General features: G+C 48.6%; 2 protein-coding genes and 1 long non-coding RNA gene across 4 annotated transcripts; 2 read left to right on the forward strand and 1 right to left on the reverse strand.

The window, feature by feature from the left end:
* Positions 1 to 936: 936 nt before the first annotated feature.
* On the forward strand, positions 937 to 26,432 carry KLHDC4 (kelch domain containing 4). Of its 2 annotated transcripts, none has more exons than XM_069868280.1 (12): positions 937 to 1,077; positions 2,761 to 2,852; positions 3,854 to 3,932; positions 4,900 to 4,998; positions 7,288 to 7,424; positions 13,276 to 13,368; positions 14,287 to 14,446; positions 20,802 to 20,883; positions 23,200 to 23,411; positions 24,747 to 25,143; positions 25,429 to 25,548; positions 25,848 to 26,432. In XM_069868280.1, the coding sequence occupies exons 1-12, from the start codon at positions 979 to 981 to the stop codon at positions 26,021 to 26,023; spliced, it is 1,746 nt and encodes a 581-aa protein (XP_069724381.1). In that variant the 5' UTR covers positions 937 to 978; the 3' UTR covers positions 26,024 to 26,432. The 2 variants fall into 2 exon arrangements, with proteins under 2 accessions (XP_069724381.1, XP_069724382.1); XM_069868281.1 differs by having other exon boundaries at positions 23,203 to 23,411.
* A 3,232-nt stretch (positions 26,433 to 29,664) lies between these two features.
* Positions 29,665 to 33,794, forward strand: LOC138726707 (uncharacterized). Its single transcript, XR_011338471.1, has 3 exons — positions 29,665 to 30,838; positions 31,503 to 31,737; positions 32,508 to 33,794. It is a non-coding gene; the product is annotated as an uncharacterized lncRNA (long non-coding RNA).
* Positions 33,654 to 90,355, reverse strand: JPH3 (junctophilin 3). The gene is made up of 5 exons (XM_069868671.1): positions 89,717 to 90,355; positions 72,606 to 73,383; positions 51,481 to 51,605; positions 45,272 to 46,191; positions 33,654 to 33,848 (listed from the first exon to the last, which is right to left on the reverse strand). The coding sequence occupies exons 1-5, from the start codon at positions 90,096 to 90,098 to the stop codon at positions 33,768 to 33,770; spliced, it is 2,286 nt and encodes a 761-aa protein (XP_069724772.1). The 5' UTR covers positions 90,099 to 90,355; the 3' UTR covers positions 33,654 to 33,767.
* Positions 90,356 to 115,526: the final 25,171 nt, after the last annotated feature.

The raw sequence follows: 115,526 nt of genomic DNA on the forward strand, positions 1-115,526 counted from the left end.
GCACTGCCCTGGGAGAGACCATTTTGGGGGTTCAGTGGTCTCCTGGGGTCAGAATAAATGGGAGCGTGAGTCAAAAGAGCGTCTGGACACTGAGGTGGCGTGTGATGCTGTGCTGGAGGGAGGCAGGGAGGCAAATAAGGATGGAGGGAGGGAGGTGGGGGTGGAGGGAGAGATGGAGAGAGGCAAACAGGAATGGAGGGTGATGGGAATGGAGAGAAGTGGGGACGGAGGGAGGCAAACAGGGATGGATGAAGGGAGGAGGTGGGGGTGGAGGGGGGTGGGCATGGAGGGAGGGAGGGATGGAGAGAGGGAGAGATGGAGAGAGGCAAACAGGGATGGAGAGAGGAAGGCAGGGATGGAGGGAAGCAGAGATGGAGCGAGGGAGGTGGGGATAGAGGGAAGCAGGGATGGAGTGAGGCGGGTTTGGAGGGAGATAAACAGGATGGAGCAAGGGAGGTGGGAATGGAAGGAAGCAGGGATGGAGGGAGGTGGAGAGGGAGGGAGGGAGAGAGGCAAACAGGGATGGAGGGAGGGAGTTGAGGATGGAGGGAGGCAAGGATGAGGCAGGGAGGTGAGGATGGAGGGAAGCAGGGATGGAAGGAGGCGGGATGGAGGGAGGCGGGGATGGGAGGCAGCGGGGCGATAGTGGCCGCCGCACCGATTCCTCCGCACCGGCAGGGGGCGCTGTGACCGCTCTTGGATCCCTCCGCATCGGCAGGGGGCGCTGTGTCCTCTCGCCGATCCCTCCGCGCCGGCAGGGGGCGCCGTGTCCTCTCGCCGATCCCTCCGCGCCGGCAGGGGGCGCCGTGTCCTCTCGCCGACCCCTCCGCGCCGGCAGGGGGCGCCGTGTCCTCTCGCCGATCCCTCCACGCCGGCAGGGGGCGCCGTGGTCGCTCGCGGCCTGCAGGCTCGGGGCCGATCGCGCGGCCCGCCCCGAGAAGCCCGGGGTGGGGGGCGAGGCCGGGGCTCTCGGCGGCCATGGGGAAGAAGGGGAAGAAGGAGAAGAAGGGGAAGGGGGCCGAGAAGACGGCGGCGAAGATGGAGAGGAAGGTGTCCCGCAGGGCCAAGAGGGAGGAGGTGAGCGGCGGGGGCTCCGGTGGCCCCGGCCTGGCCTGGGGCCCGCGAGGGCCTGGGGCGTTCTGTGCGGGGGAAGGCGGAGGGGGAAGGGTTGGTTCGCGTCGGGGCAGCGCTGGTTCGGGCGACGGCGAACTGGGCACGGCGTGGGTGGCAGGAGGCGTGTTAGGAGGAAATTTTTCCCTATGAGGGTGGTAAAGCACTGGAACCAGGGAAGTCGGGCTGGGAGAGTTGGGGTTGTTCAGCATGGAGAAGAGAAGGCTCTGAGGAGACTTTATAGCGGCCTTCCAGTACTTGAAGGAGGCTGCAAGAAAGCTGAGGAGGGGCTGTTCACAAAGGCTTGTGGTGAGAGGGTGAGGGGCAATGGGTATAAACTGGAGAGGGGCAGATTTAGACTGGACATAAGGAGGAATTTCTTTGCTATGAGAATGGTGAGGCACTGGAACAGGTTATCCAGGGAAGCTGTGGCTGCCCCGTCCCTGGAGGTGTTCAAGGCCAGGTTGGATGCGGCTTTGAGCAACTTGATCCAGCGAGAGGTGTCCCTGCCCATGGCAGGTGGTGGAACTGGATGGGCTTTGAGGTCCCTTCCATCCCAAACCACTCTATGATTCTAGAAGGAGGACAAGAAAATGCACCCCAAAGCTAATTCTTGCCTTCCATCTCCCCCCCTCCTTTTCTTCTGGTCTTAAAAGCAAATGAAAATGTTTGTTTCTCTTGCTCCTAGAGTGGGGTGCTTGTACTTCGACTTGCCTTTCCCTGGTCAAAACATGGTGTTACTGTTCTCTCAGAATAGGATCCTTCACCTGGCGCGCATAAATCCAATTAACACACAGAGTAGGGCTATTTTTGAATCTTCATCCTTTTCTGGTCAGCACTGAATAAACACAGATATCTCAACTTAATTTCATTTATGCACACCAGGTGAAGATCCGAACTTTTGGGACACTGTTTTCAGCATAATTCAAGACTTAAGACAGGGAAGGTGCCAGTGTGCATGTCTGCTGCCTACAGGGAGAGCTGATGCTGTGCTGCAGAGGCAAAATCGCCAGATTTTTAAAACCTTTGCTTGGACCAGACCTTCAGAAAGGTTAACTGAAGGGAGATGGTGAGTTGTGGGAGACTGTAGGAGAGACCGTGGATCAGAAACTTCTCTTTGCTGTAGGCAGAAGCACCTTTGCAACTTGGTGTATCTGCAGTTTGGAGGCAGATTTTATTTTTAATTGACAGAAGTTGAAAGGGGATTAAAAATATGTGCAGGTTTTTCCTCCATCTAAAGTATGGGAATAGAAAAGAGTTTCCAGTTCCATTTAGACATTGCTATATTGCAAAGAAAAGGACTAGCTGGGTTGTTGTGTGTAGTTGCTCATAATTTTGTCAGGGTTCAAATGATTTGCATTTACTTGCTGATTTGTGCAGTGTTTCTGCTGTGTAGGAGTAGCAGGTGTGCCTTAATTGCACCTTGTGTACCATCCTTTTAGGACTTTTCTGAGCAACTTGTTAGTTAGTGTTTTAGGGGAGACCAGTTTTTAAAGCAAATGTGGAAATACTCAGCATCCATTTCTTGTAGTTGAATGACAGGAACCTAAGCAGACACTTTTTTTTTTCAGAAAGGGAAATCCTGAGGGTGAGTGCTGCCTCCATGTGGTGTTCAGGTCAAGGAACTCATGCCTGGCATTTTATTTTCAGGAGGATCTTGAAGCCCTGATAGCAGAATTCCAGAGTTTAGATGCTAAAAAGACCCAAGTGATTGAGACATCCTGCCCACCCCCCTCACCTAGGTAAGAAATTGTATGACGCTTTGACTGTCACTTATACAGCAGTTGATGGTGCTTTTAATGAAAGATATTTCTGTAAAGTTATTTCCGAAGTGTAGAGAGCATAGTATCTGCCGTAGCTGATATCCAGGGTTGTAAAGTATCTGGTATATCGAATCCTTGGTTGAAAAAGGGATCAAAAGCTTTCTTTTGGCCATATAATCTGCTTTGTAATCATCCCATCAGCACACAAGACACAAAGCAGGGTTAGATTACAGGGCTTTGAGGAAAAATAAAAGCTGAGAGGAAGCTTGGGATTTGGACAAGAAAGCTGGAAGGACCTAAGAGGCAAAAGGATGTGTTGGGAGATAAAGATGCTATCACGTGTAGCTTGGGGTCCATGTCCTTCTAGGTTCTGTATTCCTGTTTCCTGTAGGTGTAAACACCTTTCTCTGTGTTACCTGTTTTGCTCTCTGTGTAGCAGGACAGGTCAGTACACTGCTGTTAATCTCACAGGGGTGTTACATGGCCAGTCAGTTCCTCTTTCGGAGTGGCAGGGATCTGTCTCCACTTGGTGCAAAACAGTTTGGTGGTTTGTAGATGAGCAATGGCCAGTGGTGACTGCGGAATAATGACGCAGATAAGTCGATATGAGACAGCCCAGTTCTACTCATCGTTATGTGCCCTCATAAAACTAATTTTTGTTCTTGACACACCAGCATTAAAATTCAAGAGCTCACGTCAAAAGGCGTGTTGAATGACAGTGTAATGTGTGCTCCTAAAATAGGAGAAGGTTTCAGACAGTCTCAAATTAGTCTTGCTGGGAGTTTTCAAGAAGTTAATTTCTTTGAGAAGTTTTATCCCTGGGGTGAATATCGCAGCCTGATAATTAGGCAGATGATGGAGAGACCTTTGTGGCTGGAGGGCAGAGGTGCTATTGCTAGCTGAGTTAAAGGCTGCAGGCTTCTAAGTTTTCCAAGGCTCTTGCACATCTACTGCTTTGACCATCCCTCTTTGTTTTGCAGGCTGAACAGCTCCCTTTCCGCTCACCCCGAGAAAGACGAATTGATCCTTTTTGGAGGTGAATATTTCAATGGCCAAAAAGTAATGTATAGTTCCATTTTTTCTTCTTTATTCTACCATTTCCCTGCTTTTTACTGTAATTTGCATGAGTCTCATTTGAAGTGAAACTCAAGACAGCAGTCATAAAATATGTATTTGTCCCTGAATGAGAGCAAAATAGCCTTTTAATTCTGCCGTGATACTGTCTCATGCCTGAGCAGTTGGCAGGAAGGAGACATGCTAGAACCCATTAAAGAATCAGAGTGATTGTCTCAGCATCAATATTTCAGGGCTTCATAATTTCTCCAGACTTAATTGTAGCCATATCTGCCCCTCATTTTTATAACTATTGAAGAGTCTCTGTCTTCTGCTTTTCAAAGCAAGATACTTCTGCAGTATTATTACTGGCAAGGCATCACCTCACCTGCCTTGGAGATGTGAACAGCAGCAAATATTTGCAAGTGGGTGCTCTTGTTACTGAATTCCTGCAAGCTGCAAGTGTTTGTTGTATTCCTGGAGACAAAATGATGTTTATGACCCTGAGAAGTTGTACATATCATAGCTTGAAAACTCAAGCCTGCCAATGATATTTGGCCACCTTAGGATCACCCAATATGATGTACTACCCTAATTCTGCTTGTTTCACTGCTATAAGCTGTTCCTGTCTCTGGAGTTGGGCAGCACTTTGGGCAACCTTAATCTGCGCAGCTGTGTTAAGCTCCAGCTTCTTAAGTCTTTGTATCACGAGCCATCACAAGCTTAACCAAGGGTCTGGGAAGGAACAGTCCAATCTGGAGAGTGACTGTAGAAGTTGCTGACTCCCTGTCTCGTGAAGGAGGTTGTTTTCCTCCTTCCCTGCCTAATGAGGCAGGCGAGCTGTTGGTTTGCACAGCTAATGCTGTGCTCCTTCTCCCCTAGTCTCCAGATAACCCTCAGGGGTGCCTGTCCTTGGACAGACTGACCCTGTTCCATGTAGAGCTGTGGTAATGTGTGTTTTCCTCTCTTACAGACATACCTATATAACGAGCTGTATGTTTACAACATACGGAAGAACAGCTGGTCTAAACTAGAGATCCCCAACCCACCACCAAGGCGATGTGCTCACCAGGTAAAGCACTGGGTGCCAGAGCAGGAGCTGGATTTGTTCTAACATTGTGCTAAAGATGGATGGGAGATAATTTGTTTCCCCAGAGAGTTTCTGGCTTCTCTTCATTCTCGTGATGGTCTGCCACTGGTATCACTTCACCTTCTCTGCCGAAGGGGCCTGCCAAAGCCTGTCCGAGGTGTTTGTGATCACTGCATGGCTTTTGGAGATACTAAGTGTGGAATGAGGATCTGGGGCTATATTGGCTGGATTGGCCGGACTCCTGGGGAAGCCTCTTCTTTTGAAGATGAACTCTATGCTGCATTGTATAGGGACCCTCTCAACCATCCGTAATCCCAGGATGGCACTGAGTTGTCAGAAGGCTGGTCAGTGTATAACTTTGAATTTGACCAAAGTGCTATGAGTGGCAGAGTTGCTGCACATGATTATTTCCGTAATGCCCCCTGGGCTATATCTGTGGGTGTTACAGATACTGCCACTCCAGCAATTACTGTAGAGTATCCCTGCTAGCATATAGCAGTTGGGCTTTGCCAAGTGTCCCAGCTCTACAACATGATGGACTGCTTGCACTGACTCTCTCTCCTGCCTTTGGGGGGTGATGTTTTTCTTTCTTGGCCAGTGGACTGGGTGGTTTTTGGCTGCAATGGCAGTAGACCAAGTTGTCTAAATTTTCTCTGGGATATCATGACGTTCTAGAATTAACCTCTGGTGCCTGTGTCATTAAGATCATTGGCTAATTGTGATGATGAAGGATATGAGTTAGTTTACTTCTTGTGCTCACCTGCACATTAGAAACTGGACCAAAGACTTGTGGTTTTTGCAGGTCTTTGGCCCTTGCCATCTCTCTGATAGATTATGGCACCTGTCACAACAAGTGGCTGGGTGACCGGTCCATTTCAAAAGCTGCTTCAGGATGTGAATGTTATTTTGCTACCCATTGCCAAAGCTCTTTAGAAATCCAGTTCCCTTGGTTAGGTTTGTATGGCCTTGTTACTCCATGCCTAAATGCCAGTCTTGCTCTGAGCTGTGTTCTTTCTTGAGTTGAAAGGTTCTGACTTGGTTTTCAGGCTACCTTGTGGTGCTTAAATAGAACTTGACTTCAGAAGCTGCGTTCCGCAAGGAGACCATAAATTCAAATGTTGGTTTCTGTAGGTGAAAAGGAAGCTGCTTTGTGCGTGTAGAGTTAGGAGGTGGTTGTTTGGGTGCTGGTAGCCAGCAGGTGGCTGTCTAGCAGCTGAATCTGAACTGAGCAGCCAGGCTGTGCATCAGGGCAACTGACTTGTAACAGAAATATAATGAGAAACCTGTCTGAGGACTCCTGCTTCAAAAGTACATTTTCTATCTAATAATTAATTTGAGTCACACAGGAGACAGTTCAGCCTCCTTAGATGACTGGTTTGTTGTCTTCCTTGTGACTTTAACTTATGTTCTGCATTAGCTCAAAGGTAAACAGAAGTGTGTCTGTGGGTTTGCTTGTGCATGTTTTCAGCCTTATTTGTCATTTTTGGTCTCTTGACACGCGATCTCTCCTCTGAGTTACACTGGCTTCATGACATCATTTCAACAGAGCTGAGGTGAGATTAGCTATGGGTGGGTGTTGTCGGTTGTTTAAGGAAAAAGCTTGGCTATTTAATGACTTTTGAGCCACCTCTTCAAAATGTCACACACAAATATGAACAGGATGTTGTGTATACCTTTCTCTTAAGCTTTTAAGCACTAGATACTCATGAAAATCAAGCATGCCCTTTGTTCAGGTAACTTAATGTTCTCACAAATCCCGCTTGCAAACACACCCCGTATCCTCTCATGTGTTTAATCATTGCATGTATAGGCTGGTTTATGTCAGGGCATGATCATATGTCTGATGCTAAAAATCTTTGTCATTTGCTGGAAGAGATATGCAGGTACTGAAGACATTCTGAAGAATGGAGAGGTTTCCTTCTGGGGAACAGAGAGATTTGAACAACTGTTGTTAAACTAAATCCCAAGATGCTTCCTGGGGAACTTTGAATTTGAGGAACTGGAACTCAAGCCACTAGGAGTTGGGAAGACCCCAATTCCTTGGCTAATATGCCTTTGCTATAGCGAAGTCATGCTAAACAAAGAGTAACTTGCATTTAAAATTCTCCTTCCTTCAGCCTCAGAATGCTGCTGTTGCCAAGCAAGGTAGTAGCAGCAGCAGCTGCCACTTGTCTGCTCTCTGGTGTTTGGAGGCAGCTGCACATATAACTGGTAAAGTTCTCCTGTCCCTGAACCGTTGTCTGATCCAGCTCTTCCTTCCTCTCCTGGCAGGCGGTGGTGGTGCCCACAGCTGGCGGGCAGCTGTGGGTATTTGGTGGAGAGTTTGCATCTCCCAGTGGGGAACAGTTCTATCATTACAAGGATCTCTGGGTGCTGCATTTGGCTACCAAGACCTGGGAGCAGATCAAGTAAGTAATATATTCTGAATTCAGTGATGTTGACCTCATGAGGAACTGTGCCAGCATGATCTTGAGCTTGATTCCCGGTATAGTGCTGTGATTTCCCAGCTGTCTACTCATCTCTCCCTTGAGTACAGAAATGCCCATCCTAGAAACCATGGAGAGGACGGCTTCCAAAAAGATGTGGAAATGAGAGATGCGTTCTAGGTCTATTGAGACCAAAGCTGTTTTATTTAATATGTGGGTTTTGGAGCATGGGTGTCCTTGGGTGTTACTCAGCTGAAGGAGAGAGTCTGATGAACAGGAGCACCCTGTCCACCCAAGCATGGTGGATGTAGATGTCCAACTTAAAATGGTGCTTGTTGCTCAGTTTGCCTGGACTCCACCTGTCTGGGGTGCACAAGACCAGTACGGAGATCTCATCCAATTTTACCATTGCTTGAGAAGACAGCTTGTATCTATCCACAGAGCCAACTTCACTCCTGATAAATGGTATTTGCTGCCTCAGGATTCCTTGGGATGAGCAAGCCAATAATTCAGACCTGTCAAAGTAAAAAGGTGCCAAAAGTCCTGGTCATTTTCAACAGGAATTGAGGTGCCTTCTGTGGGTCTGACCTATAGACCTTGGCTAATGCTTCCTTAACCTGTGGCTTCTTGGTTTTGCTGCCCATGTCTGTATGTGCATGAAGGAAGAGGTTTGGTGGCTCATCTAGTGGAGTGAGAAGCAGGAGATGTGGCTTTGATTCTGACTTTGACTTTCTCTTGAACTTTGGGATTGTGTTGGCTGTGGGATTAGTCAGAGCACAGCTTTGGGTGGGCTTGAAGTCCTGTGCAGCTGACCCTTGAGGTGGCACTAGGGAAAGCAGCAGCTTTCAAATGCTTGAACTTATTGAGCAGTCAAACTGCTGTTTGACTTATCGAGCTCCTGGCTATAAACGCCAAGTCCTTCTTTCAGGTAGGAAGCTCTAAATCTGCCTAGGCCGATCACTTTTCACCCCTCTTACAGAGTGTGGGTGCCTGTTATTTGTCTCTGTCTCTTCTTGCATGGTAATTGAGAGGGTGGTTTAGAACTGAGCTGTGCAGAGACAGATACCCTGGCTCTTGGCACACGCCTGAGGCCACACAGTGAGTCATCATGCCTGTCTGGCTTTTTTTCCCCTCCCTGCAAAATGGGAGCATTGATATTGCTTGACAAGGGGGAAATGTGGGGGTTTAATTTTACTAACGTAACACTGAAAGGACTCAGCTGAGGAAAGTATAGGGGGACATACAGAGCTGAAATGCAAAAATCCTAAGGAGTCCAAAACAGTCTGGATTAAGAGGATGCTTCACAGCACAGGATATTGGCAGCTGAGAATCTAGGGACTGTCTTTTTGAGTTGCTCTGGAAAGCTGAGAGAAAACTTTGATTCGTAAGTGACTCTTTCCTGTCTGTCAGTGTGGTTCTTGGCTCCAGACCTGGAAGTGTCAATCAAAGCCAGGTTTACACTCAAAACCCTGCATGTCTTTGCAAAGCGGGGGTGAGAGAAATCCTCCAAAATGATGGAGGACTCTTTAAGAGGTGCAAGAATTCAAAAGACCTGTCATTGTGCAGGCTGATCTGCCTATTGTTGTTAGACAGAAGCTGACGTAAACTGTGACTGTACCCCTACCAGCTCCCCCAAAATAACTTCTGAATCCTCTGCTCAATCTCAGCTGAATAAAGGGGATGAACTCAAGTACGTTATGTCCCTAATGGTTTCATGTAAGCAGGTAAAGGGATGAAGTGATGCTTGCCATAGAGACTCTGCTGCAAGAAAGGGTTGACATTTCAGCCAAATTCTTGTTTGAAAAAATCCTTACCGGGGAGCAGTATTAATCCCTGGCTGCAGGAAGAACGAGGGCGGGAGATCGGGTTTTTTTGTGAGCTATCAGAAAATCCAGATTAGGCTTCTTTAACTGCACCACTGATGGCACGAGTTGTTTCATTGCAGATACGTTGCTGTAGAGCTGCTGAGGGTTTTCTACTCCTAAAACAAATGCTGCAGTACCTGACCTGCCTGGGAAGAGGAAATTAGGTGGTTATGAGACTACTTGAGTATTTACTACTACTTGCCCTGCATCTATTCCCATATGGGAGAGCAGCCTCAGGGATGCTGGGTGTAACTTATACAGCAAAAGCACTTATTCCCTCCCTGGAGCTGAGTGTCAAGTTTGCAGTGCTGTGAGTTGCAGGATGCACCCTGCAGTCCCAGGGCCCAAGTGGACTAAAAAAAAATCCCATGGCAAGGGATTTTGTTGTTACAGTTAATGAGGAGGGAGCCATTTAGGAAGGTGAGTTCCTTGTCCCACCCTTGTGAGGAAGTTCTAGGTACCACTCTCTTCAGGCCTCCCAGAGCTCCTTCATCCCTTGGGGCTGGTTGTCGCATATCCTTGTCTGCCGTGCCACAGTGGAAAGATCTGTTTGGAGACACTGATACTTCGTTGTTTCTTAGTAGATGAAAGGATAGGCATTTTCCAAGTAAGCATTATAAATTATAATATGCATGAAAACGCCCTGGAGAGATAATCTTTTCTCTCTCCCTGTCCCATGCAGGATCTGTTCCATTTGAGCTTCCGGATGTGTTTGGGTGGACATCTATCTTTCAGCCTTGCTGGAATTTTGGAAACGCCTGTGCCCTGGTGCCTGTGTGCAAATAAAACAAAGTGCATCTCCTCCCCATCCTTCGGCAGAGCTCCAAGAGCTGCATTAATGAGGCATCTGGCGGAGGAGGCTGGGAGGGGTTGTCTTTGTTTTAATGCTAACCTGCCTGAGTGTGAAAATCAAGTTTCTGCTGCCTCTTTGCTTTTCCGTATGGCATCTTGATTACAGTCTGCATGGAAAGGGGAAGAGGAAAGGGCAGAGATGATTGAGTTGTTTGAGGGGTTTTTTTCCCTACTTCTTTTAAAGCTATGATCATAACACGTGATGCATTTTGCTTTTCTTACCAGGGAACCCCATTGCTGCTGTGATTTTTCCACATAGCTTTCTCACATCTGTCTGAAGTCAAGCAGTTATTTATTTTGGATTGGCATTAACCAGCTAGGATGCCTGATGACAGCGATGGTCAGCTTAGCGGCTACTGGTGTTGGATTTTGTGAGTTGTGGCAATTGCGTATTCACTCGTGTACTTCTTAACCGAGTATGCAAACACATGTGAGTGTGCTCTCTGTGTTCACCATTGAACAGAATGCTTGTTGGGTTCACACATAGGATGTAAAACTGAACACTGAAGTCCTGGGCTTCGTCTGCCTCGAGTACTAGAAGATAAAATTGCTTTGTCCTGAAATGTCCCTTTGATGGGATGTTCTTTGCATCATCACTTTTATTGTTATGGAAAGGCACTGAGATTTGTCTACACATCTGGATGAAGGAATGAATGAAAAGGTAACTTGCTTATGCAGCCTGTAGCTACTGTGATATGCAAGTCTTGAATTCTTGAATCTGGGGGCTGAGTTCAAGTCTGTTATGTTACTATTAAGTCCCAGAGTAACTCTGCAAGCAAAAGCAAATTCCTTTTGGAGCAGTTCTGATCAGACTCATGCTGTACATGTGTATCCAGACTTACTTTTAAATCTATTTTGAAAAAAAGTGTGGAGAATTTACAGCTCCCTCCCACGTGTCTGCTTTCTGGTGTCAGCCCCATGCAGTAGAGTATTAATCATGAAGTCTGAAACCAGTTCCAAAACGCTTGGTTTGGACCATGAGCAATGATACAGGTGAAAGGAGACAGTTTGTATTTGGAGAAGAAGCCTTTGAGCTTGCAGCAAGTGCCTTCTGAAGTGGCAGTGTGGTTTTGGGTTACTGCCGGTCCTACTTGGTTTTTCCAGTGTTGTGTTTGGAGACTGGGCACGAAGGACCTTGGCTGTGTGGATAGCTCTGTGTAAAAACACTTTCTAAGAGCAGTTATTGCAAGGCTAGGAGGGCCTGACCTTACTTAAAAGGCTGTTAACTTTCCTTTAGAGGCGATTCCTGCAGTATGTAAGTCTAAGGCCAAGGAAGCTGAGATGATACAACAATGTGGAGGGGCGAAGCCTCCTGGAACCATGGTTCAACATCTGTTCCTGTAGCTTTTATTGCTGGAATAAAGGAAGGAGAGAACAGCCTTGTGATTGAGAGCAAGTGGTGTTGAGACTTCACTGCTGTGCGACTTCACTGAATTTGGATCAGGCCCCAGACTGGATGTTTTTGTTTGTGACTTTGAATTAACACATACTTGTGGGAGCTTGTTTATTAAAATACACATGTCCATGAATAAGCTTTTTATTGTTCAGAATTGAGTTTTGGCTTGGAGGAAACCTCTTTGAAAAGCAAGGCAGAAGACGTCCTCTGAGAACAGGATTTTATTGTTAATGTGGGGTTTTAATTCCTTTTTTCCTCTAGAAAAAAAGAAAGGACTTTAAAAAGGTGCCATCCATTGGAATAATAACGTGGGAGCTTTATCTTTATTGCAGAAGAGAAATTAATGATTTTAGATCTTGATGAAATTAATAGTACAGGTGCTGTTCTGCAGGGTGATACTTAAAAATCCATTAAATGCGTAGAAAACCCTACTCTCTGTTAGAATAAAAAGTCCAAGCAGTCAGTATTAATTCGGTCTTAACCCAAATGCTGCTGTTCTGCTTGGAGTTTTTTCATTACGACTGGTGTGAGATTGTAATTTTTGATGGTGAATAAGGGCTCTCATTTTTTCTCTCCACAGAAATCTTTCACTGCACTTCACAGCTACCTGCTGCTGGTTGAAGTGTGGAAGTAGGGTTGTGGGTTTAAGTTTTGCTGTTTTCAGTGGTGAGCAGGTTTCTTACTTATTTAGGCCCTGATTCTGCAACCACTTAACACTGGTTAACCCTGCTTATTTGAGAAGACTTGCTGAGTTCAGTGGTACTAACTGTGTGCGCTTTGGGAGAGTTCTCAGCTGGAGAGACACTGTGATAGATTAACCCGTGAGGCAGAGAATACACAAAACAAATCCCTGTTTTCTCTGTGGTTTGGCTGGTCTGAAGCTGCCTTTGTTTTGAGAGTTCTTGAGTTTGTTTTTATTCTCTCTCATATGATGCTCAGTCTGTGGGTGAACATGAAGGAATGTGCATCTTCATTGCCTCTCAGGAATGTCGTTTCCAGCTGCCTGGCTTCATGTGAAGCTTTTGGATGTGACAGATGGGTGTTGTTTCTTGTTCCTGGAGATGGAAATGGCACATTTAACTGAAAGGTCAGAAAGGCTTGAAAGAGCAGAACAATGATGCCTAGCTGCTTTTTAATGTGTAAGATAATAGTGATGACTTATTTTGCTGCAAAGCCTTTGTTCGGGAGGAAATCTAAGTAATTTATAAAGTCTTCTTGCTAGTGTGATGTTACATCCTAACCGCAGGTAGATGCGTGAAGTCAGTATGCGTACATGATTTCCTAAGGCATTGGAGAAGGGTGGATGTCAGAACCAGTGTCTGGTTCTTACTCGGTACTTGGAGAAAGCATCTCAGTCTGGAGTGCCTTTCTTGCAATTGTGGGACTCAACTGCTGTTCATTAAGCTCTCCTGAGTCATAGCAGAAAAGGCTTCAAGACTTTGGGTGCTGTTAGAGGCCAGAGGGCTTATCACTAGGAATAAAATTGGTCTTGCAAAATGCCCGTGTTGCAAATACCAGGAGTTACGGGAACAGCACACATACTGTTCTGGAGAAGAGCATACGTGTGTATTAAGGCAACAAAGTTCCTTATGGTTTCCCATTCCAGGAGAACAGGAGCTGAACTCAACCAGCCCAGCTGCCAATGACCTCAATAAAAATGGACTGACTCACTAACAGTAAAGGGAATTCTACTCATAAGCGGAATTTCTTTGCGTTTCAGGGCATCGGGAGGTCCCTCTGGACGAAGTGGACATCGGATGGTTGCTTGCAAAAGACAGCTGATCATCTTTGGAGGTTTTCATGAGAGCGCAAGGTGAGTTACTGCACCATGGCTGGGGGTATTGGATCCTCTGTAAGAAAAGGTAATGGAATTTCACCAGTAACAGAAAGCTGGACTTTAGTGCAAGAATTATCCTCAGCTGCTGAGCTAGACTTCTATGCTAGAAAGCCGAGTGATCTTGATTTAAAGTCCTCAAGTGTTTGAGAAACCATTTTACCACTTAGCTAATCACTGATTTAGCTACTCATACTTGTAGCTAAAGCTCAATACATCACTTTTGGCCTCTGACTCTTGTCAAAGAGCCTTGTCTTCCTAGAAGCATCTTCTTCAGTAGGCTCTTGCATACTATCTGAGGTCACAGCTGATGAGTACTGTGAAGAGAGCTGAGCTTCATATTGCCTCAGAGACAGTGAGCAGTGTAGTGGCAGGCCCTGGGAGCACAGTGCAGGTTGCAAAGCCCACCCTAAGTTTAACTGTGTCTTTGGGAGTTTAACCTGTGCAGAACATTTTCCACTAGCTGTATGTGAGTTGGCTAGTAAGCAGAGAACACGGATATGTATGTGTATCTTTTCCAGCCCCTCTAGACAGACGTAACTGTTTAGATCTTTAGTGTTCTGGTTCAAGGTACCTTGGATTGTGTTAACTGCATAGAGTTGATGAAACCTCTATTATAGTAAGGAATGGCAGAGGTAAAAAAGAACCCAGAGAGGTCTTGCTTCAAGAAGCTTTGTCAAATGCAAATTGTTGCTCTGAAATGGTAACTTTCGCCCAAAGAAATCTTCTGTAAGTTGCCACGGTGGCAGAGGGGGAAAAGCCATAAATGCAAGAAGTTGAATAAGTAAGGTCTTGCACCTCTTCAGAGTTCCTGGTGCTGTTCTTGAAGTGGTATTTTGTCCTGTTCTAATGGTTACTGTTACCAAAACGTGTGATGTGCCAATTTGCTCTCCCTAGAGACTACATCTATTACAATGATGTGTATGCCTTCAGCCTGGACTCCTTCACCTGGAGCAAGCTGGCTCCTTCGGGGATTGGGCCTGCTCCAAGATCCGGGTGTCAAATGGCTGTTAGTCCCGAGGGCAGCATAATCATCTACGGAGGCTACTCCAAACAGGTAGGAGAGGCCTTTGTGGTCAGCCAGTGCAGTATCTCCTGGATGCTGAACAGAATAGTTGATGGAAAAACTAAGGGGCTAAAGTGAAAACTAAAATATGACAAATTGAGGTTGCCTAAGTGGGGCCGATGTAATGGTCTTGGCCCATTTAGGCTGTGGAGTCCTGTGTTTTGGCTACTGGGAGAAGGCAATGGGCTTCGAGCTTGAGAGAGCAAAATTGAGATCTCTGTTTTGCTACTTCCCTCTGCGCAGTTTTGAGAGCCTTGTCTCTAGTGCGAGATTTGATGATCTCATCACATAGCTGCCTGCTGTTCTGGCTGACGATGTTTCCGCATGTCAGGCAGCTGCCAGATGTCCAAAAAACTGCTGGTAACGAGGGTGCATGCAAGCCTGCTTGGAGTGGATGTGCAGTTGTGCCCTTGGATTGTTTGTACACAGGATGGTTCAGGCTACTGTGAACCAGTACTGCTGCGTAAAGATGCATATTTTCTTCTAAGCAGTTGCAGGCTGATTGAGGAGCTTTCTTGCTTAAAATTAATTTTTTATTTTCTCTGCTAATCTAAGCCAATACGAGGAGGTGATACCACTGAGGTAGAAATAAGCAGCTGGGAGAAGTGACATTTTTTGGCAACACTGGTGGTTGCTGCCAGCTTAAAGCATTCTCATCCATGTTTCAATCTCGCAGGTTAAAAGCAGCAGCTACCACAAGACTCATGTTTTCCTGCATCAGTGAAAGGGTTAAGGGAGCACCACTAGTTATCAAACTCAATAAGCCAAAGAAGATTTCTGATGAGCACCAGGCTTCCTCTGCTTTGCTTCTTGCAGCTCTCATGATAATTTATACTGGATAGCCCTTTAGACCATATGTCCTCATTGACCAAATATCTGTCTCCATGCTGGATGGGAGGAAGTAAATATTTCATTGAGCAAAAGGCTCCTGCAAAAGCTTTTAATGTTGTGAATGCAGACAGAAAACCTAGATCCTGCTGCTACTGTCTCAGTGGAAAGGCATCGTTTCCAGCAGTGCGTCGCTGGGGGAGGAGGACACGTTGTTCTTCTGATGTGAATAAATGAACAAAGAAGAAAAGTGGGGAAAGGGGAGAGAAGATAGTTTGTCTATATATTTAGAAGCATTTGTGCCTCCTCACGGCCTGCAGTTAGGGCTCTATCTCATCAGATGTGCATTTGATTAAATAGCAGTAACAATACAGAGGCATTTTCTACCTGAAAGGACTTTGTCCTCTTCCTCTCTCTCTCCTGTTTCCTCACTCTGGAGGGTGGGAAGGAAGTGTGAGCCTGCATGCTGTGCCTTATGTGCATCTCGTGGCTACTGAAAGCAGCTGGATTTCAAGTACACACTGAGCACCGTGGAAATATAAAAGTTGATGTGTGTTTGCAGTTGATTCTATTCTGCTTTCTGAGGGTGGGCCCTGTTGCACTACTCTGGCTTGTTTTGTGCTAATGAAAATGAAGTAGAAGGGATAAGGGAATGCAAAGCTTGTGTCTTTTGCAGCACAGGTGAACTTTCAGGCAGAAACAGTGCAGTCAAGCTACAAACTGACCAAAGCACTGGACAGAATTTTCTTTGCAGCTTTCTTGAGGTGTAAAGGCAACAAACCTTTAGAATGTTCCTGAAAGTTTAATTCATCAAGATTGAGAAACACTGCCACCTCACTGTGTGGCTATTTAATCCTCATTATATCTTTGCTTATAGCTAATTGTGGAGCTGAAACTTTCTGGGTTACTTTGACATGAAGAAAGCGGTTTTGGCTTGTGTGCTCCTCCCAGAGTTATTGGCTGGGATACTCTTGGGAGAAATAAGAGGAAGAAGGTGGAGGGAAAAATAATTGGAGCTGGACATGCAGGAGAAGGCATATTCCTTGTTTCCCATTAGAGAGGCAGATGCTATGTTCAGGAGTGCTATCAAGACATTTTTGGGCACATGAAGACATCTCTGTGTGTGACACCAGGCATGTGCCATTCACCAAGTCATGTAGAGACTTCTCTTCTAATAACAGGCAGGACTAAGTTGCACATGTGCTGTAAAGAAGGTATGTGGATGCCCCCTGAGCCAGAGCCAAGCGTGTATATGGTATGAATTGGTTCGGAGGGAAGAGGAGTGGAAATCATGATAGTTCCTCTGTTTTATTATAGGCATGGTATGGCTGTCAGATTGCTAGAGGAGAGTTGTGATGTGGCAAGGCTTCTTTCCTGCACTGGGCAGTTCTGATGCGTTACATCCTGTGGTCCCCTTGGCCCCTGTAAATCTGCTTTGAAGTACTGTACCAGAATAACTGTCTGTGGTGTAATGCACCTTGCCTAGGGCAAAAAGAGATGTCAGACCAGGAGATTCATCGGGATGGGTGGAATTGTAAGCGGCTTTGTACTCAGCTGGATGTTGAGGCTCTACAAAGACTGAGCAACGCTGTCAGCTTGCAGCCAGGGATGCTCTCTGATTGACCAGTCTGCTTGTCCTCAGTCTGGTCAGCAGATGTTGTGAGCTGAGAAGGCAGAAGCAGAGAGTTTTGGTCCCGGCTTTCATTTACTTGATTTGCACAAAGAACAGAACGTGGAGGGTCAGTTTTCAGTGATGTCTGCAATCCAGGCCGTGTTGTTGAATTCCTTTGACGCGACCTGAATAAGAAAATCTTTTTCATGTCCGGAGATACAGAGGCAGAAAAGATAAGTGACTTCTCTAAGGCACTCTAGTAGTTGTAGGCAGAGCCAGGGTGAGGGCTTTGGTACCAGACAGGCTTTGCCTGTGCCAGCCACTGGATTTTGCTCCTTTGGTGGTGAACAACCAGGACACAGATGATGAAAAGGAGTTCTACAACCCTGAATGCAGCTTGACTTGAGATGTTGGTGCACAAATTGACAAGAGCATGCCCAATACTTTAAAATGTGGTATTCTTAGCACAATGATATCCCTATGTTCATCTGTTTCATCTTCGGCCTAGAAATTATAAAGACAACTACTACAATCACTTGCAGGAGGGGATGATACGGATATCATCGGCTTTGCCTAAAATGTACTTCAAAATCTCACAAGGAGCTCAGGCTTGCTGTCCTGCTCATCTTAAAGATGTCCTCACTCATTTCTCATGCTGGGGATAGGGCTTGCTGCATCAAGCTGCATTTTTGGCTATCTAAAGCAATGAGACCTCTCTATTGCTAGGCAACGTGAGCGCACTGTGCCTGACTGGCACAGCGAATGTAGCTGGGAGGTGTCAGAGGCTGACGCTGCTCTACCTTGCAGGTGCAAGCAGCCTGCAAGCCATGGGAGGGCTGGCATTACATGTGTGCGAGGCTTTTGGATGCCAAAGATGACTAGCATGTGGGTTTTTTGGAGTTTCTTTGGGTGATTTTTTTAGCAGCAAGCTTTGCGAAGCTGAATTGCATTCTCCTGGGAGATTGCTTGTGGCAGGGCTGAAGTGTTTGACTGAACTGCAAGGTCTGGTGGGGCTGGTTCCCTCTGTAGCTCTGCCTCCTAAGGGCTTCTGCTAATTGCATGTATGTTGCCACTGTTTTATCAGACATATTTAACATGTTATACACAGGTAATCCTGATTCCCTTTCTCAAGAACAGCTCTCCATGCCTCAGCTTCCTTGCTCTTTGAAGGGAGATAAACAGCCTTGCTGTCTGTCAGTGGAGCTGGGATTTGTAGCTGACACCTGTAAACATCTTGTAATTTGCTAATGTGCAAACAATAGGCTGTGGATATCCAAGCCAGTTTTGTGCTTGGAAGCAAACAGCTGGAAATTCAAGGTAAGAAGGACTGTACAGGGGGAACAGGAGCCTCTTGTGACTGACACAACTATTTGCTCAGGGCGGGTGGCTGTCCTGGGTGTGAGGGGATTGATCTCTCCAGTAGCGGTGTACTGCTCTGCGGTTAGTGAAGTGTCTGCTTTTGAGCCAGTGTGAGTTAGGGAAAACAGGAATCTCTTTGACAACAAATAACTAACTCCCACTCCAACTCACTGGGATTTTCTCAGCCCAAGAAGCTTTGTCATGTTGCATACGCAGCATGTTTACTACACGCAGCGGTGTGGTTTTCAGGAGGAAAATAATGCAGTTATTCTGTGCAGCTTGTATGATAGTGAAGCCAGCTGCTTTCTTGGTATTTGCTATTTCCCCTCCTTCCATGCAGACAGTACACATCTTAGTGTGCTTCTGCACCCTTCAGCCTGTGTGTCCACTGCACGTATGAATGTGTGGTCTGTGAGCATTTAAGGACAAACTGCAGCCTAGTGGCACTGGGTCTGGGGAGGAAATAGCCACTGTTACTGTTAGCAAACAGGCACTTTGTGCCACCTCCTACCTGTCTCTCCCTTCCACCCTCTCTTCTGACCATCATCCCTGGCAGCTGTTTGTTCAGGTGAGGCTTGGAAGGGCATTTGTTTAAGGTGAGGGACAGACTAAAAAGGCTGGTGTATCTCAGCTGTCCACAGCCTGCAGCTCATTGGTGACTTCTGCCGCTCCAGACCTGTGTGACAGAGACAGCAAAGTGTGACATTGCCAGAGGATGGCACTTGCTCGGCATGGTGACTCACAGCCCTTTGAACTTGAGAGCTACTGCTGTAGCCACAATACACGCAGTGCCAGGCTACGAACTGGTGTACTCGATGCTTACAGCATCTTTCCTAGAAGGCATTTCTTTCCCTTCCTGCCCTGGCAGCTCCCATGTCTCCAGCACCCTCCAATCATGTCTCTAGCACCAGAGCTCCTCTACCTATGCCTCAGAACCACTCACCAATTCAAAAATTCATCTTGCTTGTTTTTCATGTGCTGGTGAACTGGCAGCGTCTTAAGGAGTCATCAATGTATAACCTCTGCTTCAGAAGAAAATAGGACTGTCAGTGGTGCTTGTTCCTTCTCTGGGGATTTTCAGCATCATCCAAGTTGCAGCAAAGTTGTACAATGTCTCAAACACATTTTGTTTCCCTTTACTCTTTTCTGTCTTTCTATGAGTTGATTACTGTTGCGATGAGTTGGATGTTGGTCTACGTAATAACAACACAGCATACCCTGCAATAACAAAACTCATTAAGTACAAGGCAGAGGATTGGGAAACGATGTGCAGGAGGAACAGGACAGCCCCATGTTGCTGTGTTCTCCGATGTACCCAAGCCCAGCTCATCTTCCTGAGGACTGGATCCAACCCTCCCAGCTTCTGCTGGGATCCACTGCCTGCATCCTGGCAGCAGCTACACAGCATAGCAATGCCATCGTCCCCAGGAGGAAGGGAATTATGAGGAAGTAGAGCTCTGCATGAAGGGGATGGGTGGATAATGACATTATTAAAAGACTTCCTGCAGTGGTGTTGCATAGTGCTGCCTTCAAATGCTGCATGTTGCTATGAACACTGGCGTACAGGGGCTTACAGTGAAAGGAGCAAGGAAAATCACATTTAAAATGATGCACGTAATTGCCTTAACTGAGGCTTGATCCTGCTCTTGCTGGTGTCTTGCTGTTGCCTTTAGTAAGTGTGGAAGTGGGGTTTCTTTTCTTTTTCTATTTATGAGCAATAACTATTGCTGAAGGTTCTGTGGGACCCCAAATATTATAAATGACAGCTGCCATCAGACTGTGGTGCAGGGAGAGAGCTGTCACCTCTGCTTCTCTTGTAGAGGGTTGGCAGGAACTGGAACTGCATGCTGATCTCAGGTCTGTACTTAAACTTGGGTCTTGCAAGTGATACACACTGAGCTTCTGCTCAACACTCAAGGGTAGAACCCCGGGGGGCGTTGCGAGCCCTGTGGAAAGTTGTCGTGTGTCACTTTGTTGGAGTAGGTGTCTGCTCTCTTTTTACAGCTTGAGGAGCAGAGGCACAGATGTTAAATTAGTCCCTTGAGAGCACCTGATACTCTCTGTGGCAGAGTGAAAGGCAGGACCTTGCGTCTTCAGTTTTCTTGGTGCTGCCATCCTGGCATCTTTCTGCTAAGCAATTGGTTTTGATCCCTTGTGACAATTTATTTTCCTTTTCTGGGTGCCAAAAGTCATGCCTTTAAACTGTATCCTGTAGTCTTCACACCACCACGAGTTCCAGGATTGGTTGTTACAGGCAGAAGTTGGTTGTGGCTCATCACAGGCAGTAGTCCTGATTTGAACACTACAGTTGTGAGCTGCCTGATGCTCCATGGCCACAGCGTGACTGCTGACAGTGTTTGTATTTTCAGCACAGGAATATACGGATTCAGGCTGTGGTTGTGCTTATTTGTGGGATGCTGAGTTCAGAATGGCACATACTGCCATTCTGTCATGGGTTACTTTCTAGGCCTTGAAGAGCTGGACCTCGTATGTTTTGGGCTACTGAAACTATTTCCCTGAGCATCCCTGTCTTTCCCGTCTCCACAGAGAATTAAGAAAGATGTTGACAAAGGCACCCTGCATACAGATATGTTCCTGCTGAAGACTGAAGGTGCAGGCAAGGAGGAAGGTAAGCTACTGTTGCAGTTAGGAGGGCTGTGCTGGAAGTGATGCTGCAGGACTGTGAATATAAATCCTCTCTCTTCCTTTGAATAACAGACCAAAACCCCACAATTATAGAACAAAGTTTCCTTTTTTGATGACAAGCACTAGACCCCAGTGTTTGCTTTGAGTTGATTTAAATACTGCTTCATCCCAGGAGGAGCTAAGTGCATTTGTGTACCGTGACTTGAGCCTAAAAAGGGGCTAGGGTGAAGGAAACAGCAGTTCCAGGGTGGTATTGGAGGGATTATGTTTTCCTTTTTTGTTTACATGTGCTGGAGAAGGAAAATGGGCCATCACGCATACAGGCAGAATTCCTCACTGCTGCGCTCTGCAAAGGGAAATGGGAAGTAGGTGCTTGTTGCTGCAGCAGATGGTGTGCTGCACAGCAGCTCCGTTCCTTTCTCACTCTCTGTTTTACAGCCTGGAAAGATGAGGCCGTCTGCTTTGTTGAGCAAGGCTTGCTGGTTAGCCAAAGGCTGTAAGGAGTTGTGGTTCTCAGTTCTAAGTGACTTGATTTCAGAGCTAATGTATCATAGAATCATTAAGGTTGGAAACAACCTCTAAGATCATCAAGTCCAACCATCAGCCCAACACCACCATGCCTACTAAACTATGTCCAGAAGTACCATGTCTACGTGTTTTTTTGAACACTTCCAGGGATGATGACTCCACTACTACCCTGGGCAGCCTCTTCCAGTGCTTCACCGCTCTTTCAGTAAAGAATTTTTTTCCTAAAATCCAATCTAAACCTCCCCTGGCACAACTTGAGGCCATTTCTTCTCGTTCTGTCACTTGGTACTTGAGAGAAGAGACCAGCATCCACCTTGCTACAACCTCCTTTCAGGTAGTTGTAGACAGTGATAAAGTCTCCAGCAAGCCTCATCTTCTCCAGACTAAGCAATCCCAGTTCCCTCAGCCACTCCCCATAACCCCTGTGCTCCAGACCCTTTTGTCAGCGAATAATTTCTAGCGTATGGCTCTGTCTCTGCTGACACTTCCCAGTTGGTCCTGGAGTAGTCTGAGATGGAGTGTAAGGTCTCCAAGCTCCTTGCATAACTGGGAGAAGCTCTGGCCTGCACAGGCAGCCTCAGGAAAAAGATATCTTGGGTTTTTTTTAATTTGTGTGTGGGAGGGAATTAAAACAACATTTTGAAATTCTTGTTCTCTGGGACATTTTGATCACTGCTTTTCTGTTTCACAACACAAAAATCTTTGAGATTTCAAAGTTTTCTACACTGGAAATTCCTGTTTTGACAAGCTCTGGTAGTGGTGGCTCACTTACAGACTCTCAAGAGGAAAGACTGGGGTCTGATCTCATGAGATTACGTAGTGCAGGGGCATTATCAAAAGTGGGTTTTGATTGGTTGGTGGTTGTTTTATTTGTGAATGTTCCCAGAAATAGGAATCCCATCACTTTCATTAGGAGAGAGTGTATTTTGTTCTTGGCTCAGGGAATGGAGCAATCTTATTTAAGCTGGATTTCTAAAATGTTAAAATTGTGACTGATTTCCTTAAACCTGGCCATCTTAAAGTGTAAATTTGGGGAGGAGGGTTGGTCACATACATTGTCTGGATTACAGACCCTGCTTGCATTACGTCCTATTTATATTTTATCTTGTTGAAACTGTGGTTCTGTTGGAAACACAGTGCCCAGCCAGTGCATATGCTTCTAGCCTATATTTTAGCAATTTGCTTGAAATCCAGAGTAGAAAGGATTGGAGCAAAAGTGGAAGATTTATAGCACAAGCCTTTTCCTGCTGCTGAGCCCCTTTTTAAAGTGTGGCTGGGTCTTCTGGCAGCAAGCTGCACTTATTCTTGGGGTTAAGGCAGTGGTGCAAGTTGGCAGATAAGGTACTGTAGCAGAAGTGACCTCTGCAAAGAAATGGTGTAGGGTGGGCTCCACGGAATAACTGAGGTACCTTTCATTGGTACTGGAAGGCTGCAATCAATCCTGGATTGAACTCCACCCTCCTGTAACAGTGTATATACCTTTCAAGATGCTCCCTGCCCCGGAAAGCACACTCTAAAGATAGTGCTCTGCATTTGCTTTTATTAGAGGCACAACAGCTTTCAAAGAGTAGAAGGGATTTGCATATTAACTGTGTGATTCAAGTGGAAACACAAGTAGTTTTGATTAATTTGTTGAATGTGCACTGTGCGATTCTGAGACTGTCCAAAATAAGTCACCAGGTTACTTGCTAGAGAACTTAAGAGCCTTGGAAGATAGGAAAATGACCAGGATTCTCCTTTGCTGATGCTCATATTTGCTTTTATCTGTTAGCAGACAAGTGGGCATGGAGTCGGCTCAACCCATCTGGAGTGAAACCCACTCCCAGGTCTGGTTTCTCTGTGGCGATTGGTCCCAACAACCGCTCTCTTCTGTTTGGAGGCGTGCATGATGAAGAAGAAGAAGAGAGCATTGAAGGGGACTTCTTCAACGATATTTATTTCTACGACATGGGGAAAAACCGCTGGTTTCCTGGACAGCTAAAGGTTTTGTTTTAAAAATAGCACAGATATATTCAGTTCATTCTCCTTGATCATCTGACACGTGTCCTTTGGGGCTTTGTTGTCCTCATACAGCTTTCTCGCAGTGTTGAGCAAGCCTCTGTTTCTAATAGCTATGAGTGTTCCAGAAGCTGAGCCGCCACGTGTGGCTGCTGCTTTGCTGTGTGACCCATTGATTGTGCAGAGGGGGAGGAGCTGTAGAAATTAAGCTAGTGATGCGTAAATCTAGCAGGTCTTTGCTGCCAGACCAACTGAATTCTCTAACTTTATGCTACCGCTCTCCTTCCCTGCCATATATCTCCTTGTGCTCTCTGTGCCCTGCTTCCACAGGGTGATGCAGACTATCACCCTTCTGGGGAGAGATAAAGCCTATGAGCCCTGGTGGCTGGGCGTAAAGCGCGAGTAGTTCAGGAGCCAGTCCCTCTCCTCCAGGGTCAGGCTGCATGTGGCCCGTTGTTGTGTAATGCAATATGAAACAAAGCAGCTTGAAAACATGATTTGGATGTTTTACTAGAGGCCGACTCCAGTTCAGGTGTGTAAGTCTAGCATGAGATAGTTCAGTAAGAGCTACTGTGAAGAGGTCTTGTGTTACATTGAGATCAAAAAACCTCCCTCTTTCCCTGGAGCTGATGAGCTACTAGAATAGATGAAATATTAACCTTGGCTCGTAAGAACTTCAGAGACGTGGCCCTCAGCTCAGATCTTTGATTTTGTTTGAGCCACTTTCAAGGGGAAACTGAGGTGCAAGTGCCCTAGTTGAACTTTCTTTCCATCGTCCCTGTTTTTGGCTTTACTCTCAAAAAGGAGTCAATCACATAATAACAGGCAAACATGTGCTCAGATGTTTGCTTCTGCCTTCCTCGCTGATGATTTTCCAGCCTTTTTGTGCAGTACTTCGAAGACCTGAGTGCTTCCTGGTAATGCACTGTAATTTAGCACCCAGGAGTTGGTTTTGATTTGACAAAATCGTGAGTTATTTTCTCTTGCTCCTGTCACAGAGTCATGGACTCTGTGTGTGTTTGTGCGCACCTGCAAGATAGAGAGCAAAAGAGCTGTTTTCTGTCTCTTCAGACAGGAAGCAACTCTGTGCCATGAGTTCTTCAGGAGTTTCATTGCTCCTTGTTTTATGGCTGGTAGAAGTTCATGCTAAGTGGGAGGTTGCACCTATCGCTTGAGAGTTACAATTCTAGTGACAAATAATTGAATTCTTCCCCCCTCCGTCACAGCACCATCCACAGTACTTGTATTAACTGCTGTGCTTGTTATTAGGTGCACACAGTTGACGCTTGGTCTCCTTCTGTTCCTTGTTCCTGTTAACAGGGACCAAAATCGGAGAAGAGGAAGCGAAGGCGCGGCAGACAAGCTGAGGCAGAGGGTGCTGGAGAGGAGGCGGAAAAGCAACATCCACAAGGCCCAATGGAGATAGTTAAAGAGGTAGTGGCAGAAGATGGGACTATCATGACAATCAAGCAGATGATCTCTGCACCTGCAGAAGAGAAGGAGAAGTCTGAATCAGAGGAGGAGGAAGATGCAGCCTTGGGCCAGCAAGTTGAGCCATGCCCACGTTCGAATGCCATGTTGGCGGTGAAGCATGGGATTCTCTATGTGTATGGGGGAATGTTCGAGGTGGGCGACCGCCAGTTCACCCTCAGTGATCTCTACAGCATCGACCTACACAAGATGGAAGAATGGAAAGTGCTAGTGGAGATGGATCCAAGTAAGCTGTGATGGTGGGATCTCTCTATCTCTCTGCCTTTAGTGCAGCAACCCCCAGGATATGGTTTGCTTCTTCCTGACTCTTTCATCTCCTCCCAGTGTTCCTCTTCAGAGCCAGGCTCTGTACAGTGGGTGGATCTGTGAGGGCAATGGATACAGAGGGCTCTTGAGGAGCACATCTCTCTGACCTTGCCCTGGTGTACTCCGTGACAGTCTGGGTGTAGGACTGGGACACAGCTTGTTATTTATTTCCTCTGTTTTGTTTTTATTTTTTTTCTCATCAAAGAAGCACAAGAATGGCTGGAGGAGTCTGAGTCAGATGAAGAGGACGATGGTAATATGGAAGGTGCAGAGGGAGGAGAAGAGGAAGAGGAGAGCTCTGAAGAGGAGAGTGAAGATGAGGAAGGTAATGATTAAGATGAATGTTGTCTTTATACTAATATAAAGTGGGTTTTAGTATAATACCTGCTGTTTCTGCTGCCAGTCTGGAATGGCCTCAGAGGCATCCAGGTGAGTTTTCCAGGAAAAGCAATGTTTTCCTATTACACTGCTCTCAGAGCAGAGAAGGAATTTCATTGACTACTGGTAGGATTTTAGGTTAATACGTGTAAACGCATTAGCTGAAGAACAGTCTTGGCTGGGTTGGCACGTGAAAGAGCAGAGCTGTTTGTGACCTCTCTTTCTGTCTTCCTCATTGTCTGCTAGGAGAGGAGCAGCACCCATCTGTTCGGCCTGATGAGAAGCCTGCAGACTATCTGTCCAGGACTGAGCAGTACTGGATTAAGCTGTCCCGCAGCAACATGGGCCCGGATGCCAAGGAGAAGAAGGTGGTGAAAGTGGCACATGCCATGGCAAAGACCTTCTATGAAGGTTCAGTCTAGATGTTGTTGAGGCTGTTCCATGAATGAAAAAGCATGCTGGGAGCAGTGGTTAGCTCCACTGAACTCGGCCTGAAGTGCCAGGCAGTCAGCGTGTCCAGAAGGCATCCTGGCACACCAGCTTTGCCTACTCTGTGGGTGTCTCTGGGCTGAGCAGTCTCGATGTGCCTACTTGATTAATGCTCTGGTTGTTCCCCTGGAGGTTGTGAGAGGATCTTGAGCAACAGAGTTGCTGCTCAAGTATGTGTTTTGCTGAGGCTGGCGTGTATGATACTGACATATTTTTGTTTGAAAGTCATTCTGTCAAGACAAACTGCACACCACAGTGGTTCACTGTTCCCAGATTCCCTGCCTGACTGGGGCCAGAACATGTCTTAAAGGGTTTCTATAATAAACTTCTTTGGTTACATCATCTTGGTTCTCTTAATTACTCCCATTCTAGTCTTTGTTCTTCTTCTTTCCCTCCTGCTGTAGAAGAGGGGTCGCTGTTCTCGCTGCTATGAAATATGCAGGTAACCCTGAGATATGGCTGCAGTGCCTGGAGAAACCTGGGCATCCTTTCATACCTTACCTGTACAAGAGCCACTGTAATCCTGATGTATACAACAGTAGAAGTCTCTTCCTTTTTAATGTTAGCTGTAGCAGGTTTTGCTTTTGCTTGTGGAATCTCTGGTTTCTCACATCTAGGACAACTGCTTTCTCAGCCAATGAGTGAACTCTCCTATGACCAATGAAATGTCCTGCCCTGAGACCTAATGGTGTATTAAGGACAGGAGGGGTGTGAGCTGACACTCTGAAAGGACTTTTTTTGTATCCGTGCTTCCTGATTCAGTCCCTCTCCTCAAGGTATTGTCTTCTTTCCAGCAGAACAGTGACTGTGGTCCATAGGGACAACAGATGGATACAAGTATGTCTGTCACAGCAAACAAATGATGGCTTGTGTTGACACCAGAAAGCACTGTCTATCCTGGTGCAAAGAAGTCCAGGGTGCAATGGGTATTGTTTTGGCAGGGGCATCACCAGGGATGAGCTCTCAGGAGAGCAGTGTGAGGTTCTGCAAGGCTAATTAGAATGTAATAAAGATTAAACTGAGCAGGCTGCCAATGTGATTTAATTGTCAAGGTAAAACCATGTCTGATAGGATGGTACCTTCCATGCCAAATAATGGGGGAGAGGTGGGAAAAACCCTGTTTTATGTATAAATGTAGGAAAGAATGTGCAGTGGTGTCATGGCTGACAGCATCAGTTGCCCTGTTGTCCTGTCACTTGGGTTAGTTTGCAGTAACTTCATCTCATTGACTTGACCCTTTGTGTGTGCATGAAATCTATGGCTTTCTGGGCAAAGTTGTGGAGAATCTGCCGCTCTGTTGCATTTCCTGAGATTTTTAAAAATTATTTAGTTTACTTATTAATTTATTAAAAATAGTGTATTTAAAATCCCAGCATTTGTGTATGGGTCTCCATTCCAAAGGCCCAACCAGAGAGGGGAACACACACTTTTTTTTGCCAGATGTACTTCATAATTTCTTACCTTTTGACCATTTCAAATACTGATATACAACCTGAAAGAATTTTTCTCTGAGCTGGAGCCAGGTTGCAGCAGTGCCAAGGATGAAGGATAGTTTTGTACAGTGCTGCTGCAGCTGCAGGAAAAGATTATCCTTCCCCCTTCTCTGGTAGAGAAACTGTTGGATCAGGGAACTAGATGCATCAGATGGGCTTGAGCGTATGCAACAATAATCTGAGGTTTTTTCTTTCACCTTTTCCTCAAGGGCTCTGGAACATAGTCCTAGCTGTGCTCTGTGCCAAGCTAAGTATGACTGGAGAAGGCATAGGCTGGAAGAGACGCTTCCAAGGAACCTGTGAGTCAGGTTGAGCCAACTGTCCTGCTCCTGTGAGTGGCACAGCAGAGTGTTCGTGCGGCCTCCCACGCGGAGCATACCGCCTGCCTCACTGAGCTGAGGGAGAGGAGGCTCTCGGGGTGAGTTGCAGGGGAGTTCTTGGCTTCCCAGGGTTGTCATTGTTCTGCTGTAAGGTTGGGCTGAGCTGCGCACTCAGCTTGTTTCAGTTCCTCCCAGAGCCAGGGTTTTGGATGAGCCAGTGTAGGCTGTGGCTGATCATGTGGCTTGGTTCAGTAGGCTCTGGTGGCCTTCCTTAGGTTGTATGATTAGAGGCTGCTGCCATGGCCAACTGTCCTGGCCTGAAAATTGAGGCTTAGTTGTCAGCCCTGACAAAGTGAGGCTGTAGCACTGAACCTGGAACTTTGCAGGCATTGGACTTGGAACAAATTAATTCTGGTGCAGCTGCAGCCACTGCTCAGCAGAACAAACAAGACAAACACTGCATTCCCTTTGAGCCCTGCAGCCGGCAGCAGGCAAAGGTCTGTCTGGACACCCTGGCCCATCTCTTCCTGGTGTAACTGTGGAAGCTATCACGTGGTGGTTGAGCAAATGAAACCTGTGGGGAAAGGTAAATGGCTGGTAATTACAACTTTGGTAAGTGCCTGCAGAGGAGATCTGAATGTAATGATGGGCTCTGCCATGGTCTTAAGAAATGCAAACTGTGATACTTTGATACCAAACTCTAATGGCACCTTGGAACGCTGGCTGCAAGTCCACTGAAGCCTCTTCAGGATTGTTGGATCAGAGATCTGGTTGGTTTTCTTATGTTGGGTCCACAAGTACCTTAAAGAGGAAGGTGAGTATTTGGCAGGTAGACACATACTGGTGAAGTGGCTTGCCTATAATGACACTCATGAGAAAAGCCAGGGCTAGAACTTGGTGGAAAATTAGGAGCTGAGAAACTCCAATAGTGTTTGTAGAGGAGTAGCTTGTTTGATGTGTACCAAGGACAGCTTGTGCTTTTTTTAATGTATGAATGCCTAGATAAAATTCAGCTATTCTTTTGCCATCCATCAGACAGTGGCTTTTGCTCATCTCATTGTAAGGGAATGGACGTGTAAACATTTACATAGGCAAAAGATATCTCATTATCTCTTCATTATTATATCTGGAAACAATCAAGCTGTTGGTTTGTTGGTTTTTTTTCAGGTAAAAACCAAGGCTGAAGGTAACTTTTTTTGGTTTACTCCCTCCTTGAGGGAAATGTATTCAGTGATCCCTTTGCATTGCTCTGCTGCTTGGAGGAGTAATTCTCACAGCTCTCTCTTCCACCAAGACCAAACGCTTGATACCAAAATGTGGCTGCAGCTGGGGCAGCTGCTCTTAGGGAGGAGGTAAGGGGCTGGATGTTGGTGTTCTTAGCATGGTAAAACGAGTGAGTCTGTAAAAGCCAGAGCCTTGCTAGGCTATTAAAGCTGTTAATAGCGTATCTGGATAGGGGGAAAAGGATGATGAGCGTTGTGAGTCTGCTAGACAGCAATGTAGCGGAGCAAGTAACAGCTCTGCATGAATGTGTGTCTGAAGTTTATCTTCTACTGAGACCTCCAGATGGGGTTTGTGCAACTCCACAACATTTCTAAGTCATCCGTCCAACGAACTTTTGGGCAACCCTCAGCAGCTCTCAACATCTAGAGAGTGACATTTCCTTTAACGTTATGGAGCTTGACCTCTGGGATGCTTCAGGTGAAACAACATAGCTCACGATGTATTTGAGTTATGTATTCAGACCTTTGGGCACTGGTTTGTAGCAACGGGGGCTCATTGCCTGTTGAAAATCCCTGGCTTGGCACGGTAATTAGGTGATTACGCATACCCTGGAAAAACAGGTTGGTGGTAGTGCTGAAATTAAGTGCTTGTGGGTCAGTATTAGTCAAAGCAGACCAATAAAAGGAATTCACGAGCTTAAAATGCCTTTGGAGGAAGCACAGTCCCAGTGGGTCTGTTATTCAAAGGTGTGCATCTGGTGCTTGCTGTACTCAGTTATCTTCAGCAATGGTTCAAGCCTTGGGCTCAGAGCAGAGCTGGTCAAGGAGCCTTAACATGAAGGTCAGTGATAGGCAACAACATAACTGATGCAATTCATCTAGGGGCTGGCTGTGCGAGGAACTGACCTGTTTCTCTACACCAGGAAAACTTCCCACCGTGTCCAGAGTCTGTAATGTCCATCTTTTGTGTGAACAATTTACCCATGTGCAGTTGAGACGCAGGAGATCCAGTCCAGCCTCTGCTCTGTTCTGCTTTAGCACAAATCTCTGCAGCCAACCTCACCTGATGACAGTTTTAAAAAATCTCTGCTTTTCCATCCTCCCTTAACTTGCCAATGTCTGTCAGGACATCTAATTAGTCCTTGGGTTTCAATTAAGCCCTTCATCATCGAAATGACATTATTTCTCCTCTTGCCCCTCCCCTTCTGTTGCAGTCTGGATTTTTTTTTTCCAACAGTACTGAGGCTTCATAGCTCTGCACAAGGTAAATCGATGCTGCAACAGCTCAGCATCTCTAAAAGATCAAGCCCTGGTGAGTCCCAATGCGCTCGGAGAATCTAGGTCTCAGGTACAAGCAAACCAGACGCCAGATGGGCTGGTGAGAAGCTGACATGGCATGAGCAGGCGGAGGACTTTTATGTTCCTTCCTTCTTGCCTTCCCCAGATATGTGGTGTTGAGCCAGCGTGTCGCTCACACAGGTGGGATCTGGCCAGAGGACCTGGGTGTTCCCAGGGAGGGGCACGTGGCTTTTTCCCTATGGCTTTACTGTGATGGCAGGAGGCAGGCTGCTTCCTTGAGCCACAGCCCCTCTTTGAATTTCAGGTGCTGTACGTTCCACTGTAGGAACGTAAAAATACCATCGTGGCCAAAAAAAATGATATAAACCTTCAGCTGTTCATATGCATCTGTCAGTGTGGACAAAATCCAGCAGGTATGGACAATTTACATGGATTTATGTGCCACAGTGAGAGACATTTTAATGTGCCTTAGGTAGATATGCATGAATCCAAAGCTCATAAGGCAGGGAAATATACTGAATTACCTCTCTCTCTGGGCTACTTCTAAGAATACTTCTGGCCTTGGGCAAATGTGAAAAGCGCAGAATTAGATAAATTGCTCATCTCGCCATGATTAATAAAGGAATCATTATTTTTAAACACGTGGTTTGGGATCCAATTAATATTAATCTTCGGCTATCTTTCATGCTGAACAAACCTCAGCTCGATGGAGGTTTTATCCTATGGTACAAAAGGATGAAAAATCTGAATTGTGTTTGTATTTATACATAACTGCAGCTATGTGGGCAAAAGCAGGAATAACTAGTCTGTCACCAGTGTGAAAAAGCTAGTCCTGAAATCACTGGTACCTTTATTTGGTTGATAACGAGAGGCTTTTTTGTGCTGCTTTATAAGTGTTGTACTGTGTTTCCATGTAACTGTTTAACGTGCTCCTGGTGGGACCTTTGTGTCATGCACTTGAACGTACAATAAAAGTCCTCGAGAGTCTTTACAAAGAGTTGCAACCAGAATTACAAAACACATGGATGAGTTCCCAGGGCTGCAATCACAATATGCTATTATTTGGTTCATTTCAAGTATGCAGCAACCGTTCAAGAGTGAAAAAGATGACTAAGGACCCAAAAGGAAAAACCAAAAGGAAAAAAAGAGGATGAGAGAGAGAGACGACAGACGGTTACTATGGAAAACAAACCAGAAAAGTTACTGGGATCTCTCTGTCTTCAGTTATCATTTACCCTGTCCACCCATAGCCCTCTGCCTGAAAAGGGAAAGGAAGAGGAAGGAAAACTACGTCAGCAGGGAATAAGACCATGTAAGGAAAAGAACTGAATTTTACTGGCACATGCTCTAATCCTTAGTTTATTTCTGGTTAAAAATATAGCAATCCAGTGCAGTGTAATAAGAAATCTGCTGAAAATGTAGCAGAGAAACAGCTAAAACAGAAGCAAAGCAAAGCTGAGTCCACAAGTCAGGGCTGTACCCAACAACTCTGTATGTGAAATGTCGAGGAGGATTTTTTTCCCTCCTTCCCCTCCCCCCCAGATATATCTGTGTATGGGTTTCACCCCCCCCTCGGGTTGCTGCCACACTCACACCCTTTCTCCTGTTGAGCAGAGCTGCCGCGGGTAGAACTGAGGGTGGAACTTGGTCCCTGGATGTACCAAATCCCAAACAAACCATTTGAACCGTACCTGGTAGCGGTGGGTCACCGGCAAAGCCGATCTCTGAGGCGAGGAAGGACGATGTGGGGAGGGGAGGAAACAGTACAGTCGGTTTTGAAGAGCAAGGGGACATCAGCTATTTCCAAGCAATTGAGCTAAGACCAGACTCTTGTGATTGGGACCATAACAGCTCAGAACAGGGATACGGCATCTTTAATGAGTATGCATATTATCAGTGGGGACAGGGGAGGGGAGAAAATCAAGGCAGGCATATTACAAAGATGGTATAAATGAACAAATTAAGTGACATAGAAAAAAAAAAGAAAAGAATACATCCTTAGAGGCTGCCATTGCCAATGATGTTTGGTTTTTTGTTTTTCTTTTTTTTTCTTTTTTTTCTTTTTTTTTTTTTTTTTTACAGGGACATGTTGGAAGCTGGAATATACATCCTGCATTACAAAGTGCAAAATACGACATGCTCAGAGCCCAAGCATGATGTCTGAAACAGTCCACAGCAAGATGTAAGAGACAAACCCACCACCCTCTCCCTCCTCTCTGGGACATGCTCCAGTGCTCCTCCCCAGATGCCTTTGAAAAACAGTTTTATCTTAATTTGCTTTATTTTGTTTTATTGTATCCTAAGTGGATCAGGATTGAGCCCTCTCTCCCCAGTCTCTCCCCACCAGTCTGCTCCCCAGCATCTCTGCACACGTATGTGTTTAGGACGGGATGCTCAAGTAAGGCTGCTCTTCGCATGTTACTGAGCACGATGTGATGGCAAACAGCTTCTCTTTTTGAGTTGCTGAATGTGTCTGCAGATTTTTTGAGGGAATCTGGGTACACAATTTTACCCAGGAGAGACTGACTGTGATTTAAAAGCAGCACTGGATTGTTTTCCAGCCTCGTAATAGGGGGAGCAGCCTGGGGGGGAGGAGTGAAGGCAGGAGGGTGGTGCTCACACCTTGTGTTCCCTAGTCCCCCTCCCCGCCCCAAGAAATTTGAGGAAACACCAATTGCTGCTTTGTTTTGAAGCCAAATAACAAAATGGGATGCATTGTCCTTCTCCCATCTATTCCCATCTAGACAGGGTTCACGCCTTCCCCCTGCTCCTTCTTTCCTTATTGTAGCAGCATTTCTTCATAAGCAAAGGGAGAAGGAAGAAAAACCTGGTTTTGCTTTTCCCTCCCATTTACTTTATCATTGAAGCTGTTGTGGATTTCCCTGGGAAACTCAGCCCGGAGCATCCCAGGGACAATCCATTCTTCAAACAAAATCTCCCCGTGGTCCCCTCATCTAGTCTCCATTTTGGGGTTCGTTACTGTTGTCACCAATATATTTTTTGGGGTGAGGGGAAGGGAAATGAGGTTTTATTTTGTTGGGATTCCTTCTCGTCCTCTCCAATGTTGGGGGGGCAGAGTGTTGATAGCATTTTGCCATGCCACACAGCATAGTGTTATACAAGCAAAGAATTTTGGCTAAAATCCAAAAAACATTACCCAGGAAAAAAAGGCAAACTGTGAGTGAGACTCGATCGTTTGTTGTTCTTCTGTGAAAAGACTTGGAAATTGTCGTAGGACAGTTCGAGTTATGATTTTTCCCTTTTTGTTGTTGTTGTTTGGGTTTTTTTTTTTCCCCCATTCATACATGTAACTGTTATTTTTGCAAACAAGACAGTCTTGTATTAGATGAAAAAGTTAATAAACAAAATGGCGACTCCAATATTTAGTAAGATCACCATGACTACCAGGATGGGAGCTGAGCCCTGGAAGAGAAAGAGAAGGAGAGCAGTTAGAAGGTGCATTGGCAGTCTGTCTAAGGTTGCCTGGTGGCAGGGGTTGGGAGGGGTTGTGCTGGGTCTGAGATGCAGACGACCAGACCCCAGAGAGCAGATTTACACTCTCCAGCAAACGATGCCGAAGCACCTGACAACCCTCATGGAATTTTTGCAGGCTGCTGGCTTTGTGCGGAAGGTGTGAATAAAGATCTCCCAAAGGGCGATGAGGTGAGCAAACAGCAGAAGCAGGGACTAAACACGGACCTATTGCCCCTCTCACAGAATCACAGAATCACAGAATAACCAGGTTGGAAGAGACCCACCGGATCATCGAGTCCAACCGTTCCCATCAAACACTAAACCATGTCCCTCAGCACCTCATCCACCCGTGCCTTAAACACCTCCAGGGAAGGTGACTCAACCACCTCCCTGGGCAGCCTGTTCCAGTGCCCAATGACCCTTTCTCTCCTCGTGATGCTAAACAGGTCACCCCAAGCTCTTTCATCCAATGTCCTCCTAAGGCAGCCCCCTGATTCTGCAAAGGCAGGAAAAATGCCCCTCCTATTTCACCAACAGAAATGAACTGGGTTCTGTGAGCAGCCCCTTTGCTCCCTGCCCACACTGACACATTTTCCTCAGGGTCCACAGCCTCCCTGGTGGCACTGTCCCTCTCATGGCTGAGCACCAGCAAAACCCCTGGATGCCTGCTTTCCTGAGGCCCTTCAACTCTTCCTTTCCATCCATGTGCCTCAACAGACAGGTACACCTGCAAGCCTTTGGGCCAACTCTTGTGCATTAGCACACATGGCACGTCAGTCCCATGAGCTCCAGAGACAGCATCTGCCAAGCAAACACCTGGATTCACACTCATCAGACCCACCGATTAAGGCAGCAGTTGCTTATGGACTCCAGCATGTTGCGCGTGTAGGAAATCTGCCCTTAGAAGAGTAATTATCAATTGCTTACCCAGAGTAGTCAATGAAAAGGAAAAAAACAAAAGGAAAAATATTCTATTGGTTCTTATAGTTGTTTGGGGATAGTTTGAAGGAGTCTTCAAAGGATGTTCCCTGATAAACATGATTGCTTGTGCAGGTACGCTCATGATGGCAAGATGGCCAGCATAGAGTGGTCTGTGTTAAGGGAACATTTTGAGAAAGCACTGATAACCTTTCCTGAGGTTCATGTGGATCAAATTAAGCTCCTGGGGACTGTGTGGAAACCATCACAGCAACCCACAGCACAGCCCCCGTGTCAGCCACCCACTGTAGGCTGGGCTGAACCCCAGAAGCATCCAACACCTTCACAAGGCAGCCCAGATAACTTGTGTTGGACCTCATGAGGATGTGGCTGCTGGACCCTGTTAGCATCTCAGGAATGGTGGGAAGAGACCACTCAGCGTCAGGACTGCAGACAACCCTCCAACGCCTATTTCTGCAGAACACTGGTCAGAAAAACATCCACCCTGCCACCTCGTCCCTGCCACGAAATATTTGCTGTCCTAAAGTGTTAACGTGGCTGGCATCAGGGTGAGCAAGCGTGCGTGCAGGTAGGTGGTAGCTATTTCTTGGAGTAGCTGGTATCCTCATCTATTCTTGCTGCACCAGAGCTGTGCCAGCTTTAATCGCCTGGAACGGTATAAATGCTTTTCTTTATGCTCCTGTCCTCCTAACAAGGCTCCTGTGGGTCTTCGATTGGCATGGGGGGCAGGCGCCCTCTCCAAGCAAGTCCTTGTATCACTATGCAGAGCTGCTCGAAAAAAAGAGAGGAAAAAAGGCTCCTTGCTGGCCAGAGATCGTTTCTCTTCTGAGCAGGCTGATTCAGTTCGCATTTGGGAGTGGGTGGGAGCGAGGATGCTGGAGCTTGCTGGAAAGGCATATTTGTAGCTTAGCAACAGGGTCAAAGGAAGCCAACCAAATGGAGGGATTGCAGAGAGCCTCTCCTGGCAGCCAGGTATCCACGCCTGACTGCTTCCAGCAAATCTCTCCCCCTGCACCACGCAAAGCCTTTCAAAGGCAGAAACCATCCCTCTGTTGCCACTCCTTCCCTCGCCCGGCCCGCGGCTGCCAAGCACTGCGATGCGGTGTGTTGTTTACATTTGGGGGGGTTTAGCTTAATTTCAAAAGATTATTGGGTTTTATGATTTTTGAGCTCGTGTTAATATAATAACAGATTGCGAGTGATTATCGCTGTCGTTGTTTCTGTTGGCAGGGCAGCACAGAGACACAAAATGCATTTGGTTCCCTCCACCTCGCAGCCAGGGGAGGACCGAACTGCGCTCTCGCGCTTGCATCAGCCTTGGTCCATTCGCTGCTTCATCTCCCCTGCCAAAGAAGCTGCGACCATTTCTGCCTCTGCTCTGCTCAGACTTCTAGATGGTATCAATACCACAAAGGAGACCAAGTTCTATAGCAGCAGACACGAGCCTGGGATAACTTGGAGGCTGCTTTCTCCTCCCTGATAAGAAAGCATAGAGCAGGTTGCCTGGTGTTTGGGCTTTACCTTCACAAACACTGTGGGATGGACCTGTTGGACTGACTGAGGTCACAACCCTTTGATACTTGTGTTCAGAGGATGCTGATGGGATGGTGTCCAGGGAGGGAGCACGTTCTTCATTTATATGCCAGTATATCAAAGTTGTGCCTTCATCTAGAAAAACGGGGGAAGCCAATGAACTAAACAACTGTGCATACCTGCTTGTCCCAGCAGCACGGATTCCTGTGCACGAACGTTTTGCTCAGCTCCAGGATTCGGTCTGCACCTATTTGCATCATGCATTCCCTGTTCAGTGCAGAGGCAGAAGAAAATGCTTTGCAGCTGCATATATGGGGGTCATTTACCACATTTGCCAGCAAAAGCATCCCAGAAATAGGATGACCTGGGAGGGGTTTCAGCAAACTGAATGGCTCCAATCCCACTGTCTAACAATCCACAAATCTGCTTTTTTTTTTTACAGCTCCCTCTTTTTAACACCACCTTCCCTGTGCTAACCTCGACAAGGGCTCTCCACACAGCAATTGCAGGTATGGATGCTCCCCCCTGGTGAGACGCCAGCAAATCTTGGCAGAGACTGGAGTCCTGCCTGTGGCAGCTGGTGGATAAGAAGCTTTGCGTCTCTGAAGCTTCTGTTTTAGCTCCAATTACGAATCCTGCTGCACTTATAAATGCTTATGTCTGGCTTATTTCTAACTTGTAAGGTGTTTGTGTCTTAACCTCTGCTCAGAGGAAACGCTCGCCCTTCCCCCTTTGATGGCAAGGATGTCCTGGGATATGTGTCATCTGCTTCTGAGAAGTGACTCCTGCTTGGTGCCCAGGCAGAAGATGAGTCACGTCTGGGTTTGTGCTTTGGAAGAGATGTTTTGCTGAGCCGAGCCTGGCAATAGGTCAGTGAACTCGCTTTTACTGCAGCTGCAGCCAGTGCTTCAGAACTAGCAGCTTTTACAACTCTTTATGCCATACGCTAGCCCTCTATCCTGAGCCACTCATATTTAGGAAGAACAATAGCTCTTGATTTGCAACTTTGCATGTTAATTTAGTAGTTCAGTGGTGATTTTTATCTCATCTTTGGTCTTCTTGAGACTACGAAAAGCCCAAAGAAAACCCTGAGGCCAGCGGTATCACTGGTTCTGGGGTGCTAGAAAGCCAGAGGTCGAGCTGCTTTTCCAAGCTCGAGGTTTGTATGTCACAGACAGCAAACAGGCTGCAAAGCTTTTCTGTTTTATCCTTTTTTTTTCTAAAAAGCTACAACACTCCCTTTAGCCCTGAAATAGTAGTGCTACAGCAGGCCAGCAGGAACTGCAGAGATTTGTTTAAACTACCCTGCCTGTCATTCATGAGATGGGGCTCTGCTGCGAACCGCCTTGCTGCCTCCCAGCACAGTGCCTGCAAGTCCAGAACCTGCTTTACTGGGAAGCAGACGCCAGTTGGCAGCGTCCTCTCACCCAATTTTAGCTGTCTAAATGTTAGACATCTAGTCTGCGCTAACCATCTAGGCTGTCTGTAGACCAAGTGATGTGAGATGAATTCCACCCAGAATGGTTACTAGCCTGGCTCCAGGAAAGGAAAAAAATTAAATCAAGCTCTGGGGTGCCAAATCATCATCCAGCACTGGGTGATGGCAAATTTCATCAGCAAAACGAGGCAGCTCTGGGTCTGGGCTATTTTATTTTTTGTAATAAGATCCCTGGGCTCCTTTGAAGTAGGAGGAAAACATCTGCCAAGGATGAGCAACTTCCACCAGTATCAGGCAGGCGAAAGGGTCCTGCTGTGTAAGCAGGGAGAACCTCCAAGGACTTGCAAGATTTCATCCAAATCTCAGAGAGCTGGTACATACACCCCAACCCCCTGGAAACACTAAGATGTGAATAAACCCTTGTTATGGCACAGGGGTAATATCAGTAATTGCGGCTGTAGAAGTAATGAGTGAAGTTTTCTTCTGGCCTGTGTGGTTTGACACAGGGCACCTTTGATGGTGGCTGCAGCTCAGTACCACCACTTCTGCCCCTCTGTCTTGTTTGTTTTCACCCTTCAACTATTGTGTAGCAACTCAACAGTCTTACTGGGTATACAAGGGACAGCTGGTTTACAAAGAGAATTGTAGCATAATGAATTTAAGCATTAACAATCCATTATTATCAGTTATTGTGGGGTACGAGCTCTGTCTCTCTGCCATGGAAACCATAGTGCAGGTTACCTAGGAATCCCTCTGGGATCTATTAAGTGTAATTACTAAGGACCTGGATCAGCAAAAAATATATATGCATTGTTTTCCAGCCTCAGCAATGCAGAAAGTGCTGAAAACTTAGCAGCTCAGTGACATTTGTGCTGAATTGTCACATAATTGCCAGGAACAGGCTGCTGTGAAACACTTATGGAGCATTTAGCAAAAGAAACATAAGGGATTCACTTTGCCTTCTCCAGCGTATTGCAGCATCTCCCGTGACTCGAGGAAGGGAGCCCAGGAGATGCTGAATGTGTCTGTGTAAGAGGAACAGGCACTTGACAGCAGCGTGCAGCTGAGTTGGGGTGGTACGGAAAAACCTGCTTCTGCAGGAAAAAGTGGCTGAAGTGAACGCAGGGATTTATCCCGAGATGATGTCTCGTAATTAACTGTTTTGTCACATCTGGTTCAGTCCTCACGTTTAGGTGCCTGCATAGCTGGAAGCGAGCTCTATGCTTGGAGCTGTATGTATGTCTTTAACATTTTTTGTTCTTATGAAGTCAAAAGCTGGCATTTGACCTCAACTTTTTCAAAGCTAGAAGAAGAAGAAGAAGAAGTGGGGTTGGGATCTGAACCTTAAAATGAATCCGGGACGATAGGAGCAAAGTCAGCGAGGTGAGCTCTTCAGGTACATCAAAGGGCCCCTGAGATTAAAAAGGTTTTAAAAGGACCCTGTCAAGTTAAACATCACGTCTCTCTCTGAACATTATTTACCTCATGTTGTTACAAGTAATGCCTGCAATGTCTATACATGAAAGAGATTAGAGGAAGAAGAGTTTCTGATTATTACTTGTTTTAAAAAGAAACAATGCCCAAACCGTTTGCTTTCTGCATGTGATGTCTCTCCCATGCACGCTGCAGCCCTGTGCAAAGCTCAGACCTGGCTCCCCTGATGGCAAGCGGGTGGCTGCAGCGTTATCTTCCTCCTTATCCCCGTGAAATTCTAGCTTATACTTGTATGGATGCGTGGACCTGCCACGGCCACTTGGGACTGGTGTTTGGACCTGTTTAGTTGGGATGATGCAAATAAGGAAAACCCAAGTGTATCTGTGTAAGGAGACCTGGGGAAGGCTCCCAACAGGGAAAAATATGAAATGAAAAAATCTGAAGCAGGAAGAGTGAGAAGAACACAGGGATAAGCCACAGGGTTTAGTCCCAAGGAGGCTAAGCACAAAAATTCCCCAAGTTCCTTTCCCAGAGGACTGGTCCAAAGGCAGATAGGTGGGAGCATCGTCGTGCACAGCCTCGAGCCTGGTCTGAGATATAGGTGAAGCTTCATAATTCTAACAGTGGGAGCCCGTTCAGGCCGGAGGAAGCAGCCAGCTGTTATTTTTATCTCATTTGAACACCCTTTAGGGATCAAGGTGCCCAATTGTTCTGAAGAAAACGCTCCACCCCAAGGTCAATCCCTTCAAGAATAACCCCACAGCTGCTGGAAAAAGGAGCATCCATCGCTCACATCAGCAGCAATTTCTGGGGCAAGTTGCCATGCTTTGCGCCCCTGACCTTGCTTCATCCAAGCCTGGGCTGAGCCCCCGTCCTGAGCCCCCTCCCTCAGCCCCAGCTCCGGCTGCACAGTGCACTCCGGCACAGCCCTGTGCTGGCTGCAGATTGGCTGCCTCCTCCTCACTTTCCCCAGCGACAGCAAAACCTGCTCAGAATATCTTGATGGAAAGTACGCTTCTCGCGGAGAAAGCGAGCGAGGAAGATGCTGCAGCTACTGGAATCCCGGTAGGTACCTGGAGGCGACAAAGGGGTCTCTCAGAGATTCCCAACCCAGCAGATGCATTGCAAACTCCATTTGCTTCAACTGTTTCCCCTGGTTTGTTTGCAATAAGCAGCAGTACCATTAGCAAACAGCTGAGACCACTGAGACTTTATCTGACAGCATGTGACAACAGAAGAAAATGTCAGGGGTGGCTGGGGTGGGTTGTTTTTGGCTGCTGCTCTACCACCGGGCTTTCTCGGTGAGATGAGACAGGAGGATTTTAAAGGGCCAAGTCTCAAACCTACACACATATCCAGGGTGCCTTTAGTAAGACCACAGTGTGTCCCTAGAAGTCTTCATCTAAATACCCGCGATTGCTCCTGCTAAATGAGGACAGGCAGATGAATCAGGCTCTGTTCGTGCCTGAACGCTGGCCCTTCTCGCAGGCGTGCTGAGGACCTCTGTGCCTGAAACCCTTCTTTTCCCTTTTAGAAGCTGCAGATGTTCAGCACCTGCAGAAAAGGAGATATATTCTTTTTTTTCCCTAGCCCTAAAAATGTGATGTGTTCTGTGTAGATAGATAAAAGGGTTGCTGGCATTTTAGAAAACCTTTTTCCTTTTCCAGTGTCTCAACAATTCCTTTCTTCCTTTCCCATTTTAGATCTTCTCAAAGGCTCTAGGAAGCTGTGAAGCATTCAGGCACTGGGACTCGTGGGCCTTTAAGGCCAGAAAGGATGGTAGCGTTCATATAAGTCCCTTAGTCTGACAACACTGACATCGATGCTGGCACGTTGGTCTCCGTTTTAATCTACCTGAATGATGACAATTGTTGTGAGTTTCTTCGGTGTGTGCAGGGGTCGGTGCACACAGAGACACAGAAGGATCGGGTGCCTTTAAACGTAATTCTAAAGCATTTGTATGACCGTAGCACCAGCTTGATGACCCAGAAACCCCAAAGTCCCCTGATAGCAAACACAAAGCAGCACTGTATATCATCGGTGTTATTGAGGAGCAGCCTCAAGAAAAGACCTTTGTCAGAACAATTTTCAGTTACTAACATGCAGCCCCAATGAAGGAGGGTTCTGGGAGCCTCTTTTTAAGGGCCTTGTGAAAAATGACCAAAAAGAACAAAGGTCCTATGGCTCATATAGCAACCTATACATCTGACTCCGCTACAGAAGCCTGCACCCCGACTTGGGCACACATTGCAAGATGCTGGACACCAAGGGATGCCCTCCGAGCTGTTCCAGCCTCATTTCTAAGACAGAAATCAAGAGGTCTGGGGAGAGAAGTGATAATTTTCAGACTCCATTTTTGCAAGACCTGTATCCCTACCCAGTTCCCACATGCACTGCCAGAGGTGTTCTTGCTTTCAAAGCTGGAGTTGGCACTCCAATGCAGAGCCAGCCCCCAGCTCATTGATGGCGTGCGTAGAGCTGGTTTATGGCAGATTATTTTTAAAACAAGCTAACCTGTGACTGTGACCTCAGTTCTATTCAGGGATACTCCAGGTAGGGCAAAAATAGCCCTCCTCAGCAAAGAGCATCCTTCCCGTTCATTGGCAGGCACCTTTCTGAAACAGCCCAGCTGTCTGGGAGATGAGAAATGCCCTTTTCAGTGAGCAGCTTCACAGATGGCAGTGCTGTGGATCACAGGGAAGCAGGCTGTCATGCAAGCTGAAGTGGCGTGGGCACGCACGCACGCACACGCGTGCACAAGCCGGCCCTTCCCAGGAGCTGCGGTTTGCCTGCACGCTGGAGGCGAGCTGCTGAGGGTCAGAAGAGGAGGGGTATTTCAGGCTGGCATGAGAATGGGGCTTTTGGGGAAGTTGGGGAGCCTTAATTTTGCATTAAAAGATCTGGAGCATGAGTAGGACGCAGAGTTTTTTTGCAGGACTAAGCATATGTGCGCCCCGTGTCATTGAGTGGGCACAGAGGGAGGTGGATGTGGGGACTATGGGATAAGTCCTTCCTCCTTAGCCTTCCCCTCCTCTTCCTCAGTGACTTACTACACTCACTGAAGTTTGAAATGCTCAGAGATCCTTGATGGCAGGTGCAGGACAGGTCACAACATTGGGTAGGAGGGTGGAACACAAATCACTGCACCTCCCATTCCTCTCCCACCCCTGCTCCTGTCTGATGACCCCCTGCTCTGCCAGGCCACACGGAACAAAACCCTGCTCACACGATGCAGTTCTTGCTAGAACAAATTGTTGCTGGCATTGTAGGTTATTTAAATCCACATATTATCTCTTCCTCTGTATTACATTAGCTTCCTCCCAAACCTTCGCCATCTGTTCCACCCTCGGTTATGAATGTGAGAAAACTGAACATGCTGCTTCACAGCTACAGCACTTTAAGTATGATGTGCATCCTAATGGCTTTTTTGTGTGCCTTTCCATGCAGGCTGTGCCCCTTCATTTGTGCCTAGGATTCACTTGAAACAGCTATTAATGTTATGGTGCATTTGTGGTTATTTACCTCCAGCGCTGCCGCTCAAACCCGCCTCCCCAGGCAGGAGGTTTATGTACAACGGCTCCAGGGTGCAGGCTGGGGTCTGCCTGCGAGGTACCTCAGCAGCGTGTCTAACTTGGGCTGGGTGAGGAGAGACATCAGGACCAGCAAAGTCCTCGAAGAACGCCTGGCTCTCAGCAAGGAGAAACGATAGTTTCACTCCTCCTCTGGACCTCTCTCTCTTCCAGCTCCCTGCCACCACATGAGGTGACGTTATCAAAGGTGCTGGACCATCTGCAAGTCCCACAGACTTCAACAGGGTTGATGTCCCTGCAATTACCGCTGCTGCTTTTCCCCTCGGAAAGCCTGTCAGGCTCCTAATGCTGCCTGTCATTTCTCTAGTGCTTCACAGGCATCTACACTAGCAGGTAGAGACAGCCTGGTCTGGACTCGACACCCACTTCTTTGCTCAGACCTGTGTGCTCAGGGCTGGCTTTGCTTGGAGCTTTCTTTTGTTTTCTGGGCTGGCAAGATGTGTCCTATGGTGCAGTCCACTAGCAAACACACTGTGTTCAGCTCTTCTTAAATGCCATGTGGGTGCTTTTGAGCCTGCGCTGAAGCTTGCAAGATGAACAGGAAGGCAGAAAGCTACAGGGCTCCGTGTGTGGGTGATTTATCCACAGCCGGAAAACTGTGGCAGATCTGTAGTTTCGACCTTCCCGCATCTCAGGCTGCAGATGTCACTGCTCCCTCCTCTCTCCCATCCATTCACTCTCATCCCTTGGCTCCAGGTGCCAACACCCCTGCTCTGCTGGCAGAGCTGTCGGCAGGTGGCTGGAGAGGCAGGGATGCTGTAGGTATGGCAACAGTGATCGTACATTACAGACCATGATGCCTCGAGCCCAAACTTTAGGCATGATTGACAAATGTCATCTCAGCTTCATGATCCCTGCCTTCCAAACAACCCAGCATCATCTTCTGCTACCCTGATAGGGTGATTTTACTCCTTTCTTCTGCCAGAGCCTGAAATGTCACCACCTGAGAGTTACAGGTTTTCCGTTTCTCCTGTACAGGTCTGGCCCGGGCTGCGGGACATCCAGCAGGATGGGAACCCCTCCAGCCCTGCCCTGTGTTTGGTGCTGACTCAACAAGGGAAAATCTGGAGCAGCACTGGCTTCCCCACTGCTCCCATCAGAGCTCTCTATCACCTCTCCTAGCAACAGCAAACAAATGGGGAGAGGAAGTGGGAAAGCTGCTCTCAATGATAAGTCCAGGAATGATCAAAAACCAGAGCAGAAAAGGACCTGAAAATCAAATAGCTCGGCCTTCCTCCAAGGCAAGTTCAGCTCTATCCAAGACATATGTGAGCTCAGGTGTCCAAGCAGGTCTCCCTCCCAGCCACCATGGCCACCCCAGGCAATTTATTCCAGCCCTCAATTCACTGGTAATGACTAATGGCTAACCACTGCCTCCAGTGCTTGAATTTAATCCCATTAATTCTGCTCATTGAGAACAGATTATTCACTTCCACTTTGCAGCAACTGTTTTATGTGTTTGAAGATCGCTCTGTCTTCTCTAGCCTCAACACTTCCAGCTCTTCCCAGCAGCTGGCTGTTAGTGCCCAAGTGTTCTTGTGTCTTATGCTCTTCAAAGTAGTATTGACCAATGTTTGGCTGTTATCTGCTATGTCACTCTCATCTGCTGAGCTCCTGGCTAGCCCACTATGCTTGCTGTACTTGCCCGGTGCTTTCCCTGCCTAGATATCTTTCTTGGATGGCATCATCTCATCCGCAGTTTGCCAGGACCCTTTCCAGGAGGCTGCTTGTACCTCCTCCTGGCTCAGAGGCAGCCACACAGCAAAAAAACCAACCAAACCCTGAGTTGTATCGCATTGTGCAGACCAGCCCGGGGAAAACCTGAGCAGCATTCAGTTCAGGAATGCGACCCCCTGCTCCGTGACCATCCACCTCCTCCACCTGGCTCAGGCCTCTGGCACAACGTGGCGATAAGTCCACTGCTCCGATAGGCAGTGCCACCACAGAGCAGCAGGGTGACAGGGACCCACTGCAGGGTGACACAGTGCCCAGCGACAAGGATTTAAGCGCTGACGTCGCAACAAGGTCACACCGTGCTCTTGGATCAGAATGAAGTTCCTTTGCCACAACCTAACCGCAAAGAAGCATCACCAACACCTTGCCTACTCTGCAGCTTTTCCACCAGGTGAATGCTCAAAAGTCCAGCAAAAATGGGTTTTTATTGCTGGCCCTGGGGCTGGGTCACGAAACAAACTGAAACTTGCTACTCACATCCTCCACTGAAAGACCTGCTGTTCCCACCAAGACAGACTGTGGAGAAACCTCCCCACCAACTTTCAGCACACACTGAGGGGAGAAGGAAGGAGGGGGTATTCAAGGCATAAACCCACTGTAATTTGGAGGGCAGCTTTGCCAGCAGAGCAACCTCCCTTTCCGCTCTGCTCCAGCACCACAACAGCTCTGTGCCAGGTTTCTCAGCCAGATTTTTGCCTACTTACCGTACTGGATTTCAGCGCATCCCCATTGTCTTCTTCAGATTCTAGTGCAACAGGTAAGGATTTCTGTGGCGGGGAGAAGGTTAAGTCCCACCTTAGTAGCCGAGGTTCAGCTTTGTCCCCGAATCTCAGGTTTTCCAGTTTCTGCACTGTAGGCTCGGCAGAGGAAGCTGGCCTGAAATTCTCTTTGTTCTGGGACTTAGACCTCAGTCTCTGAACCCCGAAGCCCCGCTCTTCCCCACGGTGGTCGTCAGCCATGCTCCTGCAGGGTCCTCCTTTGCTATAGTGTCTTTTTTGGGTGTGAATCTCTTGCATATAAGAATCCATCCTCATGAGGGGCTTCATCTCCATCTCATAATTGCTCATCTTCTCCTCATCCAGCTCAAGCAGTTTGGAGCTCCCTGAGCTGTGGTTGTGGGACCTGTGGTGGGAAGTCCATGAAACCGTGGCTGGGGAATCTGTCCACCTCTCTCTTTGCTTGTGGTTGGAGGCCGAGTGTTTGTGTCCTCCACTCCGACCTCTGTAGTCTTCAGGGACAGACGCTGACCCCAGCTGACCGCTGCGCAGCGTCCCGCTTCTCACGCCGCGAGTCCCACTGACCTTCTCTTCGCTCCAGCTGTTGGGTCGCAAGTAATCCCCGCCACGTCCCTCCAGCAACATCTGGATCTCCCCACCCCTCTCTTCATCCACCGAGACCTGCCTGGAGAAGTGAGCGCTCTTGTTCCTGCAGGAAGGACCCAGGGGCGGCGTGGAGGAGGGACTGGCAGGGAAGCTCTGCAGCGGGCTGTCGTCGGGAGTCAGGTCGGACGGGGTGGTCCCTTTGCGGTACAGCTCGGGGCTCTCTTGTTGGAGAGGTGTCCCAGTGGAGAGGACCTCAATGTCATCGCTTGAGTTCTGGCGCTTCGGTCTCTGGCATTCAAGCCCTTTTTTTTTTTTTGTGTAGTCATAAAGAAAGAAGAGAGGGAGAGAGAAATGCATCAGGATTATTTCTATTCTGTGGGCACCCACCGGGTTTTTCATGCCAAAGAATAGAGCTGAGCGCTGCGTGGTGGGAGAACCATGGGGCAAGATCAGGAGAGCAGCAGCGTAGCACAATAAACAGCTTCTGCTGCTAGACCAGGAGAAAAGGCAGTGTTGGTTTTACACCAGACCTGCTATCAGCCCCATCATCTGCAGAGCCAGAGCAGTGTGAGCGGCTGCAGCCCAGCATGGGAGACGGTTTGGCATCAGCTGCCAACGTTGTCAAGACAGCAGCATTCTGCACTCAGGTTGTGTTTCTTCACTGCTGTAAACCCAAGGGCTACCAACCCTTTCAGAAAACACCTGGCACCACTGTGGCTCTCATTTCCCGCAGATTCAAACAGACTCTGCGGCGGCTGCTCCTTTAGCACCCGCAGTTCTCACCTCCCCTGCTTGCCAGCAGGCACCCTGCTTGCTTGGGGACATGCATGGAGGACCACGTGGATGTATCCCAAGTAAAAGGGCTTGCAATAGTTTTGCAGCCCCATGAAGCACGAAAGCTGCTCCTGATGCAGAGCTGCTGGAGCGCTGCGCAGGCAGAGGAGCGGGTGCTTGGCCAACAGCTCCGCTTTCTCTGCTGGGTTGCGGTCGCCTGCAGCTCTGCTCACAAGCAGCCTGCGTTGCTCCGCAGCCCCATTCCTGTGCTGTGCACTCTAACCCTGCTAAGGGGGTTATGTCCCTGCCCACTGATGTTTTTAGGGGGAATCCATCTAACTATCTTCTCCCATCAGCTCCAAATCCAGCTCCATGAGAAGGGAAATCTGAGGGGCAGCCAGTGATGGTCCGTGGCTCACCCCATGCTCACTCCTGTGTGCTGGGCACTGCAGGGATCACCCCATGCCCAGCTCATTGCTGGCAGCATTCACACTGCTCCCTGTCAGGAAACACATCGGCAGCTGCATCGTTTTGGAAAGGGAATCTCACCTCAAAGCTGTCACAGGGAGATGGTCCCATCTGGGAAGGTGTTCAAGCCTCTCATTAAGAAAAAAACCCCACAATCCACATTTGAACAGCTTTCCTGCCCCATATAGACAAGGAGAGCATGGGCATTTCCCCACTCAGCCCCCACCTCGTGCTGGACATGACAGAGAGCACATGAATGGTTGTGCCTCACACGCTTCGGCAGGAGCAAGGTAAACATGTCAAGGGCTACACAAGTACAACGTGCACCATCATCCTTATTCCACTGCGCTGAGAGCACTTCATTCCCTTCGAGGCCAGAGCGTACCCCAGACAGCATCTCCCTGGGGACATGGGCTTCAGGAGCAGCTGAGCATCTTCTGCTGGCAGTGACCAGCAGGCAGGAAACGTTGCTTCTCCAGACAATTAGAAAGAACTGCAACTTATTAATCATTGATGAACCACCAAATTATTTCAAGGGGGGAGGGGGTGCAAGCTAATAGTGGTTAATTCTCATTTTACCCTCTCAAGGCATAGTTGTTCCCGGCTAAAGGCGTGCTAAATTACTTGAATAATTTGATAAATATATTAACTGCCTAATGCCCCTGAAATGCATCTAATTGCAATTGCTATGGCTAGACAAGAAATGAGTCTCTAAAAGGAAGAACTCAATTTCTTACCGTGGTTTAAAAATAAATGCTCTGAAGCGCCTGCTCTAATCTCTTCACTTCTGCTAAGTAATTTTCTCTATCGCATCTTCTTGGGAAGCCGCTGCCGCTGGGACGTGCCTTCACCCGCAGCCGTCCCCGCGTCCCACTGTGGTGTGGACTGGATACACGCAGGGGATGTGAGGAGTGTGGGGACAGATGATCCCATTGAAGCTTTTGCAGGGGAGGTAAATAGTAACAAGGCTGCTTGGAAATTTCCTACAGAAGCAATTTCTCAATGGGAAATCAGTCTGCTAATGACTGTCAATTTTTTTGGTATTATCTGTCACAGAAAATTCTGTTTGTGTTTTGGGACAATACTGAGATTGTTCAGTATTAGTGCTCTCCCTGCATCCCTGTTTGTCTACAAGAGGCTGAGTTTCCTGGGATTTATCTGGGGCCCCCAAGCAATCCTCATACTGGTGGGAAATTGTCGTGAAGAAGGGAGATTGAGTGCACCCCCTCTGTTTACAAGCAGAATAACCAGGGAAAAACACAGACTAATTTTGTAGCTGTTGAGGTGTTCCCGTTTTAGCCACCTTCCCATATCACAGGTGGGAAACTGAGGCAGCGAGGGAATAAACGGCTTTGTATAAGAAAGCTATAAAGGCAGCTATCAAAATGGGCGCATCCAAGACCCTATTTGTCTCAGGCTGGAGGTGCAGGGACCTGAAAGCTTCCCATCAGCTCCACATCCCCCATCTTCAATGGCACCAGCCACTTCAGTCTTGCTACACCTGCTGCTCCTGCGCCTGAGCTGCAACCCCAGTCTTCCCTAGGCTCCCAACAACAACGATGGAGGCAAGAAAGCCCAACGATGCTCCAGCATCTTCATGCCAGACACCCACACCAGCAACCACGTTATTAAGCACCGTTTTGCCTATATCATTCCTACTCAGACCTGCAATCAGCAGGGGTAATTCCACCTCTCTGTGGGTTAATTCCCTTAGTTTTGCAGCCCCTGGCTGGGGCTCGTGGATGAGCAGGGGTCAGCGATGGTTGGCACGGCCGCCCCTTCAGCCCCGGGTGACGCAGGTGTTTCCTCGCAGAGGAACTTGACAGATGCACGGTGCCGTCTTGCTGGCTTTCAACACCCGAGGATGTGCAACAATTATTCTGAGCTAAAATTAGTTGTGGAACACGTGATGTTCCTGGAAGAACAGTTGTGAGAAGGAGGATGCAGAGCACCAAATTTGGATTTCCAGCAGGATTTAGGCAGCTGTGCCTGGCCCCAGCATCTTCAAAGCTAAACACGTGCTCCCAGGTGCTGTGGTGCCCCTGAGGACCCCTGTGTGGCATTTGGAAGCAGTGCCAGGTCCTGCCTGTGGCACCAACGTGCTGCCATCACCTTGAGGGTGTCACTTCACTAGCACCATCCAGCCTCTTCGGCTGACGCAGCTGGCAGGGAGCGGGGAGACACAACTATAGTGAGCATGACTGGGATGTGCAAGATCCCCACAGCAGACAGAGATGGGAAACCTCAGGGGAGAAGGTGATGGAGGATACTGAGCAGCTAGGATGCTTGGGGGGCTGACACTGAGATGGGTTAGGGAGCCTCCTGTGATTCTGTGAGGGTGGGTGGCACACAGCACCTGCAACACAATGCAAAGTGGGTACACCCAGCACCTACAATGCTGTGCAAGGTGAGAACATCCAGCACTCAGGATGCCGTGCAAGAGGGGTGGCGTGCAGCACCTGCAGTGCCTTGCAAGAGGTGCATGTGCAGCGCCGTGCAAGAGGTGTGTGTGCAGCCCCTGCAACTCTGTGCAAGGTGGCAACAGCTTCCCCGGTCCCTACAGCTTCCCCAGTCCCTACTGTCACTCCCCCAAGCCATTCACAGCCTGGGGTTACGGGGTCTGTGGGGCGGTGTGGCCTCTCACAGTTATTCTCTGCCTGACTTGCTCTGCGGCCGCTGCCAGGTTTCCCAACACATCTTGGATGGTGTGTTTGTTTTTTAATGTGCTCTAAGTGGAAGCTCCTTCTCTCCCCTCCATCTTCACTCGCACACAACCCACCCAGACATGAGCACTAGAAACACAAGCCCCAACACAACCCAAGCACTATGTCCCCATCTAGAAGCTAGTAAAAAATGTATTGCCTAAAAATATCTTTCCAAGAGGTGATTTAAAACAGCAAAGTCTCTTGGCAAGAGGAAATGGAGATGAGGAATATCTCAGGGCTGAAGAAGCCCCTGGGACCATGCAGCCCTACAAAAAAGCTCAGATCTCCAATATAAAAACCAGAACTCTGCAGGAGGAGAAATGCTGAGGGGTGTTTGAATACAGCTGCACCTTCTTCCATCGAGCAGACAGCTGCACAGAGCTTGGCTGCGAGGGGCTTTGCACGCTCTGCCCCTCGAAATGCCCATCCACACGTGGCCGTGTCTCGGATCGGGGTTTGCCACACACCCCACCCCACCTTAGGCAGGTTCATGGCTGGAGCCAGACCTCAAACCCCGTCTGGCTCGTTGCTGCTGAGCCAAGGGATGTCCCCAGCCACCTCCACAGCCTCTGTGCCACGGTTAAGTGAGGACTTGTGCATAGGCTGGCTGGTCCAAAAGATCCAAGGATCCTTATCCCCTGGCCTCGGGGAACAGCGCCATGAGTCACCAGCACCAGCCCCTGGAGCAATTAAGCCGAATGAGTAATCTTCAGTTAGAGGGCTGCAAGGGGGAGAAAATAATGATAGACGCCTCCTAATGAGGGTTCAGTGCAGGAAAACTTTTGAATAAAGCCATTCACATATATTAATTACTATGTTAATTATTGCTGTGGGGACTTGGAGCTTTCCACTCCCACTCATAGCAGCCCCTCTCACTCCTGGATAGGTGCAGCCTTCATGGAGCAAATCCTCCCCATGTGCTGGCCCGTTGCAGACCCCTGCCTGACAGCGGCTTCACTTTGGCTTATCATAGAATCATAGAATAACCAGGTTGGAAGAGACACACCGGATCATCGAGTCCAAACTTCTTCCTCCCTGAGCATTTGCTGAGCCCAAGCTTCTTGTCAACAAGCACAAATTTGGACCAACTGAAAAGAAATGCTGAAGACAATGTAGAAAGGAAAAGCCACTGGGCAAATTTAAGATGTCCATTTCCTTGACACCTTTGCATGCACACGTGGCTGATTTGCACACCCAGGTAAGGATCAGTGTGCTGAAAGCCCAAGCATCCAAAAGGAATCGTGAACCTTAAAAGCCATGGTGGTAAATCAGTGACCACCTCCGAGATCAACTGTGTTTGCATTTCACTTTTGGAGCTTTTTATTGAGCTTTTTCTGTGCAACCAGCAAGGACTATGAATTAAAAAAATGGGGCTGTTTTTGTGTGAAAAGAGATCTCTGTAATGACAAGACTGCACAGGGTGGAAGGGTTGAATGTTGAAAGTCTTGTGCTAAAACCTCTGACATCTGTTGTTATGGGGTGGTTTCCCACCCCAAGGGTCCTGGTGAAGACTGGGAACTGCAGGCACAGACTGAGCCTCTGTGCAGGGCTCATTTTGGGGGTTTTGGGTCTCTGCAGGGCTGAGCAGGGCAGGGAGTGGCATGAGTGAAAGCACATCTGCCTGGCACAGAAGCACGCACTGACCATTTTCCCTGTGCTGGAAGGAAGGCGAAAACTCTTTGGCAGTGATCCTGGCGATCCGCGCTTCCTCCTGAGCTTTCTGTGCCGCCGTCACCGCTGCCTCCGCTTTGGCCCTGGAGTGAGAGGTCCTGCAAGGCAACCAGAGAGACAAGGACCATGTTAGGCAGCTTCTGCCTGCAGACCAAGGCAGAAAGAAACTCAAATTGTCCCTGTGAAAACCCTTCGCCCTGACCCACTTCGCCTGTGATGGAGAAGCTGCCACTGGGAGCTGGGACTTGTTGGGGAGCAGGTGATGATACCTTGAGAACACGTTCATGAACTGCTGCTCAGTCTGCAAATCACCCAGGCGATTTGGAAATAAGGGCAGGATGCTTTGTTCCCCCCAGGATGCTTCGCCCTGGAGCAGGGTGACCCCCCAGTTGCTCATCCCTCTGTGCCGCATCCCAGCCCGGCAGGCGGCTGCAACAACCTCTGCGTGCATCTCCCGCGAGCCTCTGGGGCTGAGGGCCTGAATCTAAAGTTGGGGGGGGGCTGTTTAATCAAACCCGTTTGCTTTTGGATGAAAAAGGGAAGATTTCCACCCCTGCCACCACACATTTTGTGTAAAACGCTGGATGTAAATGCAAGAGTGGTTTGTGTCCAGCGTAGGCGCAGGGGCTTTGCCATCGGTGCTGCCTCTAACACTACTTAATGCACCTTCACTGGGGCATTTTTTTTTACTCGGGATGAGCGACTGTCCCCTCTGCTCACTCACTACTGGCGATTCCTGGGACACTTGTGTTTGATGGTATTTCATCCCATCATTCAGGATTTACACCCTCTTATAGAGCCCCTCTGTGATGCTCCTGCGAGCATCAACTCAGCCTTTGGAGGCTGGTTTGCCCCTTCCCTTCAGCTACGGAGGCACTTTAAAAAAAAAAAAAAGCCTGTTCCTACCCATCCTGGAGCAATCGGTGTTATAAATAACTCAGCTGATTTCTTTTCCCTCCAAAATCAGGCCCTCCATCTCCTTTAATCATTTTTTTTTCTGCCACTCGCTGAATTCCCTCTAATTTTTCGACATCTGCTCGGAGAGGAGTGCCATTTCTGACAGGCTTCTATAAATGGAAAATAGGGCTAGTAATGTGCCTGGCGTTGCATCGTGCGGCACAAACCAGGGATACAAAACTGGGTGTGCAAGCATTTGTGTGCCATCACCTCTTTAAGCCCAGGCGAGACATCTGGTCCCTGCTCCCAGAGCCATCCTATCACTTGTTTTTAAGTGGTGACAAGTTGTCTTTGCTCTAATAATTGCTTTAATTTACATAAATCAGCTGCTTTGGAGTAGCCAAGGGAGTGGATACGACCTGCTCTCCTGGAGCTGTTGAAGGTGATGAAGGGGCTGTGGTGATGCTGTTGTAGGTTCCACAGGTTCTCCTTGAGTGGTGCCACCAGAAATTGGTTTAAAATTGATTTTTACCTGCCCTGGGTCCAGTGCTCACTCTGCTCAGCACTCATACAGGGTTGGAGGGGTAGACAAGCGTGTTATAGCCTCATCCTCTGGCATCTAGTGCCTGGACCAAACTCAGCAGGCAGGATTACACGCTGCTTCCCTAAACTCCTCCCAGGAGATGCAACTGGAGGCAGTTATCTCTAACTTCCTGCCAAGGAAGGAGGCTGGAAGGGCTGAAAAGCAGCTTGTGCTACTTCCAAGGGTCCTGGGGGACACACGAAAGCATCTGCAGAACAGGAGGTTACACTCAAAAAGCATATGTGAAGCTGCCACCCCAGCCACACTCCCCTCTCTAACATCCATCACCTTCACCAAAATGGGTCAAAATCATCATCCTTAGGGGATGGATTTCCATCCCTGGAAAACTCACTCCATCAACTTCTGGACTAGCCCACCCCTGTGTACTCTGGGATCTAAAAATTCATCAGCTGGGGCCTTTGGCCCAGAAAGAGTTAAAAATCAATCGCATTAATTAAGCCATCTCCAAATACGAAATATACTCAATACCCACAAAGCGGATATAACGTTGAGCGCTGCGTAGAGGCGCAGGCAGGCTTAATTGTTTGTAATGCTCTCTAAGATGCTTGGAGGAGAGGCGCCGTCGGAGTGAAAAGCAGAATTATGATGATCTATACGTTGCATAATAAAATACATAAGTATTCCCAAATAAATGCAAGTAATCCAGTTAGTCTTCGCATGACTTTGTCACATACTAAATTTAACAGCTGTCTCCGTTATACATGCCTGCTGCTCGTAGCGTGCGCTAAATCTTAATTCCCCAGTTAATTGCTTGAGTTTATTTTCTTGTAAAGCGAGACTTTCTCCACAACAAATAGACAAGGGCTGATCTAATCACTCTTCTGCCGTAAGCACCACCATAAATCTTTCCTGGACAGACACATCATCCTGAAAACCGTGGTCAAAATAAGGCTGGACCTTCCCCATGGATTCATCACAGCTGGAGGCTGAAGATACTCAAAGATGGGAGAAATTAAAGAGATCCTCTTGCATCACTCTTTCACTACCTCCCATGGTGTCTTCCATCCCATAATGATCCCACTAGACAAAAGCTGTTGTTTGCAAGAGCACAGCTCCCCTCTGGTCTTGTCTGAGCTGATTAAAAGTTGCACATCTGCTGGAAGGTGCTCTTTTTGCCAGAAGGTTTCTTCTGCCATCGATGGACACGCAGGGTGGAAGGAGCGACGCGTGCTGGGGAGATGGAACCATCCTGAGCTCTCTGAACATCAGGACATGCAAGCACAGAGGGACTTTTGAGGATGGCTACAATCTCTATATCACATTTTAGTGCTCTTCACCATTCCAGCTCTTGAGATCCAAGGGTCGGGTTTAGTTCGGGGCAGGGAGTCCACACTGGGACTGGCTTGGGATATTTTATTTAATAATGTTTTTCCCAGTTGACTCGCTCTTCCTGGAGAATGACCAGGCAAGTGGTCAAACTGGCAAGAATAGCTGGCAGGAGACAGGGAAAAATTGCAACCAGATCTCCTTAAATCTTTGCAGATCTCTTGTGATTTGGCCAGGACTGACAGAAGAAGGGATAATACCCATGAGTGACTCCTAATGCCAAGTTTATCAGCTCCGGCTAATCTCTAAGAAGCTGGAATAAACTGATTTGAAAGGAAGAACTTGGATTTTTAGGAATGCCAACAGCAAGTCTGGCCTGGCTTTGTGTGTGTGAAGAGCTTCTACTGCAAATCCAGCGCTCGGGGCCAGTTTAGCCAAAAAGGGGTGAACGCTCAGCAAAATCTGTGGCACCTGATGGTCTCAGGGAGAAACAAAAAGCAAAATTTAAACCAGGCAAGGTTTGAGTGATGTTTAGGTTAATAGACTACTTTGGCAGGAGAGCAAGTGGGACAAACTGCTTAAAAATGAGTCTGGAAATCAGAGCAAGTTTACAGACCACATGAAGTGTTTCTGAATGGAGATGGGTCTGTTGAGTTGTCATAAGGAAGATGCCTGTTATTACAGGGGTGGTACCCGGTGCCACAAGAAACCTGTTTTGCTTCTGAATCCTTCATCCAACTTTCTTTGAGCGCAGTGGTAGTGCAAAGGGCGAGCCGGAATCAGATGAGGGACTCACAATCCTTGTTACCTTTTTTCCTTGCATTCCCGTACGACGAACAGGCCCTTCTTTGATAAAAATGGGTAAAAGATTCTTTGAGCAAAAGTACGTCTGGGGCCGAAGGAAGCTGGATGCAGGGGGAAATCTGCATTATTCATAGTTTAGATGTGAAATAGTCATTTCTTTTCTGATGTCCCCATGAACTTATAGCTTGGCCAAGGGATCTCTTGCTCATTGAGATTCAGACTGGACAGGGAAGTACAAAAGTGCCGTTCTACTGCTCATGTTTGTCAGGATACTGCTGCTTGGATGGAGGTCTCCAACCCTCCTCCAATCCCATGCCCAGAGTTGATGGAAACTTCTCCTGAGCTTTCCAAAGAGTCCAGCCCCTCAAAAGGAGCGCATACGAGATTGCCATAAGCCCTACTCTGCTTAGTATGGAGCTGATTTCAAAGGGACTATTAGGGTTTAACCTTATTTACCTTGTTTGTATACCTAAAAATCAACCTTCTTCCAAAGGAACTCAAAGAACCAAGCTGCTGGTAACAACAAAGGGGTTTGCTGTGTTCTCCTCTTTGCTTTGCATTTGCTTAGCTCAGATGGAGGGGCTGGAGTGCCCGACAGACTGGTGTAACCATCCAGAGCTGAGAAACGAAGTAGGAAAGCTGAGAGCAGAAGACAATTATTAAAATGATTATTAAAGCCTTCTTCCATGCACCTTTAAAACCTACTCTTACCATATAAAAGGAGAAAACCTTGTGGTCCATATTGTCATGGAAAACATACAAACTGTCACATGCGGTCTTCCCTGAAGGCTTCATAGAATCATAGAATCACCAGGTTGGAAGAGGCAAGTGGCAAGGATGGAGTTAACCAGCCAGTGAGCTCATCCTGGGACATAATGGACAGCCTCAAGTTTTCCTAAGGGGCCAGGCTGGCTCCATCAGATCCACTTTGTCTCTCAGGTCAATATGTAGTCAAACAGATTTTCAGTTTTATTTTAAATGCATCTTTATCTTCTTATAGGAGGAATGTTTTCTTCCTCCATTACAGAGATTCATGTATTTTTCAAATGGCACAATTCAACCAAAACATACCCAAGCTAGAATACTTCAGGAAAAATTCAGAGAGAGCATCTGCAGGGCATTTAAGACTCAGTGCTTTGCTCTCCTCTCCAACTCCGTTTCAGGTGGTTTTGCACTTCTGCAGTGGGGCTTGCACAGGAAAGCGCTGGGACAAGAACTTTGTTGAGACACAACTTTGTTGAGATGCACTTCATCCTGGGAAGGGCTGGCCAGACAGGCAAGGATAAAGAGTTTTCAGTCCAACCACTCCATGTGCAAAACCCAAGCTTACATGAGTGCGAGTTCCTCAACGGGGTTGATTCACCAGAGGTTACTTTACGCTCCCATTGGCACAGCAGAGAGCAGGATCCAGCCCTAATTGCATTGAGCTGAGACACACCAAGAAAGATAAAGCAGAAATCTCCAGGTGATCGATGCTGGTAACTGAATCCCAGAGCTGAAGGGAGAGGGTGAGAGCTGATGCAACCCTCTCCCAAGGCTATCCCATCTCTCCATGCCCCACAGCAAAGGAGAGGCGTTTCCAGCTCCCAACACCACCAGAGCAGGGTTGGTAGCTGTAACCAGCACCCGGGAAGGATGGAGAGGTGGAAAGAGGCTCTGCCTGCTTGGGGCAGTATCTCAAACCCTGCCTGCAAGGAGGGGAGGCTTGGCTGGTCTTCGTGCTCTCCTAGATGGGACAAATTGGGACTGAATTATTAATAGCCACTGCAGACTGTCTGGCTTCTACCTCTGCAGGAACATCTCTGATTTAGCTGGGTAGAGCTGCAGCCCCCATCTTGCCTCCCTTTGCCTCTGACACAGGCTTCGGCTCAGCAGCCTTCATCAGTCACAGCATCCTGCACCCGGCACCCCTCTAGCCCCAAAGGACCAGCAGAATAACCTGATTGCTGGGGCTGAGGTAGGCACGACCCAGGGCGAGCCTCTGTCTAGACATTTCCTCAGGGAGTGGGGAGATGGCAGCAATTAACAACCTGTTTGTTATTTTCCCTATCTGGCATTTATTGCCCCAATAAAACCCACTCTTAATTCCAGCTTGACTCTTTTCACAGCTCTCCTGCCTTGGTTGTTATCGCACTAGGCTTGCCTTGAGTGATTTGTGAAGGCAGTAATACAGTGCCGGTACTCAGGGGGTGGAATATTAGACACACCAACTAGCTATCTGTGCATAAATTCCCGTTTACCTGCTTATTGCAAGCATATTTGCCCTGCCTGCTTCCTCTGTCTGCTTTTTTCCTCCACCCCCCATCACTGGAATTCTTAATTAAGAGAAAAAAACCCACTAATGTGACCTCTGACATGACGTAATGCAGCCAAAACCGTCTGCTCTGGCTCTTTGCAGCCAGACAGAAAGCAGGTGTCGTGCATAGCAAAGAGAAAGCCTGGCTTCCCTGTACCTGCTGCCAGACCTTCTGGCTCTTGGTGGTGATTTGGGGATGAGAGGATGGGCCACCCTTGCCTGAGCTCTGTGCACCAGCAGGAGCAATGAGCAGAGGGGCAGGACACCTCCCATCACTGAGACAGCAGGAAGTAGGATTAGGGATGACTGGGATGGCATGGGACAGATGGGATGCCTTTTGCAGGCTCTGAAACAGCTGCTTTCAAAGTCACATTTCAATAGAAAAGTTCTGAATTAAACAAAAAAATAGTCAAACTCTTTAATCTTGAAAAAAAAAAAATAAATACCTTGATGTGTGTGTTTGTCGTTGACCAAGAAAGCAAAATACAGAGAAGCATGGAAAATGTTTGGTCAAAAGCCCAAATCTGAGTTTCCCTGTGGTTTTACACTTGGGAATGTAACCTGATGGGGGAAACTGCTCCCAGGCCAGCTGGGAGACCTCCTGGAGAGCAGAAGCCCACATCCTGGCTGGGGCACAGCATGCGCAACGTCTCTGAAGTTCATCGAAACAGGATAGAGCCAGTTCCCATGTAGCTTGTTTTTCCAGGCACCTGTGCCAGACCCTTCTTGACTTCACTTTTTGAGTTTATAAATGGAGAGTGAATTCACCAAGGTGCCATTTGCCATTTTGCACTGAAATACCATTTTTAAAAATTTGAGTAAGGGAAGAAACTGTGTCCTTCTGTGTCCCAAGCGGTGTCCTTCTGCTCTGTGCCTTGCATTTAAGTAGACAAAATGAGTTTTATTGGTGAACTGAATTCACCACATGTAATGGTGCAAAGTCACGGTGACTTGGGGGACACAGATGGGACACAATCAAATGTTATGTCCTCAGAATTTTGGGAGTAACGTGGTCCAAACCATAGCCCACAACAGGCAGCGAGCTGCTGCTCCCATCCCCACACATCACTTGGGAGCCTGAGCTGAGTCCTTCCCAGCAGAGAAGGATGAGAACGGCTGAAGGGCTGCAATGCTACAATCCTCTCCAGCTCGCCTTATTGCCATCATCCCAAATCGGTCATGGGGCTGCTCAGATTTGTTTATTTTATCCCTGCTGTTGCTAAGCAAAAACTGCCAGCCCTAGCATAAGAAAATCAAATTCCACTGACTTCAAAGGGCTGGGCCAGGTGGAGCTGGTACCCAAAGGCTCATCTGCCACCGTTAGCGAGGGTGCTGCCAGCATCTCTCTCTGGCCAAGGGAAACACAGAATAAGCAGAGCCAGGAAGACCTGGTCTTCCTTCCTTTTAATTTTTTGCCTCCTTCCCCCAACAAGGGCAAAACTGATGGGTCTTTTGCACCAGTGACAATGTGCAAGCTGCCCTAAAACATTATTTACAGCTCACAAGATAATTAACATCTGGAGAGGGACTCTCATCTCCTGCCATCTGTCACTTGTAATGAAACTACGGAGGATGCAGGTGAGCGATGTGGCCAGGCAGTATCTGCCTGTCCCAGTGCTTTGGTGCCTGCCAGCCTAGACCCACATGCAGGAGTTGGGCTTTGCCTTGGAAAAAGGGCAGCTTTGATTCCACTGTTCCACTCCTGTCCCAGCCTGACCGACCAAAGGAGACGGGTTTGGCCTCACTCCAGACCTGGTACTTGGCTGGCTCAAACGCAGCGGAGATGGGCAGCAGCGGGAGCTGCCCGCAGGGCGCAGCTGGGCTCCTGTCAGCTCACTCTCCCAAATAAGACACAGAGGCAGCAAGAGCAAACTCCAGCTCCAGGGATGGAATTTCTCCTTTTCTTAGAAATTGGGGAATGCATGGGATAATTGCAGTGATGCTGGAAGCACCGTTAACTACCAGAAAGCGATGGGTGCTGATGTAAAACCTGCAGGAACCTGCTCAGAGCAGGGTTTGGGAAAAGCTGGCTTCAAGGAAGGGAAAGGAGTGAGGAGGGGGAATGCTGCCTGCTTTCCAGCTCTTGTAGTATGGATGGGGCAGATTCCCATGATTTTACTGGATAATTGTCATGTTCATAAAGGAAATGGGAAACATTGATGTCCCCTTCTTCATCTCCTGTCCTTGCAGAGTGCCAGCAGACAGCTCTCCGCACACACATCCCACAGGCACAACCACACCACAAATGCTCCTCTTAACCCTGTGCAAAAATAGCGCATTACAAATGAGCCTGCCACTTTCAGGCAGGAGGCAGAACAGGTTGGAAGAAATCACTAACAACCCTCAGAAAAAGAAAAAAAAAAAAAAAAAGAAGAAAAAACCCAAGAAAAAGTAAGTGAAGGCATAAAATCTCCAAGGAACCTGGGCAGTGCTGGATCATCTGCACACTGCAGATGATACTGTCTGTATTAAATGCTAAAACACAACGGCAGAAAAGCCCTACATCAATGCCGCATTCGGGTGGAGATTTTTAAACGCATGACAGGCCAAGTTATAGCTCCCCAAGCAGCCATAACTCAGCCTGCCTGGACATGTGTAGTGTTGAGTTTGGCTGTACATGCTGCTGACTGTAATGACTTCAGGCTGGATCCTGCATTCCGGTTGCATCGTCCTGTCTCCAGGCAAGCCTGGCTCCAAAGGCAGCACCAACAAAACCCCTGCAAGCCCGTCTCTGCTCGTTAGGCTGGGGAAATGCCAGGGTTTCGATGTGAGGCTTGACCATCATGGGTCTGGATTGGCAGCTTGATGTAACTACCCATCATAGAATCATAGAATAACCAGGTTGGAAGAGACCCACCGGATCATTGAGTCCAACCATTCCCATGAAACACTAAACCATGTCCCTCAGCACCTCGTCCACCCGTGCCTTAAACCCCTCCAGGGAAGGTGCCTCAACCACCTCCCTGGGCTCATCTCCAGGCTCCCATCTGATCCACGTACAAAGCACCACTCAGTAAATTAACACTAGCATCCTTCAAACAGGACTCGCGCACTGCCAGGATGTTACTACAGCACCAGCTCCTCCAGCACTGGGCGGGATGTAGAAACTGGAGGGACACAGTTGAAAATAAGGAGCAGACCATCTTGGTCAGGCCTGCATCTTCCTGGTTTCATCGAGGAGAGGAGGATAGAGATGTGGTCACGACATGATCACCCCCAGTCCAGCCACGAATTAGGAGCAACCTTTGCAGGATGGATGAAGGCTGTTAGAAAAAGCCTGGCTTGGTGTGCCTGGAGAAGAGGAGGATGAGGGGAGACCTCATTGCTCTCTACAACTACCTGAAAGGAGGTTGTGGAGAGGAGGGAGCTGGGCTCTTCTCCCAAGTGACAGGGGACAGGACGAGAGGGAATGGCCTCAAGCTCCGCCAGGGGAGGTTCATGCTGGACATTAGGAAAAAAATTTTCATGGAAAGGGTCATTGGGCACTGGCAGAGGCTGCCCAGGGAGGTGGTTGAATCACCTTCCCTGGAGGTGTTTAAGGGATGGGTGGATGAGGTGCTGAGGGACATGGTTTAGTAATTGATGGGAATGGTTGGACTCGATGATCCGGTAGGTCTTTTCCAACCTGGTGATTCTATGATTCTATGACCTGCAGGATATCTGGTGCATCCTCCTGCCACAACCTGTCCCAGGCTGCGGATCGAAAGGTGGAGGATTTGGTGGACCATCAGCATCTCCCCTTGGCCTCCATTACCAGAAGGCTCCCCAAAACAGCACATTCCTCCCCATTTTTCACATTCGTCTCCTTGGTTGGCTGATGCCACACATGAAATGAAGAGTGGGGTGTAAACCTAAATGCCAAAGGTGCAAAATGCAGCACAGAGAAAGAAACTTAATCCAGCTATGAGCAAAGAGAGCCGAGAGAGCCTCTCGTCTATCTCCAGAAAAGCCTTCAAATCCCTTCAAGACGCAACTAGCACAGCCTGACCCTTTGGGAGTCATTAGGGGCTCTTCCCTAGAGCCAAGGGAAAAGTGCTCAGAAGAAGAGAATTTGGCGGGTTTAAGCAAAAAACTCCAGGTGAGGAAGGTAATGACAAGCAAGCAAAGCAGATCTACCCATTTAATTTCAGTTTCATTTTGATGCCTAAAAATGAAGGAGTTAAACCAAATTTGAAGTAAAACACAACCGAACTACAAGACAAAGTCTGTTTTCCTTTTCTGACCCTTCGCCCACTCAAGTTTTTGCCTGAAAAACTGGCAGTTTCACAAGCTTTGGTCACCTCAAGCAAAACAGACATTTGGCAAAGAAACTTTCCAGTCAATTTTTGTTTCTGCTGTTGGAGCCACAAAAGCCTGAAAGAGGCAGCACAACACGGAGCTGGTGGTTATCCTTTCCTGTGGTGATGGGCTGATGGACAAGGACAGACCATGACGTACCTCTGGCCATGCACCATTTTACCCATCTCAGTTCAGAGCAAACTGCAAAAAAACCCACTCATCCAGCATCAACGATGAACTCATTTAACTGAACTTAATATTTTAGTTCCTGCACAGTCTGGACTCAGGCCAAGACATGGAGCTGAAATGGCCTCAGGAGCACTGACAGATGCTCTCCAGCTGTCGGAGGAGAGGTAGTTGATATCCAGCCTTGCCCGCCAGGACTTTTCTGCCACCTCCAGCCCTGCAGGGTAGGAGACAGGACTTTCTTCTTAGACAGAGGTCTAAGAGATGGGTTAAGAAGGTCTGGTCCTCCAAGTGATGGAAAAATGCATTTCTACCACCGGGGCCCTAAGGGATACTGGGAATGCAAATACATCCGTGTCTTGCTCCACACAGCTGGGAAGAGGCGAATTCCCTGCTTGGAGCGAGACACTGGTGACGGGCACAGCTCCATGCATCTCTTGCCACATTCAGCCTCACTGGGATAGACCTGGTGATAACGGGGAAGCTTCTCCCTGCTGAAAGGTACAGCTGGCCCCAAAGCAGCCAATTGGAGACAGCTACATGCAGGGCACAACAGCATCATCTCCACCCCCCAGCACCACATGCATCTCCCATGTCTGCACACCAGCAGCCCCCAGGAATGATGAGAAAATGCAAACTGACAGCAAAAACACTCCCCAGGGAAAGTCTGCCACAGACAGCACCCCCTTAACCCTGTGGCTTAACAGCGTTCTGGAAGGTGCCCAAGGTGGTGAGTGGGGATGAGGACCTTGCCTGGCCCTGCCCCAAACCCCGGGTACCACCACCCCCTGGTGTGGCCAAGCCCTGCGCAGAGTTTTGTCGGGCATCAACTTGCACAGAAATCTTAGCTGGAAACAGTACTCACCAAATCATCCCCACTAAAAGCAACATCAGATGCTAAAACGCTGCAGAAATATGTTCAGTGCCAGGCTGCTGTCACCAGAACCTGCAGCTCCGGTCCCCATGGGGAGGGGTGGAGGGGACAGGAGTATTTGGTGAAATTTCTCGTTGTTTTGAGCACTCTAGCGTTCACCACCTGGTCCCCCGCCTCCTCCGCAGCCCCAGTGGGTGCAGGCAGGAGGGAGAGGGGCTGGGGGAGCCTCCGGGGCTGTGCTCAGCCCTGGGCAGCAGGGCAAGGGTGGGCAGAGCCCTCTGCAGTGCAAGGGCCGGACGCAGCCCTGAGACTCTGTGTGTGTGTGGAAATACATCATCCCGTTGCCACAGCAACAAGCAGCTCCTGCCTACCTCAAACTTCAGAGCCCACCAAGAAGGAGCTGCTTTCCTCATCCCTGCTGCCTGCCTGGGTTCCTCCTCCCTGTTGCCTCAGGTGTTTTGAGAGACTAGAAGCCCCCAAAACAGCCTGCACCACCAAATATCCCCCTTCTCATCAGGCATCTCAAGCTGGGGGCCACACATGAGCTGCTGGGTCTGCAGGGAGGTTTGCCTGCACCCGGCTTTGATCCTCGGCTGGTGGGTGCTGCTCATCCCAGTGCACCCGGAGCATCCCATGGGATCCTCCAGGTGGGATGCTGCCTTTGAGGACCCACCTGGGCAGCAGGTGCCATCTCTGGTCCGCAAACACCGGCAGACAGCCCTGGGTTTGCAGGTCTGCACTGCCTTCAAGGCAAAACCCGTGAAAATTTCCACTTAAGCAGCCAGCAGCACAACAGGGGAAGGGACTCAGAGCCCGGCCCTGCCAGGAGAGAATCTGGTCTTTTAATTATTTATGCTTCACCTCCGTGCTATGGTGATGAGAGACAGATCAGACAGAGAGACGCAGCCAGATAACGGAGAGAAGGCTGCAGGCTCTTTCCCCAGAGAGGCCACTTATCCGATGCGGGTGAGCCGAGGGCTACCAACTCCTGCCTGGATCCTGCCCCACAACTCTCCCACCGGAAAAGCACCTTCTTTCCAGCACCCCTGGCTCTGCAACCACTTTCTCGGAGGGTCTTTCCCATGCAGGGCTGAAAGGTGGGGGAAGAGCTGCCACTTGTGATGGGTCTCGGGACTGGTCATGGTGGTCAGCCAGCGTGTGGCTGTGAGACAGCCACCGTGACCACAGTGTCCAGCTTTGAGTCTGCAAGCCTATTTCTTTCCGTAAGAGAGTCTGACTCTGAAAAACTGCTGCTCAGGGTTCAGGGTGGCACCATGGAGGCTCACAAGGATGCTGTATGTACTGACCTGACCTCGCTCAGGTTCACCATCTCCAGCAGGTTTTGCTTCGACGATGAACAGCAAACATCCTTTAATTGAACAGAATGAATTCAGCGAAGCAATTACAGCCTGGGCTCGTGCTCCCTTCTGCCATCAAGGTCCATGAACAGGAGACAGTACAGAGCCCACATGGCTCCCATTAGCATGCACCCAGACTGTCTCCTGTGGGCTGCAAAGGATGCTGAACTGGGAAAACCAATAATCTCGCCCTGCCACGTCCCTGGAGGGTGACACATAGGGATGGGATTGGGTGGATTCGGGCCATGGTTGCAGTGAGGCTCTGCGGTCCTGAGCAGGCAGCAAATCATCATTGAAAAGGGGCAGCTGAGGTGGGATAACATTGAAAAGAAGATCTTGCCGGAGAGCAGGCTGAGCATGGCCACATTGCCACTGTGACAGGATTTTAGGGTGCTCAGCACCCTGAAGAATTGGGACCTTTCTTAGTCACAACTTTAAAGGGATAATCGGTTGGATCCATGGGTTAAATCCTCCTGGGATTTTCAGGGGGGAAATTTGCTTAGCAGGGTCTATGGTCAAATCCTTTAATTTCCTGGATTAGGAAGCCAGGACAGCTTGTCATTTGTCCTGCGTGAAGGAGGTGACAGAAACCTCATTGCTCAAGGCTCTTCAAAGTGACTGCAAGAGCACCGAGGGGCTGTGAGCCCCCAGCCTGGCCGCTGTGCTCCCGCCATGGTGGTGCCAGTCCTCCCAGCAACCCAATGTGCAGGGAAGTGATGCTTATGTGTATCAGCAAGGAAAACACTCACTATTTTTGCTCAAGTCTGCGTTTCCATCTCAGTTGTGCTCCTGATGTTGCTTTCACCAATCTCTGGGAGGAAGGGGCTTTGAGAGGGAGACAGGAGCATGAGGGTGTTGAGGCAGTTGCTGCAGGGAAGCGGGTAGGTGGGCATCTGGGGCAGGAACAACTCAGCCAGAGGAAAACATGCCAGGAAACCCAAAATGGGGCAGGAAGAGGAAAAAAGTGTGCAGGCCTCTTTCACGAGATGAGAAGGCAGCGTAGCTGTAGTGTAGGGACCTCAAACCTTCCCCTTGGTTCTCCTCTGCCATGGATGCTCCAGGGTGCAGCATGGGAACAGGCAGGGACACAGCACAGCAGCTCCCACTGATACAGCCGCGGAGTTTAGGGTGATGGGACATGGTGGCAGAAGGCTGGGATGCTACAGCCAGCATCCCCCACATCTATAGCCCTTGGGCCTGGCTGTGGGTTTGTGTGTGCCCACGGGTCACCCAGCACCCTGTGGAGGGTGAGGATGAGGATGGAGGAGGCGATGGGGCTGCGAGCCAGCCCGCCCGCCAGGCAGCTGCACAGGCTGGGGGAGGATCTCTCCCTTCCCTCCCAAAGATTGCTGAGAAAAGCAACGCAGCAGTTTCTGCTCATTGAATAGGAAAAGCAGCAGAAAGGAAATTCAGAAGAGCTTTTTTGTTGTTGTTTGTTTTTTTCTTCCCCCCCACCCCCCCCGATGAAGGGCTCCCTCTACCCGAAAGGTAGAGGGTAACAGCACCACACCGCCCTCCTGCTGGCATCGGCATGAAGAGGCTTCACCATCCTCTTTTTGCCTCATTCCCTCTTCCCTGTGCTGTGCAGGCAGTCAGGGCAGGCAGAAGCTTATCATGTTAGCGGGGATCTGACACGGCTCAGGGGGCTGAAATCATCCCGCACCATCTCTCAAGAGGGGGACCAGCCCAGTAGAGCAGCAGCACTGGCTGCTCAGCCCATGCACTAAGCCGGTAAAAGGCTTGGATTAGAAGCCACGCAGATGATCCGAGCTGCAATGGGCTTCTGTGTGATGCTGGAGAGGAAGAGGAGGAGGCAGCCTCCCCTTCAGCCTCCCACACTGTCGCCCGCCGCTCACCCAGCTCTGTGGGGCAGCCCCTTTGTGTGCAAGCAGCAGCTGCCAGGAGTGAATCACCCTCCCAACCTTCCTGCCTCGCTGCTGGCCGGTGCCATCCCTGCCCATTTCCATCTGGTCCTGCTGTAAAAGCAAATGCAGAGCCGGTACCAGCACATCATTTTCCAGCACGCTGCACTTCTGCCTGGCATGGCTCTCCTATCCCAGCTCCGCCACGAGACGCTTCCTCCCTCCGATATTCCCTTTTCCTGACTGACTCTACAGCAGAACCAGCCCCTTGAGCTGCACTTTGCCGTATCCACTGGGACTGCATGGATTTTGGAGATCTTCCCCGACAAGCACGGGAAGAGAGCAGAGCTGGCTGGGATTATGGCAAATCCAACAGGCTGAGAAACTCCACAATGCCTTTTGTTATTTAATCATGACTGAGCAATGTTGGAAGTGATTAAACAAAAGCATGTCGAGCACCTGGGCCAGAAAGCTGGGGTGTTTTAGCCCCTCACCACAAGAAGGATGTTGAGGCTCTGGAGCGAGTCCAGAGAAGAGCAATGAAGCTGGTGAGGGGGCTGGAGAACAGGCCTTATGAGGAACGGCTGAGAGAGCTGGGGGTGTTTAGCCTGGAGAAGAGGAGGCTGAGGGGAGACCTCATTGCTCCCTACAACTACCTAAAAGGAGCTTGTGGAGAGGAGGGAGCTGGGCTCTTCTCCCAAGTGACGGGGGACAGGACGAGAGGGAATGGCCTCAAGCTCCACCAGGGGAGGTTCAGGCTGGACATTAAGAAAAAATTTTTCATGGAAAGTGTCATTGGGCACTGGAACAGGCTACCCAGGGAGGGGGTTGATTCACCTTCCCTGGAGGTGTTTAAGGCACGGGTGGACGAGGTGCTGAGGGACATGGTTTAGTGTTTGATAGGAATGGTTGGACTGGACCCAGTGGGTCTCTTCCAACCTGGTTATTCTATGATTCTATGAAAAGGAGAGGAACTAGTGAAACCCCCGTCAAGCTGCTCAACCCAGTAAGCTAAAAAAGACCCTGCTGAGGCTTTTCCAGTTGTGTTACTTCGTAAAACACCATTCCTATGAAAGGCACTTAATTTCCCAGTCTGCTCATCCCTGTGCATGGATGCTGCCCTCCACCTCTGCACCACAGTGCAGGCAGCAGGGTGGCAGTCGGGGACACGCGGAGCTGGCCCTGTGCGAGCGTGCCAGCTAGTCCTGACTTTTGACACAGCCACAAAACAGCTTAATGCTCTAAGTCCTGTCTGAGCAGGAAGTTATTAAACTGGCATCGCAGGAGGACTTAAACAGTCATGGTGCAGACAGCAGGTCCCACACGAGCTGGCAATGGATAAGGATGCAAGGCTCTGGGATGCTGTTTGGGGGTCCTCTGCTCCTCGACTGCCCAGGACTAGAGGTGGAAATATTGTTTGCTGTGAGTCAGAGGTACCCATGTCAACACAGCTGACAGAGACACACAAACAGGAGGAATAACAGCTGATCCTAATCTCTGCCGCTGCGGTATCGCCTGACCCCTGTCAACACACAGGAGCTTGTGCGCGGGCAGGAGGAGGGGAAGAAAGTGGCAGCAGGAGAAGTCAGCGTGCTCTGCCGCAGCCCTGCTCAGCTCTCTGTCAATGGAAAAGCCCAGCAGAGACTGCCATCCCTGCATTGCATAGGGGCAGTTTGGGATGGAAGGAAAAAGAAAACGCTGCTGCAAAGAGCATTACCTCTTGCCCTAGCTGATTTTAGCCTTTGAGTCACTTCTCTCTATCCCCTCTGTGCTTTTCTCCCTGACTCTGTGTCCTCTGCCCCTCTCAATGAAAGGAAGGAAAGACTGGGAAGGGATTAAGTGCTTTCCCTGCATGAGACCCAATGGGTACCAGGTGACGCTGTCAGTGACCCCATCAATCCTCAGCTAATGGGTAGAGCTGACTCCTGCTCAGCCCCAAACTCCAGCTGGCAAACGCCATGCCACAGGGAGCTGTGGATGCTGAACACTTTACATGGCATCAGCAGGGAAAAGGGCAGCCCTCCTCCAAAGCGCCATAAGTAGAGGAACCCTCCCTGGACTCAGAGGCACCTAAGGAAGGACTGGACAAGGTGGGAGGACCTAAAACGCTTGGTCTCATTCCCTCAGCCCCATCCCTGCAGCCAGTTCAGCTATGACCCACTTCAGTTTGAAGTCCACCGCCGGCTTGTCCCCACCATCCCGACAGGAGGAAGGGTACGCAAAACCCTTTTTGGGGCCAGTATTTCCCTTAAGCCCACATCCCTCCTCCTCCCACTTCTCCATCAGCAGCAAAAGCCCCTCCAGCAGCACAGGGTGGGGATTAGGGCGAGACTAATGTGGGAGCCCCGCAGCCACCTCCCCCAGGCATCAGAAAAGCCAGCAGAAACGTTAAATCAAATGCAGACAAGTACAATTGCAAAACTGCAGGCACAAGCCTGAGAGAGCATTAAGCAGCATTATTATGGCTCAGTGTACTGCCGCTAGTGACATTACCGCAACTTAAAATGTTTGGGATCAGAACTGCAGAATCTATTCTTTTCTATGAGTTTTGCCTGGCCTGCATTTCCATTTTTCTGAAGAAAATACCTGTTTGGCTCAAACAACCCTCTGCACTTTGCTGCTCTGCTCTCCAGGGCTTTTCTTGCCTTCCTGCTCCCCATTATACGTCAAACACGGACGGATGCTTTGCCCTCACTGCAGCATCCTGAAGGAGCATCCATGCTGAGTCCAAACATTTTCTTTCACCCGTCCTCGCTGCCAGGTTGTCTTTATTCACTTCCTTTTTCTTTTTTTTAATTCTGTTTCCCTTTCTGAAGTTGAATGACACCGTCCTAATTTGAAGCCTGACTCCTCCTGAGACTATTGAGCTTAATTATATATTTCTCATCGTTGGTGAATGGCTCAGCTATAATTACGCCTGGAAGTGCATTACTTAGGACTAACCTGAGAACAGCATCCCCTCCAGAGTGCCAGGGCATTGGTGGCTCTGAGGAGCTGTTATTTAAGGTGCTGAACAATGGGGCCCCACGGACCTTGTGCTGGAGAGGAGCTGAGTCCTTGCCAATGCCACCCGTCTCTGGGACTCACATCCCTGGCACCGATGATGGCCCTTCCTCTCATAAATAGTCCTGCCACAAAACCTTAAACTGTGGTAGCAGAAGGAAATCCTGGAGAGAATTGAGATCTGTCCGTGCTACATTAAAACTACTATCATCTGTCATGGAGAGCTGGAGTTGGTCCTGAGCTCCTCCTAATGCTCCACATGCACCTATCCTCCAGATCCAGCAGCTGTGCCTAAAGCCAAGGGGTGAGCATGAGCCTTTTGACCCACATCTTTCGCCTGGATATTATATTTTAGTTGACCATGATGCACCAGTGCTTATGGACAATTTACCTCAGGTATCAACATTAGCACTAGTAACATGGGATCCGATGTCTCTAGTGCATCCTTCATCCTCCTAGGGCAGCAGCAGCAGCAAAGGTGACAGCTTTTGGCTGATATGAGAGGGGAATTAAGTGTCTTACAGCACAAAGAGGACTCCCTGTGCCTCAGTTTTAAACAGGCTGAAAAAGGCCTCCCTCCCTGGCTACCTCTGGAAACCGATACTTGATACCAATGGTAATTTTTACAATCTGATTCAGAGCCCTTCTCGCCCACTGACTGTACACAAACTATTTCAATGAGCGGGAGATGCAAGAGAAAAGATTTAATTGCATCAAAGAAAATTTAGGAGCATCATCTACTGAACCTAAAAACTATTCCTTAAATGAGCTTACTTTTCTGCATCACAGATAACACTGCACTTTGTTCAGACTGAAACAACTTGAAGAATCCAATTTACTTGTCTCCAGTACACTGTTTTTAGCCTACTTTCCTCAGGAAATGGGGCTTACTTCTGCGATTGTGCTGTTTATGTATCTATATGCCATCACTCCCACACTAATAACTTTTGAACGTGTTGGCCAATTCCAACCGAATCTGACAGAGCGGCAGAGTTTTCAAAAATACTGAATTCTTACAAATTCAATGAAATACGTGGGTGGGCACATATTTTTCCCCACCAAGGGAAAGGCTGCAAAGTGAACTCAGCCATATTATTAGACAGAAGAGAATAACACACACATACCCAGCCGTACACCAGCACTGTAATAAAACCCCCAGGTACAGGTAAGCTCTCAAGCTGAAGGAGCACAGCTCTCCTGGCTTGCATTTTGAGGTCCTCGGGCTTCTCCTGCGTGCAAAGAAACTGCAAACCCAAGACACCTTTGGGCAGTGCCTGCACGCACACCTAATCCCACCTGCCCTGAGTCTTCAGCAAAGCGTAAACCCTGCAGACCTTCCAAACGCTTCGGACCTTCATTGATAGGTTTTGTGGCCTCAGCATAAGCCATTAACACAGGCAGCAAAATCTCCCGGGGTGGATGTCATTGGCGGTTGTTAACCCCGTGTTAATGCCCAGCGTACGCCACATCGGAGCCTTTTTGTCCCCAGCCCGCGCAGCGAGAGATGGGCTGTGCAGAGATCAATAAAGGGCTTTTCAACACACCAGCAGCCCTCATGCACCGGAGGCAACGGTTGCACCATAAAAAGAGCAAAGCCCTGGGTTCCTGCTGATTACTTTCTTCCATGCGTGTCTAGTTAAGAACAGACTAGTTTAAGACCAAGTGCAAACAGTGGAGGGAGCCAGGTTGCAGGATGGAGATGTCAGGTCACTCACGGAGCATTTTTCTGTTGGGACCAGGTTCAGTCTCTGATGGAGTATCCTCTAAGCCATGCACTCCCACTCATTTATTTATTTGCATCCTCACTGATGATTAAAGGGATCCTCTGGGTGGTCCCCAAGTCCCTCAGCTTTTCTCCTCCTCCATGCACACGTGGTCATGGGTTGCATCCTCCCTCCCAGCACTGCTGCTGCTCTCCAGCAGAGCTCAGGACCACATTACCTAGGCCAGTATAGGAGAGAAAGGTATTCATGCCCTGGCATTGCTATCTGATTTGATTTTTTTCCTTCTCCTCTCTCATAGTTAGAGGAGGGATCATCACATGCCGGGGGTTCATTAAGCATTTCCAACCAGGGGGTCGTTTCTCTTCCAGCTCCCACTTTCATGGCTTTTCAGGACTCTTATTACTTGGGGATGGAGGATGCTCGGGTTCTCAGACCCAGCATCCCACGGCAGACTAGAGCTCCACATTTCCAGGATTCAGGCCTTTGTATCGAGGCATTCACATCCCCAGGTCACAGGGAAATATCTGATCTTTCCGCTGCTCTGCAGCCTGTTTCCTACCTGGCAATCTAGTGGGATTTATTTATTTTTTTTTCAAAGCTTTGACAACAATTTGGTACAACGTCAGCTTGAAAACATCATCAAGCCTAAATATGCTCCCAAAGCAGGCCTGGAAGTCTCATTCACATTGCAGATAAGTCACCAGCAGACATGCTGATAAACCTTTCAAGTGGGACTCTGCATACAAATGATCCAGACCCAACTCTAGTCCAGAACAGGTGGCTGAGGAGGTACCTGGGGTTTCCCCCTCTTCCCAGCCCTTTTTCCTTAGTTTGGCTGCTATGTATAGGGCTTGCTTAGAAACCAGAAAGGAATGACCACGCCATAATGAACTAGCCCCAAAAAGTGATGCGGTGGACCCTGAATTCGGCAGAGGAGCATTTCCTCCTCAGCTGAACTCGTCCGGGCACTCACTGCAAGTCAAAAGGCTCCAAGGTGTTTGAGTTCGCCCTGTTTTTAGGTGGGAGTTGGATACTATTTCAATCTAAACTAGATGTAAACCATTGTCCCACATGCTTCTGTTGGTTTTCAGCCGGATCAGGGCCCTGTTTTGAATCACTGAGCAGTTCCATGATGGCAACAGCCAGCCTCAGGAGTTGGGGCTTCTTGAAGCTTGTAGGGATTATTTGGGTACCCAGATCTACTGCTTTCTAGCAGAGCCTCAGGCAGGGCAAATGCTCCCCAAGCATCAGCTGCAGCCAGCAATTTAACTGTGTTTTCAGTCAAAACCTCTTTTGGGAACAGAAGTAGCTGGGAGTCCTCCCAGCACAGGCCAGCCCTGGGATAGTTCCTCTTGGCTATAAGTCAGACAGAGGACATGCACAAAGAGCAGGTCAGGAGCTCTTCTGCTAAGGGTACCATCACGCTTATTAAAGAGGCTAGGGAGAAACCAGGTAAATGATCCAGTACCTCCTAAGTGACAGCTATCAGACATTGAGACCCACACCACAACCCACAAGCGTAGTCCCACCACAGCGCAACCACCCCCTCCACAGGCTGCAAAGAACACACTGCTCTGGGTGACCCTGTACAGCCTTAATGGCTGGTTTGGGAAGGTTATGTGACCACAGCTCACTTGGAGTTAGCAAGGGGAAAATTCGACTTGGATCCACCCCATTTTGAACACCACCCATGAGGCTTGAGCAAACCCAGCACCTTGAAATTCCAAGATGCTGCCCACTCCCTCTTTGGGGTCCAGATTTCACTGACTGCTGCCTGTGTGGGCAGATGTTCACCACAACGCCTGCCTGCTTCCAGCATCTTCCCTAAAATGCCTGCCCCAAGCACCTACTACTTCAAAAAGTCTCATCCCTCTTCTTCTATCAAACCTCAGCCATCAGGGCAGGACTCCTAACAAGACACCAGGACAAGAGAGGGACCACCTTACCTGGATGCAGCGATCTCCGCTTTCTGCTTGGCGATGGTGGCTGCCCGCTCAGCAGCCTCAATGGCCCGATCCACCTTCTCACGGATCTTGCTGGCCCGCAGCGGGATGAGGTTCTTCCTCTTGCCACTGACCAGGACATTCTGCTTGTACTTGCCCTCCTCCTTGGTGCCATCGGGGAAGGTCATGCAGCCATAGCCATGACGCTTGTTGCTGGCCCATTCTCCCTCGTACTTGAGCCCGTCCGAGCGCTGGCTCACCCCGAAGCCTGACCGCTTGTCATTCTTCCACTCACCGACATAGATCTCAGTGGTGGTGGCGTCGATGTCGTCTTCGATGACGGAGAGCTCAGCTTCGCCTTCGCCCAGGCTGATGGTGGAGTTGATGTCGCTGGCGGTGGAGCTGACCGTGCTCATCCCAGCTTCGCTCCGGAAAGAGCTCTGCTTGCTCCGCTGGCTGGCCAAAGAACTCTTGGACTCGGACTTACGGAGCTTGAGCCCGCTCAGCAGCGACCGCCGGAAGATGCCCTTCTTCTTGCTTTTGAGGATCTCAGCATCGCTGTGGGCCATGAGGACGAAGCCTCCCCGGGAGACAGCGGGGCTGCCAGCCACCGCCGGAGAGGAGTCGGGGTGCAGCGCGGTGCCATTGGTGTGCTCGCTGCGCAGGGAGTTGATGGACGTCCTCAGGGGTGACCTGATAACCGCAGCCATGCCGTAGGGAACGCTCTGCCGGACGCCGTAACCCTGGCGCATCCCTCCGACCCACTGGCCCTGGTATGTCCCTGGGAAAAGGAGACAAAAGCAAAGCAGGGGTTCATGGCACAGCATCCTGTGGACCACTAACGGCATCCAACTCCTCTGCAAGCCCTTTGTTAGTGGGAGCAGCAATGTGCAGCTCTGGGTCCCAGTTCCATCTCCATGACAAGGATTGTAATGTCATGTCGCAGGAGGAAAAATGTAATATCTTGGTTGGACTGAAGGCATGTGCTCCAGCTGCAGCACAGAAGTGTTAGAAAACAGTCAAGGCACCACCATGCAGGGAGCGATGCTTCAAGGAACTGCCCCTTTGAGAAACCCTTAATTTGAAAGGGAAGAGAACAGGGGGATGAGGTAGAGGAATCGTTATCCAGGAGCAGACTCCGATCCCATCCATGCTGCCGGCAGTGATCAAAGCGGGTGGCATATTACAATGCATTTATTTATTTACATAGTGCCTTTCATCCAGTACATAGCGGAAGGGAGCAGCTCTTCTATAGAAGGCCTCATGGGGAGAGATCCATTTGGCTATTCTCCTCGGAAATGTGCCCCTGTTTGAACTCCTATATTTGCGTGGGCATTTACTGGAGTTGCTTAACGGGCCGTTAGCAGGATGAAATGCACACAGGACCTGGCCACAGCTCTGGGAATGGAGGCACGAGAAGCCCATCCAGCCCAGGACACACAACCAGAGCATAACGCTTGCTCTGCGCACCGAGATGCACGATGGTAATCTGCCCAGGGTTTATAATCCCTTCCCCTCCTGGAGCTCGGCGACTGGCATGCTTTCTTATTTTATCCCAGCCGGTTGAACTGCAGGGCTTGTTTTTTATTCTTAGGTCGGATTAATCTTTTCAGGACTAGCTCGAGATGCAGTGAATCACTGCCTGCCTAAGCCCTCACGGGGCGGCTCGATGAGCCTGAGGACACCTCCTCGCCTGGCACTGGTGTTACTGGGAGGCTGCAGCCGGTCCCAGCCTGGGGCTGCCCTTCTGCTTCCCATCCCCAGCCAGCAATGCGAAGAGCAGGACTTCAAGCTGGGACAGGCGCAGGCAGCACCTTGCAGAATCAGGGTGTCCCTTTGTGCCAGCCCCACTCCCGCACACCAAGAGAGTCTTAAAATAGGCTTGCTGTAACAGTGAACCCTGTGAGACTCAAACCAAAACAGCCCTGATGAAACAGCCCAGACGATTACTGCCAGCTCAGTCTGAGACAGGCTTTCCATCCCCTCTCTGCACAAGGTGCTCTTTGCCCTTTGCAATCAGGCTGCAATTCATAGACGCGAGCAACTTGTTTGGTCTACCTGAGCTGGCTCGTTCAGCTACAAGTATATGTTCTCTGAGACCTACCCAACTTGCTGCAGTGGTTTCCCTCTCAACATTTTCCAACAGCCCAGTGGAAAAGATTCCTAAAATGGGCTGTGCTGGCCATGCCCATCCCTGTCCCTGATAAACCCTGTTCTCACAGCAAGGAGTGATGCCAGCCCTACAGCTACGCTTGCTTCTGCTCCTACCCCCAGGACACCCTTAGGGGTTTTCACTGTCCAGTCCCTAGGGCTCAGTGACAATTCTGGAGCATCTCAAGCTGAGCACTGCTTCCTAAGAGCTGTAAAACCAGGATCTGAGCACATTTTGGGGTGCATCAGCATCACTGTCAGCACTTTGCACAAACCCCTGTGGCTCAGGCATCCTTCCTGGTCCTTCAATGCAATCAATACCCCAAGGTGCTACGTTACCTGGGTGACAGCTTTGTGCACCCCTTAAAAAAAATGCCAGCCCCAAGCTGGGAGATGCCAAAAAGGCTGCCTCGGAGAAGGGACATGGAAAGGCAGGGCCAGGTGGGTAGGATTTACTGTGGGTTTACAGGATTAGCACTGGGGAGGGAGGTAGAGCACTGGGATTACAGCAGGCACCAGCAGGGCAGAGCGAGGAGGTGGTGCCAGTGCCAGTGGAGAGAAGGGTGGGGGACAACCATTAAACAGCTTGGAGGAGATATCAGACATGTCCCATGGTTGGGCGTGAGCAGTGAGTCTGCAGCCCACTTTGGTATCCCCAAGAACAGGCAACAACCAATGCCGAGCACCCATGGCTCTTCCCACATCCAGTGGCACCCTGGAATGGTGCCTGTGGCAGGGGAGATGCTCCCAAAACATTTGTCCATCCCCTGCAGGCATGGCACCATCTCCCTTCCCTCTCTGGCTCCTCCCCAGAGCATCTCAGCAGGACAACCTATTGGGGGTGATGGGTGAGAGAGGTTTCCCCCAGCGCCCCAAGCACCCCTGCAAAGGCAGCCCCTTGCCATGGCTTGGCATCTCCTTGCACTGTGCTCAGCCTCTCTTTTTCCCTAGAGACAGATTCTATGTGTTTCAGGGAAAGATGCCAGAATGGACAAGGAGACAGGGAGAAAAAGTCCTGCATGAGATCCATGAGAGCCTGCCCTGCCCAAGTCCTGGGCTCCCTTGACTGAATCCCTCAACACAGTCTCCGACACCAGGCAGGTCCTTTGACCTCCCCATCTCCTAGCAGATTTGTAGCTGAAAAAGAGAAAATAGATTAAATTGAAGCACCATAAAATAAGCACGGCCCTTTGCTGAAAACTAGAGGCAGCGCAAAGAGCAGAACAAAGCATTCTCAGAGCAGGCGTGACAGCACGTCTCAGCTGGAGCAGAGGCGGCAAATTGGTCACAGCAGGTTGCAGCTGCAGCGAGTGCCTGTGCGTATCTCCAGCAAGCCAGAGGTGCCCGGCAAGCTGTCATCTTCACATGGCCTTAAAACCTACTCCTAGAAATGTATGGCTGCCAGGAGCAATCACCTCATTTCCTTGGCTAGGCTAACTTTTCTAAGCAGAGGATGCAAGGGCTTGAGGAGCCATCCCATGTGGCTGGCCCGTGCTGCTTCTCCTCTCCCAGCATCATAATGCAACTCCCAGTGGAAAGCAAAACTCAAACCCCAAGTCTGCTTTCATGGTCATCATTGCTCTCCTGATTGCTTCTCTCCTGGAGGCAGCAGCATGATTGCTTCTTGGGGTCGCCTAGGAGGGCACAGTCACCCCTCTGATAACCATCAAGACATCTGGCCACCTCCATGGCCACCAGTAGATCAAAGCGTTTCCTTCCAAGGAACTGATTTCATCTGCCTTCCCTCACTCAATCGGCACTCCTTCCTTCATCTGACTTCATTATGATTTAAACCCCTAAATATCCCAGGATTTGGCCAAGAGTACTGGAAGGTCTCAGAGCCATCTGATCTGCATTGCTAAGCACCGTCACCTCCTCCCCTCGCACTGCTCAGCTTAACCTCTGCCCCCTAACATTTGCAGATATATGCACAAAGCTTAATCTCACAAGGAGCCAGGAGACTCTTTCTCCCTGCAGAGGAAACAGGACTTTACAATTTTCCACTTTATGTGCCAGGATGGACTGGCTGTAGCTGTTTCAGAGCTAGGGAGCTGAAAAGGGAGCATGCAATGGGAAGCCCAAGCAGTGGGGACTGCAGGACAAGGCTGGGTGTAACAGGATGAGTGTGTTGGATGCGAAAGGTCCCCAGACGGACCTGCTGAGGTGCTAAACAGAGATCCTCACAGACTGCAGTGCAAAAGTAGAGAACTGAGCACCTCATAGGGTCAGGGAAGAAGAGTAGATGCCATCCTTAACTATCCACAAGAGGGAAACATGTCTCCATTGCGATGTGAGGCAGGGAGCAAGCCAACACTACTGCAATCCTGGCCCCAGTCTGATTGTGCTGCCCAAGCCAGGGTGCTATGGAAAACCAGTAAAGCCACCATGATGCAGGAGAATTGTTAGGGGGCTGGAAATGTGTGAACAGCTTACACCAGCCATGCAGGTCACTCATGGGTGCCTCCAAGATGCCACCAATATCCATCCCCCTCCTATGTGGCCCTTTTGCACTGGGCAAAGAGGACAAAGAGCAGCCAATAAAGAACGAACGAAAAAAGAAAATCCTCCTGAGTTAGGTAATTTGTGATTTACTAAGGTAATAGAACCAAAGCAGCAGCAATTTCTCCATTGGAACTCTTTCCTTACTATCAATATTTGCAAAATGCTTCTCGAAGCATTAATTGCATGAGATTAATGAAGTGATTGCATCAAGAAAAATGCAGCATCCATTACGTGGTCAGTGCAGGCAGCTGCAGGCAGCCGCGTTTTACAGCAAGGGTTAGAGTTGTGGACAAGAGTAGGTGCATGATAGGAGAGCACTGGAGACCTAGACCAAGAAATCTCAATCACCACCACTGTCCTCCTGAAAAAATGGCCTGATCCTGGCCTAAGAAGGGGAATTTTGCAGCAAAACCAGAGCCTGGGGGAATAAGCACATTCTGCTCTCACTTTTACCCTGGGGAAGATCTCTTGACTCCTGCTCCAGCAGGATTTGGCCAAGATAATGGTGATGCCAAGAAGGGTGGGGATATGGCCACACGCTTGCAGGCACGGAGAGGAGATAAGGGTAAGGAGAGGGCATAACCTGAGGTTAGAAAAATATAACTGAAGTCATCCTGAAAGATGGATCAGTGAGACTATTCCTCTTTCAGAAACAGCAGATGGAGTGTGAGAAAGGGAATGGCCTTTAAAATTCCTCCAGGAATTTCCATTGCCTTGAGGACTGTGCAGAGCCCCATCTTTGGCTGGAGCCTTGCAGGCTGAAAGCAGAAAGCAGGCAGCCACTGGCCTCCAAAGCATCATTCCTGATGCTCCAGCAGAAGATCGTATGTTTTGAGAAATGACAAGTACCAAAAAGTAATCTAATTTGTTGCTGTTATTCAGTGCTTTCTCAGCATTTGGCTGAGGAGGCTAAAATTCATCCTGGGAAGAGAGCAGAGAGTCTGCAGGGCTGCTCCTGATGTCCCCATAATGTCAAAATCCCCAAAATCAGGGTTAGCCCTGGTTTGCACCTTGCAAAAATAGGGAGGTAAGTGGGACCCCACACAAAGTTGGAGGCGAGATTGCTGGATGCAACCTCTGTACCTCTGTGCTCTCTGCTGGAAACCTGTTTCCAGATAATGCAGCAGCACTCCAGTGATTCAGACTAGTATTGGGAAGAATAATTAGCTCCTTTTTGCAAAGCACCCTGGGAGGGTCTGAGGCATTACAGACACCAGGAAGAACAATGGGTTTCCATTCATTTGCTTGGATTTGCCAAAGAGGTTCTAGGGATTTTCCTGGGGGGTGAGGAATGAGGACACCAGCCTCTGTCTCCCCTCATCTCCCTGGGGTATAACCACTGCAGTGGGGCTCACATGGGTGTTCACAGGCCCAGGACCACAGAAGGAGCAGCTTTCTCTTGCAAATGATGTCTTCACCATAACTGGGAAGATGCAACCAGCTCATGGCTTGCTCTTCCCACATGCAGCACACTGGGCTGAAGCTTTGGGCAAGAAGGAGAGTTGCTTCACTGATGCCATTTGCCTCCATAGTATGTGGCTTTTGCCCGTGAGTGATGGGGTGGGGAAGGAGACCTGAAACATCTAGGAAATGGCCATTCTGGCCCAGACAGAGGTGGTCTACAGCACCACACTGAGAAGGTGCAGGTGAGATAGGATGCAGGGTAGAAAACATGTGGCTTTGCCATTTGTTGCCCCAAGCTAAGGGGCTGCTTGGCATCAACAGTTCTCTCCCACTTACGGAGAGATGGTAGAGGCCAACAACGATGCCTGGGGGAGACCAGCTTTCAGACAGAGGTTCCCTCAGGGCACACCAGAGCGGCAGGCGGATTTTGAATGGTACAAGGGGAAGCTCTAAGAGGCAATGATGGGCTGGGGTTTCCCCTGGCCCAAGGTGGGATCATGCACCTGATCATCTTCACCACAGTGTTGGAAGGAGATAGAAGTCAGGATTTTTTGGGTTGGAATGGCTGCATTTCCCTGCCTCTGCCGTGTACCCGTACCCAAGGATCTGACATTTTTCAGGCTGCTGAGCCCTCTGGCTCTAGTCCAGGAACACCATTAAGTACAAGCTTTACGATGAAGGCTCCTCACAGGCTTTTCCCGAACAGAGACGGCTGGTTCCTTGTCCTGCAGGATGAAGCCCTTGGCAAGCACACGGAGTAAAGCACGCAAGGAGGTTTGCACAGACCTGCCCTGCCTTGCTCCGCTTCAGTTTCTCATATAGAGAAATTCAAGCAGTTACTTAGAATGTTGTAAAGCATTTTGAGGCCCATGGACACATATATATTATTATCACAACATGACCTCGGAAAAAGTCAAATGCTTAGAAAAATACTCCTTACCTATCACTAACATTGAGCTAAAAAAGCCATAAATAACCCACTGTCATGGGTCAATACAAGGTCTTTCCAGGTTAGCTAAAATAATCCGTGACATGGGCACACCTACCTAGGCTTTCACAGAACAGGGGAGCAGCAGGCTTCAGAGGGTAGGTTTCTCTGTAGCCTCTGTTCCACCCCTGAAGCACAGCCAGATCTGCCTGTTATGGTGATGGTGTTCAGCAACAGCAGTGATCCAAACCTCCCAGCTTGCTTTTGCCACTCAGTGAAATTTGGGAACAAGGTCTGAGTTGTCCGAAGGGCCTGTCCAATTTCCAAGCCAAGCCGAAGTAATTAGGCCTTGCAAATTGCTAGTTTATCTCATGAAGGATCCTTCCATGTATGCTCATCCCCCTCTCTTATCACCGAACTCTGTAGCATATTAATTAGAGATGTCTGATGGCAATAATTAGGCTGGTGTCTTGAATTACGACACAAGGAGCAAGTTTTACAGATCTCACTTTCCAGCTCTTCAGTATCAGAAAGGCCCAGGGAAGATTCATACAAAAATCATGTTTAGTATCGCAGAAACATCTATCCCAAAGAGAATCATAGAACCATAGAATCACCAGGTAGGAAAAGACCCACCGGATCATCAAGTCCAACCATTCCTATCAAACACTAAACCATGTCCCTCAGCGCCTCGTCCACCCGTCCCTTAAACCCCTCCAGGGAAGGTGAATCAACCCCCTCCCTGGCTAGCCTGTTCCAGTGCCCAATGACACTTACCGTGAAAAATTTTTTCCTACTGTTCAGCTGTTCAGCCTGAACCTCCTCTGGTGGAGCTTGAGGTCATTCCTTCTCGACCTGCCCCCTGTCACTTGGGAGAAGAGCCCAGCTCCCTCCTCTCCACAACCTCCTTTCAGGTAGTTGGAGAGAGCAATGAGGTCTCCCCTCAGCCTCCTCTTCTCCAGGCTAAACACCCCCAGCTCTCTCAGCCGTTCCTCAGAAGGCCTGTTCTCCAGCCCCCTCAGCAGCTTCGTTGCTCTTCTCTGGACTCGCTCCAGAGCCTCAACATCCTTCTTGTGGTGAGGGGCCCAGAACTGAACACAAGATTCGAGGAGCGGTCTCACCAGTGCTGAGTCCAGGGGGAGAAGAACCTCCCTGGACCTGCTGGTCACACCATTTCTGATCCAAGCCAAGATGCCATTGGCCTTCTTGGCCACCTGGGCCACTGCTGGCTCATGTTCAGGCAGCTGTCAACCAACACCCCCAGGTCTTTCTCCTCCAGAAGATGTATGAGAGAAAAGAGAGGACAGGAGAACGCTAATTCAGCCTCAGTCCTGATGACTGCAAAGCTGGGGACATCCTAGTTGGCCATGCTGGCTCATGTCCAGCGGTCAGGGGACTTTGCTGGTAAAAATGTGCCCCCAAACGTGCTGCCTGCATGTATGGCTCCTCCTGAGCCTGCACACGGGTGCATGTTTCCTGCCATCCCAAGAGCCGTCCTTTCTGCACTATCACTCCTGGCAGCAGGACAAGGCGCTGCGCTGAGTGACTTGCATTCCCTACCCTGACCCCGGCTGCCAGTCAGAGAGCAGCAATTGTCCCCCTAAACCCCACCCTGACATGCCGTGGAGTTGCCACCTGCATTGCCCAACATGAAAGGTGGGAATCAGTGATAGCGCGTGCATGAAATGCTCCACAGGCACAGCATCCATGGCAAATTATCTCCCCCCCAGTCCTGCCAAGGCTTTCTATGCCTCTGACCATCACTAAGCCAGGCTAAAAACACAGCGAGATGCTTCTGCTGTGGCTGCTAATTTGCCAAAAATATGCTCTGGTAACTGCTTACACGGGGGAAGAAATAAAGTATGGATTTTTGAGTATGCAAATATGATCTGCAGGCATGAACACGTGATGGGTGTTAGTCATATCGCTTAATGCAAGGCTGGATACAAACATACACAATGGACACAGTGAGGTCTAGGCACCCATGGAGGAGAGAAGGAGAAGAGGAAGAGGAGAAGAGGAAGACTAGAGAAGAGCTGTCACAGGCTGCTTTGCTACTGCCTGGGTGCTGGGTAGCATTAAGTCTGGTGATGGGGCTCAACAAATAATAAATAATTACAAGTCTGCAGCTCACATCAGCATGGTTAGCTTGCAGTTTTAAAAGCTAAATGGCTGGGACCGTCCATGTAAGGAAACAAACCAGTGGAGTTGTTGGTTTTGGATGTTGTACCGTAGCAGATCACTTTGCAACCAGGTAGAGATGGGTAGCAGGGCTGGCCCTGGCAGAGCCAGCAGCTCGCTGGGCAGCTCTGCAGGAGCAAGAGCCGGGGGCTGGAGAGAGGAGACAGATTTATACAGCCTCACACCACAGCCAGGGAATCTGCCTCCTCCTCTGTAGATGCAAATAACATCGTAAAGTAACTCTGGCTGAAATACCACAGTATAGGGATTGTTCAGCCATCCTACATCAGCAGAATCGTCTCAAAGGCAGGCTCGTGGGTAGTGAGGATGCATTATCTGGGAGATATGAGCCCTACCCACAACATGAGAAGTCCTTTGTATTCTCATAGCCATGATGCCTGCCCCAAAGATACTCTGCGATCAGGGCATCAGCAGAATGAAGCTACTTCCCTCACTGGCAAACATTGATGTGCATCATGGTATTGCAGAGACTGCTCATATTTGCACTTAGAGATGGGAAACTGAGGCACAGAGTGGGATGGAGGAAGAACTCCAACAAAACAAGGTGTGCTCCTCACTCTTCTGTGGGCACAAAGTGGTTTTGCACAGCCTACAGCAAAACAATAGCGGGGCTGGGAATGGGGCAAAGCCCCAAATCTGATGCCCTACCTCTGAAGATAATCCCAGCTGCAGGTGTTAAGCCATTTTCCACAGGGAATGGCCACTGAGGAATATGTGCCCTTACACTGTTAAGGAGAAGCAACTCCAGAAAAATCACATATGGAAATTCAGCTCAGGTAACACCTGAGAGAGGAGCATCCCCACCCCCAGAAAAACATTTGTTTGGGTTCACCCAGCAATGGCTTCTGAGGCATTTCAGCTCTTTGCTTTGAGGGGAGGAAACTCAATTTGCTCTCCACCATGTGCAGGAAAACACAAATCTCTCCTGAGCATCCCTCTCCCTCTTCCCTCTCGTTTTTTCTGTATCTCCTGCTTCCTCTTGCCTGTTTGCATTCATCAGTAATTGCGGTTTCCAGCCAGCATTTGGAGAAATGTTTCAAACCATTATAATGACAATCAAATCTCAGCATTGCTAATTCTGATGGGACTCATAATACGTCTCAGGCCGGTCATGGTTTTTCTTAAAGTGCCAGGTCCTGGAGTAAGGGGAAATATAGCTTTTCAAAAGGAAAGAACCAAATAAAGACATTTCTAGTCTTCCTGGGAATGGGAAGCACTGAGTGCGTTGGAGCCTGGGAAAGTCAAGGGAGCATCATCCTCTGGTGAAACGGGGCCCATAGTTTTTCCCAGGGCAGCTGAATCCCTGAGGATTCAGCCATTGTCTGGGTCCAAAACCAGGACGAGACTTTAGCATGAGGGATGGGAAACACATTAACGTATCACTCAGCACCTTTATTACGGCTAATGTGCTCCTCTCACAAAGCAGAGTGAAATCAGGCTAATGCTTAGTCTGTTAATCCTCCAGCGCTCTAATCCTCATCGCAAACTCTGTGATCTCACCCCATTTCTCAGCAGAGCTCATGGGAGTAAGAGCTAATTCTCCAGCACTCACAAACGGCACCGTGTGCTGGTGCCGGGTGTTTTTGAGGAGCTGCATCCTTTGTGAGGTGTGGGAGATGCTCAGCTGCATGGAATGAGGTTGAGCTCCCCAGGGACTGGGGCAATGAGGCTGCACCAAGAGTGGGGGCAACATAGGACGGGATGAGGAGAGAGCAGGGTTTATTTATTTCCTGTGAAATTTATGATCAAACCCTTATTCGGTCCAGGGAGACACCTTGAAGACCTAAAGTGACGCCTTGAGCAGAAAACCATATCTTAGTAGTGATTTTCTTGGTGCAAATATCTGCAAACTTAGGGACCTTGCTCTGGCTGTTCACTCATTCATGGAAATTCATGATGCTCTGCTGTATGTTAAGAGTAAGTGGAACCTCTTCAGGGAATAATTTTCAGAGCAAAGTGGCTGATCTAAGGGGATGCTCATGAATCACTTGCAATTTCTAAGGACTTCTGATTCAGAGGCCAGAATCTGTCTTTGAAAAGCCAGTATCAAACCCCAAGATATAAACACTTTTTGTTCAAGTGGGGTTTTTTTCCAAAGCTCCTCCTTTTTGTAACAAACAAATACTTTTATTGTAAGTTAAACAGCTTATTGCAGGGGCAAACTAGCATCAAGACTCTCATGTAACTATAGCAAACTCCTGCAAAAGAGCACTTTCTTGGTCAGATCTCAGTCAATGACAAAGCCAGACCCCAAACAGGCAAAAACTGCAAAATCACACAAGACAGATAATAAACCGCAGCATTTTCCCGCAGAAGACCACCACCAACCCTATCCTGCCCAGCTTCTGTATCTTCAAGTCATGCCTACATTAATACAGATTGTTCATCTACATCAGTGTTACCTGACTCCAACAATTCAAAATTAATCAGGTTCATTTTAAAATCAAGGCATTTTTAAACAGAAGGCATTTTTAGCTCGTCTGCTGGTTTCCAAGCCTGTAAGAACGACTTTTCTGCAATAGTCTGGGTGGAAACCTTGCTTCAAAAATGAAGCTAAAAATCTTGCAAAATCACATGATTCCACAAGCTGGAGCTTCAAGGAAAAAAAAAAAGTTTAGCTACAGGAACAGATGGCACCCAACCACAAGGACCCCCATGGGATATCAGATCACATGCAAATATCCAGAGATTTGCATTAAAAGAAACCCACCCCAGCATCTCCAGTGAAAAGGTATGAAAACTGTGCTTTGGGACATGTCACCCTCTCTTATGGGTCAGGGAGAGGCATGTGAGGGGGTCAGATAGCCCCAAGGTTGGGGTCCTACACCATCCCCTGGACCATCATGCACTGGATCAGCTACTTGAGAAGCTGGAGCTAGGATCTAAGCCTGTCTGGCAATTTATATCTCATGTTCTTTTCCCTGGGGTCAAAATCCTTCTTCCTCTGTCCAGATCTGTACCTGAAACTAAGCAGCATGTTCCAAAGAGATAAGTAATTACCATGAGTTCATATCATTCATTTTTAATGATACTAGTCAGAATCTTCATTTAGTATTTTGATTCATTTTTCTATGTTCGGCGGGTCCTGATGTTTCAGTTCTTGCTCTCTGATAACCATTGCTGCACTGCAAGCACCTTCTGTACCAAATCTAGATAGGGAGATGCTATTGACAAAGTTCATAGCGGTTTTTTTTTTAATTAGCAGGCTCTTAGAGGGGTTATTAGGACCAGCTAGATCTATGCCTGGATTCTGCAGGAACTGGGAGGATCGGGGATCAGGGCGCATTTGTATTTGCTTGTTTCCGCCCACTATTTAAAACGCATCAACAATTCATTCCTGGCAGCAAAATAAGACAGGAGCTGATACTTTTAAGGTAATGCTGACATCCGTGCAATGTATGAACATCACATGGCAATTCGCCCTTGCTAGTTGGTTCCCTGCAGCTGTAGAGGAACCCATAAAAAAAAACCAAACGGTACGGAGAGAGGCACAGGCCAGTGGCACCAGCCAGTGGGGGTTCATCTGAACCATTTCTCAGCTCAGGCAAGGGGGCTGCATCCCCTTCCCAGACAGGCAGGTCCACTAAGGCCTCCTCAGTCCGTCCACCCTGGACTGACTCTTCACGCAGGTAAGGGACCTGCTTTTACAAAATATTTCATGTTTTTCACATCCTCAACCATTTCAAAGCCATTTGGTTGGTAGCTCCTGGTGCACCAGCCAAGAGAGTGGCTGGGGGTGTCACCAGCGCCACTGCAGAGGTGGGGAAAGTGGGGCAAGGAGCAGCCACGGCTCCGGGCAGGACAGGCTGCGAGAGACCCCACACCAGCAGCTCCCACCACACCGCTTCCCTCTCCCCGTTGCTTGCAAGGCACAAAAATTTCCCAGCCCAGGCCAAGAAAACTCACTTTGCCTACTCACACAGAGCTAACAATGAAAACACTAATTATATTTCACTCACCTATCAAAGGGATGATTCATTTAGGTGAGTGGGCACGGAGGATTACACAAGATGAACACAGCGATGCGACTGCCTGCCCGCTTTGGGGTAGCCCTGCCAAGGAACAAGGCACCGTGGTGCATGTGGGCACCCGGGATGGGGTAAGGGGGTGGTAGGAGGGAGCCGGCACTGTGGACACCTCCAGTCCAGGAAACCACTGCAAGTCATTCCCCAAGAGCTGACCGGGCAGTGGGGACCAGGGAGAGGGGCTGGTCCCCTCGCCGTGCCCCTGTCTGGTCTCAGATCTCAGATGTTCAGCTGGTGAGAGGTGAAGGGAGGAGAAAAACAGCTTTGGCAGAGATGGAAAGGGCAAAACCAGACTTGGGGCTGCCTTCATTCGCCCCTTCTTAGCCACCTCCACAACCACGGTTTCAGCAGCAAAAAAACAAACCAAACGCACAGCCCGAGGGTTTCCATGGCAGGCCTGCAGTTACATCTCAAACTGTCCCCAGGGTAAAACCACCGAGTATTTCCAAAGCATCTGTGGAGTTACAGAAAGACAGGAACCACCTGAGATGTCGCCTGAACTCAACTTGCTCAGGAGAAGGTCTCTGACGGGAGGAGGTCTCCAAACCCCCACTCCAGAGAGGTTCCGCCAGCTCCAGCAAGGGCGATGGTGGCAGCTTCAGCTCACGTTGGTGCTGATCCAGGTGAATGCAGCCCTTTCCACCTGAAGCAAGGGAGCAATCCTGCTCCCGCTCTGGAGCCAGGCTGAATCAGGCCCAGCAAATGAGGGGTGCAACTCCAACATCTGATTGAAGCAATCCTCAGAAGCCTGGTTTATGTAATATCAGGGTGCTTCTGGATGGGGGCAGGAGGTGGCCACGATTTTTGGTAGAAAGATAAGAACATATTAGCAGTATCGTGGTTTTAGGGGGTGTCCGAGTGAGGGTATCTGTGCAGGGGAAAGACAGCATGGTGCACACGGATGCTGCAGGTGCAGGAACACGGGTCAGGCATGCAGCGGTGCCGGGGAGATATGGCAAAGCATGGCCTAGGGGAATGGCGAGGCTGTATTTGTTTATTTGTGCCCCGTGCACTAGGTTTGCATCGATGGACGTGCAACCACGCAGTTTGGGGAACACAGTTGGCTTTCATCCGGCGTGCGCATGGGCCAGAGAGTGCTGGCGCCGGGCTGGGGGCAGACCACGTGCGTGTGGGTATGTGAGCAGAGGGGCGAAGCGGCGTCTTGGCGTGGGGAGGAGAGGCGTGTGTGCATGGCGATGAGTGTGTCTGCGTGGGAGGTGTGAGAGCTGCAAGCTGCATGAGGGGGAAGTGTGCATGTGTGTGCGTGTGGCAGGCGTGAGCACCCGGCGTGGGGGGAAAGGTACCCGGGGCGGCAAGCAGAGTCAGGACGGCAGAGGGATGGCCACACGGCTCGGGTCACTGCCAACCATACCCTTCGTCCAAACCCAACGCATCAACACGTGCGCATCAGTCACGTGAAATATCACTCCCCGAGATAGAGCTGGCAATGGCTGATTTGCCCTTAACCCACTGTTGTGCAAGGAAATGGTAAAATTGGAGTGAAACTCATGAATTCTGGGGCACCTCGCTTCCTGTGCCTCGCTGCGCATTTAGGGACCCATCCCCTAGCCCTGGTTGATGTGCTAAAAAAAAATGTGCAAGGGATGAATATTTATCTGTGGGTGGCAAGTGACAGATGCTGGGGCGAGGATTCTAGGATACTTGAGTTGATGAAGGTAATAACTTGAATAGATTAATGAGAAACATCCTTCCCAACAGTTGCCTCCCCTGTGCCATAGCTACGCAGCTACCCTTCCAGCAGAGCTCCTTCACACATCAGCTTCTTGTCTCCAAACACACAAAGTTCATTAAGGTTCACCGTCCAAAAGGCTGGAGATCCCCAAATTTGGTGTTTTCCACACAGAATTGAGACGGGCAACTGAGAAAGGGCCATGGCCTCTGGGTACTTGCAACCAAGTTGATCAAAGTGCAATTTCAGATGGGTTCAGCCACTTTGTGGCGACTACCCAGCCGAAATGGGGGCAAAGCTGGTGTGGAGGAGCTCAGCTGGGGCGTGCGTGGCCCATCTCTGCTCCCAGCAGCAGGGTGGGATTGGCCAAAGGCATCGTAGCTCTGCATTTTCCCAGCACAACCATCCCCTTCTCCTGGGACAGTTCGTAGAGTCCCTCGGGGGAGCATTGTGCTACAGACCCTGCCCTTGTACCTTCCCTCATCCCTTCCCTCCTCCTTTACATGACAAACATGCAACATAACCTTTCGGTCCCCAAACACTGAGAAGCCAGGCTGGCCTCACAAGATGGAAGAAGAAGCTCTTTGCTTCTGGTAGGTTCTCAGAAGCTGGGAAGCTGCTGGGAAGCCAGCCCGGTTTGGAGATGCTCCCCGGGTTTCCCAAAGAGCTGCAGCTGATGGGAGGCGTGCTGGGGTGGGGGCACAAGCGTGCCCGGGGACTGGGCCAGCCCTGCAACACCCAGTCCTCAGAGACCTGTAGTTTGTTGAGACTTCTGTCTGCCTGCCGCAAACAGCCCTGGCAGGGGCTGGGGACCAGGAGGGGAGCAGGGAGATGGCACTCACACTGGGAGCATGCAGAACCCCCTCCACATCCCCTCCTGACCACTTCGAATGAGGGAGACTGCAATTATTCTCTGGCCAAGCTTTATTCTCAACTGAAGGACTGCTGGGATTTATCGATGGCTTGCAAACACACAGCTCAGACCCCAGCTTTATTCCAGGCAGCTGAAACAAAAGGTTGCAGCTATATTTTCCATGAGGAGAAAGCCACCAGCACCCTAAAGATCAAGAGATTGTTCTGCTTCTCCCTTTGAGACCATAAAAGAGCAGCTGCAGGTAATGTTTAATCTTGCCTTGCTGTAAAATCACAAAGCAGCAAACTGGGTTTTCTGGAGAAAGGTCTTGCAGCACCTTTCAGGAAGGCTGCGATGGAGCTCATTAATACTGCTATTTCCTTAAAACAGCAGTCCAGGAAAATGATAATATCTTAAACAAATAATAAATATCCTGTTTTAGATGGACATGTTCAGCAGCAAAACAACGGGGCAGCACTGCCGAACGCCCCCGGCTGCCGGCAGGTAGGCCTGCCTCGTATTATGGTGGCAATTGAGATGGAAGTAGCCACAAAACATGAGAGAGGATGATACAGCCACTTACAGCAGAGCACCAGCTGTTTCTCCTAGTTCAGCCTTAAAGCTTGTTAGTCCAGCATTTTTTTTTGATCATTCCAATTGGGTTTTCTTGTTTTTTACTTAATCCTGGTTTCCCCTCCACATCTCGTTAAGCCATGCTGACGGCAGAGAATAGCTTTGGTGATCCCTCTGAGCCCCTACGCTAAGCATTAAGCCGTAAACGAGGAATGTAAGACTCTTGTCTGAATTAAAGTCTTCTGCCTTGCATTATTAAGTGCGGAGCTGCGTTTGGAGGGGCTGCAGGATGTGCAAAAACCCCAGCTTCTTGCTGAAAGCATTTGCAGCACCGGAGCTGCAGAGCTGCACCCATGTGCCCCAGCCCCACCCCCCCAATTGCCTTCCCTCTTGCCCCGAGTTGCTGCCATGCAAATCCTACAGGTTCCAGTGGTGCAGTCAGAATTGCAAATCCCACGTGCCACTTGGGCCGCCTTTCGATGCCTTGGCCCTCTCCGTCCTCCCACCCACGCCGGGGGAGAGCCAGGCATCCCCTCACCAGTGCCGCCAGCTCAGCTCCCCAAAACGCCTGGAGTGGGGAGGACCCTGCCCCCACAGACCCACTGAACACCTGTGGCAAAGAGATGGGCTGGTTCCTTATCTCCTGCAGGGTATGAGCATCCCCTGCTCCAAGCTAGCAGGTTGCAAATTCACAGACTCCAGCCCAAAAGCAACGTCCCCGTTCCGAGGATTCTACCCCCATACCACCGCCCACCCCAGCCAGGAAGGTATCGATGCAGCACCTACCTCCATCCGAGTAGGTCTCTGTCCCGTAGCCATCCTGTAATCCATTGCTCCAGGTGCCTTCGTACTTGGCCCCATTTCCAGTGCATTCTCGGACCCCGTACCGTCCCTTAAATCCATGGGTCCACTCTCCTTTGTACACCCACTTCCCCTTGCTCTCCATGCCAATGCCATGGCGCTTGCCCTGCGCCCAGGTGCCCTGGTAAGTGTTGCCGCTGGGCCAAGTGTAGACCCCCAGCACCTCAAAGCCGTGACTCCAGGAGCCCGAATATTCACCTTGACCCTTTGGGCCGGTACAGATTCCGTGGCCATGAGCCTTTCCGTCCTCCCAGCCTCCACAGTACGACCCTCCATCGTCAAAATTAAACCTTCCCCCACTGGACATGCATGTAATTCGGTTTGCAAATCCCTCAAAAGGTGAAAAAAAAAAAAAAAAAGGCAGAAAATAAAATGTGAACGATGACTTGGGGAAAAAATAATAATAATTTAAAAAAAAATTAAATCAAACTCAATCAAAATCATGCACCAGATCCAGGGAGCTGCTTAAGCCAGTTCCTTGTGATTATTCATTCTCTGGGAGTATGTTCGGGATCAGTTCTCTCTTCCCCTGCTGTGGAAACAGGATCATTAAAAAAAAAAAAAAAAAAAGCAGCAAGAACAGCAGCAGCTATTGGGTTTTGGTGCAAACGACTCCACCTAAAAACCATCCAAGGCAGGGAACGGGGGTGGGGGGAAAAAAAAAAAAGCAGAAAGAGGCCAAATGCCAGGAGCTGGGATGCAGGAGCGGGATGAGGGATGAGAGATGCAGGATGCGGGATGCGGGAGAGGGATGCGGGATGCAGGATGCGCGGTGCGGGGTGCGGGAGGGGGCTGCGGGCGCTGCCCGCGGGCTGCGGAGCGGCGTGTGCGCTCGGAGGGGCGCTCAGCGGCGCGGAGGCCGCCCCCCCCGCCCGCCGGGGCCGCGGCGCAGGGCCGGGGGGAGCGGCGGGCGCGGCGGCATGGCGGGGCGGGCAGCAGCAGCAGCAATGCGGCGCCTCCGCCGCCCCCCGCCAGCAAAAACCTTCGCCTCCCCCTTCTCCTGGGCTCCCCACCCCTCCCTACACACACACACCACCACCCCCCTCCTCTCTCCGCAAACCTCACCGCCCGCGGTACCCGCTCGCCTCGCCCGGCGGAGCCCGCATCCTCGGCCGGAGGGATGCGCGGAGGTCGAGGGGTGCCGAGGGGCCTCCGCTCGCCTTCCCCCCCGCTTCCCTTCCCTTCCCGGCTCCCCGCGGGGATAAATCCTGCTTATTAACGAGCGGGGATCCTGAGCTTTCCGCTCAGCCTCGGCTCCCGGCTCCCCGACTCGGGGTGGATTTAAAGCGACAGCGACTGCGTCGCCTTCGCCCCGGCCGGCCCGCAGCCCCCGCGCTCCCCCGCGCTCCCGGGGGGTTATTTATCCCCTCATCCCTCCATCGCCCCGCTCCCAACGCTCCTCCAGCCCTTCTTCCAGCGGGGGTCCCCGTTTGCAGGTGGGGGGTGGGGTGGGTGGGGGGCACATGATGGGGAGAAGGGCCAAACGCCTCGCTCGGTGCTGCCAACGTCAAGTCTCCGGGCAGACTTCGCTCCGTGCCGGGTCCAGCAGGCTGCAACTGCAATACAAATTATTTATTCATGAAAAGGCCGCGCTGCTGCTCGCTCGGGGTTTATGGCAGCGGATGAGGCTGTATCCCCTCCCGGCTGGGCTGCTGCGAAACCTCCTTTCAGCACAGAGCATCTTCCTCAGGATCCTTCCCACCCATCGGGAAGGCGCAGGCCAGCAGGAGGCCCTCGCTGGTCTTGTCCGCAGATATGTTTTTTTTATTCCCTGGGGTTGCCAAAGATGTGAAATCCTCCCCCTGGCAGTGGCAACAACTCGCTTCGTGCCTCTGGAGCGCGCAGGGTCCTGCGACGCATCCCCTTGTTTCTAAGCAAGCCAAGCATCTGCGACATCGGAGTGTCTGTGTGCATGCATAGAATCGTAGAATCATAGAATCATACAATTATAGAATCATGGACTCATAGAATCATAGAATCACCAGGTTGGAAAAGACCCACTGGATCATCAAGTCCAACCATTCCCATCAATCACTAAACCATGTCCCTCAGCACCTCATCCACCCGTCCCTTAAATACCTCCAGGGAAGGTGACTCAACCCCTTCCCTGGGCAGCTGTTCCAGTGCCCAATGACCCTTTCTGTGAAAAACTTTTCCCTAATGTTCAACCTGAACCTCCCCTGGCAGAGCTTGAGGCCATTCCCTCTCATCCTGTCCCCTGTCACTTGGCCGAAGAGCCCAGCTCTTTCAGGTAGTTGTAGAGAGCAATGAGGTCTCCCCTCAGCCTCCTCTTCTCCAGGCTAAACAGCCCCAGCTCTCTCAGCCGCTCCTCATAAGGCCTGTTCTCCAGCCCCCTCACCAGCTTTGTTGCTCTTCTCTGGACTCGCTCCAGAGCCTCAACATCCTTCTTGTGGTGAGGGGCCCAGAACTGAACACAGGATTCGAGGAGCGGTCTCACCAGTGCCGAGTCCAGAGGGAGAATAACCTCCCTGGACCTGCTGGCCATGCCGTTTCTGATCCAAGCCAAGATGCCATTGGCCTTCTTGGCCACCTGGGCCACTGCTGGCTCATGTTCACACTTGAGAATACACAGATATTAAAGGGGGAGTTCTGGTTAAGAAAAATTAAAAGGATGCTCACGAGTGCCTGTGAAGCAAAAAGCTGGGCAATGTATGAACACAAGGTTCCTCTGGAAAACCTCCAGTAAGGCTGCCAGGCGCACCGGCTCGCATTCGCATCCTGTCATTGCCACTGGCATTGCTGGAACACTAGGTTTGATCCAAGACTATCAGCTTGGATTTGAGACCCGTCTCGGCCAGGAATCTAAGGAAAAAAAAAAAAGCCATAGAAACCTGGTGATGGAAACCCATGGGATTTAGGCCATTAGAAGGGATGGTTAACACTCAGTACCTGCCTTGGCTGCCCACCCAGCAGGAAGTTTCAGGCTGCATCTTCCCACTCAGATGCATTTTCTTGTCCATCCTTGGAAACACAGAACCACCCTTGTCTGGAAGAAAACCTTCCCCTCTCTCAGAGCTGGAGGGAAGAGATGCAACCAGAGTGGGTGGAAATTTTCCCACTGAAGCATTTTTTTTTGGTAGAAAATGTCTTTTCAGACTACACCTAGTCCTTTGTGAATGCAAGAACTGTACTCATTATACAATGGGGGGTGTTGGTTTTTTTCCTAATAAACCCACGCTTCAGGTACTACATTTTTTGGTAACTGTAATTTTTTTTTTTTCATGGAGAGAGACTTTGGGTGGAAACCCTCAAACTTTCCAAGGAAAACACTACAACTGAAGTTGCTTAAATGCACAGAAAAATTTTGGCAGAGAAATTCCAGCCCCCTTCTGTTTTTTCTCAGTAGTTTTACATGGCTATAGTAGATTTATGTGTTAATTGGCACGTTAATTAATGGCCAGCAATTCCTTCTGTGGAGTTCAATGGGGTATAGAGACCAGAGGGTAATGCCTGTGCAGCACCAAGGTGGGATTTGCCCCTGACCGACGTGGGATGTTGCTCCTAATAAAAAAGGCATTTAAAATAACAGCATGTTTAATGGTACCTGGTGAAAAAGAAGTCACTAACAGCAATCTGCTGAGGAAGCAACAAGGAGAATGAGATTTACGAGTGATAAGCACTAGAGCAGGGCTGTCAGGATGGTGTGGGGGGTTAAAGTGAGTATTATTTGGGGAACAGCACCTGGGCGGCTTCTGCATTAAAAGTGCAGCAATGAGTTATATCTTCTGTTCATGACCTGCTTTAGGTTTTTTTGGGGGTGTGCCTGTAGCCTGCCTTGCTGCCCTGTGGCTGGAATGGATGGTTGAGTCAGAAAGAGGCATCTTGCTTATTAAAGGCTTTAAGGTGGGATACAGGAGGCTCCAAAAATTGCCCAAGCCCACACTGGCAGCCAAGTAAAGATGACTGAGGGAATACCAGATGAAAGGGCTGGATGGACGATTACAGATGCCAGGGTGACCGTGGCATGGTGGCCAACTATGACGCAGCCACACTGCTCTCCCCGAGCCTATCCCCAAATAAATCTGATTTTCCCAAACTTTATCCAAAGGTCAGGGTCTAGTTTAAAGTAAAAACTCATGCCCTGATCACCTGCAGCCCTTACTGCCTTGGGGAATCCTTTCAAGACCAGTTCATATTTCCTTAGTGCTGCTGATGCGCAGGACGCTGAAGGAGAGGAAATTCCAGATTAGATTTCACACTCAAATACCGGCGGGATTTTCCCTCTGGAAGATGCTCTTGCTGCTGGTTGTGTGCCAGGCTGACCTTTGCAGATGCTGCCATGCTGGGGCTGGAGCCAGGATGCCCTTAAACTGCAGTGGGGTTTCCGCACAGTTCGTTTGACTAACTCGAGACTCTTCCTCACAGGGTACGGACAGTGTTAGATGGGGCTGTCAAGCTTTTCTTTTAGTAACCTGGTGCAAGTGGGAATGAAGGGAGTGAGAAAATGGTTGGGATAAAAGAAAAACATTGAAAAGTAAAAATAAAATAAAATAAAATCGGTTTATGATAAGTAACTGAGCATGGATGGGGGAAGGCAAAATAGCATTGGGAAGCAGAAATGATGCAAAATATAAAGAGTAAAATTAACACCTGCCTATTCCTGGGGTGCCTCGCAGACAAAAACACTGGTGGAAAGGTGCAGATCTCTGGTGGATCCCATCCTGCCCTTATGTGTATAAACTATCCTGGCCCCGCAGAGAGCAGGACACAACCCAAGGCTCAGTGAGAGATGGGGATGCAGGCAGGCAATGGGTTTTGATATACAATGTTGTTCAGAAAGGCAAGTGCATTGGGGAGACCCAGCCTTTGCAGAAAACCTGCTGGGAAGTTTGGCTATGCTTAAGAAAGAAAAAAACCCAAACACACCTGCCACAGAGTAAAGGGAGAGGATTAGCTGGATGAATCCATGCTGCTACTTGCATCCTCAGCATGAGAATGGCAGGATGCATCTCTATGAGTCCAGCTGCCCAGAAAAACATCTCCAGCATCCCAGGAAAGCAGGCAGCTTTTTCCTGTGAAGCACAACAGAGGATGGGGAGAGGAGGAGGAGGGATGCCGTGCTGGCCTGCCCAAGCCCTGGCGTGAGGTGTGATGTGAAGGCTTCTCAACTCCGTGGGTCACCATCTCCGGGGGAGGATGGTTTTTGGCACCAGCAGCAGGGCTTCGCAGGACCTCACTAATTGCAGGCAGCTCCTGGGGATGCCTGAGTGAGACTGAAGGGGAAGCACGTCAAAGTGATCTTAAACATCGCCCCTGTTTCACGGGGAAAGGAAGGAAAAAGGCAGATAAGCATGGAATTAAATACCAGGTTAAACAACAGTGTAGGAAGGTTTGTGTTTTCCCAGGATGAGTCTATGTCTGATGGAGCTGTAGAGCTCAGCTGAACCTCCTTCTCAAAAGGAAAAGCTCCTGGGGGGCACTCTGGCCAGTCAGGCCAGGGCATGTTAGCCTGGTAATGTACTGGAGGAGGAACGAGGGCATCGGCCCAAGTTTGCCTCAAAAGGGAATCACTGGATGAGAAGAAAAGTAACTGCAGCAGCAAAAACTACCAGGACAAGGTAGAATTGCTGAAAACACACCACAGCCTCGCTCTGAACAGTGCAGGGTGGCAGGGAGATTTCTCTGGCTGGAGTATTGCAGCCCTGTGTTATAACCACCTTCTCCAATTTCTACTCATGCTTGGAGGTCTTGATCTACCATTCTGGATCCGCATCCCACTGGGACTGGTTTGGGAGCATTTATCTGCTTTTCCTGAGTATCAGCAGTCCCAGGCTGCTTATTATTATCCAAGTCATTAGCAACATAGAAATAAATGATCTATAGTGTTTCTGGATCAATATCCTAGGAAATAAAGCACGAAGAAAGAAGGGCCTGCAGCAGACCACCGTGCTGCACCAGGGTCTCAACACAATCTGCTTCTTTAAGCAGCCACATCCATAATATCTAATAAAAGTCTTGTGATCGCTGGGGACTGAAGACTGAGCGATGGATGCTGGAGGTCTCAAGTTGCCAGTATTGAAATATCCTTATAATTTCTGAGGGAAAAGAAAGAAAGATAATTTCCTAATGCAAAAAAATATTGCCTCCAACATGAGGGAATTCCACTTTCGTCCTCACACTGGCAAGTGAAGATGAATTTCTCCCTCTACTAGGCACCAGCGATCATGCCTTGATTACATTTGTTATGTGCAAACAAAGTAAAGCTCAAAGCAGGGGTATATACATATACACTTGGCACTTTAAAAGGTCCAGGTTCACAAAACAGAAAACAATTACAAGTCAGATCAATTTGGAGAAAGAATTTAAACAAGAAACACGTTGTAAAGGGAGAAAAAAAGTCTTTAAGATTTTTTTTTACCCAAAAAGCAGCAATGCAGATAGAAATCTTTGTTAAAAAAGCCAACGTGGCTTGGAAAGGAAGTGAAAGAGCCGCCAAGGCTAACACATAAAATATAAACACACAGAAAGGAAAAAGAGGGAAAACTGTAGTAATTAATAGTTCCCAGAAGCTGGGAAAATTAAAGACAGAAGGATATTTTCCAAGATTTTAAAGAAAAGGAGCCTTGCATTAGCACTGGGCTGATACAATGCAGGACTGGGAGATCCATCAATAACACAGAACAGGCAGAAATGCTCCGTACAGGTTTCTTCTTGCTATCTGTTGGAAAAAAAAGACAGCATGCTAATGAAATACTTTCCAAGAGTACATAGGAGGCAAGCTGAACAGCGAGCTGATGGAGCTTGATATTTCCAAATCTGAATGACTTGCAAGAGTTGTAAAGGCGGTGGCCAAAGAGCTGTCTGGATAGTTAATGGTGATTTTCAATAGGTCTTGGAACAGCCAGTGAAAGTACTAGAGGACTGGGAAAAAGCCAGCACCATGCCCACGCTTGAAGGGGGTGAACAGGATGCTGTACGATTTTACAACTTTAAAGCTGGGAGAGATCTTGGACAATTAATGGAACCACTACCACTCAGCTTGATAGAGAATTAAGGGGGTGATGTAGTGAATGGTTTGAGGGAAACAGGCAGTGGTGAGATCACCATCTTTCACTGCTGAGGTGACAGGGATGTTAGGCAGAGATAATCATACCGTTGCAATATCCTTAGCTTTCCGCACAGCCCTTGGCTTGGTCCCATGCGACAGATCGATCGGGAAACAATACAAAATCAACAGGGCTTGCATTAAACAGATTAAAACTGCATAACTGCAAGAGCTCAAAGTATGGTTGTAAACAGCGAGTGAGTGTCGAGCCAGCGCATCTCAGTTGAGCAGCTTTGGCTGCAGCGTGCAGGTAAGGATTGAGGTGGTCTGAATATCCTGCCTGTGACACCAGCATACACAGAGGAGCTAAACGCTGGGCATAAGAGCAATCTGGCAGGAAGAAAGAGCAGGGTTTTAGTCTCTGTATCCAGCTCAGAGCCCTGCACAACAGGACGCTCCAGAAAACATCTCCGGCAGCAAGGGCAGGAGTCACTGGCTTAAAATCCCCAGGATGCTGTGGGATCCCGCAGCAGCTAGAGGGATGGGGCAGCCCTCTGGGGCAGGATCAGACTCAATATGGGTGTTTTTAAATAAACAGGGCACTTCCCATCCTGGCTTATAACTTTTTTGAGGACTGCTTGCCTTGTATGTCTCTCCTGGGCTGGAACGGGTGGTACGGCCAACACCTTGTAAAGACCAAGCACAACTGCCCGAGTATTCCCGAGGTCTAATGACATTAGATTGAAATATGCAGCTTTGGAAACTGGAATGAATTTCGTTTTTGTTTCCCGCTCATTTCCTCCCCCAGTTAATTGAATTCCAGGAGTATACAATTACCTGACGCTGTCCCCAAGTTTTCTCTTATCTACTTGATCTCTAGCTAAATTACCTCAGAAACCAATTAAAGAAGAGAATGATATTGCAGCAAGCAGGACTACTGCTAACCTTCCGGTAGATTGTAGCTTATGCAAGTGATTGAAATGGTTAGAAATTACATTACTTGAAGGAGGTCAGCCTTCGAGTTGTAAGTAGCATTTTTCTTTTTTAATATGGGGCTGCTTCAATGCTAATAATCTCTCACGGGTCAACAAAAGTCAAGACCTGAGTTAACCAGAAAGAGAAACTCCTGCGTGTCCTTGGGTTTAATACCGGTTTGAGAAGAGCTTAGGAGCAAACGATGAAATGTTCTGCATTCTGCTATAACCCTTACTGTATCAGAGAGGAAATGGGTTTGCAGAGAGAGGAAGGACAGGGCTGGCTAATGGGCATGTTACAGACATGCGTGCAATAAATTACCTTGATTGTCTCCTTTGTGCTGGGCATGGGCTAAGTGCATTTACTGGTCACTGAATGTATCGCATTAACCTGCTGCACACAGTATGTGTCTGTTTATCCTGCCAATTACTGCAAATCTAATCAGCTTTAGCTGGGTAAAAATAGAGCCAGTTTCCGTGTGGAAATCAAGAGGCACAAAAACAGCCGCAAAGAAGCTGATCCTGATCAACTGAGCACATGGGAGGGAAGATTCACAACGCTGGGAGCAAGAAATATGTTAGGATGTGTTCTTCCTTGTGGCCAGATGGATCTTTTCCCCCAGGCTTATATTCTCCCCAGAACCCATCAGGCAGCCTGAAGGAAGGAGCTGGGGAGTGTGGGAACTGCAGGCAGAGACCTCCTCCAAGCACTGATGTTTCATGTGCTTTCAGAAACGAAGGAATAAGGCTGCAATCAGCTGGAAGGGACAAACAAGTCGAGAGTGATGCAGAGGAGGCAGAGGTGTGCATGAGGTGTTTTGTAGTAACGGTAAAGAGAGATGAGCAGGTAATACAGGTCATCTGGCATTCAGGCTGGGGAAAAGAACATGTTGCTGCATGTTTAGGTAAACTGGTAGATGGATGATGATCAGATCCGAGTTCCTATGTGCTATGGAACACACCCAGCAAGCATTTTCAGTAAAATCAACCTGCTATCCTGTGTAAAGGCCTGCAAAGCAAATATCACAGAGGGAGAGCAGTACATAGCTCTGCAGCTGGGGGCATCTCATCCTCATTCCCTCCCTCCATCCCTCTGTGATGTTTGCTGAAGGACAGAGGTAGCTTTTGCCCACTGTGGTCTTGGAAACTGAAAAAAAGCCAATAGAAAACAATGTGATTCCTCCCCACCCCCTCACCCCGGATGTCTCATTTGCCCTTTTACTGGATCATGCTACAATAACTGTGTGTTGAGCTGTTTGTTCACAATAAACCCTGGGTCCTTCTCATGATCACTGCATTGCAAGACAGAGCCTCCTGTGCAGAGTGGCCTCGCTTTGCCCTTCTCATCCCAGGTGGTAAACCTCTGCAGTTGGCCATATAATAATGTAATGTATTCAAAGGGACTCAGCTTCCTCTGTTTCTCACATTTCCCCCTATTTTCCACTCTGCTAGCCTGCCCACCGCTGTCAGGGATGTCTGGCATACCCCTTGGCACGGCAGAAAACCCAAGGTGACTGATTTTCCATAGCTGAAAGATGCTTGTAAATAAAAGCAAGGTGGCCAGTCATAACCAAACAAATCACAGCCTTCATTTCAAGCCTCTGAATTTTATGTCTGAGACCAAGGAGCAGTAATGCTGCCGATAATTAAGGGACATCTGTCACCCGCATGTTCCTGCTGCTTTTGTCAGGAAATGCGGCTGACATAATGTGAAGAGAAGAAACCTGCTTTGGAAAACGACTTGGCATGCTGGTTTCCATCTTCATCAGTGCCATGTGCAAAGCCTCCTCCTGCCCAATGATGGTGGAAAGGGCCAGGAGAGGACACAGGGCTCATCAGCCTGACCATCCAGGATGGGTTACGTCCCAAAGCTTTACCAATCCTAGTGGCAAAAGCTATGTCTGCTCCCTCTGTCCCACTTCAGTTTTGAGACAGGCTTCAGTCTGCATGAGAATTTAAAGAATAAAAAAAACTCACTGGTTTTGTTTTGTTTGGTTTGGTTTTGTTTTGTTTTGGGGGAATTTGAGGCGTTTTCTGGAAAGAGCTTGGTTTTTTTTTCAGCTTTTCCTGACAGCCACAGAAAGTCACCTTTCTTTTTAATACAGAAAGCTGTTATAAGAATTCCAGGACTTCTGGAGCTGAGCATTGCATGTACTGGTCAAAAATGGCTTTCTCCTTTTTCCTCAGTTTCCCAATGGACTGAACAAAACTATCTGATTTTGCCAATGGGGAAACGGAGGCCAAGACCAGTGGCACATTTTCCCAAAGGTGGCACAGACAGGTGGTACCACTGCTGTCATACAGATATCATCTCCATTAATCCAGTTGTATCTGGGATGATAATGAAGTTTCAGTCCAAAAACAAATTTTTCCCCACTTCAGAAGAGTTCCCAGCTGGGATTTATCAGCACCGTGTGCCCCTGGGATCCTCTGCTCAGGCAGGACCAAGGTGTGCATTTCATCACAGTGAAAATTAAAATACCCTTTTCCACTTCATCCCTGCTGCCTCCTGTGCTTTGTGCCTGGGGTGTCTCTTGACAGTGACAGCTGAGTTAATCTGCTGGTTTAGGCTTCTCATGGCTTGATTTTTAAATGTCTCGCTGTTCTAGGGCAATGTTCTTTTATCCCTCACCCTTTCTTTTCCTCCTGGATTATCCCATGTTAATAGGTACCATGTAATACAGTCTGTTGTTAACTACTCCTGAATCCTGCTTGCTGATTCCTTAAGCACATCTTGAAATTCCGTGAATCTGGCTTTGAGCTTCATGGAAGTTTGTTTTGTGCTTTGCTTTTTTTTTATTAAAAAAAAACCCCACAATGTATGAAATGCCTAGGATAGCTTTCTACTCCAGATTTTGGGAAGCAAAGGAGTTTCATATGTTTAGACAATTTAGAAACACTATTCCAGCCTGCAGAGTGCATCTGCTTAAATTCCCTACAACATAGAAACCTAATTTGAAAAAAAACATCATCAAATATGGAATAAATCCTTCCACAGCTGTTTATCTGCTCAGAAAATAAAGATCCTTGAACACTCTTGCATGGCAGTACTTCATAAGAAAAGAATATAAGTGATGGCAACGTTTTTACACTGTTGTGTATTTTTGCTTCAATGAAAGACATTTCTTCTTTGTTATGAAGCATAAATCTCCATTGCTACAGCCCAAACAATTCTGGGAACTAGTGCCACTGGCTTTCTGAACACAGGAAAATACACTGTCCCTACCACTGGCAGTGCTCAAATAATTTCCAAACATTTATTGTTCATGTAGGAATTCGTATATCAGCATCTCCATTAAACTGAAAACAGAAGCCCTTCTTTCTAATCAAATGCCAAACTCCTTAATTACTTGGTTGATTCCTGAGTGCCCACAGCTTTAAGCTTTGTGTTTGGCTTTGGTGAGGCTGGTGAGCGGCAAGTGATCCCACGGAGAGGACAGCCCTGCCTAAAAGTCCTGTGGTCTGAGCTAGCAACAGGAGTGGCTGCAACGATGCACGATGCGCTGCAGAGCACCGATAACCTTTCGTTCTCTTGAAGACATGGAAGGAGCCTTGTTTCTTCCATTAAATGCAAATCCTGATCCTGGGGGCGTGTAGCAGCACCTTGTCTAAAGGGGCAGAAAAGAGAGGTGAGTGTTTCTGTCTGTATGACAGCACCAGTACTGCAAGTATTTACCAGTACTACTTCACCCTTCCCTCCAAACTTCACTTGTGATTAAAGTCACTAGGATTTTCCATAGCCAGTGAATTTTGGGCAGTTAATTCTGGAGACTGGTCTCAGACTGAAAGTCAGTGCCAGATGATTGCCTGCATCAATTCTGCACTTATTTTGAATGCCCCAGGGCCTGCCATCTTCATTAGGAAACTGAAGAACATGCAGGGGTCTGAATTTTTAAAGTAAGGAGCCCAAGTCAAACTCCAGAGTGTAAAGCCTCCAAGTTATTTGTTGGAAGTAAAATTTGGAATAAATTGGCTTTCAAGTCACATGCAGGCACCGAACTGATTCCTGGAACCGCTGACCGTTCCATTTTGGTCTTTGGCTCTGAATATATTGATCTGATGTGCTCACACATAGCTCTGGGGTGCTGCAGAGCATCCTTTGCTCCTGCTGATGCAGTGGCAGCACTCAGCCCCATACAGGATCTGTTCCTAAACCTGTGTACAAACCTCCAAAATTACAACAGCCTGCTTTCCCTGCTGGGCAGAGGGTGGCAGAGGCACATGTCCTAAAAAAGGGAATTCACATCCTGGGAAGAAAAAAAAGAACTGTCTGAAATGAAATCCTGGCCCAGCTGAAGTCAATGAAGGTTTTGCCATGAGTTTGAACGGGGTTGGGATCTCACTCCATCTGCAATGAGCGTCTGTTCCGGTATCCCAAAAAGACCTCTTTAAACAAGAGCAGGCTGCCCATGGTTTTCATCAGTCTCAAGTGTTTCCTATGTTTATTTTCTTGGCCAAGTCCCAGATTTACCAATTGCTGTACTGTACACTCTGCTGGCCTGCGCTCCCTATGACGTTGTAAGATGTTGTATTTTCTCCTCCTATCCTAAACTGCTGAGCTATGCTGCTCTGAGTCCTACCCCATGCCCCTCCTCAAATAACTCTGGTTTATATTTACTCCACAAAATGCTTCAGGATCATTTTGGAAAGAAAGAAGCAATGTAAGATGACACCATCTTTCAGTGGCACTTTCCGTGAGGATGTGACTGTAACCCATCAATTTGCTATTCCCGTCCCATGAAATCGGAGTGCTTCGGAGGTATGAGAGGGACTGGAGACTTGGGTGTGGGGTTTCGTCTTTAGCCACAGCAGCAAGGGAGCAGCTGGAGATGGGCTGTCCATGGAGGTCTGCCCAAACTGTATGAAAACCAGTTTCCATACTCGCAACACCAGGGAAACCACCATGACCAAAAGTATGGCCTCAGCAAACACCAGCACTTGGCCAAGCATTTTACTGCAAAACTGCTGTCTCAGACAAGTCACTCACTTCTTTACCACCCCTGGTTTTCATCTGCTAGCTAGAAATAATTGACAGCACATGATGCTCACTTTCAGCTCCAGAAGGACCAGCTTCCTCCCAGAGCTGGGGAATTAACCAGGCTGGGTGCTGGGTGCTGACGCTGCCCTCACCCACCAGGTCAAGACACTGCGGCTCCTGCTTTACAGTGAAATCCCAGGCAGGAGAGCACAAATCCCGGGCAGGAGAGCGCAATCTTGCTGGTGGGGCTCAGGGTCAGCCCTTCATCCCATCTGCTCTGAATCACCCACTGTGGCTGGGACAGGAGCAGACGGCTCCAGAGCCTGAGCTACGCTGGCTGAAGTCCACAGGAAAAGCTGTCAGCATATGATGCAGAGCCAAGCAGCGTTGGGCTTTGGGATCTAGAGATCCTTCCCATCACTGCTATTACTTATTGCTTTCCAGCTGCCGACCCCAAAAAGCTTCAGGTCCCCTTGGTAACTTGTCCACCAGAAAGCCACGTGCTCCAGAAGAGAACTGCGCTGGACATGCAGCTGGGGAAAGCGAGGCACAGGGATGGACCTGCCCAGCATTGCACCGTGAATCACTGCACAGGCAGGTCAAGGACAAAGATATCTCCTAGCCCAAGGCTTCATTTTTTTTTTCCATGTATTAGCAGCAGCGTGTCCCCTGCAGCTGCTCCAGGCATAAAGACAGGAACCAGTGTCTCACGTGCAGTCATCTCAGCTCTTACTGTCTGTGGCATTGGGGGCAGGGAGACAGGGTCTTCATGCTGCTAGGACTGATTGACCAATCCAAATAGCTTCACTAATACTTTTTCCACAAAACGATCTTGGAATTGCTTTTCCAAAGTTCAAAACTAAAAAAGGAGCCTTAAAGACTGCCCTGTCATGCTCTCTCCCAAAGTCTGCATTTCCTTTCAAAAAACTAAATTGGGAGAGCTGCATTTCTTTCCCTTTTTAAAAATTCATCTTATTTTTTTTATCTCATGCTGTTAAGACTGATCTTCAAATTTCTTTGGATTGTCATTCTTTAACCTGTAGATGGTGGCTGCTAATAATTTAGCAATGCCTTTGCTGAGAAGTGGAGACAACATCCCATCATTTTTTTTCTATGGTCAAACACATTTTGAGAGCTAGAGAGCTGCATCCACCAAGGAAGGGCTAACATACTATTGGGTGTGTCCTCTATACAGCATAGACCCGAGGCTATTCTGCCCATCCGAACTAACATCTCTGGGATGAAGAAGTGGATCCCTCTGGTAACTGGGTAGTTTTTGTGGTACCTGAGGCTGGGTGACTTTGGCAGACTCAGACTAGAAGATGTGGGCCCCATCCTTTACTGTCCATCCTCACCACTAGATCTAGAGCACAACAAGTGAAAGCCAAACAAACTACTTCTCCCCACTAGAGCTGTCACCTGTTCTTTCACTTTTTTTGTGGTTAATAGTTGGGGGGTTTTATAAGGATTTCCCATTCACATTCAAATAGTGCCTAGAACCTCTTGGCAGTGTTGACATCCCATGGTCTCCATATCCACTTCTTCAAAACATATCTCTGCGCTGTAAAACACCCACCAGATGCAGATGAGATCCAGGAGAGAGCCCTGACACTCACAGCTGAAGAGCTGTGGAGCGCTGCAGGAAGGTTTCCCTTTTCTGGGAAAGGACTGATGACACCGGAGCCATCCCCGACAAACGTCAGTCACCCATTTTTCTTACAAGCATCCAAAAGGATGCCACAACCTTCCAGGTCTGTGTTTTGGACAACTCCCATTTCCAGGCTGAGCAAAGCCAGCTCATTGCACATCCATTCTATTGTCAGCACCTCCTGTATAGGGACAATCTAAAGCGGGGAATGCTGGACTTCACCCAAGTCTCATCAGCATCACATGAAGCCCAGCAAAGACTTCTCCCATCACACACAGCAGTGCAAGGAGGGCTTGGTCTCACTGAGTTTGCTGCAGGCTGTCCGTCACCTGCTGAAGTGCTTCCAGTTTACAGCTGCCATATCAACTCCTCCCCATCCACATTTCAGCCTGGCAGTCAAGTTACTTTAGTTAGCCTGGCTGGCCAGTACAAGGATTGGGTGTCCAAAATGCGCATGGATTTGCCTGGTCCCAAAATGTACAGGACAGAGTCATGTTTTCCATGATTTCTGGGGTCTGCAGCAACAGCAGGTTCCTGGCACCCTCTAATGGAAGAGATAAGTCACTGAATTACCATTCCCTCGGTCTATGAGTTTTGGCTCCTACATTTCTATTTTTAATCTAACATCATGGTAATAACTTCTAGCCAGGCATGATACACCCCATACCAGCACAGACCTGGAGAATGTGCTGAACAAATGTCAGGGCTGCTCTGGGGAAGGAGACGCTGCCTGGTGATCACCCCCAAGCCCTTGAAGCCAGCGTGCACAGGGATTGCTGCTTTACTTATGGAAATGCAAGGCAATACCTAATCAGCTCTGACATTTGTGCCTTGTTTGTGAATGTAAGACACATGCTAGTGGGCTCGTCATTTTACATTGCCTGTCCTTTCCTTTCCCCCTCCTCTCCCTTGGCCACATCAATAAGGTGGCATTTGCCAGGCTACTTTTCAAAGCCTAGCAGTTTGAAAGCATCTCAAATCTCTGACCAGGTTACACTGCGCTCTGGTCCAGATTAGTTAACAGAATTATTGCTTGAATTATAAGGGGTTTTAAAAACCTAACTCTTTCTAGAAAGTGATACCCATAGTCAGAGAAGTCCTGCACGTAGCCCTTTGGCAAAGCCCATGACAGATTGTCCCTGGGTAGTGGGGAACACCTGACATTTAGAGGCACAGAAAAAGCCTGGGTGGTGGCAAGCACAGCGTTCCTGCCATGATCCGGCAGCTTCACACAGCCCACGGCCTGGCAGAGGGGGCAACATGCTGCTGGCTTTTGACACCTCTTGCAGAAGCTTGGCTTAATTCTGAGGATCCCTAGATGGACCTTGGGGAAGGACTGGCTTTTCCTTGGGCGGCTCAGTGAGATCCCTGCCCCAGCTAAGAGAGTACGTTTCTGCCAAGTGCAAGTCTGCTTGCTGCTGACCTGCCAACTGAGGATGTAGAGTATAAGTAAGACCCATCCCATCAGTCATGCTCTCATGCTTTGCACACTATACCCAGAAATAAATAAAATCATTTTAATAACTGCTTAATACAGTAAAATCTAATTTCCAGGAAACACCGATCCATGCCGGTCTCCAGGCTCTGCTTGCAGGTTTGTAAATTTAGCAGTGTGTAAGGAGGCATTTCCCTTGGAAAGAGGCTCCCCCAAAACAATGAAAATAAAAGAAAAAAACAAACTGCCATTGCTGGCACCAAGAATTTAACATCTTTATAGCTACCTGCGCTTCTTTTGTCTCACAACAGCAAGCAAAAGCCATGCTGCAAGGTGCCAGATCATAAAAAAGCGTAGAAGACCAGTATCCCCTAAGGGCTAGCTGAGACCATCGGATATATTTTACTGGTAAGTTCAAGGCACAGTTGAACACAGACCTGTGGAAGTGAAAGCTAGTACTCAAATTCAGCAGCTCTCTTCTAAAATCCCTTTTAAATCGTTTTACTTTTAGAATCCCAGTTTCCACAGCAACAAGACACACAGCTCTCTGCGGAGTTGAGGGCTATAAATAAACTCTAGATCTAAAGTTGTGATATTAGCTATGAGGGCTTTAAAAAAATCGCATGTGGTAATGAAGTGAAAAGATCAGTGCTGAAAGGAAACAAATTTAATGAGGAAAAGATGGTTCCTAACTCAGTTTTGAGCGTAGCTTTGAACAAAGGAAACCCAACAAAACATGCTACCTCGTAAGATCCTGCCTTTTGTAAGAGTTGTACTGATTTCAATTGAATTGTTGGAAATGGTGCTTTGCGATCTTCGTTTGAGCTACATTTAAACTCTGTGCCTCAATGGTCATTTTAAAAAAAGAAGGAGAAATGGCCATTAGCCATTGTTTTCCCAGCCTTGCTGTTTCTGGGGAAGCAATTAAGCAGCTAACACTGGGCTAGATTTTAACAGCCTTATGCATATTGAGCCTTGCCTGCCATAGCAGTGACTCTGCTGGCTCTTTTTTAGAGAGTGCCCCTATTTAGAAAGGGACTTCTACGTGTGCTAACTTTAAACACATATTTTAATCCTAATTGCTTTTCTGAACCGGGAGCATTGGCTGCTGCAGGACTGCCTGTAGGGGAAGATGCTGTTCCATGAGATGCAGTCAGAGGGCAGGAATTTGATCTGCTGGATCTAAGCAAGTGCTGTCCTTACCCCTTGACATCAGTGTATAAACAAAGACGCAATCCCATAAGGAAAGATAAATATTAGCTGTGTTAGAAGCAAAGAGGAAATTAAATAACTATCACATGGCATAAAAACAAGCTTGTCAGGGGAGAAAGAACTGGTGGTTTTGAGCTTACAGAACAGATTTGTATACAGTAGTGAGGAGGAGGAGATGAGGAAGGAGAAGAAAGGAAACACAAATCAAAGACTTATTTGGTGTTTCCTCTATTACAGACAGAAGGTCCGTGTTATTCCAACAGATGTACCACATGTCACCAGTTTTCTGGTGTTTGTTATTTTAAGGACAGTCTTAGGAAGAAAATAAATTCCACTCTGAGGCTCCTTTATAACCATTTTAGGCAGTCTGTGGAGAGAAGCCCAAGGAGTGGGGCTGTGGAGATTTCCTCCAGGCTGAGGTGGTGGGACATCATCTGCTCTTTCCCCAGCAGGCAATTTTACTGAGCTGCTGGGAAGGAAACCCACCAGCAGCTCTGCCTTGGTTGGGTCAGGTTTGGGCACAAGCAGCACCATGGAGCTGTACTGCTGCTGCTCACCAAGGGATCAAAACAACTGGGAGAAAAAAATACATCTGTTATGACATGGGTAGATTTGGGCAAAATCCAGGCAAAATTTGCACGTGTCTGCAGGTAAATGCAGACTGGAAGCTGCTATCTGGCCAGCAACTCTCTATACTGTCCCCAGAGAAGACACCTCTGCATTGGACTTGGAGGACAGAAGGGCTCTACAGCAAAACTGAAATGATCCCTTCAAGTTCAGCCTGGAATCCGAACATCAGTCTGGGTTCTCCCTGGCCTCATCACCAACAGGAAACATTATGTGGATGATGGGCTCCAGTTGTGCCTCACAAAATTAATTTGCTTTGCAACTCAGAATTAAATAGGAACTAGAAGGACATTGCCGTCTCCCACAAGCAACACCAGAATCAGGACTTGCTTCTCCTGAAGGTGTTGGCTTGCCCACGGTAAGCAAAGCAAGGCATTAAGCATGTTATTCTGGTCACTAACACAAGTGGTCTGATGGAGAAACTGATGAGGACAATATCGTGTGCTAGAATCTGAAACCAGGACAAAGCAGCTTGCTATTGAGGCAAGTCTCCTATGAAGCAGCTCTGACAAAGTCACACGGCACCAGTCTGAACTGATGGATTTTGCTAATGTTGCCACATTCAGAGCAGAATTGTATTGCAGGAACTTTCTGGTGGAAAAGAAACATCCTAAACATTATCCTTACGTATTAAAAAAATGAATGCCCAGCTGCAAGTTCTGGGCTCGGAGTGCAAACGTATAATTCCTGCACCTTCTGCAAAAGTGACATTTCTGGATTGAGTCATATTTTCCAAATGGCTTTCAAGCTTCTGTGCTCCTAGGTACCACCTAGTCTGGATAAAAGCAGAGCAAAAGAAGACAGATCTCCCCCTTCAGAAAACACACCGGGCACAAGACACACAGTCAGGGACTGATGGTACATTTCTTTTCCTACAATTAATTGATTATCACACAGAACATTTAGAAGTAGCCCTTTAACAGAAGACACAAAAATTGGAATCAATAAGCAATAGTAAAAGAAAAAAAAAAGGCATTACAGAGAAAGCAGGAGCCAGGCCCATTCTCAGAGGGCTCTGTCCTGCTCCCACTGAAATCAAAAGGAGTTCTGGATTTGGCTGCAGTGGGAACAGGAACAGTCCTTAAGGCACTAATTAGTACAGCTGGCTGAATAATGCATAATGAACAGTTCATTCAGCTAATTTCATCTCTTTTTCTATTCATGAATTGCCCGTGAACCAATCCCAATTTTCTCATTTTGGTCACCATTCAGAAGTTATTTGCGGGTTTCTTCAGGAAACCATCCCCAGTGTGCAATTCCAGTAACTCATCGCAACATGTAAATATTTGGTGTTTGCAGAGCATTTGAAGTGTGGGGCTAGCAGGTAGGGCAGATGCTTTTCTCTGATGCGCCTGAGCTGATATTTCTGTAACCAACAAGCGTAGCCTGAATTTCAAATGTTGCAAAGAAACACTGAACTTTACATTCCTATTCAGTAAATACTTGTGCATATTCTTTTCTTTATTGTGCTTTCTCCTTGAGCATTTTAAATCGATCTAGCTGGTTAGAGGAATATTGACCAAAGGCATAGAAAAGAGGGGTATGATGTGAAAACAGCCCAAGGAATGTTGCTGGAAAAGTCAAGTAAATACTTCCAGACTTTCCTTTCCAGCTGTAGAGTGTTTTGGCTGTAGCCTAGGGTAAACTCACATCGTGTAATGGATGAGAGTTGGAATCAGCCTGTGGACAGGAGAGGACGACATTATCCCAGGTCGTTGCACACCCCTCCTGGAGCAGCACCCTGTGCACGGGGTGAACATCGCCTCTGGCAACCTGGGCCCCAGCGTGGCAAGCAGCCACTGAAAATGATTGCAACACACCACTCGTAAAGAGTCATCCAAAATTTGACCTTCCTGGGGTGAGATTAAAGTAAGAATTCAGAGGAGGAATCAAAAGGAAATAGCTCTCCTGTGACTGGGACAGTGGGGACAAGGAGGCTGTCCCAGGCAGCAGTGGCTTCAGCAAGGCTGAGACATAGAATCATAGAATCATAGAATAACCAGGTTGGAAGAGACCCACCGGATCATCGAGTCCAACCATTCCTATCAATCACTAAACCATGTCCCTTAGCACCTCGTCCACCCGTGCCTTAAACACCTCCAGGGAAGGTGACTCAACCCCCTCCCTGGGCAGCCTGTTCCAGTGCCCAATGACCCTTTCTGTGAAGAATTTTTTCCTAATGTCCAGCCTAAACCTCCCCTGGCGGAGCTTGAGGTCATTCCCTCTTGTCTTGTCCCCTGTCACTTCGGAGAAGAGGCCAGCCCCCTCCTCTCCACACCCTCCTTTCAGGTAGTTGTAGAGAGCAATGAGGTCTCCCCTCAGCCTCCTCTTCTCCAGGCTAAACAATCCCCCTCCTTCCAGGCCTGTAGAGCAGGAGAGGGAGGGACAGGGCAAAGCCAGGGAAAACCAAGGATGTTTCTTTTGCAGCAGCTTCTGTGATGGATGCAAGGAGTAAGGGAAGGAAGCTGGGGGAGGCATCTTTGGCAGCCAGGGCCTGTGGATTTTCATGTGGGATCGTGCAAAGCCAGAAGGTCTGCCTGGCGCCTGGGGCCAAGAGAGGATGTGCCAGGATTACCCCACAGGGAAGGGGCACAGGGGGCACGGGGCGAGTAAATTTTGGGCCTGACTCACACTTTGAATTTGACAAGGTAACAGGTGAGACAGAGTGACAATCGAAGGAGGCCTTTACCGAGGGAGAGGCCAGTCAATCCCTTGTGCCTTCAGCTGGAAAAAAAACCCTGAAAAATCTCTATTTAAAAACCCGTGTGTGCCTGCCAGAGTCTATCGGCAGAGGGCAGCGACACTCGCACACGCCGCTGCCAGCCTTCCATCCACCCTGCATCGCTGCTGTCCCAGCAAGAATCAGAGAATCAGAGAATCACCCGGTTGGAAGAGACCCACCAGACCGTCGAGTCCAACCATTCCTATCAAACACTAAACCATGTCCCTCAGCCCCTCGTCCACCCGTGCCAAGGACACCTTCCACCTCCCCTCTCTGAACCAAATGCATCCCGTTTATTCTTTGAAAGACACGATGTAAGCGATGCTGCAGGCCCGACATCTGGCTTCTTAGGTTGTTTTTTTTTTCCCCTTTTCCCAAAGCCCACGTGATATTTTCCTATGCGCTTCAAAGCTGGGGTTTGTTTGTTTTTTCAAAAGCAAGAGCTCCAATTCCAGCATCTGCGAGAAACCTTACAGGAAATAACTCATGTGCACAGAAGTAGTTGAGTGAACATGCAATAGCAATATTTATCTTTCCCTCTGTACGGCAGTGCAGACGGCACGCAACGCTATTTCTCCTGTCACTCACTGCATCCCAGCAGGAAAGGGGGGTCTAAGGTGGAGCCGCAGGATCAAAAGACTTCACTGAGGCTGAGTTGAGAAGAGGAATTGGAGAGGTGGACGTTGGACAGACCAGAATAAGCAGTTTTATTTGGCGAGGGAGCAAGGTTTTGGAAGAGGGCAGCTAGGAAGGGCATGTAGGGAAAGGCAGGGGATGACAACAGGACGAGAGGGAATGGCCGCAAGCTCCGCCAGGGGAGGTTCAGGCTTGAAATCAGGAAAAAATTTTTCATGGAGAGGGTCATTGGGCACTGGTAGATGCTGCCCAAGGAGGTGGTTGAGTCACCTTCCCTGGAGGTATTTAAGGGATGGGTGGATGAGGTGCTGAGGGACATGGTTTAGTGATTGATGGGAATGGTTGGACTCAATGATCCAGTGGGTCCTTTTCAACCTAGTGATTCTATGAGAAGCAGTTTTGTGAGAGGTGGGGTAGAGCAGAGGAAACACAAGGAGGTAGCACTGAGTACCACAAAAGTAGCCAGCAGCTCCAAGGTGAAAGTCCACAGAGGTCCCACTCAAAACAACATAGAGCTGGTCTGTCAGGTTTTATGTACATTGATGTACAGAAGTATGCTTTCTTTCAGCATATTGTCCTGGGACAGTATTCAGTCTCAAAAAGGGAGGAGAGCTTGGAGTGCAACCCACATGAGGGAAGGATGCCCATCAAAGCTAACTCATACCCAGTGAGACCAAGTCAGCAGCAGGTTCATCTATGGCTTTGCAAGTCATTTTGGGAAAAGATTTATAATTTCCAGGTTGAATTTCTGGCAGAAGTGCTAAGACTAAAGCCACAATTAGGAGGTTTAAAATAACAAACATTCAAAAACTTCTGCCCATTTAATGACAAGCATTGAACAGTTTCTTAAAGGAACTGGAAAACTTTGAAAAATGTGATGGACATAAGCTCTGAAATGTTCCCTCTGGAGGAGTCCTGTGAGCTGGGAGCACTGGACACAATATAGATCTGGGTAACTCAACTAACCTTTTAACCAGCAGCCTCCTAAAAAAAAGCTCCCCCTGTCTGGGTAGTTACCCACTGCTGATTTTTTTTTTGGTTAATTTTTATAAGCTTTTGCACTTTCCATGTTGCACTGAGTCAAACTCATATGAAGGAGAAATTTCCTTGGTGGATTTGGCTCTGCTTGCTCTGACATGCTGTTTAAAGGAAAATAAACACTTCAGCCAGACTCCTTGGTTAAACAGGACTGAGGATATCTGAATATAGAATTAAGACCCTTAGGACAGCAGGTCATAACTGAAGTAGGTGCATTCAGGCATTAAAGAAATAGACACTCTCCCCTCCCCTGACTGCAACCTTCAGCAACAACCTTTACATGTTCTGAAAGTACAAAACCAGGAAAAAAACTGCACTCAGTTATTGTTTACTGATTACTCCAAGAAGAAATTTTCCCCAGCTGTTTGTCTCAAACATGCAGAAGATGACTTCACAGGAAGAGAGATATAGGAAAATACAGTAAAAAGGATGATCTGGGGGTGAAACAAGGAGCCAGTTTTGGTGCCCCGAGGGCTGTGCTCTTACAGGGAACATGCTGAATAGGCACCCCTGACCCTCACTCACAACCCAGGGTGTTCAGTGAGTGGTAACATGAGCTCTTACAAAGTTGACTTACCTTGCTGAGGGGTGGTTCCTTGCTTTGCCCGCTTGCTACCCGGGAATTCTTGGTGGTTTGTGACAGAATTATATGTCGTGTTCCTTTTGGTTTCCTCAGGCTTCACCCAAAGCCACTTCTAATTAGAGAAAAGGCTCCCAGTTCATATACTACACTTCAGATTAGAGTTTGTCGTACTGTCTGGCATGGAAGACAAACAATTTCTGCTCTGGCTATAAACCACAGACTCACTCTTTAGCAACAAAATTCTCATTCAGACTTTCATTTGGGCTCAGGCTTAGACCTCGTTCCCAAGCAGAAAAGTTTAAATCTTTCGCTTGCTACAGACCAGGCAATCATCAGATACCTGACTGAGAACGGCGTGGTGCTTTCAAGCTGGATTAATGTTGGGCTAAGGACACCAATGTAAGCAGAAAGGCCACCAAAGAACTCTGCATCCTTATGCCTATTGCCCAGCCTCTGCTGTAATTCAATGTGTACCTTTCCTAAGGGACTGAGAGCACTTCCTCTGTTTTCTGCACATCCCTTCCTCCAATGGACAATACTGGGCATGGCAGGAAAAGGAAGCACATATGGTTTGCAGTCAATTACAGACCACTACAAGGAAAGGACACAGAGAGTCTGTGGGGTTTTCAAGGACCCTCTCACAGCAGGGGTCTGCAACACAGAAGGAGAGTTGTGTAGCTTTACAATATATGACATTATGCAAGCTCAGTAAGCGTCCTTTGACTGCTTACTCTCGCGTTTCAGTAGGACTTCAATAAATGCAGTTGATAGTCCACGATATTCCACAGGGAAATAAAAAAGGATAAACTACTAGCATTTTGAATTTTTGTGGTGCAGCAGTTTGTCTCAGTAAGGTGTATAATGAGATTTCCAATAAGCCATCACCCAAAGGAATAAGCCTTTTTCTCTTCTACAATACCAACATAAGTGTTCACACAACTCATGTGACAGAAAGTAGCCCTCATTTGGGCATCGTGCACATCCCATAAAGATCAACTCAAGCCAAAATGCAATTGTGCTTATAAAAACATCAGTGTTCACTCTTTTGTTTATCTGCGTTGCAGCAATATCGTTCTTGCTAAAACAAAAGACATGGTCTATCTTCCAAGAAGATTACAATCACATAAAAATCAAGCCTGGAATCATCCTTTGCCTGCCTGGGGCTGCATTTAAAGATGTTATTCCTGGCCCGCTCCACTTAAAGATCTCCACCCATATCATTTATCTAGCTGATGTGGTCTAGCTACTGGGCTACATCAGACATACACCCAAGTCCTATGGAAAAACATTATGAGAAAAAGAAATTATGTGTCTGCCTCTTGGTTACTGGATGCCGTCTGTGCAATCTGTAGGCAAATCTGAAGACAATAAAACTGCCTCAAAGTGTGCATTGCTACATTGCTCTCAGCCAGAATCCCAGTTTAGAATGGAGAGTGGGAATGTGGTGGGGGGGGAAATACCATTTTAAGAGGCCTTTTGAGTCTTGTTTCCACACTGTACTTAAAGACAATTCAAAGCCAGCTGCCAGATTGGCTTTGACTGCAGAGCGTGGTGTGGTTTGGTGAAGCTGCACAAGCAAATCCTGGTGCCAAAAGCTTTACCAGGGTTCTGGCATCACGCACCCAGCAGCAGCTCATGCCACATTGCACTCCTCCGCTCGCCCCCTCAGGCTCTTTGCCATGCTAACACAAGAGCTAAGGACAGAGGTCACCGTAGCCAGTCCCTCTGCTACACTGTGAGGATCCTCGTGGCTGCAGGGAGGATGCTTTTGACGGAAAAGTCGGGCAGAAAGCATGTGCCACACTGGAGGCAGCAAAGTGAGTCAGTGGGCACACTGCAAATGTGCCAATGTGGTCAAACATGACTTAACACCAGCCAGGCCACCACCTGAAGGTGCCTCCGTCCGGCATCACACACCCAGCAGCGGCTCTATCCACCCTGCACCCCTCTGCTCCAGTTGTCAGGCTAAGGACAGAGGTCACCATAGCCAATCCCTCTGCTACTCCGTGAGGATTCCCACGGCAGCAGTGTGGATGCTCTTGACAGTTAAGTCAGGGAGAAGGTGTAAACCAATCCAGAAGCGGCAAAGAGAGTCAGTGGACACAGTGCAAATGCACCTGCCTCGAAGGAGGGAATGAAGCTGGTCAAATATGACTTAACGCCAGCTAGGACAGCACCCGGAGGTGCCTCTGTTGTGGCATCGCGCACCCAGTAGCAGCTCTTTCCACCCTGCGGCCCTCAGGCTAAGGATAAAGGCCACCACAGCCAGGCCCTCTGCTGCTCCACAAGGATGAGGATGGTTTTGACAGAAAATAGGGAGAAGGCGTGCACCACACTGGAGGAAGCAAAGAGTCAGCGGACAAACTGCAAAAGGGTTGATTGCGAAGGAGGGAATGAAGCTGGTCAAACATGACTTAATGCCAGCCGGGACAGCACCCGGAGGTGCCTCTGTTGTGGCATCACGCACCCAGCAGTGGCTCTTCGCACCCTGCACCTCTCTGCTCCAGTCCTCGGGCTAAGGATAGAGGTCACTGTAGCCAGTCCCTCTGCTACTCCACGAGGATGCTCGTGGCTGCAGGTTGGATGCTTGAGACAGAAGACAGGGAGAAGGCATGTGCCACACCGGAGGCAGCAAAAAGAGGCAGCAAAAAAAGTCAGCGGACAGAGTGCAAATGAATGAACTAGTCAAATTAAGCGGTCAAACGCAACTTAAAGCCAGCCAGGACAGCGCCCGGAGGTGCCTCTGCAGGCCAGGGTGCAGGGACAGGGACAGCTCCCCGGCCCCACAGACCAACAACCACCGCCCCCGAAGCGCCGCACACAAAAGGCGGCGGGGCCCGCCCCTCCCCTATTTAAGCGCCTTCCGACCAATCAGC

The sequence above is a fragment of the Phaenicophaeus curvirostris genome, chromosome 14 (assembly GCF_032191515.1).
Source record: "Phaenicophaeus curvirostris isolate KB17595 chromosome 14, BPBGC_Pcur_1.0, whole genome shotgun sequence".
NCBI lineage: Eukaryota > Metazoa > Chordata > Aves > Cuculiformes > Cuculidae > Phaenicophaeus > Phaenicophaeus curvirostris.

What these genes read in the sequence shown, in the direction of transcription:
- KLHDC4 (XM_069868280.1), top strand. Translation starts at nt 979, where the DNA reads ATGGGGAAGAAGGGGAAGAAGGAGAAGAAGGGGAAGGGGGCCGAGAAG. An exon ending in CAAGGCGATGTGCTCACCAG is followed by an intron (nt 4,999 to 7,287) that starts GTAAAGCACTGG and finishes CTCTCCTGGCAG; the next exon opens with GCGGTGGTGGTGCCCACAGC. An exon ending in GCTAGTGGAGATGGATCCAA is followed by an intron (nt 25,144 to 25,428) that starts GTAAGCTGTGAT and finishes TTCTCATCAAAG; the next exon opens with AAGCACAAGAATGGCTGGAG.
- JPH3 (XM_069868671.1), bottom strand. Translation starts at nt 90,098, where the DNA reads ATGTCCAGTGGGGGAAGGTTTAATTTTGACGATGGAGGGTCGTACTGT. An exon ending in AGAGACCTACTCGGATGGAG is followed by an intron (nt 73,384 to 89,716) that starts GTAGGTGCTGCA and finishes TCCTTTTCCCAG; the next exon opens with GGACATACCAGGGCCAGTGG. An exon ending in CTTCCAGCACAGGGAAAATG is followed by an intron (nt 46,192 to 51,480) that starts GTCAGTGCGTGC and finishes AAAAAAAAAAAG; the next exon opens with GGCTTGAATGCCAGAGACCG.